At 51.3% G+C, this 125,381-nt stretch overlaps 12 protein-coding genes and 1 non-coding gene across 27 annotated transcripts; 9 read left to right on the top strand and 4 right to left on the bottom strand.

Moving 5' to 3' along the window:
* Positions 1 to 1,160: 1,160 nt before the first annotated feature.
* LOC100455801 (ubiquinol-cytochrome-c reductase complex assembly factor 3) lies at positions 1,161 to 7,674 on the bottom strand. Its single transcript, XM_003777737.5, has 3 exons — positions 7,559 to 7,674; positions 1,673 to 2,255; positions 1,161 to 1,585 (listed from the first exon to the last, which is right to left on the bottom strand). The coding sequence occupies exons 2-3, from the start codon at positions 1,904 to 1,906 to the stop codon at positions 1,424 to 1,426; spliced, it is 396 nt and encodes a 131-aa protein (XP_003777785.1). The 5' UTR covers positions 1,907 to 2,255; positions 7,559 to 7,674; the 3' UTR covers positions 1,161 to 1,423.
* On the top strand, positions 2,248 to 6,724 carry LBHD1 (LBH domain containing 1). Its single transcript, XM_009246241.3, has 3 exons — positions 2,248 to 3,641; positions 3,720 to 3,882; positions 5,761 to 6,724. Exons 1-3 carry the CDS (start codon positions 3,492 to 3,494, stop codon positions 6,072 to 6,074), a joined length of 627 nt encoding a protein of 208 aa, XP_009244516.1. The 5' UTR covers positions 2,248 to 3,491; the 3' UTR covers positions 6,075 to 6,724.
* CSKMT (citrate synthase lysine methyltransferase) lies at positions 5,412 to 8,218 on the bottom strand. The gene is given in 3 exon segments (NM_001131805.1): positions 5,412 to 7,112; positions 7,559 to 7,862; positions 8,195 to 8,218. Coding segments are annotated over 2 exon segments (723 nt in total). The 5' UTR covers positions 7,626 to 7,862; positions 8,195 to 8,218; the 3' UTR covers positions 5,412 to 6,456.
* LOC112135621 (small nucleolar RNA SNORA57) lies at positions 7,939 to 8,087 on the bottom strand. Its single transcript, XR_002916879.1, has one exon. It is a non-coding gene; the product is annotated as a small nucleolar RNA SNORA57 (small nucleolar RNA).
* Positions 8,219 to 8,260: 42 nt separating the features above from the next.
* Positions 8,261 to 10,399, top strand: C9H11orf98 (chromosome 9 C11orf98 homolog). Its single transcript, XM_009246240.3, has 4 exons — positions 8,261 to 8,396; positions 8,554 to 8,678; positions 9,883 to 9,980; positions 10,057 to 10,399. Exons 1-4 carry the CDS (start codon positions 8,358 to 8,360, stop codon positions 10,164 to 10,166), a joined length of 372 nt encoding a protein of 123 aa, XP_009244515.1. The 5' UTR covers positions 8,261 to 8,357; the 3' UTR covers positions 10,167 to 10,399.
* A 9,595-nt stretch (positions 10,400 to 19,994) lies between these two features.
* INTS5 (integrator complex subunit 5) lies at positions 19,995 to 26,486 on the top strand. The gene is made up of 2 exons (XM_002821652.5): positions 19,995 to 20,147; positions 23,334 to 26,486. Exons 1-2 carry the CDS (start codon positions 20,068 to 20,070, stop codon positions 26,311 to 26,313), a joined length of 3,060 nt encoding a protein of 1,019 aa, XP_002821698.1. The 5' UTR covers positions 19,995 to 20,067; the 3' UTR covers positions 26,314 to 26,486.
* A 129-nt stretch (positions 26,487 to 26,615) lies between these two features.
* GANAB (glucosidase II alpha subunit) lies at positions 26,616 to 51,755 on the top strand. Of its 4 annotated transcripts, none has more exons than XM_063728393.1 (25): positions 26,663 to 26,771; positions 33,346 to 33,450; positions 33,603 to 33,711; positions 33,960 to 34,087; positions 41,617 to 41,796; positions 42,242 to 42,307; positions 43,103 to 43,172; positions 43,346 to 43,433; positions 43,516 to 43,612; positions 43,871 to 44,051; positions 45,436 to 45,589; positions 45,790 to 46,025; positions 46,121 to 46,247; positions 46,350 to 46,429; positions 46,669 to 46,812; positions 46,945 to 47,041; positions 47,334 to 47,435; positions 47,616 to 47,859; positions 49,242 to 49,306; positions 49,471 to 49,547; positions 49,660 to 49,734; positions 49,910 to 50,023; positions 50,147 to 50,259; positions 50,429 to 50,529; positions 50,665 to 51,755. In XM_063728393.1, the coding sequence occupies exons 1-25, from the start codon at positions 26,734 to 26,736 to the stop codon at positions 50,772 to 50,774; spliced, it is 2,901 nt and encodes a 966-aa protein (XP_063584463.1). In that variant the 5' UTR covers positions 26,663 to 26,733; the 3' UTR covers positions 50,775 to 51,755. The 4 variants fall into 4 exon arrangements, with proteins under 4 accessions (XP_063584464.1, XP_063584463.1, XP_054380198.1 ...); XM_054524223.2 differs by having other exon boundaries at positions 26,664 to 26,771; positions 43,103 to 43,176; positions 43,350 to 43,433; XM_063728394.1 differs by lacking the exon at positions 42,242 to 42,307 and having other exon boundaries at positions 26,616 to 26,771.
* Positions 51,756 to 53,384: 1,629 nt separating this feature from the next.
* Positions 53,385 to 61,307, top strand: B3GAT3 (beta-1,3-glucuronyltransferase 3). Of its 4 annotated transcripts, none has more exons than XM_054524228.2 (6): positions 54,595 to 54,768; positions 55,513 to 55,581; positions 55,965 to 56,139; positions 59,285 to 59,645; positions 59,836 to 60,126; positions 60,803 to 61,307. In XM_054524228.2, the coding sequence occupies exons 1-6, from the start codon at positions 54,687 to 54,689 to the stop codon at positions 60,899 to 60,901; spliced, it is 1,077 nt and encodes a 358-aa protein (XP_054380203.1). In that variant the 5' UTR covers positions 54,595 to 54,686; the 3' UTR covers positions 60,902 to 61,307. The 4 variants fall into 4 exon arrangements, with proteins under 4 accessions (XP_024110842.1, XP_054380203.1, XP_009244517.1 ...); XM_009246242.4 differs by having other exon boundaries at positions 54,604 to 54,758; XM_024255075.2 differs by lacking the exon at positions 55,513 to 55,581 and adding an exon at position 60,719 and having other exon boundaries at positions 54,672 to 54,768; positions 60,803 to 60,894.
* A 179-nt stretch (positions 61,308 to 61,486) lies between these two features.
* Positions 61,487 to 63,836, bottom strand: ROM1 (retinal outer segment membrane protein 1). 2 transcript variants are annotated; one of them, XM_009246243.4, is made up of 3 exons: positions 62,842 to 63,836; positions 62,099 to 62,345; positions 61,487 to 61,982 (listed from the first exon to the last, which is right to left on the bottom strand). In XM_009246243.4, exons 1-3 carry the CDS (start codon positions 63,333 to 63,335, stop codon positions 61,764 to 61,766), a joined length of 960 nt encoding a protein of 319 aa, XP_009244518.3. In that variant the 5' UTR covers positions 63,336 to 63,836; the 3' UTR covers positions 61,487 to 61,763. The 2 variants fall into 2 exon arrangements, with proteins under 2 accessions (XP_009244518.3, XP_002821706.3); XM_002821660.4 differs by having other exon boundaries at positions 62,746 to 63,831.
* A 4-nt stretch (positions 63,837 to 63,840) lies between these two features.
* On the top strand, positions 63,841 to 74,532 carry EML3 (EMAP like 3). 4 transcript variants are annotated; one of them, XM_009246247.4, is made up of 22 exons: positions 63,841 to 64,180; positions 65,020 to 65,191; positions 65,269 to 65,529; positions 65,624 to 65,737; positions 66,920 to 66,987; positions 67,150 to 67,273; positions 67,495 to 67,665; positions 67,822 to 67,891; positions 67,978 to 68,088; positions 68,334 to 68,429; positions 68,809 to 68,964; positions 69,535 to 69,676; positions 70,415 to 70,566; positions 70,649 to 70,774; positions 70,856 to 70,987; positions 71,449 to 71,516; positions 72,409 to 72,497; positions 72,569 to 72,666; positions 72,794 to 72,881; positions 73,363 to 73,461; positions 73,729 to 73,859; positions 73,940 to 74,394. In XM_009246247.4, the coding sequence occupies exons 1-22, from the start codon at positions 64,159 to 64,161 to the stop codon at positions 74,141 to 74,143; spliced, it is 2,694 nt and encodes an 897-aa protein (XP_009244522.1). In that variant the 5' UTR covers positions 63,841 to 64,158; the 3' UTR covers positions 74,144 to 74,394. The 4 variants fall into 4 exon arrangements, with proteins under 4 accessions (XP_009244522.1, XP_009244523.1, XP_024110844.1 ...); XM_009246248.4 differs by having other exon boundaries at positions 65,272 to 65,529; XM_024255076.3 differs by lacking the exon at positions 63,841 to 64,180 and having other exon boundaries at positions 64,219 to 65,191; positions 73,839 to 73,859; positions 73,940 to 74,532.
* A 522-nt stretch (positions 74,533 to 75,054) lies between these two features.
* Positions 75,055 to 83,412, top strand: MTA2 (metastasis associated 1 family member 2). Of its 2 annotated transcripts, none has more exons than XM_009246244.4 (18): positions 75,055 to 75,189; positions 75,924 to 75,991; positions 76,354 to 76,447; positions 77,986 to 78,103; positions 78,235 to 78,298; positions 78,484 to 78,601; positions 78,914 to 79,016; positions 79,211 to 79,310; positions 79,803 to 79,991; positions 80,096 to 80,170; positions 80,290 to 80,348; positions 80,520 to 80,617; positions 80,736 to 80,875; positions 81,136 to 81,364; positions 81,558 to 81,647; positions 81,992 to 82,110; positions 82,219 to 82,367; positions 82,593 to 83,412. In XM_009246244.4, exons 1-18 carry the CDS (start codon positions 75,162 to 75,164, stop codon positions 82,756 to 82,758), a joined length of 2,007 nt encoding a protein of 668 aa, XP_009244519.1. In that variant the 5' UTR covers positions 75,055 to 75,161; the 3' UTR covers positions 82,759 to 83,412. The 2 variants fall into 2 exon arrangements, with proteins under 2 accessions (XP_009244519.1, XP_024110846.1); XM_024255078.3 differs by lacking the exon at positions 75,055 to 75,189 and adding an exon at positions 75,483 to 75,590.
* A 1,611-nt stretch (positions 83,413 to 85,023) lies between these two features.
* Positions 85,024 to 101,544, top strand: TUT1 (terminal uridylyl transferase 1, U6 snRNA-specific). 4 transcript variants are annotated; one of them, XM_063727835.1, is made up of 9 exons: positions 85,024 to 85,112; positions 87,385 to 87,575; positions 94,909 to 95,224; positions 95,407 to 95,507; positions 97,566 to 98,035; positions 99,303 to 99,412; positions 99,577 to 99,687; positions 99,845 to 99,937; positions 100,355 to 101,544. In XM_063727835.1, the coding sequence occupies exons 2-9, from the start codon at positions 87,561 to 87,563 to the stop codon at positions 101,500 to 101,502; spliced, it is 2,364 nt and encodes a 787-aa protein (XP_063583905.1). In that variant the 5' UTR covers positions 85,024 to 85,112; positions 87,385 to 87,560; the 3' UTR covers positions 101,503 to 101,544.
* A 62-nt stretch (positions 101,545 to 101,606) lies between these two features.
* Positions 101,607 to 117,050, top strand: EEF1G (eukaryotic translation elongation factor 1 gamma). Its single transcript, XM_054524227.2, has 11 exons — positions 101,607 to 101,919; positions 102,593 to 102,765; positions 103,851 to 104,009; positions 104,703 to 104,766; positions 104,922 to 105,064; positions 105,495 to 105,638; positions 109,130 to 109,259; positions 109,652 to 109,856; positions 116,196 to 116,368; positions 116,457 to 116,581; positions 116,813 to 117,050. Exons 2-11 carry the CDS (start codon positions 102,754 to 102,756, stop codon positions 116,969 to 116,971), a joined length of 1,314 nt encoding a protein of 437 aa, XP_054380202.1. The 5' UTR covers positions 101,607 to 101,919; positions 102,593 to 102,753; the 3' UTR covers positions 116,972 to 117,050.
* Positions 117,051 to 125,381: the final 8,331 nt, after the last annotated feature.

The following is a 125,381-nucleotide window of genomic DNA, read 5'->3' on the forward strand; positions in this document are numbered from 1 at the left end:
GTGGCAGCTCCAATAAATCCTGACCAGATTCAGAGACTGGGGACCACTTTACATTTCTAAATTAATGTTTTACAATAATCCTCGTAGTTATGACCTTTCATAGAACAGGGCTGAGGTTTGTAACATGCTGGAGTTGAACCAAGATCTGTGACTCAAAGCACACTCCTCTTACTACTAGTAAGTCAGCCTCCTAAGCTTGTTTAACCAGAGGTTAAATAATAGCCACAGAAAGCATTGTGGCATATGTTAAGTGCTAGATGCCCCTCCAATCTCACTCCAAGGACAGGAGTCCTGAGTGTTCTCTATAGGCATCTATTACTTCAAGACTTTCCAGGATAGTTCAGATTTCAAGAATGTCCCACGGTTATCCCTGGAAGTACACTCCAGCCTGACACCACATGACCTGTTTTGAAAATGTGGTTGGCCGGGCGCAGTGGCTCACGCCTCTAACCCCAGCACTTTGGGAGGCTGAGACAGGTGAATTGCCTGAGGTCAGGAGTTCGAGATCAGCCTGGCCATATGGTGAAACCCGCCTCTACTAAAACTACTAATACCAGCCGGGCGTGGTTGTGGACGCCTGTAATCCCAGCTACATGGGAGGCTGAGTAAGGAGAACAGCTTGAACCCAGGAGGCGGAGGTTGCAGTGAGCCAAGACTGCGCCACTGCACTCCTGCCTGGGCGACAAGAGCAAGACTCCATCTCAAAAAAAAAAGAAAAAAATGTGGCCGTGGCAGGGCGAGGTGCTTCATGCCTGTAATCCCAGCACTTTGGGAGGTCGAGGTGGGCGGATCACCTGGGTCTGGAGTTCGAGACCAGGTTGGCCAACAGGGTGAAACCCTGTCTCTACTAAAAACAAAAAAGTTAGCTGGGCTTGGTGGCGCGCACCTGTGATCCCGGCTACTCGGGAAGCTGAGGCAGGAGAATTGCTTGAACCCGGGGGCAGAGGTTTGCAGTGAGCCGAGATCATGTCACTGTACTCCAGCCTGGGTGACAGAGACTCCGTCTCAAAAAAAAAAAAAAAAAAGAAAAAAAATGTGGTCGGATACCTATCGGGATCAGCCTCTTCTGGTGGGTGGGACACGCAGCAGCTCCAGGCCGCGCCCCCAGCACCGACCACGGGTCTCTAAGCATTGGTAGGTATCGACTGCAGGGCTCATTCTGGGTGGAGGAACATGATTTTATTGGTTCTTTCAGTTCACCACATCCGACTCGCGTCTAGGCCCAGGCCCGCCTTGCGGACCTTAAAGCAATCAGTCCAGAGTTTAGGGGGAACGTGCTCACCCGACGGCAGCTCACAGGACCCCGGAGAGTCCTGGCATGGCATCTCGGTCCGGACTCTCCGCTGGGCCCACGAAGGGGAAAGGCTGCCTCGGATTCCTGCGCCCGAGCCAAGGTCCGGCGCCCACGGAGGCAAGTCGGGTCTCACGGTGACCTCTTGCCGGCGCCGCCTTCGCCGCCAACCATCCAGTTCTTCCTCCAGGCCACGTTCTCCTGCGTGGTCGCTGCCTCCTGCAGAGTGGCCAACAATAGCTGCTGGGTCCTGGCCGCCTCCTCCCTGCTCCGCGGGTCCTGCAGTGGCATCTCCTGAGGGCAGGAAAGGGAGTTTGCAGGAGCTCCAGTCCGGGGCTCTCCACCCGCCCACCCATCCTCGGGACTACCAGTTGCTTCTACCTTTAGCATTTCCTGCTTCCGCCGCTCTCCCGGGGTCACAATAACCAGGAGCGCGTAGCCCACGCCAGCCCCTGCGCCCAGCAATGCGACTGAGATCAGCATTTTCCGCAAGGAATCCATGGCCGCCTGCACAGCCAGCGGAGCGCCCACCAGAGTTCCCCGCAGCCACAAGCTGTTGCCGCGCGGTCTCACTACCCCTTGGCGCAGGCTAGAGCGCCCTATAGCAGAAACCATAGATAAGCGGCCGGCTAGAGAGGACTTGCTCAGGGAAACTTTAGAATCCGGAGCGCCTGGATCTCAGGTTTAGCTGAGGGGGTTGAGGGTGTCCAAGAAGTGCTGGCACCCAAGGGCTGAGCGCGGTGACCCTGTGTCCTCAATTCCGGGGTGGGATTGCTAGGGGGAGAGTGCGTGTCTTCATGGTTGCCGTGGGTTTTATGATTGCCCATTTTTCTGTCTTCCGACGTTTCTCGATCAGTAGAGGCCCGAGCTGTGCTCTGTGGTTTCCTGCAGTCACCCGCGCGTTTTCAACACAGCACATGGAGGGCATCCACACACATACGCATCCCTCTCCATCTCCTCAACTCTGGAACAAACACTCAAAGTCAAGTGTACTGGTTGGAGAAATGGGTAATAGTTACTTATCTTTAACATTTATTTTACAAACAACCTATTCCTTTTCTCGTCATGGTACACACTTGGTATTGTTTGGGGTTTTTTGGTTTTGTTGTTGTTGTTAGTGTGTGGGCGTGGTTTTGTTTGTTTTTAGAGACAAGGTCTCGCTCTGTCGCCCAGGGCTGGAGTGCAGTGGCGCGATCATGGCTCACTGAAGCCTTGACTTCCAGGGCCCAAGCGATCCTCCTGCCTCAACCTCCCGAATAGCTGGGATTACAGGCGTGCACCACCACGCCCGGCTGGTATTGCTTTTTGTTTTGCTTCGTTTTCTTTTTTGCTTTTTGAGACGGAGTCTCACTCTGTTGCCCAGGCTGGAGTGCAGTGGTGTGATCTCGGCTCACTGCAAGCTCTGCCTCCCGGGTTCACGCCATTCTCCTGCCTCAGCCTCCCGAGTAGCTGGGACTACAGGCGCCTGCCACCACGGCCGGCTAATTTTTTGTATTTTTAGTAGAGAAAGGGTTTCACCATGTAGGTCAGGCTGGTCTCGAACTCCGGACCTCGTGATCCGCCTACCTCGGCCTCCCAAAGTGCTGGGATTACAGGCGTGAGCCACCGCGCCCGGCTGTTTTGCTTTGTTTTCAACCACTAAAAGGCTGGATTCGTGTAACATACTGAATTCTGCTTTACAGAAGAAAACACCTCTTAGCTGTGTGACTGATTATAGGCAAGTTCTTGTGCCCCGGTTTCTGCATCAGAAAATGAAGCTTATAACAGTACCTGTCTCACAGTTTTAGGATAAATTAGTTATATGTAAAGCAATTAAAACAGCTCCTGACAAAGAGTAAACACCATATAAATATTCATTAAATAACATACAAACATACCAGGTTGGGAAAAATCAGTAAGCAAAGGTAGTCAGGAAATTCCAAGTTGGTCATCACAACTCTTGGCCCACAGGGCTTTAATCCAAGTGCCCTTGTCTCCTACCCTTGCTGCCATCCCAGTGTCTCCAGGGAGTAAGTAGAAATAAAGATCCTATCTCACCTCTTGGGCATTTTCCCCTCCCCTGAAAGCCTATAATCGCTTAGCACAGTCGGTGCTTAAGGGGCCAGGCGCCAAAGAAGATTAAAGGAACAGTTTGTGGGGTGCACTGGGCAGCAGTACTCTCCTCTGAGTTCAATCATCTTGCACTCTAAGAATCACCACCATGGCCCTTGTGCCAGGGAGAAGCAAGGTGGATGGGCTTTGGACTAGAAATAGCCCAGGCTCCTCCCAGCATCCAGAAAGTCCCAGGCTGCCCAACCCTCTCTGGGACAGAGGAAAAATTGGCAAGGTTGAAGGTCACCAGCACATTCAGGTTAGTACTTCCTCAGCCTGTGTCTGGCAGCTGGCTTACCCTCCAATTTGGCCCAACCTCCCTGCTGTCCCTATTCAGGATTTCTCTCAAAAGTCTCATCTGCCGTCTGTTGTGGTGGAAGCCAATGAGGTGAATGAAGAGAGTGGGGATCTCCATTTGCCCCATGAAGAGCTGCTGCTGCTCACTGATGGTGAGGAAGAGGACGCTGAGGCCTTCTTCCAAGACCAAAGTGAAGAGCCAGGTGAGGGAGGTGGCTCATTCAGGAGGCCAGTGTGATCTGAATGTTCTGGGCAGAGCCAAGATTGAAGTCAGTTACGGCCCCTGCATTTAGCAGTGCCAGGCACACAGCAGGTGCTCAATAAATGTGAAGATGTGGGAGAGAAAAGGCAGTTGGCAAAGTTGATGAATTGTAGAGAGCAGTTGTGGTATCAGAATGGGTGCCATCCTTTAATCTGTACTTTCTTTTTTTCTTCTTTTTTTTTTTTGAGACTGAGTCTCGCTCTGTCGCCCAGGCTGGAGTGCAGTGGCGCGATCTCAGCTCACTGCAAGCTCCACCTCCCAGGTTCACGCCATTCTCCTGCCTCAGCCTCCCAAACCAGCCAGTCTTGGGGTAATTTCATCTTTTCCTGCAGCAATGTAAATATTTTGAAAGTACAGATTAAGGCTGGGTGTGGCGGCTCACGCCTGTAATCCCAGCACTTTGGGAGGCCAAGGCGGGCGGATCACGAGGTCAGGAAATCGAGACCATCCTGGCTAACACAGTGAAACCCCGTCTCTACTAAAAAATACAAAAAATTAGCTGGGCGTGGTGGCAGGTGCCTGTAGTCCCAGCTACTCGGGAGGCAGAATGGCGTGAACCTGGGACGCGGAGTTTGCAGTAAGCTGAGATCCCGCCACTGCACTCCAGCCTGGGCAAGAGCCAGACTCTGCCTCAAAAAAAAAAAAAAAAAAAAAATTATCCCAAGACCAACTACCTAAAAATAGTTTACATATTCCATACCTTCTCTTCTAGACTTTTTTCATCTCTGTGTACTATTTTTGTTTGTTTGTTTTGGTTTTGGTTTGTTTTTTTGAGACAGAGTCTTGCTCTGTCGCCCAGGCTGGAGTGCAGTGGCATGACCTCTGCTCACTGCAAGCCCTGCCTCCCGGGTTCCTGCCATTCTCCTGCCTCAGCCTCCGAGTAGCTGGGACTACAGGCACCTGCCACCACGCCCAGCTAATTTTTTTGTATTTTTAGTAGAGACAGGGTTTCACTTTGTTCACCAGGATGGTCTCGATCTCCTGACCTCGTGATCCACCTGCCTGGGCCTCTCAAAGTGCTGGGATTACAGATGTGAGCCACCATGCCTGGCCACGTCTGTGTACTGTTACAGAAGCTACTTTTTTTTTTTTTTTTTGAGACAGAGTCACCCTCTGTTGCCCAGGCTGGAGTGCAGTGGCAGGATCTCGGCTCACTGCAACCTCCGCCTCCCAGGTCCAAGCAAGTCTCCTGCCTCAGCCTCCCGTGTAGCTGGGACTACAGGTTCACGCCACCACGCCCGACTAGGTTTTTTTTGTATTTTAGTAGAGATGGGGTTTCACCATATTGCCCAGGCTGGTCTCAAACTCCTGAGCTCAGACAATCTGCCCGCACAGCCTCCCAAGCAGCTACATTCTTTTGAGCATTTACTATGTGCCAGGTACTATGCTAAACACTTTTACTTCATGATTTTCAGAACAACCCAATGAAGGTACTTCCCCTTTATAAATGAGAAAATTGAGGCTGCGAGGTTAGGCTCTTAGTGATGTAATTTTTTCATAAGCAAAAAATACCACAGAAATTAATTTTTAGCTCAAGTGCAGCAGCTTATCATGGCCCATTGCAGCTTTGACCTCCCAGGGTTCAAGCAGTCCTCCCAGCTCAGCCTCCTGAGTAGTTGGAACTACATGTCTGTGCCACTATCCCAGGCTCATTTGTTTTTGTAGTTAGGGGTGTCACTTTATTGCCAGGGCTCAAGCAATCTGCCCACCTTGGCCTCCCAAAGTGCTGTGATTATAGGTATGAGCCAGCATGCCTGGCCTAGTTTTGTAATTTGATAATATATCAGTAATGTTTTTCTCCCCTCTTCATCCATCCCAGGCCGGGCTTGGAGCCCACAGGACCCTAGAAATCCTTTAAAAACATTTAACGCTGGACTCAGCTGGGGGCAGGACCAGGATGATGAAGGTGCTTGTTGGATTCTTGAGAACACAGTGTGTCTGGAAGCCACCAACCACTGTCCCTTCTGGGACTCAGCAGGCTCCTGTGTTTGTAGAAGCGGCTTTGTGGAATATTCCCATCTCCTGCCTCCTAATAGCTTTGAGGGTAAGTATTGTTCCCTCCTCCTCAAATATCTCATCCAGGTTTATGAACCTCCTTATACCCATCCTTTCACAATCTCCTTTTACAGGTGAGAAAAATGAGGCTTACAGGTTAGGCCACTAGATTATACAAGTCAGTCAGCGCGGGGGTTTTGATTCAGTTCCTGTCTGCTGCTTTTAGGAGCTCCAGTTAGTTGAAACTGGGGAATGACCCACTTGTACCTTCTCTTTTCAGCATTCATCTTGTGCTAAATATTGCGCACATCATTGTGTGTGATCTCCGTAACTCCAAGTTATTCTCACTCTGCAGATGAGTAAACTGGGGAACAGAAACATTCAGCAATATGGCACCCAGCTAGTAAATGTGGAAGCCAGGACTCAAATTCTCACTTTGCAGCCAGATAGCTTGCAAAGACAGTTCTTCAGCCCTCTCCTTGCCCACTGAAATACTAGGGTCAGGACTACTAAAATGTCTTTAATGAGAGCCTTGAATCAAGTAAGCAAAGTAGGTGATGCCCCTGAACGGGCCTAGCTCCTGCACAGTCACAGTCCAGCCACGGGACCCTTGTTCCAGGCAGGGCAGTCGCACATCAGGGTCCTCATCTGAGAACTGAATCAGGGTCCCCTGAGGGTTTAGAACCCTCAAGCATTCTGATAGCAGCTGGTAAGCCCTAGGCAGACCTCCCTGGGCAACAGCATCCCAGGTGCCTTTGTCCAGCAGTAGTTGGAAAGAGCCTGAAGAAGCCACAGCCCCCAGGTTCCGAGCATCGGCATGCATGAAGTGGAGGCTGGAGGCAGGGTGCCCAGGGCATAGAGGTGTTTGGCCTGGGCCACCCTCCAGGAGGCTGTTCATGTGGGCCACAGCCACAGGAGAAAAGTCCACCCCCAGCACATCCACTGGGTGTGGAGATTTGGTGTAGAGGCCTGTACATAGGCTGGAAGTCCCACAGCCCACATCCAGCACTCGCAGAGGACTGGCAGCCTGTGCCTCCTGCAGCAATGGCAGTAGGAGCCCCTGGACTTCCTCGTATCCAAAGAACCAGTCGAAGGTGGGGACAGTGCCCAAACGAGGCTGGGCATGCAGCCGATCCCAGAGACAGCGGTCCGCCAGGCAACTATCAGCCAGTGAGCCTGTGGGTACGGTTGGAGGGTGTCACTTGGTCTATCTCGCCACTGCAAAAACAGCGTATATACAAACTGGGGTTTTTTTTTTTTTGAGACAGGGTCTCACTCTGACCCAGGGTTGAGTGCAGTGGCACAATCATGGCTCACTGAAGCCTCCATCTCAGCCTCCTGAGTAGCTAGGACTATAGGCGCCATCATGCCCGGTTAATTTTTTTTTGTAGACAGGGTCTCGCTATGTTGCCCTAGGTTGGTCTCGAACTCCTGGGCCAAGCGATCTGCCCGCCTTGGCCTGGCAAAGTGTTAGCATTACAGCCGTGAGCCACCGCGCACGGCCCACCCTAGGGTTTGAGAATCACAATTTCAGGGACTACACTCCTGAGTCACGAGGAACCCACCTTACTCTCCCCACTCTCCCCCACCTTGCCCTCCCCACTCTGCCCCCACCTCCCTACCCGCAAAGGGGCGGCACGTCCCCATCGTCAGCCTCGGCAAGTGGAGCATTCGACGCAGCGCGGCCATCTGGAGGTTCGGGTAAGTTCGACCAGAGAACCTTATGTGAAGCGTCCACCCTACTCCAGCCAGAGAGGCCTGAGGTCCAGGGGAAGATCTGCAAATTACGCGTAGCGAAAGGCGGCGTACAGCTTCCCCAAACTCTGCAGTCTCGGAAAAAAGAACGTGGACACAGACTGACTATGGTAGGAACGGCCTTTATTGGCTGCAGCGGGAAGTGGAAGAGGGTATACAGCGTCCGCAGACCTGAAATCAAATGAGAAAGTGTGAGCACCCCGATGGAGGAGCCAGCTGGATCTCGGTTGTCCTTCTCCGAGATTCCCGGTGTCCCGGCGCTTGAGGATAGAACCAGCGGATGGGAAGCCGCCAGCACCGAAGACATGACGCCGAGGGGGCCAGAGCCCTTTCCCTCTTCCTCCGTACATTACGGGGAGCGGTACCACAAGCCCGATCCCCGCCAAGAAAAGGAGGGTCCTGAGGCCCCGCCCAGAGCCTTCCACCTGGCACCTCCACTCCTCCCGACACCCCCACCACTCCCGGCCGCCCAATCTGGCTACTACAGCCAAAACCGCACTTACTAGCTCATCGCTTTCCAAAAGACCTCCCGTACCGCGGAGCTCCTGTATATAGCCCAAGGACCCGCCCCCGAGTTGCGATTGGCCCGCGGAAGGCCGGGGCGGAGCCCCGCGGATCCGGCGCTGAGCGGAAGTACGGACCGTGAACTGGCGTGAAATCGCGACTATGGGAGCTCCCGGGGGAAAGATCAACCGGCCCCGAACGGTGACTGTGTGGGGGCCGCGACTTTGTTTCCTCAAGCGTCCCCGAGCCCTTTTATCTCGCACGAGATGGGATCAGTGGGGGGCCGGGGCTGCCTGGTGGAGGGGTCCCGGGTCGCGGCGAGCCCACTCCATCTGATTCGCATCTTTCTCCCCGGCAGGAGCTGAAGAAGAAGCTGTTCAAACGCCGGCGGGTGTTGAATCGGGAGCGGCGTCTGAGGCACCGGGTGGTCGGGGCTGTAATAGACCAAGGGCTGATCACGCGGCACCACCTCAAGAAGCGGGCGTGAGTACTAGACCCTCTTCCTGTTGGTCGTCCCCACCGAGTCTTCCTTCCTCCCTGCAGAGCTCCGGAGCAGCTTCACCTCTCAGCTCACCTTGTGCACTGCCGCTTATGCGGGGAATGTCTGTCGGCTGTTAGTTCCTAAGCTCTGCTAGCCTCTCACAATACCTGTAGCAGACAACCTTTCCTTGGGTTTTGGATTCTGTTAAGAATCTCAGGAAAGCCGGGGGTGGTGGCTCACGCCTGTAATCCCAGCACTTTGGGGGGCTGAGGCGGGCGGATCACCTGAGGTCGGGAGTTCGAGACCGGCCTGACCAACATGGCGAAACCCCGTTTTTGCTAAAAATACAAAAATTAGCCAGGCGTGGTGGCTGGCACCTGTGGTCCCAGCTACACGGGAGGCTGAGGCAGGAGAATTGCTTGAACCTGGGAGGCGGAGGTTGCAGTGAGCCGAGATCACGCCACTGCACTCCAGCCTGGGCGACAGAGTGAGACTCCGTCTCAAAAAAAAAAAAAAAAAAAAAAAGAATATCAGGAAATCTGTTGGCTCTCCACTCTCCAAGTAATGTTATACATTCACATAGATTTTTATAAGTAAACTTATTTTTACATACAGAAAAGTGCACACATAGGCTCATAAAACTCGATGAATTTTCCCAAAGGCACTCATAGGATTTCACTTGTAAGTTTCAAGGCCTCCTGTGTTTTGAGGAAGAGTTCCCATCCCATTAATTACTTTCTATGTCCTTTTTTTTTTTCTCTTTTTTGAGACAGAGTCTCTCTCTGTTGCCCAGGCTGGAGTGAAGTGGCATGATCTCGGCTCACTGCAACCCCTGCCTCCTGGGTTTATGCTATTCTCTTTCCTCATCCTCCCGAGTAGCTGAGATTACAGGCGCTCCCCACTGCACCTGGCTAATTATTGTATTTTTAGTAGAGATGGGGTTTCACCATGTTGGCCAGGCTGGTCTTGAACTCCTGACCTCAGGTGATCCGCCCACCTCGGCGGATCCCAAAGTGTTGGGATTACAGGCATAAGCCACCGCCCCCGATCTATGTCCTTTCATTAGCTTCTTCAATGTAAATATTTAGGGTTTCTATTACTATTTATATTATATTTATTTAATACTTTTTCTATAGCCAGAACTATTTGTGTGACCTCAGTTGGTCCAGGTTAATCTAGCTATCTTTATTTCCACTTACCCATCAGGTCCAGTGCACGTGCCAACATTACTCTGTCAGGGAAGAAGCGCAGAAAACTCCTCCAGCAGATCCGGCTTGCCCAGAAAGAGAAGGCAGCCATGGAAGGTGAGGCTGGGACAGAGGTGGCTGAGGGGAATCCTGGATTTATTTGGGTTAATACTTCCTTCTTCCCTTTACTCAGTGGAAGCCCCTTCAAAGCCAGCCAGGACTAGTGAATCACAGCTCAAAAGGCAAAAGAAGACAAAAGCCCCCCAGGATGTAGAAATGAAGGACCTTGAAGATGAGAGCTAAACCTCTTCCACTAGAAGATTCTCAACTGGAGCCAGCCTTCAGACTCAGTGGTTGTTTCAGAGGACTTTGACAAAAGCAATGCCCCTTTTCACTCTCCAGATTTCCTCCTACCTAATGGCCTACTGATTTCCCCTAGAGGGATGTCTTTGGGAGGGAAGAAGGTACAGAAGAAAGACTGGAGAAGGGCCTCTTTAGCAGTCAACTCCATTTGTAATAAAGCCCTAACACTCTGAGATGTGTGTGATTAAATGTAGGAATGGGGATGGGTCATGAAAAGATTGGTGAGTATGGAAACAAGACAGTGAGGAAGCAGTACCCGCAGCTTCCTTGTGCAAATGCAACAAGATGCCAGCCTCTGCCCTCAAGAGTGGTGGTGCCTGGCTGGGTGCAGTGGCTCACGCCTATAATCCCAGCATTTTGGGAGGCTGAGGCAGGTGGATCACCTGAGGTCACGAGTTCGAGACCAGCCTGGCTAACCCCGTTTCTACTAAAAATACAAAAAATTAGCTGGGTGTGGTGGTGCATGCCTGTAATCCCAGCTACTTGGAGGCTGAGGCAGGAGAATTGCTTGAACCCAGAAGGCGGAGATTGCCTACCGGGATATTGCTTGAGGCCAGGAACTCAAGGCTGTAGTGTGCTATGATCTCATCTGTCTCCTTAGTGAGTGATACTCTAACTTTCCATTTATGACAAAGATACAGATTATTTGAGAAGTTGAAGTTACAGTGAGCCAAGATTGTGCCACTGCACTCCAGCCTGGGCAACAGAGTGAGCCATTGTCTCGAAAAATATAGATAGATAATTGTAGAGATGGCAGAGGTAAAGGTCCTGATACCAGTTCTGCCACTGCCTCTGTGTGACTAAGGTAGGCAAGACACCTTACCTCTTCTGTCTTACTTCTTTTGCTGCATTATGTTTTCATTTTAATTATATATATATATTATATATATATGTATAAAAAATTAATTTTTTTTTTTTTTTTTTTTTTTTTTTTTTGGAGACAGTCTCACACTATAGCCCGGGCTGGAGTGCAACGGTGTAATCTCGGCTCACTGCAACCTCCGCCTCCCGGGTTCAAGCAATTCTCCTGCCTCAGCCTCTTGAGTAGCTGGGATTACAGGTGCCTGCCACCGGGCCTGGCTAATTTTTTGTATTTTTTAGTGGAGACGGGGTTTCAGTATGTTGGCCAGGCTGGTCTTGAACTCCTGACCCTGTGATCTTCCACGTCGGCCTCCCAAAGTGCTGGGATTACAGGCATGAGCCACCGTGCCTGGCCTATGTTTTTTATATGTATATGTTGTATATGTATGTATGTATTTATATGTATTTTATTGTTTTATAAGAGTCAGGGTCTATTGCCCAGGCTGGAGTACAGTGGTATAGTCTCAGATCACTGCAGCCTTGATCTCCTGGGCTCAAACAATCCTCACACCTCAGCCTCCTGAGTAGCTGGGACTACAGGCGCACACCACTACCCCTGACTAATTTTTTTTTTTGGGGGGGGGACAGAGTCTTGTTCTGTTGCCCAGGCTGGAGTCCAGTGGCGGGATCTCGGCTCACTGCAAACTCCGCCTCCCAGGTTCGCACCATTCTCCCACCTCAGCCTCCCAAGTAGCGGGGACTATAGGTGCCTGCCACCATGCCTGGCTAATTTTTTGTATTTTTAGTAGAGGCGGTTTCACCATGTTAGCCAGGATGGTCTCGATCTCCTGACCTCATGATCTGCCCACCTTGGCCTCCCAAAGTGCTGGGACTACAGGCGTGAGCCACCGTGCCCGGCCACCCCTGACTAATTTTTAAAAATTTTCTGCAGAAATGGAGTTTTACCCAGGCTGGTTTCAAACCCCTGGACTCAAGCGATCCACCCACCTTAGCCTCCCAAAGTGCTGGGATTACTGGCGTAATAATAATAAAAAAAAACTTTCAGTAAAGAGAAGAGATTAGTAAAATGAGCCCCCATATATGCCCTCTACTTAGATTTACCAGTTATTAACATTGTGCTACACTTGTATATCTGCATTTTTCTTGTCCTTATTGAATTAAATCTTTTGAAAGTCAAATATAGACAACATTAAACCTTACTCCTAAGGACATCCTTCTATGTAGCCAAAATACTGTAATCACAGCTAAGACATTTAACATTGATTAAATACCTAATATGTATTTTTATTTTATTTTATTTTATTTTGATATGGAGTCTCGCTCTGTCGCCAGGCTGGAGTGCAGTGGCGCGATCTTGGCTCACTGTAACCTCCGCCTCCTATGTTCAAGGGATTTTCCTGCCTCAGCCTCCCAAGCAGCTGGGACTACAGGCGCCTGCCACCACGCCCAGCTGATTTTTGTTATTTTTAGTAGAGACGGGGTTTCACCATGTTGGCCAGGATGGTCTTGAACCCTGACCTCAGGTGATCCGCCCACCTCAGCCTCCCAAAGTGCTGGGATTATAGGCGTGAGCCACTGCCCCAGCCATTTTTCTGTATTTTTAGTAGAGGTGGAGTTTCACCATATTGGCCAGGCTGGTCTTGAACTCCTGGCTTCAAATGATCCACTCACCTCGGCTTCCCAAAGTGTTGGGATTACAGGTGTGAGCCACTGTGCCTGGCCCACCCAATGGTTTAGTAGCCATGATGATCTTTACCTGAATTAGTTATTACTGTGTTACAAAATGGTGATTTTCCAATACTGTCATTCATTCATTCATTCATATTATTCCTATGACATTCTATAAAGAAGAGCCCAGGCCATGCATGGTGGCTCACTCCTGTAATCCCAGCACTATGGGCAGCTGAGGCCAGGGGATCACCTGAGGTCAGGAGTTTAAGACCAGCCTATCCAACATGGTGAAATCCCGTCTCTACTGAAAATACAAAAAATTAGTCAGGTGTGATGGCCTGCACCTGTAGTCACAGCTACTTGGGAGGCTGAGGCAGAAGAATCACTTGAACCTGGGAGGCGGAGGTTGCAGTGAGCCGAGATCGTGCCACTGCACCCCAGCCTGGGTGACAGAGCAAGACTTTTCGACAACAAAAAAGAAGAGCCCTGCCCCTTTTTTATTATCACTATGAATTTACAGATTTTTTCGAATGTTATAATTTATTACTAACACTTTTTCATGCTGAAATTATGACAAGTTTGGCAAATAATAGCTTCGTCAAGTTGGTCCCTAAGTCCTTATGACACAACCACAGTATCTGAGCACTTCATTGCTTTCTGGCACAATAATATATTCCAGACTCACCTATTAGTTTCCCTGCCTAAGAACTTGGAGTCAGCAATTTCACTAGTAAAAAAGTATTATGTCCAGTTGTTTTCCCTGTGCAATATTTCACTTAATGTTCAGTGGTTTTTGTTTGTTTTCTTTTCTTTTTTTTTTTTTTTGAGTCTCACTCTGTCCCCCAGGCTGGAGTGCAGTGGTGCAATCTCAGCTCACTGCAAGCTCTGCCTCCTGAGTTCACGCCATTCTCCCACCTCACCCTCCCGAGTAGCTGGGACTACAGGCGCATGCCATCATGGCCAGCAAAGTTTATTTATTTATTTATTTATTTATTTTGAGATAGAGTGTTGCTCTGTCACCCCGGCTGTAGTGCAGTGGCGCAATCTCGGCTCACTGCAACCTCCGCCTCCCAGGTTCAAGCGATTCTCCTGCCTCAGCCTCCTGAGTAGCTGGGATTACAGGCGCACGCCACCACGCCCAGCTAAGTTTTTGTATTTTCAGTAGAGATGGGGTTGCACCATGTTAGCCAGGATGGTCTCAATCTCCTGACCTTGTGATCTGCCCACCTTGGTCTCCCAAAGTGCTGGGATTACAGGCGCGAGCCACTGCGCCCGGCCTTATTTTTTTTTTTTTGAGACGGAGTCTTGTCCTGTTGCCCAGGCTGGAATGCAATGGCATGATCTCGGCTCACTGCAACCTCCGCCTCCCGGGTTAGAGCGATTCTCCTGTCTCAGCCTCTCCAGTAGCAGGGATTACGCCACCCTGCTACTGGTCTCAAACTCCTGACTTCGTGATCCGCCTGCCTTGGCCTCCCAAAGTGCTGAGATTACAGGTGTGAGCCACTGTGCCTGGCCATTTTTTATTTTTTGTATACATGGCTTCGCTATTTTGCCTAGGCTGGCCTCCAACTCCTGGGCTCAAGTGATCCACCCGCATCGGTCTCCCAAAGTGTTGGGATTACAGGCATGAGTCACCACGCCCGGCTAATGTCCAGTTTTGAACACAGGAAAATTATTCTTTTGACATTGAACTGGCCGGTTGTGATGGCTCACGCCTGTAATCCCAGCACTTTGGGAGGCTGAGGTGGGCGGATCACTTGGGGTCAGGAGTTTTAGAGCAGCCTGGCCAACATGATGAAACCCTGTCTCTACTAATAATACTAAAACTAGCTGGGTGTGGCAGCACCTGCCTGTAGTCTCAGCTACTTAGGAGGCCGAGGCACGAGAATTGCTTGAACCTGGAAGGCAGAGGTTGCAGTGAGCCGAGATTGTGCCACTGCACTCAAACCTGGGCGACAGAGCGAGACTCTGTCTCAAAAAAAAAAAAAAGACGAAGGCTGGGCGCGATGGCTCAAGCCTGTAATCCCAGCACTTTGGGAGGCCGAGGCTGGCGAATCACGAAGTCAAGAGATCGAGACCATCCTGGCTAACACGGTGAAACCCCGTCTCCACTAAAAATACAAAAAAATTAGCCGGGCGTGGTGGCGGGCGCCTGCAGTCCCAGCTGCTCGGGAGGCTGAGGCAGGAGAATGGTGTGAATCCGGGAGGCGGAGCTTGCAGTGAGCCGAGATCGCGCCACTGCGCTGGGAGACAGAGCAAGACTCCATCTCAAAAACAACAACAACCACAACAACAACAACAACAAAAAAACGAAAAGAAATTGAACTGTGTTCAGATGCAGTAAGGAAAGGAGAGGAGGAGATAGGAAAGAGAAAGAAAGATATTTTCAACGGCTTGGCATGCTCAATCCTTCATAGTTTTGTTCTCTCTGTGCCTAACAGGGAAAAGGAGGTTACTGTGTTCTAGGAACTGTTAGAAGTTGAGTGTAGCTCTCGCCTGTAATACCAGCACTTTGGGAGGCCGAGGCGGGCGGATCGCGAAGTCAGGAGATTGAGACCATCCTGGCTAACACGGTGAAAACCCGTCTCTACTAAAAATACAAAAAATTAGCCGGGCGCGGTAGCGGGCGCCTGTAGTCCCAGCTACTCGGGAGGCTGACGCAGGAGAATGGCGTGAATCCGGGAGGCGGAGCTTGCAGTGAGAGCGGAGATCATACCACTGCACTCCAGCCTGGGCGACAGAGCGAGACTCCGTCTCAAAAAAAAAAAAAAAAGAAAAGTAGGGCCAGTAGAGAATATGAATTTTACTCTAAGTATAATGAGAAGTATTAAAGTTGTTTCTTCTAGTTGTATTTTGCTTTTTATGATGGAAAAATATCAAACATTTACAAAAGTAGACAAAATGTGAAAATATTACTCATTGCCCAGCTCCAACCATCATTAATCCCCTTTTCCCAATTTATAATTTCTTTTTTTTTTTTGAGACGGAGTTTTGCTCTTGTTGCCGAGGCTAGAGTTCAATGGCACGATCTTGGCTCACCGCAACCTCCGCCTCCCAGGTTCAAGCGATTCTCCTGCCTCAGCCTACCTAGTAGCTGGGATTACAGGCATGTGCCACCACACCCGGCTAATTTTGTATTTTTAGTAGAGACGGGGTTTCTTCATGTTGGTCAGGCTGGTCTCGAACTCCCGACCTCAGGTGATCCGCCCGCCTTGGCTTCCGAAAGTGCTGGGATTACAGGCATGAGCCACTGCGCCCGGCCCAACTTAAAATTTCTTTTCTTTTTTTTTGAGCCGGAGTTTCACTCTGTCATCCAGGCTGGAGTGCAGTGGTGATATCTCGGCTCACTCTAACCTCCGCCTCCTGGGTTCAAGCGAGTCTCCTGCTTCAACCTTCCAAGTAGCTGGGATTACAGACACCCGCCACCATGCTCAGCTAATTATTTGTGTTTTTAGTAGAGACAGGTTTTCACCATGTGGCCAGGCTGGTCTCGAACTCCCGACCTCAAGTGATCCACTCTCCTCAGCCTCCCAAAGTGCTGGGCTTACAGGCATGAACTACCTCGCCCTGCCACTATCTCCATTTTAGAGAGGCAAAATCAAGGTACAGAAAAACTTGCCCATGGTAACTAGCTAGAAAATGATAGAAGCACTTGGGTCTGGGCAGTCTAATTCCAGAGTCCTTCAAACTGCCTCTTGTCACTGTTGTCATTCAAAGAGGAGTTTCTGTATCTAGCATTTACGTTAAGCTCTACATAAATTATCTCAAGTGACCTTCACAAAGTGTGTGAGATGGAGGTGTCATGCTCGTTTCACAGACAAGGAAACAGGTTCCAAACAGCTGGGTTACTTGCTCAGGGTTATTTTACTAATAAATGGCAGATAGGAATCCAGATCCGTCCAACTCCAAAATGAACACCCTTAGATTATGCAATCTCTGAGGTCAAGAAATATATTCTAGTCTCACAGCTGGAAGAATTCATCTGGTTCAAAAGCTTCCTTTCACAGATCTGAGGCCCTGAGAAGGGAAGTGTTGGGTCCAAGTTTGAGGCAGAGCTAGGGGTAGAAATTGCCTCAGATTTACTGTCCTAGAATGATGCTTGGTAATAGGTGGTAGAAACACTGTAAATGATTGAACTTCTAAAATGTAAGAACAGACGGGGCACTGTGGCTTATGCCTATAATCCTAGCCCTTTGGGAGGCTGAAGTGGGAGGATTGCTTGAGGCTAGGAGTTCAAGACCAGACTGGGGAACATCTCGAATTAAAAAAGAAAAAAATTTAAGTAAATAAAATTTAAGAACAACCACAAAATCATGCACGAGGGCTGGGCGCGGTGGCTCACACCTGTAATCCCAGCACTTTGGGAGGCCCAGGTGGGTGGATTACCTGAGGTCAGGAGTTCAGGACCAGCCTAGCCAACATGGTGAAACCCCATCTCTACTAAAAAATACAAAAATTAGCCAGGTGTAGTGGCAGGCACTAGTAATCCCAGCTACTCAGGAGGCTGAGACAGGAGAATCGCCTGAACCTAGGAGGTGGCGGTTGCAGTGAGCCGAGATTATGCTGTTGCACTCTGGCCTGGGTGACAGAGCGAGACTCTGTCTCAAAAAACAACAACAACAACAACAACAAAACCTGCTATACCCTCATCAGCTCTAACAGTGTCTGCCTGGCATGTAGTAGGTTCTGGTTTTTTGTTTGTTTTGTTTAAGATGGAGTCTTGCTCTGTCGCCCAGGCTGGAGTGCAGTGGTGCAGTCTCAGCTCACTGTAACCTCCACTTCCCAGGTTCAGGCGATTCTCCTGCCTCAGCCTCCTGAGTAGCTGGGATCACAGGTGTTCACCACCACGCCGGCTAATTTTTTTTTTTTTTTTTTTTTGAGACTGAGTCTCACTCTGTTGCCCAGGCTGGAGTGCAGTGGTGCAATCTCGGCTCATCGCAACCTTCGCCTCCTGGTTTCAAGGGATTCTCCTGCCTCAGCCTCCAGAGTAGCTGGGACTATAGGCGGGTGCCACAATGCCCAGCTAATTTTTTGTATTTTTAGTAGAAACGGAGTTTCACTATGTTGGCCAGCTTGTCTTGAACTCCTGACCTTGTGATCTCCCTGCCTTGGCCTCCCAAAGTGCTAGGATTGTAGGCGTGATCCATCACGCCCAGCCCGAGGATATAGCTTTTAACAAAATAGGCCAAGTCTCTGTTGTCAAGCAGCTTATTTTCTGTTTCATTCAATAACATAATAAAAATAGCTAATGCTTATCTAGTGCTTACCATTGCTGGCATCAAGTGCTATACAATGACCATACTATCTCATTTCAATTTTCATAACAACCCTTTGAGGTATTTGTACTATTAATATTACCTCCTCATTTCCAGAAGAAGGAACAGTTATGGAGTGGTGAAGTAAAGTATACAACTAATAGGTAGAAGAGCTGGAACCTGATCTAGGTACACTGGCTTGAGTGCGGGCTCTTGATGAGGTGTACTGGCTCCCTATACAGTTAGCAAGCTCTATCTCCGGCAGGTGTGGGGCTGTGAGTTAGACAAAGGTTCCTATGCTGGGAAGCTGTGGGAGAGAGAGAAGCTTAAATAATGAAGACGGATGGAAGGATGTTATTCATACTTGCCACTGGAGGACATCTTCAGGCTAGCTAGCCCAATTTGTTTTGGGCTCCCTCTCCCTCCTTCTCTTTCTTATTTTTTCTTTTTCTTTTATGGGTTTCCTCTTTTTTCTTTCCATCTCTTTTCTGCTTTCTCTCTTCCTTTTTCTCTCTCTTGTAAAAGCATTTTTGTAGGCGGGGTGCAGTGGCTCACACCTGTAATCCCAGCACTTTGGGAGGCTGAGGCGGGCGGATCACCTGAGGTCAGGAGTTTGAGACCAGCCTGGCCAACATGTCTCCAATTAGCTGGGGGTGGTGGCACATGCTTGTAGTCCCAGCTACTTGGGAGGCTGAGGCAAGAGAATTGCTTGAACCTGGGAGATGGAGGTTGCAGAGTTGAGATTGCACTCCAACCCCGGGCGACAGAATGAGATTTAAAAAAAAAGGCTGGGTGTGGTGGCTCATGCCTGTAATCCCAGCATTTTGGGAGGCTAAGGTGGATGGATCACTTGAGGTCAGGAGTTCGAGACCAGCTTGGCGGACATGGGAAAACCTTGTGTCTATAAAAATAAAAAAATTAGCCAGATTTGGTGGTGGATGCCTATAGTCCCAGCTACTCGGGTGGCTGAGGCAGGAGAATCTCCTGAACCTGGAAAGCGGAGGTTGCAGTGAGCTCAGATCTCACCACTGCACTCCAGCCTGGGTGAGGGAGTGACTCTTGTCTCAAAAGGAAAACAAAACAAAACAAAACAAAAACAAAGAGTGACTGGCTGGGTGTGGTGGTTTACTCCTGTAATCCCAGCGCTTTGGGAAGCTGAGGTGGGAGAATCACCTGAGGACAGGAGTTCGAGATCAGACTGGGCAACATAGCTAGACACTCCCCCCACCACCCTACAAATCCCTAACTCTGAAAATATTTAAAAAGTAGCCAAGTGTGATGGCGCACGCCTATAATCTCAGCTACCTGGAAGGCTGAGGTGGGAGGATGGCTTGAGCCCAGGAGGTTGGGCCTGCCGAGAGGGGTGATCCTACCACTGCACGGTCACAAAATAAACAACAATAACAACACCAACACCAACAAAAAACCTTCCTATGCTTCATTTTTTAAAAGTCGTGAGTTGAACATTTTGTATTTTTGACGTTAGGAAAAATGATTAAAATCTCACTGTGAGTGGCCGCGGGCCAGTTTGTGTGTGTGTGTGTGTGTGTGTGTGTGTGTGTGTGTGTGTGTGTGTGTTTATCGGGAGTCTTGCTGTGTCGCCCAGGCTGGAGTGCGGTGGCGCGATCTCGGCTCACTGCAATCTCTGCCTCCCGGGATCAAGCGATTCTCCTGCCTCAGCCTCCCGAGTAATCGGGATTACAGGCATGAGCCACCACGCCCTGCTAATTTTTGTATTTTCAGTAGAGACGGCAGGCTGGTCTTGAACCCCTCACCTCAGGTGATCCGCCCTCTGGGGCTCTCAAAGTGCTAGGTTGACAGGCGTGAGCCACCGCGCCCGGCCTAGTCTGTATGTCAATAGGCTTTTGAATAAAGTGGTTGCATATAGGGCGGATCGGCTTCCTGCTATCATCGTCCCGGGATTATTCTCTGGGACTTCGACGGGGTGCGGAACCAATGTAAGAGGGTCGAGGACATCGCCGGATTAATTTTCCTGCGAGGCCTAGTAGCCGGTTCCTTTCGCGTTTCCTGTCAGCGCGCATGCGCCGCCTGCGCTCCGCCGCTCCAGCCTCGGGCTCGGCTCGGGCTCCGGGATGTCTGCGCTGTGCGACCCTCCCGGGGCCCCAGGGCCTCCTGGGCCTGCCCCGGCCACCCACGGTCCCGCGCCTCTCAGGTAGTTAGAGCCCTTGGCACCTTCCTCCCACCGCGCGGCCCCGCGCCAATCCCCAGCCTTCTCGGTAGAAACCCGGATCCTACCTCGAGAACTCACGTCAGGGTTCTCAGAGAGATTCTTGGTCAGGTCCTCCCAGAACTCAGGGACTGCCTCACCAAAACTCAGGGCTCCAGTGCCCGCCCTCCCGACCTCGTGCCTGCCTCTCGCTAGACTCCAATGCCTAACTACCCTCGACCCCGGGCTTCCTCTCCCAAGAGTCGGGGGTATCAGAACTCTTGGGAACCCAGCTGCCCTGGCCATTTTTGACCCTAGGAAACCCAGGGTCCTGACTTCATAGAGACTCCCTGAGACCCCAGGCCCAGAAACAGAATGCAGTCCGGCTGAGATATTCCCTTATATTAGGGTGTTTTTTGGAGGAAACAGAGGAATGGCACTGTTAGAGCCTTATCAGCACCTAGAGGATGCTGTCTTCTTTGACAGAAAAGGCGATAAGAGAAAGGGGATTTGCCACCTCCCATAACATTGGCTTCTGAACCTCTGAGACTGAACCCATATATGTTTTAGGAGGGAAAGGGTTGAAAAGCATTATTACTCTGTGCCCTGGGACACCCTGATGTCCAAGCACATTGAGGGTGCTGAGTAGGTGGTGGTTGTTGATGTGGAGGTAGGTGACTAAGGTTTTGCAGAATATGGGAAGAAACAGATGTTAGGAGGGAGAGCCCTTAATAAGGGGCTTACAATTTTTTTTTTTCCATTAAGAGATTTCAAGGTGCTTGTGTTGTGGGATGGGGCGGGGCTGGGGTGGTGGTAGAATGTGATAAAGTGGAAAGGTTTTTTTTTTGTTTGTTTTTTGAGATGGTCGCCCTGACTCCCAGGCTGGAGTGCAGTGGCGTGATCTCGTCTTACTGCAACCTCCGCCTCCTGGGTTCAAGCGATTCTCATGCCTCAGCCTCCTGAGTAGCTGGGATTACACCATGCCTGGCTATTTTTTTTTTTTTTTTTGTATTTTTAATAGAGACGAGGTTTCACCCTGTTGGCCAGGCTGGTTTCGAACTTCTGACCTCAAGTGATCCACCCTCCTTGGCCTCCCAAAGTGCTAGGATTACAGACGTGAGGCACCGCAGCCAGCCTGGAAATGTTTTTAAAACAGATATTATAGAAACACAAATATAGTCAATTCAACAAATATTTATTGACTACCTTCCATATACTATGTACTTCAATAGAAGTGGATTCAGTGTTGAAGAGCACAGAAATGGTTCCTACACTCTTGGCGCATATAGTCTGATTGTTTAACCTTGATTTTGTTCTTTTTTTTGACGGCGCACACAGTCCGGGGTGGAGTGGTGTGATTTTGGCTCACTGCAGCCCTGCTTCCAAGGCTCTAGTGATCCTTCTGCCTCAACCTCCCCAGTAGCTGGGACCGCAGGCACATGCCACCATGCCTGGCTAATTATTATTATTATTTTTTTTGTAGAGAAGGGGTTTCACTATGTTCCTCAGACTGGTCTTGAACTCTTGCGCTCAAGCGATCCACCAGCCTTGGCCTCCCAAACTGCTGGGATTATAGGCGTGAGCCACTGAAGCCAGTCTTGATTTATTTGTCTGTAAAATGGGATCATAATAGTACCTAACTTCTTGAACTGTTGTCAGGATTGAAATAATACATGCAAAGTACTTAAAAGAGTACCTGATATATTCTAAGAGTTATCTATTACTGATATTATTACTGTTGTCATTGAAAGAAACATAGCTTTTGGCCGGGCACGTGGCTCACGCCTGTAATCCCAGCACTTTGGGAGGCCGAGGTGGGAGGATCACAAGGTCAGGAGATCGAGACCATCCTGGCTAACAAGGTGAAACCCCATCTCTGCTAAAAATACAAAAAAAAATATTAGCCGGGCGTGGTGGCAGGCGCCTGTAGTCCCAGCTACCTGGGAGGCTGAGGCAGGAGAATGGCGTGAACCCGGGAGGTGGAGCTTGCAGTGAGCGGAGATGGCACCACTGCACTCCAGCCTGGGCGGCAGAGCGAGACTCCGTCTTGGGGCGGGGGGAGAAAGAAACATAGCTTTTATTAAGTGATTAGTGTGAATCCGGTATGGAACCTAAGTGCTTTTTTTTTCCCTCAGGCCATCCTTCTGCAAAAGTTAAGTGCTTTATAAACATTCTCAACCAGGCATGGTGCCTCACACCTGTAATGCCAGCACTTTGGGAGGCTAAGGTGGGCAAACTGCTTGAGGCCATGAAACCAGCCTGTGGAACATAGCCAGACCTCATTTCTATAAAAAAGTTAAAAAGTTAGCTGGGTGTCGTGGCATGTGCTTGAAGTTGCAGCTACTCAGGAGGCTGAGATTGGAGGATGCTTTGAGTCTGGGAGTTCGAGACTGCAGTGAGCTGTGATCTTGGCACTGCACTCCAGCCTGGGTGACAGAGCGAGACCCTGTCTTGAAAAACAAAAACAGGGCGGGTGCAGTGGCTCATGCCTGTAATCCTAGCACTTTGGGAGGCTGAAGTGGGCGGATTACTTGAGGTCAGGAGTTGGAGACCAGCCTGGGCAACATGGTAAAATCTGTCTCTACTAAAAATACAAAAATTAGCCGGGTATGGTGGTGCACACCTGTAGTCCCACCTACTCTGGAGGCTGAGGAAGGAGAATCGCTTGAACCCCGTAGGCAGAGGTTGCAGTGAGCCAAGGTGGCGCCACTGCACTCCAGCCTGGGCGGCAAAGCAAGACTCTATCTCAAAAAACAAAACAAAGGCCGGGTGCAGTGGCTCACGCCTGTAATCCCAGCACTTTTGGAGGCCAAGGGGGATGGATCACAAGGTCAGGAGATAGAGACCATCCTGGCTAACACGGTGAAACCCCATCTGTAAGAAAAATACAAAAAATTAGCCAGGCGTGGTGGCAGGCGCCTGTAGTCCCAGCTACTCAGGAGGCTGAGGCAGGAGAGTGGCGTGAACCCAGGAGGCGGAGCTTGCAGTGAGCTGAGATCACACCACTGCACTCCAGCCTGGACAACAGAGCGAGACTCCATCTCAAAAAAAATAAAAAAACAAAAAACATTCTCTTATGAGGGAAGTATTTTTATTATCCCTATTTAACATAAAAGGCAAAGCTCATACAGGAAAGGTAAGTTGCCTAACATCTCACAACACTCTAAGTCTGTTTCTTTTGCTTCCTTGTAGTGCTCAGGAGCTGTCCCAGGAAATCAAGGCTTTTCTGACTGGCGTAGACCCCATTCTGGGCCACCAACTCTCAGCCCGGGAACATGCTCGCTGTGGTCTTCTCCTGCTCCGTTCTTTGCCACCTGCTCGGGCTGCTGTGCTTGATCACTTGAGAGGTGTCTTTGATGAGAGTGTCCGGGCCCACCTGGCTGCCCTGGATGAAACCCCTGTGGCTGGTCCACCTCACCTCCGTCCACCTCCACCCTCCCATGTCCCTGCTGGTGGACCTGGTCTAGAGGATGTGGTTCAGGAAGTGCAGCAGGTGCTGTCTGAGTTTATCCGGGCCAACCCAAAGGCTTGGGCACCTGTGATTAGTGCATGGTCCATTGACCTCATGGGGCAACTGAGCAGCACGTACTCAGGCCAGCACCAGCGTGTTCCCCATGCTACTGGCGCCCTTAATGAACTGCTACAGCTGTGGATGGGTTGTAGGGCCACGCGTACATTAATGGACATCTATGTGCAGTGCCTCTCGGCTCTCATTGGTAGCTGCCCAGATGCGTGTGTCGATGCCTTGCTGGATACCTCTGTTCAGCATTCTCCACACTTTGACTGGGTTGTGGCACATATTGGCTCCTCTTTTCCTGGCACCATCATTTCCCGAGTTCTCTCCTGTGGCCTTAAGGACTTTTGTGTCCATGGTGGGGCTGGAGGTGGAGCTGGCAGTAGTGGTGGAAGCTCTTCTCAGACCCCCTCTACAGACCCCTTCCCTGGATCTCCTGCCATTCCTGCGGAGAAACGGGTGCCCAAGATTGCCTCAGTTGTAGGCATCCTAGGTCACCTGGCCTCCCGCCATGGAGATAGCATCCGACGGGAGCTCCTGCGAATGTTCCATGATAGCCTGGCAGGGGGACCTGGAGGCCGCAGTGGGGACCCCTCCCTTCAGGCCACGGTTCCCTTCCTACTGCAGCTGGCAGTCATGTCACCAGCTTTGCTGGGCACAGTCTCTGGAGAGCTTGTGGATTGCCTCAAGCCCCCAGCTGTGCTGAGCCAGCTGCAGCAACACCTTCAAGGATTCCCCCGAGAGGAGCTGGACAACATGTTGAACCTGGCTGTGCACCTGGTGAGCCAGGCCTCTGGGGCAGGTGCCTACCGCTTGCTGCAGTTCCTGGTGGACACAGCTATGCCTGCTTCGGTCATTACCACCCCGGGCCTGGCTGTGCCAGACACCGTGCGTGAGGCTTGTGACCGGCTAATCCAGCTGCTGCTGCTGCACCTGCAAAAACTGGTTCATCACCGGGGAGGGTCTCCTGGGGAAGGGGTGCTAGGCCCGCCCCCACCTCCCCGCTCGGTGCCCTTTTTAGATGCCCTCAAAAACCATGTTGGAGAGCTGTGTGGAGAGACGTTACGACTGGAACGTAAGCGCTTCCTCTGGCAGCACCAGCTCTTGGGCCTGCTATCTGTCTATACCCGGCCTAGCTGTGGACCTGAGGCCTTGGGCCATCTGCTGAGCCGAGCCCGAAGTCCTGAAGAGTTGAGTTTGGCCACCCAGTTATATGCAGGGCTAGTGGTCAGTCTCTCTGGCCTCCTGCCCCTGGCTTTCCGAAGCTGTCTGGCTCGGGTGCATGCAGGGACATTACAGCCTTCCTTTACGGCCCGGTTCCTGCGCAACTTGGCACTGCTAGTAGGGTGGGAACAGCAGGGTGGCGAGGGCCCTGCAGCCCTAGGGGCGCACTTTGGGGAATCTGCCTCAGCCCATCTGTCTGACCTGGCTCCTCTCCTGCTACATCCTGAGGAGGAAGTAGCTGAAGCTGCTGCCTCCCTCCTGGCCATTTGTCCCTTTCCTCCTGAAGCCTTATCCCCCTCCCAGCTCCTGGGACTGGTAAGGGCTGGGGTGCACCGCTTCTTTGCCTCTCTGAGGCTGCATGGCCCCCCAGGTGTGGCCTCAGCCTGTCAGCTTCTCACCCGCCTGTCTCAGACATCCCCAGCTGGGCTCAAGGCTGTCCTGCAGCTGCTGGTTGAGGGAGCCTTACATCGAGGCAACACAGAACTGTTTGGTGGGGAAGTAGATGGGGACAATGAGACTCTCTCAGTTGTTTCAGCTTCTTTGGCTTCTGCCTCCCTGTTGGACACTAACCGGAGGCACACTGCAGCTGTGCCAGGTCCTGGAGGGATTTGGTCAGTTTTCCATGCTGGAGTCATCGGCCGTGGCTTAAAGCCACCCAAGTTTGTCCAGTCACGAAATCAGCAGGAAGTGATCTATAATACCCAGAGCCTCCTCAGCCTCCTGGTTCACTGCTGCAGTGCCCCAGGGGTTACTGAATGTGGGGAATGCTGGGGGGCGCCCATCTTGAGTCCAGAGGCAGCCAAAGCAGTGGCAGTGACCTTGGTGGAGAGTGTGTGTCCCGATGCAGCTGGTGCAGAGCTGGCCTGGCCCCCCGAGGAACACGCCCGGGCCACCGTGGAGCGGGATCTCCGCATTGGCCGGCGCTTCCGCGAACAGCCCCTGCTCTTTGAGCTGTTAAAGCTGGTAGCAGCTGCTCCCCCAGCCCTGTGCTACTGTTCCGTGCTGCTTCGGGGGCTGCTGGCCGCCCTCTTGGGCCATTGGGAAGCTTCTCGCCACCCTGACACGACCCATTCCCCCTGGCACCTGGAGGCATCCTGCACCTTAGTAGCTGTCATGGCTGAGGGAAGCCTCCTGCCTCCGGCCCTGGGTAATATGCATGAAGTATTTAGCCAACTGGCACCTTTCGAGGTGCGTCTGCTGCTGCTCAGTGTCTGGGGTTTTCTCCGGGAGCATGGGCCCTTGCCTCAGAAGTTCATCTTCCAATCAGAGCGGGGTCGCTTCATCCGGGACTTCTCCAGGGAGGGTGGAGGTGAGGGTGGACCCCATCTGGCTGTGTTGCACAGTGTCCTCCACCGCAACATCGACCGCCTAGGTCTTTTCTCTGGCCGTTTCCAGGCACCTTCACCGTCCACTGTCCTTCGACAGGGGACGTAGACTTTTCTTGCTCTGGAAGCCCAGGGAGGTTGAGCAGTGAGAGAGAGAAGGGACTAACGTGCCACGGAAGGGTGGAGGTTTCTCGTCTAAGTCCTTGGCCTAAAGAGCGCTGTCACTTTTTTCTCTCCCACTTTTTTTTTTTCTAAATAAAATTTGCCGACTTGAGAAAACCAGTCCAGTGCTTCTGTCATGCTAAGAGCGTGCAAAGTCTGACAGCGCCTGGCTCTGGACGTTCCCGCCCCTGGCCTGAAGCCCCGCCCCCTGGATTATTTGGAGTGCGCACTCTACCAATGAGACAGCTGCCCGGCGGCGCTCAGGCCGAACCAATCATGAGGCCGGAAGGGGCGGGAACTAGGATACGTGGCTGAGCGCGCGCGGTGGGGCGGGAGGTTTGGGGTCAAGGAGCAAACTCGGCACAAGATGGCGGCGGTAGCGGCAGTGGCGGCGCGTAGGAGGCGGTGAGGAGCCCGGAATCTGGGGGCGCGCCCGGGACGCCCCTAGATCCCCCAAGTCCCATTCCAGTCCTTCCTGTGTGTCTCTTGACACTCTGCCACCTCCGGCCTCGTGAGGAACCTGTGTTCCTCTGGAGGCGGCCTCAGACGCCTCCGGTCTCCCCGTGGTAGATCCGAGCGACGCTGGGGCCTTTCCTCTGGGGCTCCGGGCTCCCGCCCGGCGGCTTAGTAAAGCCGCAGCTGTGCGTTTTTCTTGGTCTTGGCCGCTCTCAGCCGCCGCCCTCCTTTGGCTGCTTGCGGCGGTCAACGTCGCCGCTCCCTTCCTGCAGTGCGCGGGGTCGTCGGGGCGGGGGAAAAGATGCGGCCTGGCCTCCGGGACTGCAGCCTGCGGCCCTGCGGCCCTGCGGCTCCTCGGCTGAGCTGGAAGCACCCGGCCGGCAGTTAAGCCTGTACTACTCTTCTGGCTCTACTCCCTAGAGCTCCGAATCCTCCTCTGCCCTTGTCTTCACGTGAGCACCAGCTCTGGCTTAGTTCAGTGTCCACGGTCGCTGGGCACGGCCCAGGGTCTAGTAAGCTCACGGCGTGGATGGTGTTGCTCAAACACAACGTGTAATCGAATGGCTTGGTCCACGCTCTCGGGTTTATATTACTGGGGGAAAAAAAAAAGATTCGAAACATATCACCAGTGCCACAAATGTTGACTAGGACCTAACGGATATGTTGGGGTGGGGTAGGCGTGTACTCTCCGAAGCGGTGAAGAAAGCGTGGATCATAAACTCAGTTCCCTGGGAGCCTGTGATCTGAAACAATAAATGGGTGCAACTTGCCCTGCAGCTTATTCCTGACTTTGGCCTATGAATACCTCTCTTGAGGTGGTCAAGGCATCCCTGAATTCCTCAGGGCCCTCCAACAGGTCATATCTGAAAGATGCTTTAGGAATCCTATCTCCATTGGCATCTTTCCGAACCAATTTTACAGACTGTGCAAATAGGGCCCCAGAGGGTATTTAACTCACTGTATGTCTTGTCTTTTTTTTTTTTTTTTTTTTTTTTTGAGACAGAGTCTCGCTCTGTTGCCCAGGCTAGAGTGCAGTGGTGTGATCTCGGCTCACTGCAAGCTCCGCCTCTTGGGTTCACGCCATTCTGCCTCAGCCTCCTGAGTAGCTGGGACTACAGGTACCCGCCACCACGCCTGGCTATTTTTTTGTATTTTTAGTAGAGACGGGGTTTCACTATGTTGGCCAGGATGATCTCGATCTCCTGACCTCGTGATCCGCCCGCCTCGGCCTCCCAAAGTGCTGGGATTACAGGCGTGAACCACCGCGCTCGGCCTCAACTCACTGTACTTCTATTTACTGCTGCTTTTGACAGGCGGAGGTGGGTCAGTGGCCAAGAGTGCCTGTTTCAGTCACTCAGGTCACTCACTGCAGGACCTGTGCCGCATGCCTTGCTATAGAGTTTTGTGGTAGCATTTATTCTGCTTGGCCTATTAAACCACAGTGCCTAGTGTTTTCTTCATTTTTCTGTCTGGCCTGCTGTGGAACGGTTGTTTCGTACATTCCTCTGGAGCTGGAGGAGAGTCCTGTGATGAGATCACAGTACACTCTGTGATCTCATTTCTGGTCATTTTCTTTTAGCTTTCAAGCAGATGCTGAAGCTAATGCTAGATAACTAGATACAATGTGTATAATAGACCCTGTCTTTAGTTACCTTATTATAGGTTGTCGAATTTTGTTTATTTATTTATTTGTTTGTTTACTTATTGAGACAGGGTCTTGCTCTGTTGCCTAGGATGGAGTGCAGGGGTGCAATCTCGGCTTACTCCAGCTTCCACCTCCCGAGTTCAAGTGATTATCCTGCCTCATCCTCCCGAGTCCTGGGATTACAGACGTGTGGCACCGCGCCCAGCTAATTTTTGTATTTTTAGTAGAGACCACATTGACCAGTCTTAATTAATTTATTTTTTTGAGACAGAGTCTTGTGCTGTGGCCCAGGCCGGAGAGCAGTGATGCAATCGTAGCTCATTCAGCCTCAAACTCCTGGGTTCAGGCTGTCCTCCGGCTTCAGCCTCCTGATTAGCTGGGACTACAGGCACCTGCCACCATGCCTCGCTACTCTTTTTTTTTTTTAAGTAGAGACGAGATTTTGCTATGTCACCGGATCTTCCCTTTTTGACCTCCCAAAGTGCTAGAATTATAGACGTGAGCCACCGTGCCTGGCTGGTTGTAAAACTTTATTGCTTAGAAGAACCCTCCCACCCCCATTTTGAAACTTTCTCACAGTATGCTCCTATTCTGCCAATATCAGTGTCACTGGGAGAGCATGTTTAAAATGTGGTGTCAGCTGGGCACGATGGCTCACACCTGTAATCCCAGCACTTTGGGAGGCCGAGGCTGGCGGATCACCTGAGGTTGGGAGTTCGAGACCAGCCTGACCAACACAGAGAAACCTCGTCTCTACTAAAAATACAAAATTAGCCAAATGTGGTGGCATGCACCTGTAATCCCAACTACTTGGGAGGCAGAGGCAGGAGAATCGCTTGAACCCGCGAGGCAGAGGTTGCGGTGAGCCGAGATCGTGCCATTGCACTCCAGCATGGGCAACAAGAGCGAAACTCAGTTTCAAAAAAAATTAAAAATAAAATGCGGTGTCCAGGGTGGGTACAGTGGCTCACGCCTGTAATTCCAGCATTTTGGAAGGCCAAGGTGGAAAGATTTCTTTAGCCTAGAAGTTCAAGACAAGCCTGGGCAACTTTTTTTTCTTGTGTTTGAGACAGAGTCACACTTTGTCACCCAGGCTAGAGTGCAGTGGTGCGATCTCGGCTCACTGCAACCTCTGACTCCCAGGCTCAAACCGTTCTCGTTCCTCAGCCTCCCCAGCAGCTGGGATTATAGGCATGTGCCACTACGCCTGTTTAATTATTGTATATATATATTTTTTTCGAGGTGGTGTCTCGTGTCGCCCAGGCTGGAATGCAGTGGCACAACCTTGGCTCACTGCAACCTCTGCCTCCCGGGTTCAAGCAATTCTCCTGCCTCAGCCTCCTGAGTAGCTGGGACTGCAGGGGTGTGCCACCATGCCCTGTTAATTTTTTATTTTTTTATTTTTTTTTATTTTTAGTAGAGGTGGGGTTTCATCATGTTGGCCAGGCTGGTCTCAAACTCCTGACCTCAGGTGATCCACCCGCCTCAGCCTCACAAAGTGCTGGGATTACAGGTGTGAGCCACCACACCCGGCCTAATTTTTGTATTTTTGGTAGAGATGGAGTTTCGCCATGTTGGCCAGGCTGGTCTCAAACTCCTGATCTCGTGATCTGCCCTCCTGGGCCTCCCAAAGTGCCAAGATTATAGGTGTGAGCCACCGTGCCTGGCCGATTCTTAACAGACATTAAAATTTGAGAATCTCTGTTTAGGATTTACTCAGAATCCTAAGGATGAATCCTGGATGAATATATTCTTCAAACTAACTTATTTAAATAAGCCTATTAGTCTCTTATCTGTTATTTCATAGCACATTGGGAAATTGACAATTCGTGATAACCTTGGGATGATGGTCCTCAGTGAGACAGGCCCATTTCATCCTGCTAGTGATTAGTGTGCTGTATTGTGCATCATGGTAAAGCACATGGGCCCCAGAGTCAAGCACAACTGGGTTCAGTTCGTTTCATCCCTTACCAGCTATTTAATCTTGGGTGAACTATTCAACCTTTTATGCTTTAATTTTCCCATCTGGAAATAAACCCCAACCCTATATTCACCAAGAAAACAATGGAAGAAAGAGAAAAGAAGTATGCATGTAAAGAAGTGGTTGTGAACCCAGGTTGCTCATTAGAGTTGTTTAGGGAACTTTAAAAAAACTTCAGCCAGCGGGGCGCGATGACTCAACGCCTGTAATCCCAGCACTGTGGGAGACTGAGGCGGGTGGATCCAGGTCAGGAGTTCGATACGAGCCTGGCCAACATGGTGAAACCCCGTCTCTACTAAAAATAAAAAAAATTAGCCGGTCATGGTGGTGGGCACCTGTAATCCCAGCTACTCGGGAGGCTGAGGCTGGAGAATCACTTGAACCCAGGAGGCAGAGGTTGCAGTGAGCTGAGATCATGTCACTGCACTCCAACCTGGGTGACAGAGCAAGACTCCATCTCAAAAAAAAAAAAACAAAAAGTCTGATGCCCAGGCTCCTCTCTGATTAGGTTAAAATCTTTAGAAGTGAGACCAGGTCACTGATACTGTTAAAAACTGCAGGCAGGCTGGGCACAGTGGCTCATACGATAATCCCAACACTTTGGGAGGCCAAGATGGGAAGACTGCTTGAGCCCAGGAGTTTAAGACCAGCCTGGACAACAAAGTGAGGCCCTGTTGCTACCAAAAAAAATTTTTATTTTTTTTGAGTCAGAGTCATGCTCTATTGCCCAGGCTGGAGTGCAATGGCGTGATCTGCTCACTTGTAACCTCCACCTCTTGGTTCAAGCAGTTCTCCTGCCTCAGCCTCCCAAATAGCTGGGATTACAGGCCCCTGCCACCACGCCTGGCTAATTTTTGTATTTTTAGTAGAGATGGGGTTTCACCATATTGGCCAGGCTGATCTCTTGGCCAGGCTGGTCTCGAACTCCTGACCTTGTGATCCACCCACCCTGGCCTCCCAGAGTGCTGGGATTACAGGTGTGAGCCACTGCGCCTGGCCAGGAAAAAAAAAAAAAAAAACTTTAAAAAAAATTAGCTGGGTGCTGTGGCGAGCACCTGTAGTCCCAGCTACTTGGGAGGGCAAGGCAGGTGGATCACTTGAGGTCAGGAATTCAAGACCAGCCTGGCCAACATGGTGAAACCCTCTCTCTACTAAAAATACAAAAATTAGCTGGGCATGGTGGCGTGCTCCTGTAATTTAGTTACTCAGGAGGTTGAGGCACGGGAATTGCTTGAACCTGGGAGGCGGAGGTTACAGGGAGCTGAGATCGTGCCACGGCACTCTAGCCTGGGTGATAGAGTGAGACTGTCTCAAAAAAAGCAAAAAACAAAAACTGCAGGCAGAATTAAAAACTAGTAATATAAAGTGATTACCCAGGCCCCTAGGGGTGCATTAGAGCTCAGAACATTTTAGCTATTGTTATTTTTTTTCAGCTTTGGGTAGTGATGGTGGTATTTTGAAGATACAGGAGTGGAAATCAGAGAAACAGGCTGCCTAGGGTGCTAGGGATGTTAGGACCCTAGGAACTGTAACCAGCAGGCTAGCTGAGGGTACATTTTTTTTTTTTTTCTTTCTGAGATAGAGCTTTGCTTCATCACCGAGGCTGGAATGCAGTGGCACAATCTTGGCTCACTGCAACCTCTGCCTCCCGGGTTCAAGCGATTCTCATGCCTCAGCCTCCCGAGTAGCTGTGACTACAGATGCTCAATGCCATGCCCAGCTAATTTTTGTATTTTAAGTAGAGATGGGGTTTCATCATGTTGGCCAGGCTGGTCTTGAACTCCTGACCTCAAGTGATCCACCCGCCTCAGCCTCCCAAAGTGGTGGGATTACAGACGTGACATGAGCCACCGCGCCTGGCCCTCATCTTTAGCTCTTTAACTTTGCATCCACCCAATGCCTTGCCAATAGAAGGGTGTGGCTTGCTTTGTTTGTCTGTTCCATGCATATGGTACTACCATTTCCTCTGAGAGTGGCTGTTACTGCTCCTTTCCTCTGAGAGGCTGATGTCACCAGAGTCAACACCAGGGCCTCTGAAGGTGAAAGATCCTCTGTCTACTCTGCCTTTCTTTTGTTTTTTTTTTTTTTTTGAGACGGAGTCTTGCTTTGTCGCCCAGGCTGAAGTGCAGTGGAGCGATCTCAGCTCACTGCAAGCTCCGCCTCCCAGGTTCACGCCATTCTCCTGCCTCAGCCTCCCGAGTAGCTGGGACTACAGGCACCCACCACCACGCCTGGCTAATGTTTTGTATTTTTAGTAGAGACAGGGTTTCACCGTGTTAGGATGGTCTCGAACTCCTGACCTCGTAATCTCTGCCGGCCTCGGTCTCCCAAAGTGCTGGGATTACAGGCATGAGCTACCGTGCCCGGCCCTTTTTTTTTTTTTTCTGGAAGCGGAGTCTCACTCTGTCACCCAGGCTGGAGTGCAGTGGCGTGATCTCGACTCACTGCAAGCTTGCATGCTCCGCCTCCTGGGTTCACTCCATTCTCCAGCTCCAGCCTCCCAAGTAGCTGGGACTACAGGCACCCGCCACCACGCCCGGCCAATTTTTTATATTTTTAGTAGAGACGGGGTGTCACCGTGTTAGCCAGGATGGTCTCGATCTCCTGACCTTGTGATCCACCCGCCGCAGCCTCCCAAAGTGCTGGGATTACAGGCGTGAGCCACCGCGCCCAGCCTACTCTGCCTTTCAAAGGGAAGGTGTGAGTGAGCCAACTTCTCAGGCCTGATCCTTAACCTGTGTCTACTCTGCCTTCTTTTGTATTTGACATGACTACATCTTTCTCCCTTCTTTCCTCAACTATCGTCTAGTGTTATGACAGGAAGAAGCTTTTCCTTTTGAAGGGGGCCCCTTCTAACCCCCATGCTGATTGCTCCGTCTTTGTCGTTTTCTCCACAGGTCTTGGGCATCTTTGATACTGGCTTTTTTAGGGGTCTGCCTGGGGATTACCCTTGCTGTGGATAGAAGCAACTTTAAGACCTGTGAAGAGAGTTCTTTCTGCAAGTATGATATTTCTGGGAGAGAGGGATGGAATGTAGGGTAATGTGGGAGGTGTCTGTGGCAGATGGAGTGCCTAAGGACACTACAGGTGATAGAGGGACCTAGGGACATTGCAGGTGGCCCTTTACCTTACTTCCCAACCCTTCACTTGGCAGGCGACAGAGAAGCATACGGCCAGGCCTCTCTCCATACCGAGCCTTGCTGGACTCTCTACAGCTTGGTCCTGATTCCCTCACGGTCCATCTGATCCATGAGGTCACCAAGGTCAGGAGAGACAAGGAAGAGTCTGGTGGGGATGGGGCAATGGCTGTGGGGTAATTTGGAAAGGGGGAGATTGTGGTCAACATCTTGTCCCAGCCTAATCTTTGGACTTTTACTTTATGAAGAAATGTGATCTTGGCCTTTAGGCAAAGGGCTCAAAGGAAGAAACCCCTTAGGAGAGAATGGGTTCAAAGAGCATTCCATGGTGTATCCCATTTCCTTTCTCCAGATCCAAACCTCTGTCCCCGCAGGTGTTGCTGGTGCTAGAGCTTCAGGGGCTTCAAAAGAACATGACTCGGTTCAGGATTGATGAGCTGGAGGCTCGGCGACCCCGATACCGTGTGCCAGATGTTTTGGTGGCTGATCCGCCAGTAGCCCGGTAAATTTTTCCTGAGAAACATCCATTTCTGTGGCCCCTTTCTCCTTCCTGATGAACCTTTTTTTGGTTGCTGACATTCTTTCCCAAAATAAGGTAGTAGTTAACTAGCATAACACCTTGCCATGCTCCTCAACCTTTCCCCACCTCTTCTTCTGTTTCACTTCTCTTTATCCCTTTATTCTCATTCATTCATTCAGCAAACAAGTATTGCTTTTTCCTCCCTGACAGGCCTGGGCTGGATGCTGGTTATATAAGTAGAAATAAACAAGGCCTTGTTCATTTACAGATCTAGTCCTCCAGGAATACAATGTCTACCTGCTTGCTTGTTTGCTTCCTTCCTTCCTTCCTTTCTTCCTCCTTTCCTTTTCCTTAGATATTCAGAATAGGATTACTCAGATTCTTGTGTCATGATACCCTGTCCTCAGTGTTCCATGCATCCATCCATGACTTTCTCTTAAATACATAATTTAGAAAATAACATAGTGGCCGGGCATGGTGGCTCACGCCTGTAATCCCAGCACTTTGGGAGGTCGAGGTGGGCAGATCACGAGGTTAGGAGTTGGAGACCAGCTTGGCCAACATGGTGAAACCCCATCTCTACTAAAAATACAAAAATTAGCCATGTGTGGTGGTGCGCACCTGTAATGCCAGCTACTCAAGAGGCTGAGGCAGGACAGTTGCTTGAACCCAGGAGGCAGAGGTTGCAGTGAGCCGAGATTGTGTCACTGCACTACAGCCTAGGCGACAGAGTGAGACTCCGTCTCAAATACTCCACCTTATAAACTTTCCACTCAGCCCAGCTGTGTCTCACTGTCCTGTACCCCTTGGCTGCTCCAGACGTAGGTGGTCGTTATTCTGAAGTTTATCATTCCTTTGCCTTTTTTTTGTTCTTACAGTTGTATTATGTGAGTATATATATGCACACATATGTCTGTGTGCCTAAGCAATAAATTATATATATTTTTTGTTTTTGAGCTTTACAGAGGAAGTATCTTAGTGCATGTGGTCTTCTGGGGTTTCCGTTTTTCTGTTTTCTTTTTTTTTTTTTTGAGATGGAGTCTCACTGTCGCCCAGACTGGAGTACAGTGGCGCGATCTGCGTTAACCAGGATGGTCTCGATCTCCTGACCTTGTGATCCGCCCGCCTCAGCCTTCCAAAGTGCTGGGATTACAGGCGTGAGCCACCGCGCCCGGCTGGGTTTCTGTTTTTCACATAACTTTATTTAATTCCGTTTCATATAGCTCTAGTTCATTCATTTTTACTGCTGCATATTATTATGTTGTATGAATATACCCCAACTGATGAATCCATTTCTAGGTTGATAAGCCTTGGGGTTGTTTCCAGTGTTTTGCTATCCAAAGTGTTGCTGTGAACCTTCTTGTACATGTCTCCTGTTATCCTTGCTCAGGAGTTTCTTTGGTGTATAACTAGGAGAGGAATTGCAGGATTGTAGAATATGGAGATGATCAACTTCCCAAGATAAAGCCAAAGTGGTTTACCAATTTACACTTCCACCAATGATTTATAAGAAGGCCTCATTGAAGCTGGATGCGGTGGCTCATGCCTGTAATCCCAGCACTTTGGGAGGCTGAGGTGGGTCGATCATGAGGTCAGGAGTTCAAGACTAGTCTGGCCAACATGGTGAAACCCCATCTCTATTAAAAATACAAAAATTAGGCCGGGCACGGTGGCTCACGCCTTAATCCCAGCACTTTGGGAGGCCGAAGCGGGCGGATCACAAGGTCAGGAGATCGAGACCATCCTGGTGAACACGGTGAAACCCCATCTCTACTAAAAATACAAAAAAATTATCTGGGCATGGTGGCAGGCGCCTTTAGTCCCAACTATTCGGGAGGCTGAGGCAGGAGAATGGCATGAACCCAGGAGGCGGAGCTTGCAGTGAGCCGAGATCACACCACTGCATTCCAGCCTGGGCGACAGAGTGAGACTCCATCTCAAAAAAAAGAAAAAATACAAAAATTAGCTGAGCATGGTGGCGCGTGCCTGTAATCCCAGCTACTTGGGAGGCTGAGGCAGGAGAATTGCTTGAACCAGGACCTGGGAGGCGGAGGTTGCAGTGAGCTGAGATCACGCCGTTGCACTCCAGCCTGGGTTACAGAGGGCGACTCAGCCTCAAAAAAAAAACAAAAAAAGGCCTCATTGATCTCCATCCTTTCCAACACTTGAAACTGTTGGACTTAAGTTTTGTCAATGGTTTGTGTATAAAATGACATCTCATGGTGGTCTTGGCTTGGTTGTCTTTCCTAGTTTCTTTTATTTACTTTTTTAAAATTTTATTTTGAGACAGAGTCTCGATCTGTTACCCAGGCTGGAGTGTACTGGCGTGATCTCGGATCTCGGCTCACTGCAACCTCCACCTCCCGGGTTCAAGTGATTCTCTTGCCTCAGCCTCCTGAGTAGCTGGGATTACAGGCGCGTGCCACCAAGCCTGGCTAATTTTTCTATTTTTAGTAGAAACAGGGTTTCACAGTGTTAGCCAGGCTGGTCTCAAACTCCTGACCTCAGGTTATCTGCCTGCCTCAGCCTCCCAAAGTGCTGGGATCGCAGGTGTGAACCATCGTGCTGGCCAAGGTGTCTTAAAAGAAAACACAAGGGCGCAGGGCACAGTGGCTCATGCCTGTGATCCCAGCACTTTGGGAGTCCGAGGTGGGCAGATTGCTTGAGCCCAGGAGCTTGAGACCAGCCTGGGCAACTTTGCAAAAGCCTGTCTTTCCTAAAAATACAAAAATTAGTCAGGTGTGGTGGCATGTGCCTGTGGTACCAGCTACTCAGAAGGCTGAGGAGGGAGGATTGCTTGAGCCTGGGAGGCGGAGGTTGTAGTGAGCCAAGACCTTGTCACTGTACTCCAGCCTGGGCAACAGACCCAGACCCTGTCTGAAAAAACAAAAAACCACACACACATACTTTTGCTGCACATGGTGGCACATGCCTGTAGCCTGACCTACTCAGGGGGCTGAGGCAGGAGGATCTCTTCAGCTCAAGAGTTTGAGGCTAGCCTGGGCAACAAAGTGAGACCCTGTCTCTTTCAAAAAAAAAAAAAAAAAAATGCAGTTTTCTTGTCTTTTTGAAACGGAGTCTTGCTCTGTTACCCAGGCTGGAATGCGGTGGCACGATCTTGGCTCGCTGCAACCTCCGCCTCCTGGGTTCAAGCCATTCTCCTGGCTCAGCTGCCCCAGTAGTTGGGATTACAGGCGCGCACCACCATTCCCAGCTAACTTTTGTAATTTTAGTAGAGATGGGGTTTCACCATATAGGCCAGGATGGTGTCGAACTCCTGACCTCGTAATCCACCCACCTTGGCCTTCCAAAGTGCTGGGATTACAGGCATGAGCCACTGCGCCCAGCTAGTTTTAGTTTGTTTTAGATTTATAGGAAAGATGCAAGGATGAGAGTTTGTGCTTATCTGCACCCAGTATTTCCTGTTTTTTTTTTTTTTCTTTTTTTTTTAAGATGGAGTCTCACTCTGTTGCCCGGGCTGTAGTGCCGTGGCACGATTTCGGCTCACTGCAGCCTCCGCCTACTGGGTTCAGACAATTCTCCTGCCTCAGCCTCCTGAGTAGCTGGGACTACAGGTGTGTGCCACCACGCCTGGCTAATTTTGTATTCTTAGTAGAGGTGGGGTTTCACCATGTTGGCCAGGCTGGTCTTGAACTCCTGACCTCGTGATTCGCCCACCTCGGCCTACCAAAGTGTTGGGATTACAGGTATGGGCCACCGCGCCCTGCCTTCCCTATTATTATTATTATTTTATTTTTATTTTTTTATTTTTATATATTTTTTGAGACGGAGTCTTGCTCTGTCGCCCAGGCTGGAGTGCAGTGGCGCGATCTTGGCCCACTGCAAGCTCCGCCTCCCAGGTTCACGCCATTCTTCTGCCTCAGCCACCTGAGTAGCTGGGACTACAGGTGCCTGCCACTACGTGTGGCTAATTTTTTTGTATTTTTAGTAGAGACGGGGTTTCACTATGTTAGCCAGGATGGTCTCGATCTCCTGACCTCGTGATCCACCCGTCTCAGCCTCCCAAAGTATCGGGGGGCCTGCCCCGATAATCACGTAGGTTCTTTTCTATTTTCCTAAGCGTCGGCTGGCTTGAGAAATAAAGGGACAGAGTACAAAAGAGAGAAATTTTAAAGCTGGGCGTCCGGGGGAGACGTCACACGTTGATAGGATCCGTGATGCCCTACAAGCCACAAAAACCAGCAAGTTTTTATTAGGGATTTTCAAAAGAGGAGGGAGTGTGCAAACAGGTGTGGGTGACAGACATCAAGTACTTAACAGGGTAATAGAATATCACAAGGCAAGTGGAGGCAGGGCAAGATCACAGGACCGAAACGAAATTAAAATTGCTAAAGCAGTTTTGGGCACCATTGTCATTGATAACATCTTATCAGGAGACAGGGTTTTGAGATCAACCGGTCTGACCAAAATTTATTAGGTGGGAATTTCCTCTTCCTAATAAGCCTGGGAGCGCTATGGGAGACTGGAGTTTATTTCACCTCTGCAATCTCGACCATAAGAGACAGGTACGCCCCAGGGGGGCCAGTTCAGAGACCTGCCCCTAGGTGAGCATTTTCTTTCTCAGGGATGTTCCATGCTGAGAAAAAGAATTCAGCGATATTTCTCCCATTTGCTTTTGAAAGAAGAGAAATATGGCTTTGTTCTGCCCAGCTCACTGGCGGTGAGAGTTTAAGGTTCTCTCTCTTATTCCCTGAACAACTGCTGTTATCCTGTTCTTTTTTCAGAGTGCCCACATTTCATATTGCTCAAACACACATGCTGTACAATTTGTGTAGTTAATGCAATTATTACAGGGTCCTGAGACTATATACATCCTTCTCGGCTGACAGGATTAAGAGATTAAAGTAAAGACAGGCATAGGAAATCACAAGGGTATTGATTGGGGAAGTGATAAGTGTCCATGAAATCTTTACAATTTATGTTTAGAGATTGCAGTAAAGACAGGCATAAGAAATTACGAAAGTATTAATTTGGGGAACTAATAAATGTCCATAAAATCTTCGTAATCCAGGTTCTTCTGCCATGGTTTCAGCCGGTCTCTCTATTTGGGGTCCCTGACTTCCCGCAACACCAAAGTGCTGGGATTACAGGCTTGAGCCACCACGCCCGGCCGGCCTTCCCTATTATTAATATGACTGTGGCTCATTTGTGATCCCTAGTGAATTGGTAGTGATACATTAGTTACTAAAGTTCATACTTGAGGTTTCTTCAGTTTTTGTGTGTGTTCTTTTTCTGTTCCAGGATTTCATCCAGGATACGCTGTTACATTTAGTTGTCATGTTTCCTTAGGCCCCTCTAGACTGATAAAATTTCTTAGACTTTTCCTTCTTCTTGATGATCCTAAGGGTACTTTTGATAAACAAAAATTCCTAATTTTAATGTTTTTAGATGTATCAGTCTTTTACCTTCTGTTGTTAGCCTTTGTTGTGTTTAGTCTTTCTCTACCTTAAGGTCAGAAAAAAAAAATATGTATATATATTTTGAGACAGAGTCTTGCTCTGTTGCTCAGGCTGAGTGCAGTAGTGCAATCTTGGCTTACCACAACCTCCGCCTCCTGTGTTGAAGCGATTCTTTCTTCAGCGTCAGCCTCCCGAGTAGCTGGGACTACAGGCGTGCGCCATTATGCCTGAGTAGCTGGGACTACAGGCGTGTGCCACTATGCCCGAGTAGCTGGGACTACAGGCGTGCGCCATTATGCCTGAGTAGCTGGGACTACAGGCGTGTGCCACTATGCCCGAGTAGCTGGGACTGCAGGTGCATGCCACTATGCCCGAGTAGCTGGGACTACAGACGTGCGCCACTATACCCGGCTACTTTTTGTATTTTTAGTAGAGACAGGGTTTCACTATGTTGACCAGGCTGGTCTCGAACTCCTGACCTCATGATCCACCTGCCTCGGCCTCCGAAAGTGCTGAGATTACAGGAATGAGCCACCATGCCTGGCCAAAAATATATTTTTTAATTTTCTTCTAACACTTTTGCTTTCATTTATTTACTTATTTTGAGATCGGGTTATGAGACTGGCTAATTTTTGTATTTTTGGTAGAGATGGGTTTTCGCCATGTTGCCCAGTCTGGTCTTGAACACCAGGGCTCAAGCGATCCACCTGCCTCGGCCTCCCAAAGTGCTGGGATTACAATCGTGAGCCACCGAGCCCATCCCAAAGCTTTTACTTTTAAATTTTAAGCAGGCTGGGTGTGATGGCTCACGCCTGCAATCCCAGCACTTCGAGAGGCTGAGGTGGACAGATCACTTGAGGTCAGGAGTTCAAGACCAGCCTGGTCAACATGGTGAAACTGTGTCTCTACTGAAAATACAAAACTTAGCCGGTCGTGGTGGTGGGCGCCTGTAATTCCAGCTACTTGGGTGCCTCATGCACAAGAATCACTTGAACCTGGGAGGCAGAGGTAGCAATGAGCCGAGATTGTGCCACTGCACTCCAGTCTGGGTGATAGAGTGAGACTATCTTAAGAAAAAAAAATTTTTTAAGTCATAATCTTTCTGCAGTTGATACTTGTATCTGGTATTAGATAGATATATGATATCAAGGGATTGGGCGTGGTAGCTCTTGCCTGTAATCCCAGCACTTTGGGAGGCCGAGGCAAGTGGATCACTTGAGGTCAGGAGTTTGAGATTAGCCTGGCCAACATAGCGAAAAATCATCTCTCCTAAAAATACAAAAAAAAAATTAGCCGGGTGTGGTGGCACCTGCCTGTAATCTCAAGTTACTTGGGAGGCTGAGTCAGGAGAATCACTTGAACCTGGAAGGTGGAGGTTGCAGTGAGCCAAGGTTGTGCCACTGTGCTCCATCCAGCCTGGGCAACAGAGCGAGAGTCCATCTCAAAAAAAAAAAAAAAAAAAAGAAGTACATCATTTTTCTTCATATTTGGAAAATCATTTTTTTTCTATATGGAAAATGTTTTTTCACTTCCATTTTTGAATAGTTCTCCTTTCCTCTCTCATCTGCTATGCCACCTCTTAGTATTTAGTACATTTAAAAAAGTAGTAAGTGGCCAGGCACAATGGCTCACGCCTGTAATCCCAGCACTTTGGGAGGCCGAGGCGGGTGGATCACCTGAGGTCAGAAGTTCGAGACCAGCCTCAACATGGAGAAACCCTGTCTCTACTAAAAATATAAAATTAGCTGGGTATGGTGGTGCATGCCTGTAATCCCAGCTACTTGGGAGGCTGAGGCAGGAGAATTGCTTGAACCTAGGAGACGGAGGTTGCGGTGAGCTGAGATTGCGCCATTGCACTCCAGCCTGGGCAACAAGAGCGAAACTCCGTCTCAAAAAAAAAAAAAAAAGTAATAAATATGCTTGGGTCTGTTTCTGGGCCCTTTATTTGGTTCTGTTGATTAGCTTGTCTATCCCTGCTCTGTTACCACACTGCCTATTTCTCTTAACAGGTAGATTTCCCCGTCTTCTAAAGTGTCATTACTCCTCTTGGCCCTTTGTACTTCCTTATATTTCTTTTGATATGTTTCCCAGGCTTTCTGTCTCTGGTCGTGATGACAACAGTGTGGAGTTAACCATGGCTGAGGGACCCTACAAGATCATCTTGACAGCACAGCCATTCCGCCTTGACCTACTAGAGGACCGAAGTCTTCTGCTTAGTGTCAATGCCCGAGGACTCTTGGAGTTTGAGCACCAGAGGGCCCCTAGGGTCTCGTGAGTACAGGGGTTGGGACTGCAGGGAACCTAGTGTGAAAGAGCGTAGGGGTGTTGTGAGGTCTGGCACTGGGAGGAGACGGTGGTGGGACAGCCAGGTAGGGCCTGGGGGCTGGGAGAAGCTCTCTGTCAGGGAGGGTAGGAACCAGACCCGGGTGCGGTTTTTTCCATTTCCTGTGCAGACCAGCAGGCAGTCACTTTTGTCCCTGAGCTGTACCCTGGGCATCTCTGGGAGGCCTACCTGGGTCTGTGTCTCCTTTTTCCCCTTCTCACATCATCACATTTCCCAGATTTATTTTCTTCCTTTTTATTTATTTATTTATTTTGGTTTCTTTTTCCCCCCACCTCTGGAAGTTTGTCGACTGAAACTCACTTTTATGTTTCTGTTTTTGTGTTGGTTTTGTGCCTCTTTTTCCCCTTCCCTACCCATCTCCTCCTGCCCCAGTTTCTCGGATAAGGTTAGTCTCACGCTTGGTAGCATATGGGATAAGATCAAGAACCTTTTCTCTAGGTAAATCCGTGGCCACCGGTACTGTATCTGTTCCTCTGCCCTTACCCATTCCTCACTCTAGCCTTCAGGGGGAGGTGCCCCAGACCCTTCCAGCCTTTCACTCACCCCACTTTCCCCTGCCGTGTGATGTCTGGTCCCGTTACCTGTTACCCTGGCTGGGAGCCCCCAGAAGAAGGAAGGTGAAACACTGAAAGTCAGGTCCTTCAGGAATGTAGGGAGCTTATTGCTTTGCCAGGGGATGGAGAGATGCTGCCTATTGCTGGGGTTCCTGACTCTCAGCTGAGGGGCACCTGAGGTTCTGGGCAGAGCTACTTGCCCTTGAAAGCATTTTTTGGCAGAACCTCTTGAAGTCCCTATGTATGTCTGTAGAGGCTTGGTATAGTATGACCCACATGCCTTTGCAAAGCCATTCTGTCAGGCCAGGAGGCTGAGGCCCAGGGAGGGCACTTGGGGCCAGAATCTCTCAGTAGAGGCAACAGAGCCAGGATTGGCATTCATAACCCAGGCCCCTGAATCATCCTGCCTTTCTCTTCTGGGATGTTGACAGAGGCTGGTGTTCAGGCCTGTGCCCCCTGGTGGCACTTACTCCTCATTTTCCTTTCTCATTTCTCTCCCCATCCTTTGCAAACTTAGCTGCTCATTGTGGGTTCCCTCTCCAAGCTTTAACATTTAGTCCCTTCCTCCAATGCCTTCGTTCCTTTGGACCCTTGGCTCTCTATTCCCTAACCCCTCCTTCCACTAGCCCCTCGTCCCTGCCCCCTCTGGATTGGAGCAGACAGCTCTCCTACCTTCCAGGCAAGGATCAAAAGACCCAGCTGAGGGCGATGGGGCCCAGCCTGAGGAAACACCTGGGGATGGCGACAAGGCAAGTTGGAGCGGGTGGGTGGTTGGAGGATAGGGCTGGCTGGGAGGGTGGAGGGGATAGGCCCATGAGAAACTTGAACTTAGTCTCACCATCAGGGATGGGATTTAGTTGATGGGAGCAGGGAAGGAGAGAACTGGTATGATTGGAGACTGGTCCTCTTTTCTTCTTAACAGCCAGAGGAGACTCAGGGGAAGGCAGAGAAAGATGAGCCAGGAGCCTGGGAGGAGACATTCAAAACTCACTCTGACAGCAAGCCGTATGGTGAGGGGCTCGGGTTCCTTGGGCTGGGGTGCAGGGCTCCTTTGCAAGCAGAAGCTCTGAAGCTTGTTTGTTTTTCTTCCAGGCCCCATGTCTGTGGGTTTGGACTTCTCTCTGCCAGGCATGGAGCATGTCTATGGGATCCCTGAGCATGCAGACAATCTGAGGCTGAAGGTCACTGAGTGAGTCCTATGGTGACATCAGGAAGATGGAGGTGGGCAGGAAGGAGTCAGGCCTTTAGGGAGATGGGTGTGCATATTGGATACTCCAGACAAGCATGGGTCGCTTCTTGTGTCCAGAATCACCTTTGGTGATAGAAAATTTTTGAGAAAGGACAAGAGGAGCCATTGCTTATCTCTCACCTGTGTCTGTGGAGTGGAGTTAGCATATGACGTAGCCTGGGGCCAGTTAGCAGCCCAAGTCTGTCTGTTTGCCTGCAGGGGTGGGGAGCCATATCGCCTCTACAATTTGGATGTGTTCCAGTATGAGCTGTACAATCCCATGGCCTTGTATGGGTCTGTGCCTGTGCTCCTGGCACACAACCCTCATCGCGACTTGGGCATCTTCTGGCTCAATGCTGCAGAGACCTGGGTTGATATATCTTCCAATACTGCTGGGAAGGTGAGAGCACAGGCACGGGGAAAAAGGAGGGAGTGAAGCTTCCAGGCCTTGAGACAAATAGGTATACTAGGGGTATTAGCTATTTGGGGACTGAGTGAGAGAAGGGGCCGTGGGCCTGGTGGGCAGCATTTGAGTTCCCTAATCACTCCCAGGTGACACGCTCACTCACATTCTTAGGGAAGGTATTGCCTATTCTGGACTGATGGAATGCACTTATTATCAGTGTGTTATGTGCTAGGTACTCTTCTGGGTGCTGGGGATATAGTGTTAACTGAAGTTGAAAAGGTTCTGGGCTGGGTGTGGTGGCTCATGCCTGTAATCCCAGCACTTTGGGAGGCTGAGGTGGGCGGATCACCTGAGGTCAGAAGTTGGAGACCAGCCTGGCCAACATGGCGAAACCTCATCTCTACTAGAAAAACAAAAATTAGCCGGGTGTGGCGGCGGACTCCTGTGGAATCCCAGCTATTCGGGAGGCTAAGGCAGGATAATTGCACGAATCTGGTAGGCGGAGGTTGCGGTGAGTGAAGATTTCACCACTGCACTCCAGCCTGGGTGACAGAGTGAGACTCTGTCTCAGAAAAAAAAAAAACAAAGGTTCTGACTCACAGGGAGGAAGACACATTTTAAACACATAACAAAGGAGGCAAGATGGGGCCGGGCATGATGGCTTACTTCTGTAATCCCAGCACTTGGGGAGGCTGAGGCAAGAGGATCGTTTGAGGCCAGGAGTTCGAGACCAGCCTGGGCAACATCGCGAGACCCCATCTCTATAAAAACGTTTGAAAAATACAAATAATAAGCAAGATGATGCCGGGCTCAGTGGCTCCCACCTGTAATCCGAGCACTTTGGGAGGGCGAGGTGGATAGATCACAAGGTCAAGAGATCGAGACCATCCTGGCCAACATGGTGAAACCCTGTTTCTACTAAAAATACAAAAATTAGTTGGGTGTGGTGGTGTGCGCCTCTAATCTCAGCTACTCGGGAGGCTGAGGCAGGAGAATTGCTTGAACTGGGGAGGTGGAGATTGCAGTGAGCTAAGATCACACCATTGCACTCCAGCCTGGCAAAAGAGTGAGACTCTGTCTTAAAAAAAAAAAAAGGAATGCAAGATGAGTTTGGAGTGATTAAGTGCTAACAAAGACATGAAAGAGTCTTTGTTAGCACTTAACCACCCCAAACTGGTGGGGTAGGGGTGGGGGCTGTACTGCTTTAGATAGTGTGGTCCAGGAAAGCCTCGCTGAGGAGGCCCCATTTAGTCTTACCGAAAGCAACTTAGAAGAGCCAGCTCTGTGTGGACTCTGGGAGAAAATTGCTGCTTTTTGTCTTGGGGTTGGAAAATGGGAGGGCAGGAGGTGTCTGACCCCTCTGTTGTCCCCTGTACAGACCCTGTTTGGGAAGATGATGGACTACCTGCAGGGCTCTGGGGAGACCCCACAGACAGATGTTCGCTGGATGTCAGAGACTGGCATCATTGATGTCTTCCTGCTGCTTGGGCCCTCCATCTCTGATGTTTTCCGGCAATATGCTAGTCTCACAGGTACGTGGTTTTTTCCCTGACAGCCTCATTCTTCTGCTCCTTTCTTGTCAGGGGTGATTCTATGTTTTCAGAGATCCTGTGCCCCAGCTTGTTTTCTAGGTCTGTACCTCTCAGCCTGCCTCTAGTTCACAAGCCTCCCTCAGTTTCTGGGTGTTGGGCCTGATCCTTGTTGTGACCCCCATCTCTCGATGAACCTGCAGGAACCCAGGCGTTGCCCCCACTCTTCTCCCTCGGCTACCACCAGAGCCGTTGGAACTACCGGGACGAGGCTGATGTGCTGGAAGTGGATCAGGGCTTCGATGATCACAACCTGCCCTGTGATGTCATCTGGCTGGACATTGAACATGCTGATGGCAAGCGGTATTTCACCTGGGACCCCAGTCGCTTCCCTCAGCCCCGCACCATGCTTGAGCGCTTGGCTTCTAAAAGGCGGAAGGTAAGGGGTTGCAGTCACGCTTGGTCTTCTCAGGGTAGGGCTGAAGCATAGTTTAGCCTTAAAGAGACCTGAGCACCCCTGTTCCTTGCCCCCAGCTGGTGGCCATCGTAGACCCCCACATCAAGGTGGACTCCGGCTACCGAGTTCACGAGGAGCTGCGGAACCTGGGGCTGTATGTTAAAACCCGGGATGGCTCTGACTATGAGGGCTGGTGCTGGCCAGGTAGGCAGACCCAGAATTGAGGGAGAGGTGATTAGTCAGGGAGGTAGAATGGTGGCTCTTTTGCCCCTTAGGGGATTGAGAGCCACCCTTAACTTCTCCCAGGCTCAGCTGGTTACCCTGACTTCACTAATCCCACGATGAGGGCCTGGTGGGCTAACATGTTCAGCTATGACAATTATGAGGTAGGGAAGGCCTCTCCCCATGACCTGCGTCTGTCTGTCCCACCTGCCTCCCTGAATCTCTCTCCACTTGCCAACCCTTCTATGGTTGATTGCCTGCAACATATCAGGGGGCCTTGATGATCCGGGGAGGGCCCTGAAAAATGCATCTTTTTAGATTTCTAGGAGCTCTCTTCTCTGACACTGTTTGTCTTCTTCCTCCCCTCTGTCCTTCTGTCCCCATTTTCTGCCCACATTCCCAGGGCTCAGCTCCCAACCTCTTTGTCTGGAATGACATGAACGAACCATCTGTGTTCAATGGTCCTGAGGTCACCATGCTCAAGGATGCCCAGCATTATGGGGGCTGGGAGCACCGGGATGTGCATAACATCTATGGCCTTTATGTGGTAAGGGGCTGAGAGAGGAGAGTTGGTGGAAAGAGGGAAAACAGCCTAGAGACTGAGGGCCTAGGGGACTTGCACCAGATGACAGCTGGCTTTTGCTCCTCACTACCCCTCTTTTCTTCTCTCCTCACCCAGCACATGGCGACTGCTGATGGGCTGAGACAGCGCTCTGGGGGCATGGAACGCCCCTTTGTCCTGGCCAGGGCCTTCTTCGCTGGCTCCCAGCGCTTTGGTAAGGTTTAGAGAATGGAGCTGTGGCAGAAGGGTGTGAAGGCCAGATCTCAGGAGCCATGGACCTGGACCTGCCTCTCTGAGGAATGGGAGCCGCACACTGCATCTGCTTCCTCTCAGCTATGCGCTTTGAAGGAAGTCAGGGCGTGGGAGGTCCACTCCTTGTTCAAATGTTCTTGTGAACTGCATCTTCAGCAGGGTTCTGGGGACCCAGAGCAGATGTGGGAGGTCAGCCATGTAAAAAGCTGAACCCCTTTACCATGTGCAAGTGCCCCACTTCTTGTTTTCCTCAGGAGCCGTGTGGACAGGGGACAACACTGCCGAGTGGGACCATTTGAAGATCTCTATTCCTATGTGTCTCAGCTTGGGGCTGGTGGGACTTTCCTTCTGTGGGGGTAAGACAGGGAGGAATTTGGGGTCTTGGTTTGGTGGGAAAGGGGCAAAGTAGAGGGCACAGGACCAAGGTGTTGTGAGCAAAGAGAGTTGAGAGTCCAAGTTAGGGCCTTGGGAAGTTTCTCAAGCAGTATCTATCTCTCTTTCACCCTCTTTTCCAACCTGCTTCCTCTCTCTGCCAGCGGATGTGGGTGGCTTCTTCAAAAACCCAGAGCCAGAGCTGCTTGTGCGCTGGTACCAGATGGGTGCTTACCAGCCATTCTTCCGGGCACATGCCCACTTGGACACTGGGCGACGAGAGCCATGGCTGTTACCATCTCAGCACAATGATATAATCCGAGATGCCTTGGGCCAGCGATATTCTTTGCTGCCCTTCTGGTACACCCTCTTATATCAGGCCCATCGGGAAGGCATTCCTGTCATGAGGTGAGGCATTCACTTGGGCTGTGAAGAGTGGGCTGAGGTGGCTGGGGGTATTAGGGACTGGGCTTCATCTCTGGGTCTGTTTCTTCACTCACCACAGCCTTGTAAAGGATGGAAAATCATTAAGGTCAAGAGTGAAGGGGAGCTTAATGGAGATGAATAATAGTAAACATTTGAAGAAAATTGACAGCAGTCATAAGCTCTTTCAGAAAAATAAAACGGTAATGGGATTAGGTGGTCATAAAAACCCTTTTTGAGGCTGGGCACAGTGGCTCACACCTGTAATCCCAGCACTTTGGGAGGCCGAGGTGGGCAGATCACCTGAGGTCAGGAGTTTGAGACCAGCCTGGCCAATATGGCGAAACCCCGTCTCTACTAAAAATACAAAAATTAGCTGGGCGTCATGGTGCCTGTAATCCCAGCTACTCGGGAGGCCGAGGCACGAGAATCACTTGAACCCAGGACGTAGAGGTTGCAGTGAGCCGAGACTGCTCTACTGCACTCCAGCCTGGGTGACAGAAGGAGACTCCGTCTCAAAAAAATGAAAAACTTTTTGAGAAGAAGGCTATGTGAGATGAGGCCTGAATGAATGGGACAGACCATGTTATGTAGGAAGAATCTTCCAAGCAGAGGGAATTGGAAGTACAAAAATTCTAAAGGAGAAATTAGTTTGTTATGTACTAGGAATAGAAAAAAACTCAGTATGTCTTAGGTAAAAAAGCAGAAGGAGAGCTAGGAGATGAGATTAAGAAGAAAGTGTGATCTGCTCCTGGAGGGCCTTGCAAGCCAGGGTTGTAAGCCAGGGCAGTGAAACATGCAAGGAGGCTACTGGCAGGCTGCTGTGCAGCATGGTTTCAGTAGGGGGCAGAGAAGAAGCAGGCAGATGGCTTAGGAGGTTAAATGACTAAGACTGGATTGTATAACTGAGACCTGAACCCCAACCAGACTGTCTGCAAACTCCTGGGTCTAAACCCCTGTGCTGTTCTTTTCTTTTCTTTTTTTTTGAGACAAAGTCTCACTCTCGTCCCCCAGTCTGGAGTGCGATGGTGTGATCTTGGCTCACTGAATGCACTCCGCCTCCTGGGTTCAAGTGATTCTCCAGCCTCAGCCTCCTGAGTAGCTGGGATTACAGGTGCCTGCCACCATGCCTGGCTAATTTTTGTATTTTTAGTAGAGACGGGGTTTCACCATGTTGGTCAGGCTGGTCTCGAACTCCTGACCTCAGGTGATCCACCCGCCTCAGCCTCCCAAAGTGTTGGGATTACAGGCGTGAGCCACCACACCCGGCCTGTGCTGTTCTTTTCTTATTGCCAGTTCCTGGAGGAGCATCTCTGACTTGTGCCAAAATTGAAAAGTTTTCCTTTATTGTCTTTCTTCCTTCCTAGGCCCCTGTGGGTGCAGTATCCTCAGGATGTGACTACCTTCAATATAGATGATCAGTACTTGCTTGGTGAGGAATGAGGACAGTTGGTGGTGGGTTGGCATTGGGCCAAGCAGCACTGCGGATGCCCGGGGAGGGACTAGTGAAGCTGGTGGTGCACAGGGCAGGCACTTTGGTGTTCCCTGTTCTGGGAACTAATCCCCCTATTCAGAGTTGATTCTGGCATATTTTAGGGGATGCGTTGCTGGTTCACCCTGTATCAGACCCTGGAGCCCATGGTGTCCAGGTCTATCTGCCTGGCCAAGGGGAGGTGAGTTAAGGAAGGGCATGGTGGGGAAAGATGGTGAAGCCAAAGGAGGCAAACAGGATGGGACCCCTGTGCACTGAGTGAGCCGGTATCTTACGTCTTTTGTCACTCACAGGTGTGGTATGACATTCAAAGCTACCAGAAGCATCATGGTCCCCAGACCCTATACCTGCCTGTAACTCTAAGCAGTGTGAGTAAGCCTAGTGTGGCTGCCAGTTCCATCTCCCTGTAAATTTCCAGAAGGGGAGAGAATGTGTGCCTTAGGGTCCAGTACCGACATGGGCATACATGAGTAAGCAAAACATGCTGTGGGGCCCAAGGTTGGACAAGGGGGCAACTTCATCCTGGCATTGCTCTTGCCCTAGATTCCTGTGTTCCAGCGTGGAGGGACAGTCGTGCCTCGATGGATGCGAGTGCGGCGGTCTTCAGAATGTATGAAGGATGACCCCATCACTCTCTTTGTTGCACTTAGCCCTCAGGTAAGTGCACAGGCAGCGAGTCTCCTCAGCCATTTGCCTGCCTTCCTAGGACTCAGTTCCCTGGGGTTGTGCCCCTCACTCCCTCTTGGGCTCAGGCGCTCCCCTATCCCACTTCTTGCTCAGGGTACAGCTCAAGGAGAGCTCTTTCTGGATGATGGGCACACGTTCAACTATCAGACTCGCCAAGAGTTCCTGCTGCGTCGATTCTCATTCTCTGGCAACACCCTTGTCTCCAGGTAATGGGTCACCCACTCTTCCTTGGCTGCCTTTGCTGGGGCCTGATCCTTGTGGGGGCTCCCAGTTCACTGTGCTCTTTTCTCACATCCTGACCTTGCTTTGAGTCTCCTCCTTCCTTCTGTTCTGTTATTTTTCCCCGTGATGGACATCTGCTTTTGCCATCTCCAGCTCAGCAGACCCTGCAGGACACTTTGAGACACCAATCTGGATTGAGCGGGTGGTGATAATAGGGGCTGGAAAGCCAGCAGCTGTGGTACTCCAGACAAAAGGTGAGTGACCAATCTGGCCCCTAGGATGGGGGAAGGAGGGGAAGCTGGGGCAGGTTGAGGGATGCCCTTGCCTGTAGGAACGTTGTTATGCTATAGCCCATTGGTATGACTATGGCACTCTTATTCCTCCTCCAGGATCTCCAGAAAGCCGCCTGTCCTTCCAGCATGACCCTGAGACTTCTGTGTTGGTCCTGCGCAAGCCTGGCGTCAATGTGGCATCTGATTGGAGTATTCACCTGCGATAACCCAAGGGATGTTCTGGGTTAGGGGGAGGGAAGGGGAGCAGTAGTGCTGAGAGATATTCTTCTGCCTTGGAGTTCGGCCCTCCCGAGACTTCACTTATGCTAGTCTAAGACCCAGATTCTGCCAACATTTGGGCAGGATGAGAGGGCTGACCCTGGGCTCCAAATTCCTCTTGTGATCTCACCTCTCCCACTCCGTTGATACCAACTCTTTCCCTTCATTCCCCCAACATCCTGTTGCTCTAACTGGAGCACATTCACTTAAGAACACCAGGAAACCACAGGGCCCTTGTTACCCCTTCTCTTTCCCTTATTTAGGAGCCCTGAACTCCCCCAGACTCCATCCGTTCATGCCTCTTGTATGTTGATGCCATTTCTTGGAAGAAGATGAGGGCAATGAGTTAGGGCTCCTTTTCCCCTTCCCTCCCACCAGATTGCTCTCCCTCCTTTCATTTCTTCCTCCAGGCTTTACTCCCCTTTTTATGCCCCACCGATACACTGGGACCACCACTTACCTGGGACGGGATGAATGGATAAAAGGAGTGAGGTTGCTAAAGAACATCCTTTTCCCTCTCATTCTATCCTTTTCCTCTCCCCGATTCCTTGTAGAGCTGCTGCAGTTCTGAGAGGGGCAGTTCTACCTCCTCTGTCCCTTGGCAGAAAGACGTTTCCATACCTCTTAGGGGATGGGCATTAAACTTCTTTTGCCCCCTTCTTGTCCCCTTTGAGGGGCATTTAAGATGGAGAAATCAGTTGTGGTTTTAGTGAATCATGGTCACCTGTATTTATTGCTAGGATAAGCCTGAGGGTTGGGGGGAGATGATCATGTGTGCTCGGGGTTGGCTGGAAGCCCTGGGTGGGGGGTTGGGGGAGGACTAATGGGGATTCGGGGGGAATATTTGTGGGTATTTTTTTTACTTCCTCTGGTTCCCAGCTGTGACATGTTTTGATCAAAGGAGAAACAATAAAGGGATAAACCATAAATAACTGGTGGTAGTCTGGATTCTAGTTCTAGCCTGAGCCACAGACCCTAGAAGCCTAGAGACCTTACATTTTCTTTCCTTTTTTTTTTTCTTTTTTGAGACTGAGTCTCACTCTGTTGCCCAGGCTGGAATGCAATGGCGTGATCTGGGCTCACTGCAACCTCTGCCTCCCGGGTTCAAGCAGTTCTCGTGCCTCAGCCTCCTGAGTCACTGGGACTATAGGCATGTGCCACCATGCCCAGCTAATTTTTGTATTTTTATTAGAGATGGGGTTTCACCATGTTGGCCAGGCTGGTCTGGAACTCCTGACCTCAGGTGATCCACCTGCCTCGGCCTCCCAAAGTGCTGGAATTACAGGAGTGAGCCACTGCGCCCTGCATCTTTTTTTTCTTTTTTCTTTTTTTTTTTTTTTTTTTTGAGACAGAGTCTCGCTGTGTCGCCAGGCTGGAGTACAGTGTGTGATCCTGGCTCGTTGCAACCTCCGCCTCCTGTCCTGGGTTCAGGCACTTCTCCCACCTCAGCTTCCTTAATAGCTGGGATTACAGGCACCTGCCACCATGGCCAGCTTAATTTTTGTATTTTTAGTAGAGATGGGGTTTCGCCATGTTAGCCAGGCTGATCTTGAACTCCTGACCTCAGGTGATCTGCCCGCCTTGGCCTCCCAAAGTGCTGGGATTACAGGCATGAGCCACCGTGCCTGGCCATGGGCCTTACATTTTCATTTGGCTTCAGCATAAGCATCCTTTTTGGGTTTTTTTTTTTTTTGAGATGGAGTCTCACTGTTGCCCAGGCTGGAGTGCAGTGGCATGATCTCAGCTCACTGCAACCTCTGCCTCCCAGGTTCAAGCGATTCTCTTGCCTCAGCCTCCCAAGTAGCTAGGACTACAGGCACCTGCCACCACGTCTGGCTGATTTTTGTATCTTTAGTAGAGATGGGTTTCACCATGTTGGCCAGGCTGGTCTCGACCTCTTGGCCTCAAGTGATCCAACTGCCTCGGCCTTCCAAGGTGCTGGGATTACATGGATGAGCCACTGTGCCCGGCCAGCATGAGCATCCTTGATTCAGCAAAATGAGCAAGTGCAAGTCTTCCTTGGGTTGCTAGATATTTTCATAGAAGAGCCGAGCAAGATCATCACATTTTAGTAGGCCTAGTTAGTAAGTGGTGATCAGAGCCAATGGATTCCCTCTTGGATAGAAATAGCCATAAGGTCAGATAGCTGTTTCTCAAACTAAACTTTTGGGGGATGTGGGGGGTTGAGGAGACATAGTTTTGCTCTGTTGCTCAGGCTGGAGTGCTGGGAGTGCTGTGGCATGATCCTGGCTCATTGCAGCCTTGACCTCCCAGGCTCCTAAAGTTCTGGGATGACAGGCATCAGCCACTGTGCCCAACCTAAAGGCTTCTGCTTGTAGCTAACAACACTTTTGTTTTGTTTTTGAGATGGAATCTCCCTCAGTTGCCCAGGGTGGAGTGCAGTGGCGTGATCTCGGCTCTCGGCAAGCTCTGCCTCCCGGGTTCACGCCATTCTTCTGCCTCAGCCTCCTGAGTAGCTGGGACTGCAGGCACCCGCCACTACACCCGGCTAATTTTTTTGTATTTTTAGTAGAGACGGGGTTTCACCGTGTTAGCCAGGATGGTCTCGATCTCCTGACCTCGTGATCCGCCCGTCTCGGCCTCCCAAAGTGCTGGGATTACAGGCGTGAGCCACTGCCACTGCGCCCGGCTGCTAACAGCACTTTTTAAAGTTTCCCATTGTTTTAGTGACAGGAAGTATACTGTTCTCCCTCCCCCTCATTTTGTAGACTGACCACAAATCAGAGATTATTTTACCAGAAACTTTTTTTGGGGGGGTTGGGGGCTTATTTTTTTTCGAGAAGGTCTCACCCAGTCACCCAGGCTGGAGTGCAGTGGCATGATCACGGCTCACCAGGCTCACCACAGCCTCAGCCTCCCACGTCAGCCTCCCAAGTAGCTGGGACTGTAGGCCTGTGCCATCACACCCGGCTAATTTTTGTGTTTTTTTGTAGAGACAGGGTTTTGCCTTGTTGCCCAGGCTGATCTGAAACTCCTGGGCTTCTAAAGTGCTAGGATTACAGGCATGAGCCACTGCGCCAGGCCCTTTTTTTTTTTTTTAAAGAAAAAATGACTGAGAAGGATGGCTTGTGCTTGTGAGGAGGAAGGGGATGCATTCGTGGAATTCCCCAGCTCAGGAACTATTTCCAATCAATTTCCTGGTAGTTAAAACACTTCCTTGGCACCCCTGTTGTCATCTCTTGAAGAAATGTGGGCCAGAGGACACACTAGAGATGCTGGAATCGGGTGTCCAGAAAGGACACAAAACTGCCCTGTGGCAATGACATAATTTTTGTCAACTTTAGTTTCTTATCTATCTCAAAGTATTATAGTGAGGATTCCAGGAGAGACACCCATAGGATCATGTGGTGGGCCTTAGATTTCATTCATTTGTGTAATGAGTATTGAGCAACTGCTATTGGGTGGCGTGACTGACTGGATGGATGAATAAGGTGAAGATCTGGGCGCCAGGACTGGCTTTCTCATGCAATTCCGTGATGAGGGGGCGGGTCTCGAGGTAGGTGCCACGTGCACCTACTCGAGATTCTGCACCTACCCGGGGTTTTGACTGCCGGCCACGCGAGTTTGGCACGCCGGATATGACGTCACCCCGTGGTTCCCGGAACCTGGCGGTGGGACCGGAAATCAAGTCTACAGGGTGGGGGGGCACAGATGACCGGAAGCGTGCCCTGGCGGCGCTGCCAGCCCCAGCTGGGAGCTGGTAGGGGAGTGCGAGGAAGGCGGGACGCAGGGCGGAGCCGCTGCAGGGGCGGGGCCTGCGGGCAGGAGCCGGGGGTTGGGGCGGGAACCCCTCGTCCCCTCCAGACCCCGCCTGCTCGGGCGCGGGCGGCGGCGCGGCCATGAAGCTGAAGCTGAAGAACGTGTTTCTCGCCTACTTCCTGGTGTCGATCGCCGGCCTCCTCTACGCGCTGGTACAGCTCGGTGAGCGGGGCGGGGCGGGGGTGCGGCGGGCTGGCCCAAGGGCGCCCGCCGCCGTGCATCCCGCCCTGGGGATGAACCCCCGGCAAACACCATTCATCCGCTGGGTCCTCCGGATAGCTCTGCGGCCGCAGGCGCACTGCCCTCTATAGAACGCACCGCGGCTGCCCGCCGCACCTCGGATGAGATCCAAACTCCTTCCCAGAGCCTGCAAGGCCCTGCATGATCCTGCTGCCGTCCGCCTCTCCCAACCCCATTTCCACCCCTCTCCCTCGCTCTGCTGCAGCCAGACTGGCTTGCTGACAGTTTCTCGAAAACCCCACGCTCATTGCTCTCTCAAGCACTTAACTTGTTCCCTCTGCTTGGGGTGCTTTTCTTCCAGCTTTTCCCGGGCTGCCTCTTTCTCATCCTTCAGGTCTTAGCTCAAATGTCACCTCCTCAGAGAGGCCTTCCCTGACCACCATAGCTAAAGTTACCATTCTTAATTCCACTCCCTTTTATTCTCTATCCTGATTATTTTCTTCATGGCCGCATCACGGTTTGTAATAATGTTATTAATTTGTTTCTTTGCTTAGTGTCTGCTTCCTCCACTAAACTGAAAAAGCTCGATGAGGGCAGGGACTGTGTCTGTTTTGTTCCCTGCTGTATCCCCAGCACCTAAGGCAGTGCCTCCTAGGAAGAGTATTCAATAAATATTTATCCTACGATGGAATCAATGAATTTAACAATGAGTCTTTGGTCACGCAGCCAAGGGAATGGATCGAACCCTGCCCCTTATGCAAAGATTTAGGGACAGTGCCACTGCGTTATCCTCAGGTATTTGAAAGACTGTCCTAAAGGGGTTCCATAGTGTAACGGTTAGTTAGCACCTTGGACTCTGAAAAGACTGTCCTGTTTAAGGACATGAGCTTGTTAGGAGCCCAGAAGGCAAAATTAGGACCAGCAGGTAGAAAAGATGGAATCAGCTCAATATCCAACATAAAATTGTAACAATGGAATTTATTAAAGTTGGAGAGGGTCTGCTGCTTGAGGCAGTGAGTTTCCCACACCAGAGGTGTAGAAAAGGCTACTAGGGAAGTCATAAGGGGATACCTGCATTGGTTAGGAATTAATGAGAAGATTACAGCCCTTTGGGATGCTGAACATTCTGTGGTTCTCTGTCCCCACGTTCTTTCCCCGTTAATGCTTCCTGGGACCAGGCCAGCCATGTGACTGCCTTCCTCCCCTGCGGGCAGCAGCCGAGCAGCTACGGCAGAAGGATCTGAGGATTTCCCAGCTGCAAGCGGAACTCCGACGGCCACCCCCTGCCCCTGCCCAGCCCCCTGAACCCGAGGCCCTGCCTACTATCTATGTTGTTACCCCCACCTATGCCAGGTATGGGCTCTGGTGCACCCAAGAGGTCTGCGTTGTCCAAGAAGTTGGAGTTGATGATGAGGAGTTTGGGGAGGCACTGGGCTAGGAGTTGTTCCTCAAACTAGGGCATGCCAAGGACAGGATAAATGAACCACATCTATATTCAAATATTTGTGGGAAAATAGTTCTTTTTCAGGCTGGGTGCGGTGGCTCACGCCTGTAATCCCAGCACTTTGGGAGGCCGAGGCGGGTGGATCACCTGAGGTCGGGAGTTCGAGACCAGCCTGGCCAACATAGCAAACCCTGTCTCTACTAAAAATACAAAATTAGCCAGGCGTGGTGGCGCATGCCTGTAATCCCAGCTACTTGGGAGGCTGAGGCAGGAGAATCCCTTGAACCTGAGAGGCGGAGGTTGCAGTGAGCTGAGATTGCGTTATTGCACTCCAGCCTGGGCAACAAGAGTGAAACTCCATCTCAAAAACAAAACAAAACAAAACAAAACAAAAAAGAAAAAAAGTGGTTCTTTTTCTAGAAGGAAAATACAAAATTCCTACCAAATTATAAGATAGAACAATAACATTTCAAAGAAATTTTGAGCGTGGCAGTGAATTAACTCTCTCTCTTTAGGGACTGTTTGGCGAGAAAGTTAAAACCCCCTGATTAAAGTTGAAAGGGCTTGTCTGGGCGCAGTGGCTCACGCCTGTAATCCCAGCACTTTGGGAGCCCGAGGCTGGTGGATTGCCTGAGCTCAGGAGTTTGAGACCAGCCTGGGCAACATGGTGAAACTCTTGTCTCTAAAAAAAAAAAAAAAAAAAAAATACAAAAGTTAGCTAGGCGTTGATGGTGCATGCCTGTAATCTTAGCTACTCTGGAGGCTGAGGTGGGAAGATTGCTTGATCCTGGGCGGCGGAGGTTGCAGTGAGTGGCGATCATGCAGCCTGGGCGACAGAGAGAGCCCATCTCAAAAAAAAAAAGTTGAAAGTGCTTGGCCTGATAGTCATACTAGGGTCCAGAAATAGTTATACCAGCTGTTACTTACAGTGTGTTTACTCTCTACCAGGCACTGTTTAGTGATTTACATTTGCTTTTGTTTTAAATCAAATGTAATTGGTTTTACTAATAAAACCAATTGGGGAATGTGATTTTGGATCTGTAGCCATAAGGGTGTTAATACATCTTCTGGGAATCAGATGGCTGTCCCATTCACGCACAGGAAGCTCTAGACCCCACCTGTGACATGCATACATACATGCACACACCACCAGCCCTGGGACGGCAGGTAGATCTGAAGGATAAAGAAGTACAGAAGAGGCCAAGCCCCACATTCCACATTCCTGGTTTGTTCCTTTTTTTTTTTCTTCCCCCCACACCGAGATGGAGTCTTGCTCTGTTGCCCAGGCTGGAGTGCAGTAGTGTGATCTTGGCTCACTGCAACCTCCACCTCCTGGGTTCAAGCGATTCTCCTGCCTCAGCCTCCCGAGTAGCTGGGATTACAGGCATGCACCACCACGCCAGGCTAATTTTTTGTTTTTTTTTTTTTTTTTGAGATGGAGTCTCACTCTGTCGCCCAGGCTGGAGTGCAATGGCATGATCTCGGCTCACTGCAACCTCCACCTCCCGGATTGAAGTGATTCTCCTGCCTCAGCCCCCCGAGTAGCTGGGATTACAAGCATACGCCACCACGCCCGGCTAATTTTTTGTATCTTTAGTAGAGACGGGGTTTCACCATGTTGGCCAGGCTGGTCTGGAACTCCTGACTTCGTGATCCGCCTGCTTTGGCCTCTCAAAGTGCTGGGATTACAGGCGTGAGCCACCATGCCTGGCCAGTAATTTTTTGTATTTTACTTTTGTATTTTTTTTTGAGACGGAGTCTCACTCTGTCATCTAGGCTGGAGTGCAATGGCGCAATCTTGGCTCACTGCAAGCTCTGCCTCCCAGGTTCACGCCATTCTCCTGCCTCAGCCTCCCAAGTAGCTGGGACTACAGGTGCCCGCCACCATGCCCAGCTAATTTTTTGTATTTTTAGTAGAGATGGGGTTTCACCGTGTTAGCCAGGATGGTCTCAATCTCCTGACCTCGTGATCCGCCTGCCTCGGCCTCCCAAAGTGTTGGGATTACAGGTGTGAGCCACCATGCCCAGCTCTTATTTAATCTTTAAAACAACATTGTTATAAAGTACTGTTATTCCCATTTTACAGTTGAGGAAACTGAGGCTCAGGGAGATTGAACCATTTTCCCAAGTTGTCTCACACAATAGGTTACAAAACTGGATTTCAAACCCAGATCTACCTGATCCCAAAAGCCTGTGCCCTTAATTTTTTTTTTTTTGAGACAGAGTTTCACTCTTGTCCCTCAGGCTGGAGTGCATTGGCACAATCTCGGCTCACTGCAACCTCCGCCTCCCGGGTTCAAGCGATTCTTCTGCCTCAGCCTCCCAAGTAGCTAAGATTACAGGTGACTGCCACCTTGCCTGGGTAATTTTTTGTATTTTTAATAGAGATGGGGTTTCGCCATGTTGGGCAGGCTGGTCTCGAACTCCTAACCTCAGGTGATCCGTCCACCTCGGCCTCCTAAAGTGCTGGGATTATAGGCGTGAGCCAGCACGCCCGGCCTTTTTTTTTTTTTTTTTTTTTTTTGAGATGGAGTTTTGCTGTTATCGCTGAGGCTGGAGTGAAGTGGTGCCATCTCAGCTCACTCCAACCTCCTCTTTCCAGGTTCAAGTGATTTTCCTGCCTCAGCCTCCCAAGTAGCTGAGATTACAGGCACGTGCCACTACACCCAGCAAATTTTTGTATTTTTTTAGTAGAGATGGGGTTTCACCATATTGGCCAGGCTGGTCTGGAACTCCAGACCTCAGGTAATTCACCTGCCTCGGCCTCCCAAAGTGTTGTTATTGGCGTGAGCCACCATGCCTGGCCCTGTGCCCTTAATTTATAGTCTCCCACAGCCTGAGCTCTGGGGTTGGGGTGGGTGATGGACATGGACTGGAAGAACAGGGCAGGTGAGTGTTAGCATGAAGTTGACAGGCAAGAAAGAGGAAGTTTAGGCATTAGTTGGGAAAGGCCACAGGAGATGCAGGCAGTGGCCCAGGAGAAGCAGTCTGCCCTGGCTGGAGCGGGCAAATAGTGCCTGCCCCTTTTCCTTGTGCTGCATCTCTCCCCTGCAGGCTGGTACAGAAGGCAGAGCTGGTACGGCTATCCCAGACACTGAGCCTGGTGCCCCGACTGCACTGGCTACTGGTGGAGGATGCTGAGGGTCCCACCCCGCTCGTCTCAGGGCTGCTGGCTGCCTCTGGCCTCCTCTTCACACACCTGGTAGTCCTCACGCCCAAAGCCCAGCGGCTTCGGGAGGGCGAGCCTGGCTGGGTTCATCCCCGTGGTGTCGAGCAGCGGAACAAGGCTCTGGACTGGCTCCGGGGCAGAGGGGGTGCTGTGGGTGGGGAGAAGGACCCACCACCACCAGGGACCCAAGGAGTCGTCTACTTTGCTGACGATGACAACACCTACAGCCGGGAGCTGTTTGAGGAGGTGAGCACCAGGATGGGGATGGGCAAGAGACCAGGTGCGGCCAGCTTCATTCATTACGTTAGTTAGCAGTGTTGCCATTGGCTGCTGGGTGAGGGGCTGGAAGCAGTGGGGCAGAGTGAGCCAGGTGGCTCTTTCTGCTGCTCCCTTCCCGGGACCACCCTTCTGTTTCTTCTCTCCCGACCTCCGTTAGATGCGCTGGACCCGTGGTGTCTCAGTGTGGCCTGTGGGGCTGGTGGGCGGCCTGCGATTCGAGGGCCCTCAGGTACAGGACGGCCGGGTAGTGGGCTTCCACACAGCATGGGAGCCCAACAGGCCCTTCCCTGTGGATATGGCCGGATTTGCTGTGGCCCTGCCCTTGCTGTTAGCTAAGCCCAATGCCCAGTTTGATTCTACTGCTCCCCGGGGCCACCTGGAGAGCAGTCTTCTGAGCCACCTTGTGGATCCCAAGGACCTGGAGCCACGGGCTGCCAACTGCACTCGGGTAAGGGAATGGAGGTGGGCATAGAAACCTGGCTCTGGGATGGACAGGTGACGGGGGAGGTACAGTGAGACCCCGGGAATGGGTGGTTTAACCAGGAGGGACACTCCAGATCTCTGATCAGCCTTGCTGACTCTACTGAAGGGGAAGCCGGGAACTAGCGGGGGAAAGTGGTCTGCCACTCTGCCCCGAGTTCTGGGAACCCATGTGGCACAGAAAGGATGAAGGAATAAGGCCCCGTTTTTTTTTTTTTTTTTTTTGAGACGGAGTCTCGTAACGCAATCTTGGCTTACTGCAAGCTCCGCCTCCTGGGTTCACACCATTCTCCTGCCTCAGCCTCCCAAGTGCCTGGGACTACAAGGCGTCCGCCACCACGCCCGGCTAATTTTTTTGTATTTTTAGTAGTGACGGGGTTTCACGGTGTTAGCCAGGATGGTCTCAATCTCCTGACCTCGTGATCCTCCTTCCTCGGCCTCCCAAAGTTGGGATTACAGGTGTGAGCCACTGTGCCTGGCCAAGGCCCAGTTTTAGAGGCACTAAGTCTTCCTCCACCCTGCCCTTTACACTTTGAAGCCTACACTGTATATGTCGATAGGGTTAGAGAATCCATTCCAGGCTCGGGGTCCCAGAGGCCTGGCTGCAGCTGGGCCGGGCTCTCACTGCATCCCTCCTGGCACAGGTACTGGTGTGGCATACACGGACAGAGAAGCCCAAGATGAAGCAGGAGGAGCAGCTGCAGCGGCAGGGCCGGGGCTCAGACCCAGCAATTGAGGTGTGATGGCGCCCCCACTCCAACTACCACCTCTTTTCAGGCACAGACCTTGTGGGACTGGGCCCCAGGCCTGCCCAGGATGTGGTTTTCCAAGTCCTGACCCCTTGGAGCCAGAAGTGGCCCCTCTGCCCCTGCAGGTCCAGGGCATGGTCCTGCTGCTTCACTCCTCCCCCAGCCTGCCGTGTGGCACTGCCCACAGGCTGGGGACAAGCAGCCCTTGTATTGAGCCAGGTTGGCCCTGTCTAGGGTGGAACAGAAGGACAGACGGACCCAGGAGGGAGGGCAGCTGAGTAACTGGGTAACTTATTGGGGCTGGGCATGCACTGGGGGGCTGGAGGAGCTGGGCTGGACCCTCCCCACCTGAGCATGCTGACCCCCTTCCTACCTCCAAAATAAAGAATCTCAGCCTGGAGGGGCCTCTTGTTTTCCTTTGCTTCTTACATTCGGTTCTTGCTTTCTGATCCTTACAGATGTGGGCTCCTGTTGCTGCACAGGTCGAGCCAGGGTCCAAACTTTGGAGTCCTGGCTGCTCCATCAGACAGAAATCAGTTCTCCCAGGCCCCCATCCCCTTGACAAGAAAAAGCAATTGCTTCTATCCAAAAACTTTATTGAGTCTATATCAGAATCAGCCTGCAGGCCTTCTCATGTCACTTTCCCATCACTCTGTTCTTTGCTGTTCCCTGGTGGTTCTGGGTACAAGGGCTAGGCCCTAGGACATCTGGTTTTCTTTCTTACCCCAGTGCAGCTCGCTGACTATCCTTAGCCTCTCTAATCCCACGATCCCCCCAACCTGGAGCCTTGGTAAGGAGCTGTGAGGTTTCCAGACTTGTCCATCCCTCCCTCTTCCTCACCCCAAGCTCCAGGCCTCTAGGCCTCAGATAGATCCTCCTTGGGAGGTGCCTCTCCTGGTGGGGCCTCCTCAGGTGCTGGCCTGCAGGCAACCCCTCCCTGTAGCCATGCTGTTTTCAGCATATCTTTCAGCCCACTGGGAAAGAGATAGCCCTGGGTCTTTCCTTCCCCATCAATGACCCCTCCAAGCCCCTCCAGTGCTGTTTGCAGGTACCGCAGGCCGAGGAGCACCAGAGCCTGTGGGGGAAGCAAGGGGAAAGAGTCAGGGAGAGTCAGCGGTTCCAAGAGGCCCAGGGTTGGAGGCAGGGAGGAGTCCCGGGTGGGAGGAGGTGTCAGATGCTTTGCTGACTCACCTGTAGTAGGAAGGTGACAGCCAGCATGCTACCCAGTGTGCCTGCCAAGTCCTGCAAGTGCTCCAGCAGCACCTCATGGCACCCTTGGGCCCAGAGGTTTTGGTTGGGTTGTCGGGGATCGAACAGGGGGTGGGCGTAGGAGTCTGAAAGACGGTTTTGCAGGCAAGGCCGGGGTGAGTGGGGGTTGCAACAGGAGAAAGGGACCCCATCAGTCAGGTATAGGCCTTCCACATTGCTCTGGATCCGGCTGCAAAGGGAGGGACAGAGGGGTTAGGATGTCTGGAGATAGAGGCCTGGGGAAGGGACTGAAGGGCACAAGTGTTGAGAAGGGAAAAAGAATGGTAAAACATTTACTGACTGCTGTACTACGTGCCAGCCAAGCATAATTCACTTATCTTCACAACAACTCTATCAGATAGGTACCTATCTATCAGATAGGTACTATTTCCATTTTACAGGTGAAGCAATGGGCGCAGGGTGGTTTGGTAACATGCCCTGGGTTTCACAGCTAATAAAGGCAGAGCTGTAACCGGTCTCTCAGCTACTATGTTCTACTTATTGCCCCTCTGAGCGAGGTGGGGATTCAAGGCAGCAGGAGGGAGCCTGTCTAGGGAGGAGGAGGAGGAAGGGAGACGCAAATCACTCACTCAACCACGTCCTGGTCACTGGGATCCAGGTAACGGCTGCTGACCCACTGGACCCCAAACCAATCCTTGTACCCGTGGCGCCCGCAGCAGTGGTACCTCAGTTGCAGCTCATCCACCAGTCTTTTGGCCTGACAGTGCCCAGGCACCTCTGTGTCCTTGTAGTGAGCTAAGGCAGTCACCAGGCCCTCCTCCAGCGCCTCATCCAGACTCCCAGGCAAAGCCAGGGCTAGCCCGAGGGCGACGACCAGGACACCCCCACCACCAGCCGTGCCAGCCACCAGCAGTGGGCCCAGGACCCCTCGCCAGGGAGGGTATAGAGCTGCATTCAGACTTGCCCGGCTGGCTCCTACACCCACTATTCCTGTGCCCAGAGCCACCGCGCCCGCTGCCAGGGCAGCCTGGGGCAGGACAGGGAACTGACAGGAGGGAGCCAGGAAGGTGCCAAGGTGCCTCAGCTGGACCAGGAGATGCCCACTACAGAGGAGGATGAGGCCACCAGCCAGCGCCAGCAGCCAGGAGAGGAGCCAGAGCCCTTGTGCCAGGCGGATGCGGGGCTGCAGGGGCAGCACCAGGGGCAACACCGGCGCCATCTCCCATCTCTGCCCAAGGGAGTGCAGAGGTGTCGGGGATGGAAGCTGGCTGGGGCAGGATGCTGAGTCAGCCCGGCCCGGCTTGAGCTGGGCTAATGCCACCCTGACCCCAATACCCTGAGCATCCTCCCGTCCTCAGCCCTAATAACCCGCCGCCCTGTCAGCCCCAATACAGGATACTTTGGCCTTGCCCCTTAGGAGAAACTCCGCCCCTAGGCCGAGGGCCCGTTTTGTGACCCCGCCCCTGCCCCTCGCGGAAGTGGTGGGGTTGGTCCGCTCAACCCTGAGGGGTTAGGGGCTGGGGGGCGGAGACCTCGGGGCGGGCGCTCCCTCCCCCGTCCCCTGGGAATCCGGAGGCGGGGATCCGGGAAAGGCCTGGAGCCGGAGGCCGGGAGTAGGCCAGGGGGTCAGCCGGCTAGCCCCGCCCCCGTACTGAGCGGCAAGGCCCGGACAGGGAGGGGTTACCAGGCGGCCCGGCCCCCCCTCGGGCCCGCCCCCCCTCCCGCGCTTCCTGGCGGCTCCGCGTCCGGCGCCTGTTTGTGCTGCGGCGCTGTGGCCCCGGACGGCCCCGCCACCCCACCCCCGGGAGCCGAGAGCGGCCCCGGGAGAGTCCGAGGGCCCGGGGGGTCTGGAGACTGCGGCCCCGGGCCCACAGCGCCCCCTCCAGGCCCCTTCCCCGCGCCCGATAGCGCCCCCGCGGGGTGGTGGTACGGCGCCCTTCGCGCGCGCCCCGGGGTGCTTCCCCTTCTCCTCTCCCCGGCCGTGGCCCCCGCGGCTTAGACGCCTCCTCCGCCGCCGCCGCTCGGAGCAACCCGGGGGCCGGATGGACGGGGCCGCGGGGCCCGGTGAGTACGGGGCGGGGCGGGCGGCGTGCCCCTTCCCGGAGCGCCCGGCTCGTCGGGTTCTGCCAGAGCTGGACGGCTGTCTGGAGGCGTCCCCGCGTGCTCCTCCGCCCCAGGGGCTCCGAGCATCCTCCACAGTTCCTCCGGTCGCCCTCCCTAGTTGCTTGGGTCCTGCTGTCACTTCGGGCTTCCCCAGGGTCATTCTACGCCCCACGTAACTCCGGGCCCCTCGATGTTTCCCTGCCCCCTGCGTTACTCCGGGCCTCTTCTCGTGGTATTTCAGGTCTTTTTCCTTCTGACCCCCACTGCCCCCTGAGACCTTCACTGTGACTCTGCTCACCACCCACACTCTCTCCTGTCACTCTGGATCTCTTTTGCTGTACTCTGGGTCCTCAGTATGACTCCATTCCCGCACCCCGTCCTCTCTCCTGGTGTTCCCCCGGCTCAGTTACTCAGCTTTCGCTGGAGACCTGAGCTTGCTGTGGGCGCGTGGGGAGGGCTGCGGTCCCTCCCCTCACCAGTGCGGCGCCTCTCTCTGTGGCTCCCACGTTCCTCGGCAGTACTCCATATTTTCCCCCCGGTACTCCATGGTACTCCCAGTCTTTGCGGAGGCTGAGACGGCAGCAGGAAGGGAGCTTTGCCAGGTTTCTCGCCTGCCCTGCCAGAAGGAGGCCCTTGATCCTTTACCACCGTCTCCTCCCCTCTAGACGAGCATTCAAGCCTGGGGCTGCCTGAAAAGGGCAGTCCTACTGTACACATGTAAAGCTGTGGGGAGACAGAATTCCCTCTACACTTTCTTCAGGTGATGGGTACATTCTGAGTACCTCTTGCCCTTTTCCAAGGTGAGGGCCCTGCTCGGGAGGCCCTCCAGTCTCTGAGCCAGCGGCTTCGGGTGCAGGAGCAGGAGATGGAGCTGGTAAAGGCAGCCCTGGCAGAAGCCCTTCGCCTGCTGCGGCTGCAGGTGCCCCGTTCCTCCCTACAGGGTTCTGGCACACCAGCTCCTCCAGGGGACAGGTATGCATGTCGGCACACCCCATTTTTCCTCCTCCTTGGGGCCTGTGGGGCTTCAGGTTAATTCAGCATCTCTCCAGCAGTCTTGCAGCCCCCCCAGGACTGCCACCCACTTGCACCCCCTCCTTGGTGAGCCGAGGCACCCAGACGGAGACAGAGGTGGAGCTCAAGTCATCCCCTGGACCCCCTGGCCTGAGCAATGGACCCCCAGCCCCTCAGGGGGCCAGCGAAGAGCCTAGTGGGACCCAATCTGAAGGAGGGGGCAGCAGCAGCAGTGGTGCTGGCTCCCCTGGCCCCCCGGGGATCCTCAGGCCCTTGCAGCCCCCACAGCGTGCTGACACGTAGGTGTCCTGTGGCCCTGTGGCGGAAGCTGGGAGGGGTGGTAGGATTGCAGAGTACAGTTAGAGGGAATGACCTTCACTATGCCCCCACCAGGCCGCGAAGAAATTCTTCCTCCTCCTCATCCCCCTCAGAGCGGCCTCGGCAGAAGCTCTCCAGGAAGGCAATTTCCTCCGCCAACCTGTTAGTGCGGTCCGGGAGCACAGAGAGGTGGGTGAGGCTTCCCCTCAACCCACCCCGCCCCAGGCGCAGGCTCTTGACTTTCCATGTCCCTCACCTCACATCCCTGGGTGGGGTGGGGGGACCTGATTGCCCAACAGGAATAAAGAAACAAACACTCCTGGGGCGCCTGCTGTGTACCGGGCACTGTGCTAAACTCTCGACCTCCTCCATCTCAGTCAGTCCCCACAACATCCTTGGGGGTTAGGTGGTCTCATGCTGCTCATTGCACAGGTGAGGAAGCAGGCTCAGAGAGGGTAAGTCATTTGCCTGGGGTCACACAGCTAGAGTCAGGATTTGAACCTAACTCTTCCTGACTCCAGTTCCCCTACCCTTTCCACTACATCACAGCACATCTTCCGCGATCCCAAGAGGCTTTTCTAGAAGCTTCCATGGCTTTCATGGACGGCTGTCCCTAGAGCTTCAGCCCTCTTTCCGCTGGATCTACCAAGTATCAATCTATTAATACTTACTTTTAGAGGGCAAGGGGACATCCTAGTGGCCGGATGTAGTTGCCTCAGAGTATGTACGGGCCCCAGGACACCCGAATGTTCATTCTAGCCCTGTCCTTGGCCTGTGCTTTATTCTCTGAAGAGACAGTATCACCTTACTGTTATCTAACGACAGGAATCTCTGGAGAGATGTGGACTTTCTTGCTTGCCTCCCACATCCCTGAGAGGCGGGGCTGGTGTACATTCTCGACTCCCTTTGGTCCCATTTTACAGATGGGGAAATGAAAAGGTCAATAGCGAGGCCTAGTGGCGCGCACGTGTAATCCCAGCTACTGGGGAGGCTGAGGCAGGAGAATTGCTTGAACCCAGGAGGCGGAGGTTGCAGTGAGCTGAGGTCACACCATTGCACTCCAGCCTGGGCGACAGAGCGAGACTGAGGCCTCGTGGTCTGGAGGAGAGAAAGGGCTCTGGCACCCTGCACTGCCTCTTCCAAGCTTTGCGGCCTTGTGCTGTGCACTCAGCCCCTTCAGCCTCAATCTTCTTATCTCTTAAATGGAACTAAAAGTCTCCATCTACTAGGGCCCTGATACTCATGAAGCAAACTACAGGCCTGCAGAAGTGACTGTGGTTTCTGCAGTGACCTCTTTTCTTGTGTCCTGCCCCTCCCCGCTTAGGTCTTGGGACCTGACCCCAATCCCTGTACTTTCTCTCTTGCCAACAGCCGTGGGGGAAAAGACCCCCTCTCCAGCCCTGGTGGCCCTGGATCTCGGAGGAGCAATTACAATTTGGGTATGTACAGAGGGACAGAGAGGAAAACTTGGATGGCAGGGTTAGGATTTGGGCTGTAGCCCCAGGAGCTATTTTGGGTAGGTGTGGTGGGTAGGGTTCTGCTCTGTCTTTCATGGAAGGGGGGTTGTGGGTGGTAGTTGACACCACCCCTTTTCTCTGTAGAAGGCATCTCAGTGAAGATGTTCCTTCGAGGCCGCCCCATTACCATGTACATCCCGTCTGGCATCCGCAGCCTTGAGGAGCTGCCGAGTGGCCCACCGCCAGAGACCCTCAGCCTTGACTGGGTGTATCCTGCCCCCTCCAGTCCCATGGGAACCACCTTTCCCACCTTGGGACCCCTCTTACCTTTATAGTTTTCTCCTGGGTCTATGGAGACAAGGAGCCTTCTAGATCCTCTCCTACCATCATTCTGCTCCAGGCCCTGCCAGCCAGAAGCTCTGTCTTTCTCCCCTCTTCTTCCTCTTGCCCTTGATCTAACCCTTTCCTTGACCGTGGTCTCCACCCCAGTTACGGGTACAGGGGTCGTGACTCCCGCTCTAATCTGTTTGTGCTGCGCTCTGGGGAGGTGGTCTACTTTATCGCCTGTGTGGTGGTGCTGTACCGGCCTGGAGGAGGCCCAGGGGGTCCTGGAGGTGGCGGCCAGAGACATTACCGGGGGCACACAGACTGCGTTCGATGGTGAGGAGTCTGGGGATGGTGGGCTTCGCAGGAAGAGGGTCTGGGGGGATGGAGAAGCAGGAGAAAAGAGTTGCCTTGCTGCTCTGCAAGCTTGGAGAAGGTGTCTTGGATGGTCTTGAGAGACCCTTTCCCTAGAGTGTCTTCCCCCTGCCTTAGCCTTGCTGTTCACCCTGATGGTGTTCGGGTAGCCTCGGGACAGACAGCTGGAGTGGATAAGGATGGAAAGGTAAGGCCAAAGTCAGGGAGCAGGCAGACACGCTATAATTGCACTCCAGTTTTGCTTCACACTTGTGACTCTTCCTCCTCCACCAGCCCCTGCAGCCTGTGGTTCACATCTGGGACTCAGAGACGCTGTTGAAACTGCAGGAGATTGGACTGGGGGCCTTCGAGCGGGGTGTTGGGGCCCTGGCCTTTTCAGCTGCGGTGAGCTGGCCCTGAAGCCTCTAGACCCCCATTCTTGCCTAGGAACCCCACTCTTGCACGTCACCAGGAAGCCTTGGAAGTTCTGGCCTTGCTGAACCCCACCCTGCTGGTTCTCTTGAGAAAGGGACATGTGTGTCAACTTCTTCTGCCCTTTCCATCTGTGATGGTACCTCCTAATCTAATGACCATGAACCCCTGGACCTCCAGGGTTCACTCTGCACCTCCTATGTGTCACCCTTCTTCAGGATCAGGGTGCCTTTCTTTGTGTGGTGGATGATTCCAATGAGCACATGCTGTCGGTGTGGGACTGCAGCCGGGGAATGAAGCTGGCTGAGATCAAGGTGAGGAGTCCACGTGGCTTGGAGGGGCTCTGAGGTTGGGGGTGGGAGTGGTGGAGTGCAGAGAGCTCCAGACTCACCCATACATTTCCTTCCTTTTTGGCTGGGTCACATGGGGCAAATCTCCTAGCTTCTCTGACCCTTAGTTTCTTCATTTGTGACATGGGTTCTGACCTCATGAGGGATAATGTGTTAGGTATTAGGGTGATTAATTATGATTGACAGGGAATAGTGCTCTTAGGGGACCAGGGTTATGAAAGAAGGGTTGTCCTGGGGTTTCTGGACCTCTGCCAGCCAACTGTCATGATGCAAATTGAGGAGAGTCAAGTAGAATGAAGGTACCCAGGGCTTGGTGTGGCTGAATCTAGTGTCTTCCCTTCAGAGTACAAATGACTCAGTCCTGGCCGTTGGCTTCAACCCTCGTGACAGCAGCTGCATCGTCACCAGTGGGAAATCTCACGTCCACTTCTGGAATTGGAGTGGTGGAGTAGGGGTTCCTGGGAATGGGACCCTTACCCGGAAACAGGGTGTCTTTGGGGTGAGGCATGGATAAGTGGAAGGTGATGGGGAGGGCAGAGTGGAAGAGGAAGCACTGGGCTGAGTACTATGGACCCTGAGGTTCCCTAACCCCCACCTGCTCCTGTGATCTTTTTTTTTTTTTTCTTTTGAGATAGTCTTGCTCTTGTCACCCAGGCCGGAGTGCAATGGCAAGATCTCGGCTCACTGCAACCTCCGCCTCCTGGGTTCAAGCAATTCTCCTGCCTCAGCCTCCCAGAGTAGCTGGGATTACAGATGCGCGCCACCATGCCTGGCTGATTTTTGTATTTTGAATAGAGATACGGTTTCATCATGTTGGCCATCGCACCCGGTTTTTTTTTTTTTTTTTTTGGAGACAGTGCCTTGCTCTATCACTTGGGCTGGATTGCAGTGCGGGATTTCACCATATTGGCCAGGCTGGTCACAAACTCCTGGCCTCAGGTGACCCGCCCGCCTTGGCCTCCTAAAGTGCTGGGATTACAGGCATGAGCCACTGCACCTGGCCTGCCCTGCGACTTTTAATCTTTGCCCTTCCGTTTGATCTCTGCTGTCTGCTCTCCCCTCCCACTAGAAATACAAGAAACCCAAGTTTATCCCTTGCTTTGTGTTCCTTCCGGATGGAGACATTCTCACTGGAGACTCAGAGGGGAACATTCTCACCTGGGGGCGGAGCCCTTCAGATTCCAAGACCCCGGGCAGGGGTGGGGCCAAAGGTATGTGGCTGGGAGGGGCATCTGGGAAGTGTAGTACTCCAGAGGTTCTGTGGGAACAGAGGAGAGGGTTTCCCATTCCCATCTTTCTTTTTTTTTGAGATGAGGTCTTACTCTGTTGCCCAGGCTGGATTGCAGTGGCGCGATCTTGGTTCACCGCAACCTCCGCCTCCCAGGTTCAAGTGATCCTCCTTCCTCAGTCTCCCAAGTAGCTGGGAGTACAGGCGCACGCCACCACGCCTGGCTAATTTTTGTATTTTTAGTAAAGATGGGGTTTCGCCATGTTGGCCAGGCTGGTCTCGAATTCCTGACCTCAGGTGATCTGCCCGCCTTGGCCTCCCAAAGTGCTGGAATTACAGGTGTGAGCTACCGCACCTGGCCAGGTTTCCCACCTTTTTACCTTGAGAGTTGATAGTTCTCTGGGGGGCTAGTCTAGAAGTGTGTGGGCAGCACAGCAAAGGAGAAACGGCTGGAGCTTTGTGTTTGCCAGATCTCAGGTTCAGATTCCAGTTTTGCTATTGGTTGCCTGGCCTTTAGGAAGTTACCTCATTTCTCTGAGTCTCAGTTGTCCTGTTTGTAAAATGGGGAGAATAACAGATGTGTTGGCAGTATGAGGATGAGAAATAGTAGTCAGTGCATGCAATGGCTGGGAGTTCTTACTGTATTGTGACAGCCAAGCTGGCCCTGTTTCTCACTCCCCTGCATCCCCAAAACATGATCTACCTGGGGCTTTGCCAACAGAGACCTATGGGATTGTGGCCCAGGCTCACGCTCATGAAGGTTCTATCTTCGCCTTGTGTCTCCGGCGGGACGGGACAGTGCTGAGTGGTGGCGGGCGGGACCGCCGGCTGGTACAGTGGGGGCCCGGGTTGGTGGCCCTCCAGGAGGCTGAGGTGAGGGCTGGGCTGGGGTCAAGGGAGCGAGGGAGAAGAGCAATAGTCAGTGGGCTCTTGACATTCTGCTACCACTCTGCAGATTCCTGAGCACTTTGGGGCCGTGCGAGCCATTGCTGAAGGGCTTGGCTCTGAGCTGCTGGTGGGAACCACGAAGAATGCATTGCTGAGGGGAGATCTGGCCCAGGGCTTCTCCCCTGTAATCCAGGTTGGGGATTAAGGGCTCAGGGGAGGAAGGGACAAAGGGGTGTGAGAGAGGGGCAGGAGTGACAGTCATGCTGTGCTGCAGGGCCACACTGATGAGCTGTGGGGGCTCTGCACACACCCCTCCCAGAACCGCTTCCTCACCTGCGGCCACGACCGGCAGCTCTGCCTGTGGGATGGGGAGAGCCACGCGCTGGCCTGGAGCATCGACCTCAAGGTAGAGCCCTGTGCCCCTGGATCCCCCATGCCACACCCACCAGGACACCTGTGGCCACCACGCCTTCCCCAGCACCTTGCCTTCTGCTTCCCAGAGGTGGCCAGTTTGTACTGGTATGGCTGCACTGGCTACTCAAATATTAATTTTTCTGTACTGATTGGTAAAAGCTGATGCTTCTAGTACCACCTGGGCACTCCCTGCTGCCCCCAGAACCCCTCAGACTTCCTCTTGGTCCAGCACGTAAATGGTTAATCTCCAGCACAGCTACTGGCCTCAGTTCCGTGGTTAAATATTTTGGTATCACTCCCTGTGCAAGCTCCAGTGACACCCAGGTATCCCTTCCCTCTCTTCCCATCTTCTCCTTGGGAGTAAGTGGCTTTGAAGTTAGCAGGACAAGGGGTTCACTCTGGTTCCCTCACTGGAAAGACATCGTCTTGAATTCATCTTCTCCCCTCTCCCAGGAGACTGGTCTCTGTGCTGACTTCCACCCGAGTGGGGCAGTTGTGGCCGTAGGACTGAACACGGGGAGGTGAGAGGGAGCCAGGACTCCCAGGAGGGAAAGCAGGGAGGTCTGGGAAGGGTTCCTGGTACTGGGGGAGTGGGCGAGAGTGACCGCCTCTACCCAGGAGCCACCTGTGCCTTGGCACTCCTCTGTGCCTCTCCCTGCAGCCCCTGCCACCCGGGCTCCCCTCCTCTCCTGTGGTAACTGTTTCTCCCCCTCCCCCAACCAGTGTCTCCTCCAAGCCTGGGAGTGGAGGAGGCAGCAGCCCAGGATAGAGAAACAGTGGGAATGGGAGGAGCATAGACAAACACAGGGAAGTGACAGGCTTCCAGCTTGCACAGTGCCTTTGTAGTAGGCCCCTGGTCTGTAGTTTCAGATTCCTTTTTCAGACATCAGAAGCCCCTCAGCCTTTATCCACACTTAGCTCCTTCCCATCTCCCAGCATAAGAATGCAGTGGTGGCCAGGTGCGGTGGCTCACGCCTGTAATTCTTGCGCTTTGGGAGCTGAGGGGGTGGATCACTTGAGGTCAGGAGTTCAATGTCCAACATGGTGAAACCTCGTCTCCACTAAAAATACAAAAATTAGCCGGGCATGGTGGTACGCACCTGTAATTCTACTCAGGAGGCTGAGGCATGAGAATCACTTGAACCCAGGAGGTGGAGGTTGCGGTGAGATCTTGCCACTGCACTCCAGCCTGGGTGACAGAGACTCTGTCTCAAAACAACAACAACAACAACAAAAAACTAAAAAAAAAGAGAATGCAGTTGTGACCTGTCTTTTACATCAGAGCCTTTCTGTGTGTGTCTCTGAGCTTCTCTTATTTGCCATCCCCAAGCCTACCCAGGGTGGCCTCCCTGGGGGTCTCCTTACATCCTGCCTTTTTGTCTTCCTATCTGCCTCCACTTCCCTCCCTTCCAGGTGGTTGGTTTTGGATACAGAGACCAGAGAGATCGTGTCTGATGTCATTGATGGCAATGAGCAGCTCTCAGTGGTCCGGTACAGCCCAGGTGGGAGCCACCCCAACCCTGGACTCACATGCGTCCCTGGCCCTTCCCTCTCTGAGTGACTGTATTTGCAGATGGGTTGTACCTGGCCATTGGTTCCCATGACAACGTGATCTACATCTATAGTGTTTCCAGTGATGGTGCCAAATCCAGCCGCTTTGGCCGCTGTATGGTGAGGAAGTTGGGGCGTGTGGTGGGGCATGATAACAGCTGGGAAACTCAGGGGTCTGATGCATCAGGGGGGCTCTGGGGATGGGAAATGGATGGGATACTTTAAAACTCTTGACCTTTGCTCCCAGGGTCACTCCAGCTTCATCACTCATCTTGACTGGTCCAAGGATGGGAATTTCATCATGTCCAATTCTGGGGACTATGAGATTCTTTACTGTGAGTGGCAGTGGAGCAGGACATGGGGAGAGGGTAATTGGAGTGGGTTTTGTGTAGCGGGGGGCTCTTAGAGGTGTTGTTAGATAAGGAAGTGGAGATGGGGTTAAAGTGGAGTTGGAATTATATGTAGGAGAAATTTTGTGATTTGGAAACAACTAGTTTCACACCATGTCTTGTTGACTTGAGGGAGTCGAAAAATGCGCTAAGAAAAGATTGTTTGGGAAAAGTTTCTCAGGGCAAGTGTGGAGGACTTGACTTATCTAGGGAGGAGGAACTCATGGAAGCTGTTAGAACTTCAGCCAGAGCTCAGGACAGGACGCACCAGGGTGGGTTTCACAGGGGGAGGAGGTGATGCTACTACGGTGACCAGATCACATGCCATCGCCGGGTTTCATGCCAGTCTTTCCAGTCTGGCTTTCCCTGGCATCTTCCCTACTGAGGGCAGGGTGAGAGCTGAGCTGGGCGGACTCCCTCTCCCCAGGGGACGTGGCTGGAGGCTGCAAGCAGCTGAAGAATCGCTATGAGAGCCGAGACCGGGAATGGGCTACCTACACCTGTGTGCTGGGCTTTCACGTTTACGGTGAGCAGGGGCGTGGAACCCTGCCGGAAGGGTGGGGGACAAGGTGGAGCCCAGTTTGGGCTCGGAACGCTGGGCGTGTGTCGTTGGGTGAGAGTCCAGAAACCTGAAGATCCAGCCCGGGAGGCCCCTCTGGCCCTCAGGACCGGGAAGGCTTGCCTGGAACGTGGCAGTGGGTGGCCGCGGCTGCCGGAGCGCCTGAAACGGTGTAGCTCTGGGCCGTGGGTGGCGGTGGGTAGGAGGTCGGGCTGAGGCCGGCCGCTGTGCTAGGCGTGTGGCCGGACGGCTCCGATGGGACCGACATCAACTCCCTGTGCCGCTCCCACAACGAGCGCGTGGTGGCGGTGGCCGACGACTTCTGCAAAGTGCATCTCTTCCAGTACCCGTGCGCTCGTGCCAAGGTGAGGCCGCGGGGATCGCTGGGGTGGGGCCGGTGGGCCCGAGGGCTCAGCTGCCACCGCAACTCTTCCCTCCGGCCCAGGCGCCGAGCCGCATGTACGGGGGCCACGGCAGCCACGTGACCAGCGTCCGGTTCACGCACGACGACTCGCACCTCGTCTCGCTGGGCGGCAAGGACGCCAGCATCTTCCAGTGGCGAGTGCTGGGCGCTGGGGGCGCGGGGCCGGCGCCCGCCACGCCCTCTCGAACCCCCTCCCTGTCCCCCGCCTCCTCACTCGACGTTTGATCGCTGCCTGGCGGGACCGACTGGCCCGGCGGCGTGGCCCCGCCCCGCCCTTCCCCGCCCTAATCCCCCACGACCAGGGGCCGACTCTTTCCTCGACTGACTTCGAGACATTCCCGATCGCGCATTTCCCTGGAGGGCGCGAACGGCGCCCCTGCACACACTGTTTAGACCCGCTGGCTGAGCCGGGCAGCCCCAGCCTAGGCCTTGACTCCCGCTGCCTGCTGAGGGGCAATAAACCAGAACCAAAGTCGCCTCCCGCTGCTTTTGTGGGGCGCTGCCGGGCGCCTCCGGGGCCCTGTGGGGTGGGGACGAAGGAAAAGAGGCGTGCGGAAAGGGTAAGGGAGCGTAGACCATTTATGCAAATGACAGGCAAAGCCGCTTGCAAATAACCTGGCGAAGCGCTAAGGCGCGCGAGTCTTTGGGGCGGGAGGAAGAGCTGCAGGCCTCCAGCGAGGACAGAGTTAAGCCCGACTCCTCTCCCGCCCTCGGAAAAGGGGGTGGGGACGAGATGCGACGGAAATAGCCGAGCGCTGCCCGACAGGAGCCGAACTTCTTCCGGAAGTAGCCGATCTGCGGGGTCTCGCTCTCCGACCTGAGCCGAGCAGTGGGCCTTGTTCTCCGGATCGGCCGAAGGTGTTCCGGAAGGAGGCGAACCCTGAGGCGGGCCCGGCAAGCCTTCCCTGCGGCCGGCAGAGCCCAACGACTAGGGGGACTCTGCGGGGGCGGGGGTAGCTGGAGCCTGGCTCTGGCCTGGCAGGAGCCGAGCTCGTTCCGGAAGAAGCCGAGCGGACGGGGGCCAGCCTCAGCGTCCCAGGAGTGAGGCGATAGCTGCGGCGACGACAGCGCGGGCCGGGATGAACCGCGACGGCTGAGGCAGCAGAGGTGCCGGCTGCGCGGGCCCCAGTGAGACTCCCTCGAAGCGCCAGCCCACCGTTCGGGGCTTTGCCTCGAGCCGAGCCCTGCCCCCGCGAGCCTCCCGGACCCCTTTGTGCGGCCGGAGGCGGCGGCGGGAACGGCCATGGCGGCCAATATGTACCGGGTGGGAGGTGAGTACCGGGCGCAGGGGTACGGGACCCGGGGCGGGAGAGGTTGGGGTCGGGACCTGAGGGGCTCGGCACCGGGTGGCGCGAGGCGCAGCGTATGGGGCAGCGTGGACCGGAGCGCGGACCGGAACCGGAACCGGGAGACTAGGAGAGAGGGTGCGAGGAACCGCGACGCGGCAGGGCGCCGAGACTCCCAGAGAGAAGCTGCGGGCAGCCCCGACGGCACTTTCAGGGCTGCGTCGGGGGCTTCCCGGGGCACGGAGTGGGCTTCGGAAACCGGTTCCGAAGGAGCTGACAGGGTAGGGAGGGAACGCGAGGGGTTGGGGCGACGGCTTTGCCACCGCGGGGGAGCCGTCCGGAGGTTTCCTCTTCCCAGGCGTTATTGTGCGCTTCGGTTCGAAAAGGTAGGGGCCCTGCGCTAGAGCGAACAATTACTTCGCCGCGACTGGGGTGCAACTCATCGCTGAGTTGTGGGGACTGCAGGGGAACCCCTGCTTCTTGCCTGTTCCTTAAGGCTCTCTTTTGAGTAAAGGATCTGATTTTAGAACTAGGTGTGGTGGGGATGGGGGACATCCTTATTTTCTCTTAGTCTGTCCACTTTCACATCTCAGCGCCCTCTCTACCTGAATCCTTATCTCCTTTTGATCCACTCAGGCCAACTTTCTCTCCTACCCTGGTGCTCTGTGTCTCCCATCTCCTCTGATCTTCGTGGTTCTCCCCCCTCCCTTCCCTTACAGATTACGTCTATTTTGAGAACTCTTCCAGCAATCCTTACCTGGTTAGACGGATTGAGGAGCTCAACAAGGTGAGTGGAGCAGAATCCCTCTCCCTCCCTCCCGCAGTGGTCTCTTCTGAGGTTTCTAACTTCTGGTGGAAGAGAGGATGCTATACTAAGTACCCATTCATATTCATTCATTCATTCATTGGATGTATTCAGGAAAGGCCATTGAGAGGTTAGCAGGAACTTTACTGTTCTGTCTCTTGGGGGCAAAGGAAAGGGATTTGGAAGTCTGTCCTTGAATGTAAGTCTTTACTCATATTTTCTTGGGCTTTTAAATTTAGGTCCCTCTGAAACTTACTGTTATTTGTCTCTTTGTGCATTTCTGTTCCCAGATGATCAATTTTCACTGCTACGTTGTTTTGTTTTTGTTTTTTTCCTCCCCTTAGACTGCAAATGGAAATGTGGAGGCAAAGGTTGTCTGTCTTTTCCGGCGCAGGGACATTTCTAGTAGCCTCAACAGCCTGGCTGATAGTAATGCCAGTGAGTATCTTCATCCCTTTCTTTTCCTCCTTACCCATCATCTGAGGCCTGGGCATGTCCCTGCAGGTATTTCCCCTGGTAGCATGCCCAAGGCAGAGGTGTGAGTTTGGGGGTGGGAAATGGCTGGCCTGAGGAGGGAGGCCTGTTTTTACACGTTGGGGTTGGAAGCAGGGTGGGAAGACTGTGATAAGGAAAGCCATAGTATGGTTTGTGTATGAGAGTAAGAGAGACATGATAACGTTTATTTAGGGTATGAGGACGAGCTTTAGAGAAACAATGCTTTTCTAAAGGGGGGCAGTTTGGGGTACATTGAGACAGTAGGTGGTGACTGAAGGTCAACGTGAAGAGGAAGAGATTGTACTGAGAAGCCTGCGTAACAGAGAAGCAGGCTTATTTTGTAATCACAAGGTGGTGAGAGTACCTGGAAGTTAGAAGATGGCTGGAAGTTTTCTTGCGCTTTTTAATTTCTCGCCTCGCCCATTTCCCCGCCCACCCCTCTCCATTTTACATCTTTCCCTTTTCATTTTGCCCTATCTTCATTCTCTTTAAGGTCTCATCTTGTTTTTTTAAAAAACATATTTTCCTTAGTTTCTTTTTCTTTTCCTGCTTTGGTTTTCTTTTTCCTTCCTTTTGTTCCACCTTTCTAAATTATTTTCCTTTTTCAGACTGCTCTGGGTGAGAAGGGGTTAAAGAGGAGCCCGGCTTACCAAGTTCCCTGGCCCTTTAGGGTTTCCAGCCCCATCTGGCAGGGGCTGACCTTGGCCTTGTCCAATCAGACAGGGTGTTGGGGGTGTGGTCCCCCTTGCCTTAGCACCGGGTTTCCGGAGCACACAAGCGAGGGGTGGAGCCTACTGCACAACCCCCCCTTCTCCCTGAGGTTGGGAACAATGCACCAATGAGCCTGGGGCTGAGGCTCTTCTGCCCCCTCCCACTTTGGTTGGCGCCTAGCCAGGTTAACCCCTTCTGCTAGGTTTCAGGGCAAGCTGCAGCTCCTTGGGGAGGAAGGTGTTGGCACTGGCTTGAGAGGTGTTGTCGTTGGAATCCCCAGGAACTATTATTAGCCAAGTAGAAAATGAGGGATAGTTAGGGCTGCATGTGATGTTTTAGAGCAAAGAGTCTCCTGAAATTGAAAAGAACTGGTAAACACAGTCTTGTGTGATATTTTTTCATCTTGAGTTCCTGGACCTCAGACTGGTTTAGCAAGAAAGAGACAAGTGTGATGTTCTTGCTGGCCTGTTGTGGACTTTGGTGTCTGAGTACTGGCAGCTGGGTATCGATGTATTTCTACAGCATTCTTCGTACTCTCAGCAGTTCTTCTCTAAGAGCATTACTGATAGAGTTGGGAGCATCTATGATGGGGCATAGAACTAAGAAGGAAAGCTGGTAGGGTAAGGGTATAGAAGGCAGACGCCTGGGAAATGTGAGAAAAAAACAGCCGAGATAAGAAATATTTTCCCTTTTTCCCTAAGTTAGAGTTTCCAGGGTGGTGTTTTGCTGGATCCATTTCTGACTTGGTTTCTTCCTCCTTAATCTCCCAGGGGAGTTTGAAGAGGAATCAAAGCAGCCAGGGGTGTCTGAGCAGCAGCGCCATCAACTGAAGCACCGGGAACTTTTTCTTTCTCGGCAATTTGAATCATTACCAGCCACCCACATACGGTACAGGACAACTGGGGCCAGCATAGCCTGCGTGCACTTAAGTAGAAGATGGAGAGAAGGAGGTGGTATTGAGAGATGCTGTGGGGAGGGAGAGTGGGGCTTACCAGGGTTTTCCAATCTCTCTCCTATAGGGGGAAATGCAGTGTGACCCTCTTGAATGAGACAGATATCTTGAGCCAGTACCTGGAAAAGGAGGTGAGAAAGAGATGTTGAGAGAAGAGCGAGGGGAATGGGTATTGCCCGCAAAAGGGAGGGGGAAAGGAGGACAATGATGAGGTACAGGGTTGCCAGACTGCCGGTTATGGAAACTCAGATACACCTCCCTCCCCGCCGCCTATGTGGATTGCTGCCCTGCTTACCTTGTCTCTCCCCAACTCCAGGACTGCTTTTTTTACTCACTGGTGTTTGACCCTGTGCAGAAGACACTTCTAGCTGATCAGGGAGAGATTAGAGTTGGTTGCAAATACCAAGCTGAGATCCCAGATCGCCTAGCAGAGGGTAAGCAACAGGACAAGATGGTACGGCTACCAGGTTATCTAATTCCAAGGGGCACTTTAACATTATAGTCTCTGTGAATGGCGTCACCTGGGGTTGTGCAGTGCACCATCTGCAGGGCTCTCTGCCATGACCCTGACAAAATGGGCCCGTAGGAACCTGAAAAGGGAAAATGGGAACAGTTGGGAAGAGAAGTTGGAGAGTTGATAGAATCCAAGCAGAGGAAGAGGAAGGAGGAGGTGCTATTGTGAATGAAAAGACATCAACTGTTTTCCCCTGCCCTCTCCCTGTTGATGCTATTGTTCTGTTCTCCAGGAGAATCTGATCATCGGAACCAACAGAAGATGGAGATGAAGGTCTGGGACCCAGACAACCCTCTCACAGACCGGCAGATCGACCAGTTTCTCGTGGTGGCCCGGTGAGGGGTGGGTGGATAGGGAAGATGGGCTGGGGGAGGTGTGCACATTGTTCTGAGTGCCATGGTTCTTAGAGATGGACTTTATTTCTTTCATTGCCATGGATGTTTTTCTTCTTTCTCCTCTGGCTTAGTTTCCCAGCCCACTTGGGCTTTTGACTTTTCTTTCGCTTTTGACTTCTCAATTTCTCCCTTAGAGCTGTGGGAACCTTTGCAAGAGCCCTAGATTGCAGCAGCTCCATTCGGCAGCCAAGCTTGCACATGAGTGCAGCTGCTGCCTCCCGAGATATCACCCTGGTGAGCAGAAGTTCGTGGGTAGTTGGGCAGACTGGGCTTTCTGGGGACTTGCAGAGCCTGGGGACAGGAGAGGAGGGTATCTCTGAGGGAGTGGGAGTGTTTTTTTTTTTTTTTTTTTTTTTTTTTTTTGAGATGGAGTCTTGCTCTGTCGCCCAGGCTGGAGTGCAGTGGCGCAATCTCAGCTCACTGCAAGCTCCGCCTCCCGGGTTCACGCCATTCTCCTGCCTCAGCCTTCCGAATAGCTGGGACTACAGGCACCCGCCACCACGCCTGGCTAATTTTTTGTATTTTTAGTAGAGACGGGGTATCACTGTTTTAGCCAGGATGATCTCGATCTCCTGACCTCGTGATCTGCCTGCCTCCGCTTCCCAAGGTGCTGGGATTATGGGCGTGAGCCACCGTGCACGGCCGGGAGTGGGAGTGTTTTAAGGAGCAGGAAGGGAGTGGTGCCAAAAGTTTCAGGTCCTAAGTTGCTCTCCATCTTCCCTGTAGTTTCATGCCATGGATACCTTGCAAAGGAACGGCTACGACCTGGCTAAGGCCATGTCGACCCTGGTACCCCAGGGAGGCCCGGTGCTGTGTCGGGATGAGATGGAGGAATGGTCAGCCTCAGAGGCCATGCTATTTGAGGAGGCCCTAGAGAAGTATGGGAAGGACTTCAATGATATTCGCCAGGATTTTGTAAGTGGATGGCACTAGGAGGAGAGGTGGGAGAGATGACAGGTGAGGGAACCAGGACCTGGGGCCAGATGCCAGCTCATTCTTCCTCCCTCTGCCCCCCTTAGCTACCCTGGAAGTCACTTGCCAGCATAGTCCAGTTTTATTACATGTGGAAAACCACAGACCGGTATATTCAGCAGGTATCATCTGGGCTGGGGAGGGTGGACCATAGCCTACCTGCTGACCTCTGCCTTTGAAGTTGATGACATTCTCCCTGCTATGAGGCTCTGATCCTTCTCTTTCTTTTTCCTTCTTACAGAAAAGATTGAAAGCTGCTGAAGCAGACAGCAAACTGAAACAGGTCTACATCCCCACCTAGTAAGTGTGGTGGGTAGGGGAGACCAGAGTGTTTTCCTTCTGTTCCCCTAACTTGTGCGTTCCTCAGTGATTGGGGGTGGGCAGGAGGTAGGGGCACACTGAGAGTGGAAATTGATTCTTTTCCTTGACCAGTTTCTTGGTTTTTTCCCTTCTCCTTGCCTTCCCCATTAGCACTAAGCCAAACCCTAACCAGATCATTTCTGTGGGTTCAAAACCTGGCATGAATGGGGCTGGATTTCAGAAGGGCCTGACTTGTGAGAGTTGCCACAGTGAGTTACGGGGGCACCGGGATGGTGGGGATGGGTGGAAGGCGTGCTGTGGCCCAAGAATCTGAGGGACTCAGGTAGCATGCTTCTTCCCTGTCCCCCTCCTGTCCGTGTTCTACAGCCACGCAGTCTGCTCAGTGGTATGCCTGGGGCCCACCTAACATGCAGTGCCGCCTTTGTGCTTCCTGTTGGATCTACTGGAAGAAGTATGGGGGACTGAAGACCCCAACTCAGCTTGAGGGGGCCACTCGGGGCACCACGGTAAGGATCAGTGGGAAGAAAACCAGGGGAGAGCAGTAAGCATATTCATGTGAGCTTAGGTGAAGGCCAGAATATTCCACTCTTTATATGGTGATGGTTTGATGGGCGGGGGGTGCTTGATGCTGGTTGGGGAGACACATAGGCCAAGAGGTCAGTAAAGAGATTAGACAGGAATAAATTGTCCCCTGCAGGGAATGGAAGAAAGAAGGGAGCCTCAGTGCTGATTTTTGCTCTCTCTCTTTCCTATGCTCTTCTTCTAGGAGCCACATTCAAGGGGTCATTTGTCCAGACCTGAAGCTCAAAGTCTCTCTCCTTACACAACCAGCGCCAACCGGGCCAAGCTACTGGCTAAGAACAGGCAAACTTTCCTGCTTCAGACCACAAAGCTGACCCGTCTTGCCAGACGCATGTGCAGGGACCTATTACAGCCAAGGAGGGCTGCCCGACGGCCTTATGCTCCTATCAATGCCAATGCCATCAAAGCAGAGTGTAAGGGCAGGGAGTAGTGGGGCTGGTGGTGGGTTTAGGGTTGCTCTGCCCAGAGACCGTTGTTTCTCTGGATGTCTAATAACAGGAGGGATGGTAGGCCACAGATAATTTTTTTAAGATTAGACTTGGCTTCTGGCCTCAGAGGAGACCTGAATGGTGAAGCCCTTCAGAAGCTTTCATCTTTGTTCTCCAGGCTCCATTCGACTTCCTAAGGCTGCCAAGACTCCATTGAAGATTCACCCTCTGGTGCGGCTGCCCCTGGCAACTATCGTCAAAGATCTGGGTATGGGATGGGGACCAGTGAGGGTGGCGTCAGGCTCCCAGGCCTTTCCCTGTCTGACATCTCTCCCCTTGCTTTTTTTCTTCCTCATGGTGTCCTCAGAGATTTAGTCTAACAAACTGTACTTTTGTTGTTTAATAATTTTTTTTGTAAACTATTCAGTATTACTGTACTGATTTGATAAGGTCATACTGATATTTGAAATACTAGTGATAGCTTGCCAGAACATTCCCCCATTGCTACTTTTGGGGATTCCCAGGTAAACTGGTCCAGGGAAGAGAGATGGAAGTAACAAAGGGGAACTGTGTAGGGAGGAAAAGGTGCGAAAGTTTTCTGTTTTTTTCCAGTGGCCCAGGCACCCCTGAAACCAAAAACACCCCGGGGTACCAAGACCCCGATCAACAGAAACCAGCTGTCCCAGAACCGGGGACTGGGGAGCATTATGGTGAAACGGGCCTATGAGACTGTGAGTTGACAGAAAGGGGTGGGCCAAATTGAGCTGGGTGGGCTTTTGTTTCTTATAGGAGTCTGAGAGGGTCCCTTCCCTCATTGTGCCATCCTACCCCTTTTCCAGATGGCAGGGGCAGGGGTTCCTTTCTCTGCCAATGGAAGGCCTCTGGCTTCAGGGATTCGTTCAAGCTCACAGCCAGCAGCCAAGCGTCAGAAACTAAACCCAGCTGATGCCCCCAATCCTGTGGTGTTTGTGGCCACAAAGGATACCAGGTAGGGCGTCTACCATGGGAGGGGCTGAGAGGGACAGTCCAGGCTGGTGAGTGTGGGGAGTAGGAGTGTCAGAGCAAGAGCTCCAGGAAGGCTGTGGATGCAGGGTGGGGATGCCAGAAAAGAATGGGCCAGAAGGCAGAATTGCACTGTGGAATGTGGGGCTTCACCTGGAGGTCTTAATGCTCTCTAAGCCTTTTCTGTTTCCCACTTGCTCTTTCTGGCCAGGGCCCTACGGAAGGCTCTGACCCATCTGGAAATGCGGCGAGCTGCTCGCCGACCCAACTTGCCCCTGAAGGTGAAGCCAACGCTGATTGCAGTGCGGCCCCCTGTCCCTCTACCTGCACCCTCACATCCTGCCAGCACCAATGAGCCTATTGTCCTGGAGGACTGAGCACCTGTGGGAAAGGGAGGTGGGCTGAGAGGTAGAGGGTGGATGCCCAGGGCACCCAAACCTCCCTTCCCTTTCGTGTCGAAGGGAGTGAGGAGTGAATAAGGAAGAGAGCAAGTGAGTGTGTGTCCCTGGAGGGGTTGGGCGCCCTCTGGTGTTACCACCTCGAGACTTGTCTCTTGCCTCCATGCTTGCCGATGGAGGACAGACTGCAGGAACTTGGCCCATGTGGGAACCTAGCCTGTTTTGGGGGGTAGGACCCACAGATGTCTTGGACAGTTTTGGGGGGAGGGTTTTTTAATTTTTTAAAAATTTTGCCTCCCTTTGTGAAAGGGGATGGGGAGGGGAAGAGTAAACAGATAACAGGTGGTGGTACCTGGTTGGGGGAGGGGGGCGTGCACTGCCATGTCTTTTTTTTTTTTTTTTTTTTTCCTAATTGGGGGTTTCTCTTTCTGTCCGGTGTCCGGACTTTCCTAATTGGAGTTTGAGGCCCCTAAGCTGGCATCAACCCCAGGCCACGCTCGCTCTTTCCTTCCCTCCCCTCCCCCTCTGCCTTTTGTACGCCAGTTCTCAGAAATAAAGATCTTTTGTCCGTTTTTTTAACCTCGGATTCTGTAATTGGTTCTTATAGTAACAAATAAAAAGCTGTTTTCTTCAGCTTCTCCTGGCTCAGCTGTTCTTTGCCATGGGTGTGTGTTGTGTGTGTGTTGGGGGTGTCTTTGAGAGGGAAAATAAAGGACAAAGGACAACAAAGGAGGTACAGATGGTTCTTGCCCTGGGAACAGCTTTATGAGATATGCAGCCTGGACCGAGGCGGCTTGCTCCAGCTAGCCTTCTTGTGGGACCCAAACTGCTCCCCAGCTCCCAGTGGTGCTGGAGCTCAAGAACCATCTTGGCCCAGATTCATTCAAAGGAGTTGAGATGAGCTTTCTGGATGACTGGTGGCCTCCATAGGAAAGGAGAATGGGGGTGTTTCTTCCTCTGTTTCCTACCTCTTACTTCCTCTCTCTTTTATTTAAGGAATTCTGGAAGTTGCTAGCAGCCAGGGTAACATGTATACCCCCTTGGGGGTGGTGGTGGGGTTATAGGAAGATCCCCTTACCTAGCTGTGTGGTGTATTTGGCAGACGAGAATTCTACCACTGAACCACCCTAGCACCTCTGGGTGTATGTGTACAGCCTGCTGCTTCAGGATCCTCAAGGCCAGTCTCAGCAACTGCCTTGATATCCTGATCCACTGTAGCACTGTTTCCTGCCTTAAAGGTTTGGGACACTGAGATTAGATGCCTGAGCTGAGCCCATTAGAAGGAACACCTTAGGACAGAGAACAAGAAGTTCAGCCCGCTATGTGCTCCTTGGGCACTTCCTTCAGAGATGGGGAACAGCCTCAGCAGTAGTGACTTGCTCAAGGTCAAAGACCTTGGTGTCTGCCTTAGGTCGACTGCTCTTTGCGCCATTCAAAGCTGTGGGCTGATAACCACAGCACAAGCTGCCGAGCCCATCTGAGTCCTCTCCACCTCGTTATGGTCCCTGTCCCTAGGGCATCCCCAACTCCCGTAGTGCCTCCCTGTCCTGAGCCTACACCTCGGCGGTGTTGGGATGAACTGACAATTATACCAGGTGGGGGTTGACAGCATTCGCCCCCTCCAGTGTCTAAACTCAGTTACCGGCATTCGGTTTTGTCTTGTCGCATTGCTCTGAGGTGCGCCAGTAGCTCTGGCGCCTCCGGAGCACACCACGCAGCCCACTACTGGGGAAGGAATGGGCCTGGCTCCAGGGACCTCGTGGAGTCCGGAAGGTGCCCGGTGGTGGCAGAGCTCCCCAACCAGGGCTAGAAGCAGTCGCAGAACGCCCGTTTTGCGGGAGGACAGGGGGCGGAGGGAAGGAGTAACAGCCCTGAAAAGGTTGGAAGTCCAGGGACAGCCCTGGGCTCCGTGGGGCAAAGGATTGGAAGCTGCCGATCCTCCGCCTTTATTCGTCGCGTAAATAAGGGTCGAGGGTACAGACGCACGGCTGTCTACTGCGGGGTGAAGGAGCTGCAGCAAGATGCCACCCGGCGCCGGCCTTTGTGGCTGCTGTCATGAATATTCACGATGCTTTGGGCCAATCAACGTCTGAACAGCTTAAAGCACACCAATCGGCTTACCGCATGCAGATAAGCATCGTAACGCGCGGCTTTTCCTAAAACGGGCGGGCACTGGACAGCGGCTAGGAACGGAACCCAGAGTCGAAGGAGCTTGGTTTCCGGAGGAGTGTTTCTGCGCAATTGAACGACTTTATGTCACTTCCTATCGGACCGGCGGAAGTTGCTTCCGAGCGCGTTGAGCTTTGGCGAAGTGGGTTCCGGTAGTGGCAGAGGTGCTTGTGTTTTTGTCGGTACAGGAGAGTCGCTATGGCGGCGGTGGATTCGGATGTCGAATCGCTGCCGCGTGGGGGGTTCCGCTGCTGCCTCTGCCACGTTACTACAGCCAACCGTAAGCGGTGGCTAGTGAGGGACCCGGGGGTGGTTGGGGGCTTTCGTCTTTTGATCCTGGCGAAAGTTAGGGTTATAGGTAACCGTTCCTGTCAAGTCGGTTGGTAGGGTCTCTCACCTCCGTTTTTACTCCGCAAGTCCGAGGGGATTTGGAGAGTCGGGAAAGTCCCACCACATTACACTCCTCCTCAGTATATGAAATCTCCACAACGCAAGTTTAACTGTTTTATTACTTCTTTAACCATCATCTATTGGACATATGCTCTGTGCCTGGTATTCTGCTGATCTTTAGGGTGGGGGAAGGGGGTTCAGAGATGAAAGAGCTCACCGTCTAGAGATTGAGAAAGTTTCAATGCTTTATAGATATGTTTGGAGAACTGTGGGACCACAGAGAATCAGTAACTAAATCAGAGAAGGCCTACAGGGGACCTACTCAAAGGCAGGGATGGATGAAATAGGTGGCATGAATGACTAGACCATAAGGTACCAGTGAGGAAGAGACAGAAGATGGGTTTGGAAAAATAGACAAGGGGTTCACTGTAACTTCAAATTCCACTTTTTCTTTTTTTTTTTTTGAGACAAGGTCTTGCTCTGTCACCCAGGCTGCAGTGCGGTGGTGTGATCTTGGCTCACTGCAGCCTCAACCTCCCGGGCTCAAACCATACCCCTGGCTAGCCTCCCAAGTAGTTGAGTCTACAGGTGTGCACCACCATACTTGGCTAATTTCTCTTTTTCTTTTTTTTTTTTTGAGACAGAGTCTCACTCTGTCGCCCAGGCTGGAGTGCAGTGGCACGATCCGGCTCACTGCAAGCTCCACCTCCTGGGTTCATGCCATTCTCCTGCCTCAGCCTCCCGTGTAGCTGGGACTACAGGCACCCGCCACCATGCCCGGCTAATTTTTTGTATTTTTTAGTAGAGACGAGGTTTCACCATGTTAGTCAGGATGGTCTCGATCTCCTGACCTCGTGATCCGCCCGCCTTGGCCTCCCAAAGTGCTGGGATTACAAGCCTGAGCCACCGCGCCCGGCCTACTTGGCAAATTTTTTAATTTTTTGTAGAGATGGGTTTTCACCATGTTGCCTAGGCTGGTCTCCAATTCTGGCCTCAAGCGATCTTCCCATCTTGGCCTCCCAAAGTGCTGGCATTACAGGCGTGAGCCAATGTGCCCAGCCCTGCTTTTGAAGTCTGGAATCACAGTGTTCCCTAAACAGGGTTTACTTCCATTCTTCCTTTTCACTGTGAATGGCACTATCACTGTTCATCCAGTAAGCCAAGCCAGAAACCTACGAGTCTTCCTTGGCCCCACATTTACTTTGGTGACATTAAGCAGCTAACTCAATAAAATAATAGCAACGGCTAGTTTTTCAACATTTATCGTGTACCAGACTCTCTCTGCCAAGTGATATATTTAGATAATACCTGTGTGTGAGGTGCTAGGTACTGTTATTTCCATTTTATATCTAAGGAAGTTGATGCACAGTGAGGCTTCATAACTTGACCAAGGTCTCACACAGCTTGACAGAACTGGGATTTGAACTTGGGCAATGTGATTTCAGATCCTGCCTTTGACATCACTATATCATACCATGTCCAAAGATGATCCACGAAGTATTCCAGGATCCAAATTTTTTTAGTTCTTGTGTAGATGACCTGGATAAGTTATCTGTTAATTTCTTTCCAACTCTACCTAGCACAAATAGGTGGTTTAAGAAATACTTTACTATCACACTGTTCTTTAAGTAAAAATAAACAAAATACTTGTAGTGTAGCCAGTTCTCCTGGGAACCCTCGTCTCTACTAAAAATACAAAAATTAGCCGGGTGTGGTGACACACGCCCGTAGTCCCAGCTACTCACGAGGCTGAGGCAGAATTTCTTGAACCTGGGAGGCAGAAGTTGCAGTGAGTGGAGACTGCGCCACTGAACTCCAGCGGGGGCGACAGTGAGACTCTGTTTAAAAAAATAAATTAAAAAAAAAAGAATGTACTATTTAGACAAATGTATAAGAGAGGAAGGTAAAAGGAGCCAGGACTTTGTTTATTCAAAGGTCACAGTTTCTGTGGCTTGGAAGGATCAGTCAGATTTAGGTATGCAGAGAACAAAGGCAGACACGCCGAAGAGTGCTTTGCATGTTTTTGTCTCACACTTGTCTTTGCAGGACCCAGCCTTGATGCCCACTTGGGAGGCAGAAAGCACCGGCACCTGGTAGAACTACGAGCTGCGAGAAAGGCCCAGGGACTTCGAAGTGTGTTTGTCAGTGGCTTTCCCAGGGATGTGGACTCTGCTCAGCTCTCTGAGTACTTCCAAGCGTTTGGACCTGTGGCCAGTGTTGTCATGGACAAGGACAAGGTAAAGTGAATGGCTCTCGGGTTAAAGAATGAATCAGGGCTGGGCGCGATGGCCCACACCTGTAATCCCATCACTTTGGGAGGCTGAGGCAGGTGGATTACCTGAGGTTAGGAGTTTGAGACCAGCCTGGCCAACATGGTGAAACCCCGTCTCTACTAAAAATAAAAAATTAGCTGGGTGCGATGGCGCATGCCTGTACTCCCAGCTACTTGGGAGGCTGAGGCAGGAGAATCGCTTGAACCCGGGAGGTGGAGGTTGCAGTGAGCTGAGATCGTGCCACTGCGCTCCAGCCTGGATGACAGAGCGAGACTCCGTCTTAAGAAAAAAAAAAAAGAATGAATCAGATGTGCTGTGTACCAAAGAGACAAGAGAGAGAAACCAACAGCCTCTTTGAGCTGGTTCCTAATGTGGCTTGTTCTTGATGGACATCACAGTACTTGGGCTAGACCAGCTTTGGGAGTTTCTCACACGTTCCCCACCCCTTGAATTTTTATTTTTATTATGCTTTTGAGTGCAGTGGCACAGTCTCAGCTCACTGTGATGTCTGCCTCCTGGGTTCCAGCAATTCTTGCACTTTAGCCACCCAAGCAACTGGGATTACAGGCACGTGCCCCCATGCCCAGCTAATTTTTGTATTTTTAGTAGAGACGGGGTTTCACCACGTTGACCAGGCTGGTCTCGAACTCCTGACCTCAGGTGAGCCGCGCGCTTCAACCTCCCAAAATGCTGGGATTACGGGCATGAGCCACTGCTCCCAGTCCCACCCTTTGGATTTTATCACTTCACCAGAGTTTGTCATTGGGGGATTTTTTTGTGTGTGTCATCTATTGATTCAGTGAATTCTTTGCCAAATATTTATTCACAGCTAACTTTGTACTAGGCACTACGCTTAGGGCTGCATTCTGAGTAGTGAATGGGATAGGTATGGTCCCTGCTCTCACAGAGCCTATAGTCTAGAGGAGAAAGTAAACAATTAAATAAGTAATTATAGTGAAACTTGGTCCTTAAAGAACAACATACCATTGGATCAACTCCACAAGAACCTGGTTGATAAACCAGTTAGTTTATTCACTTACACTGAGAGGTACTAAGGTTGTTTGGTTAGAACACCCTGTCCTTTGGAGAGTGTTAAATAAACAAACTTGTGCTTTTTGTGTTGCTTCCCTGTAGGTTTTGGTCTCTTGAAAAAAGTTCACTGTTGAGGTGCTGTGTTCCTTGGTCATACTGTGGTTCTGAGGCTGCACTCTTGTTATATAGGCATGGCTTCTTAGGTGATCCCAAATATCCCTTTGCAGCCCAGGTTATCTTTTAGAATGGGTTGGAGCCTGTGTTTGTTAGGGATTGCATTCAGCAACCAAACTACAAATGGCTTAAACAATAGGAGTTTAGTTTTTCTCATGTAACAGGAAGTCCAGACCCGGACAGTTCAGGGCTTTGCTGTTTTCCTGCTCTGCCATTATTGGCATGTGGCTCTTCACAGTTACGATACTGCTGCCCCATATCTTCAGGCAAGAAGAAGGGGCAGGTTGTAGGGCAGAGTATAAAAGGTTAGTGTCGGCCAGGCCCAGTGGCTCACGCCTGTAATCCCAGCACTTTGGTAGGCTGGGGTGGGCGGATCATGTGAGGTTGGGAGTTCGAGATCAGCCTGACCAACATGGAGAAATCCCGTCTCTACTGAAAATACAAAATTAGCGGGGCGTAGTGGCACGTGTCTGTAATCCCAGCTACTCGGGAGGCTGAGACAGGAGAATCGCTTGAACCCGGGAGGCGGAGGTTGCAGTGAGCCAACATTGTGCCATTGCATTCCAGCCTGGGCAACAAGAGCGAAACTCCACCTCAAAAAAAAAGGTTAGTGTTAGCTGAGTTTGAGTCCCCTCCTCTCTCTATTTTTTTTTCCTTTTATTCTGAGAAAAATGCCTTTTCTTTTTCCTTTTTTTTTTTTTTTGTGGTAGAATTCTGGCCACTGAGATATAAGTAGAAGTTTACTGAGGAGCTGAGATATAAGTAGAAGTTTACTGAGGAGGCCTTTAGAAAAAGTATTTCTCTCGGCTGGGCACAGTGGCTTACGCCTGTAATCCCAGCACTTTGGGAGGCTGAAGTGGGAGGATCACCTAAGGTCAGGAGTTCGAGACCAGCCTGGCCATCATGGAGAAACCCCATCTCTACTAAAAATACAAAAATTAGCTGGGTGTGGTGGCAGGCACCTGTAATCCCAGCAAGCGATTCTCCCGCCTCAGCCTCCCGAGTAGCTGGGACTGGAGGCGAGTGCCACCACACCCGGCTAATTTTTGCATTTTTAGTAGAGACCAGGTTTCACCATGTTCGCCAGGCTGGTCTTGAACTTCTGACCTCAGGTGATCCACCTACCTCGGCCTCCCAAAGTGCTGGGATTATAGGTGTGAGCTACTGTGCCTGGCCTAATTTTTTGTATTTTTAGTAGAGACAGGATTTCTCCACGTTGGCCATGCTGGTCTTGAACTCCTGGCCTCAAGTGATCCGCCCACCTCAGCCCCGCAAAGTGCTGGGTTTACAGGCGTAAACCACTGTGCTCCGCCTAATGATGAACATTTTTATTGAGGAACTACTATGCATCAATTGTGTGCTAAGTCCATTATATACACTTGCATCTAATCTCCACAACATTCCCTTGAGGGAAATGGTCAGTAGGCAGTTGGAGATTTGGGAGTTTAAGACACTGCTTGTGAGGCAGTTACGAGTTACTTAACCTCTTTGAGTTTCAGTTTCTTAATTTGTAAAATGGAAATAATAATACATACCTTGTAGGTGGCTTATGAGCCTCAGACATCGTTTGTGCGAACTGCATAGTTTATAATAAGCCCTCAACAAATAGTAACTCTAGCTATGGATGGTGGTGTTGAGAGGACAAAAATGGCAAGGACACAGGCTCCTTATTTTTATTTATTTATTTATTTATGTATTTGAGATGGAGTTTTGCCCTTGTTGCCCAGGCTGGAATGCAGTGGCGCGAACTTGGCTTGGGGCGATCTCGGCTCACCGCAACCTCTGGCTCCCGGGTTCAAGTGATTCTGCCTCAGCCTCCCGAGTAGCTGGGATTACAGGCATGCGTCACCATGCCTGGCTAATTTTGTATTTTTAGTAGAGATGGGGTTTCTCTATGTTGGTCAGGCTGGTCTGGAATTCCCGACCTCGGGTGATCCGCCTGCTTCGGCCTCCCAAAGTGCTGGGATTACAGGCGTGAGCCATCGTGCCCGGCCTGTTTATTTATTTTTGAGGTGGAGTCTCATTCTGTCGCCCAGGCTGGAGTGCAGTGGCGTGATCTTGGCTCACTGCAACCCTTGCCTCCTGAGTAGCTGGGTTTACAGGCGCCTGCCACCATGCCCGGCTAATTTTTGTATTTTTAGTAGAGACGGGTTTCACCATGTTGGCCAGGCTGGTCTGGAACTCCTGGCGTCACATGATCTGCCCGCCTCGGCCTCCCAGAGTGCTGGGATTACATGCATGAGCTACCACGCCCAGCTGACACAGTCTTCTGAATCTGCCAATCCTGCCCTCCCTGACGCCTTCTGTGAGGTTTTGGAGAAAAATAGGAGCACAGACAAGCCCAGTGAAAAAGACTCTTAATTTCCAGCTGGGGCTTTGGTTACAAACTTGGTGGTGTACTGCAGTCTGGTAAACTGTGGTTTATTAGAGTCAGAAGACTGGCCCGGGCAGGTCCAAGTAGCTACCTTTGTCCTTGGCTTCACTTCAGTTCTTTGCTGTGTTTGGCATAAGGGTAGAAGTAAGTCTGCGCATGGTGGTGCGCCCCTATCATCCCAGCTGCTGAGGCGGCTGAGGTGGGAGGTTCACTTGAGTCCAGGAATTCAAAGCTGCAGTGAGCTATAATCACATCACGGCACTCCGCCTTGGTGACAGAGCAAAATCCTGTCTCTAAAAAAAGAAGGGTGTGGCTGGGCCAGGTGGCTCACACTTGTAATCCCAGCACTTTGGGAGGCTGAGGTGGGCAGATCACCTGAGGTCAGGAGTTCGAGACCAGCCTGGCCAACATGGTGAAACCGTCTCTACTAAAAATACAAAAAAACTAGCTGGGCGTAGTGGCAGATTCCTGTAATCCCAGCTACTTGGGAGACTGAGGCAGGAGAAATACTTGAACCCGAGGCGGAGGTTGGAGTGAGCCGAGATCATGCCACTACACTCCAGCCTGGGCAACAGAGCGAGACTCCTCAAAAAAAAAAAAAGTAAAATAAAATAAATAAATAGTATACAATTCATTGGTTGATTATTTACTATTGGGTAAAAAAATAAACAAAAAGTATACAATTGGCCGGGCGTGGTGGCTCATGGCCTGTAATCCCAGCACTTTGGGAGGCCGAGGCAGGTGGATCACCTAAGGTTAGGAGTTGGAGACCAGCCTGGCCAACATGGTGAAACCCCATCTCTACTAAAAATACAAAAATTTACCTAGGTGTGGTGGTGGGCACCTGTAATTCCAGCTACTCAGGAGGCAGAAAGCAGGAGAATCACTTGAACCTGGGAGGCAGAGGTTGCTGTGAGCCAAGATTGTGCCACTGCACTCCAGCCTGGGTGACAGAGCGAAACTCCGTCTCAAAAAAAAAAAAAAAAAAGTGTACAATTTAGGGGTGGGTGTTTTGGCTGATACCTGTAATCCCAGCCCTTTGGGAGGCTGAGGTGGGAGGATCACTTGAGATCAGGAGTTCGAGACCAGCCTGGCTAACGTGGTGAAACCCCATGTCTATTAAAAATACAAAAATTAGCCAGGTATATTGGTGCATGCCTTTGATCCCAGCTACTAGGGAGGCTGAGGTAGGATAATTGCCTAAACCCGGGAGGCAGAGGTAATAATGAGCCAAGAGTGTGCCACTGTACTCAAGTCTGAGTGACAGAGAGACTCTGTCTCAAAAAAAAAAAGTATACAATTCAGTGAGTGTTAGTATATTCACAGGGTTCTTCAGCCCTCATGACTGATTCCAGAATGTTTTCACCACTCCAAAAAGAAACCCCTTATCCTTTCTTGGTTACTTCCCATTTGTGATTCAGGCCTGTGTACTGGTGTAGCCATCCTCCGGGTTGAGTTAATTGTTATGTATGGTATGAGGTAAAGGTTCAACATCATTGTTTTGCATGTGGCTATCCAGTTGTCCCAGCACAATTTGTTGACAAGACTGTTCTTTCCCCATTGAATCTTCTTGACACCATTGTTCAAAATCAGTTGACCACAGATGCGTGGGTTTCTTTCAGGGTCTCAATTCCATTCCCTTCATCTGAATGTCTATCTTTATGCTAGCACCACTCTGTCTTGGTGCTACCTTACTGTAGCAGGAACCTTTTTATAAACAAGATGAAGGTCCAGCTTTACCATTGGAGGATATAAAAGAATATGGACTTTTTTCCCTAAAGCAGTCCTGTTTTTCCTCTTCTTCTTTTTTTTTTTTTTTTGAGACGGAGATTCGCTCTTGTTGTCCAGACTGGACAGACTGGAGTGCAATGCACAATCTTGGCTCACAGTAACCTCCACCTCCTGGGTTCAAGCAGTTGCCTCCTGAGTAGCTGGGATTACAGGCATGCACCACCATATCCGGCTAATTTTGTATTTTTAGTGGAGATGGGGTTTTGCCATGTTGGTCAGGCTGGTCTTGAACTCCCGACCTCAAGTGATCCACCCGCCTAGACCTCCCAAAGTGTTGAAATTAGGCATGAGCTACTGCGCCCGGCGTTTTTCCTCTTCTTGCTAATATTTTACCTTTAAAAAAATATGGCCAGTGAATATCATTGAACTCACCAACTTACAATATAGTTGTTATATTGCTGTTATTCCTAGATAGTGAGTTCTTGAAGACAGGGTTTATGAGTTTGTATTTATGCCTAGCACAGTGTTCATTACATGAATTGATTTTTTTTTTTTTTTTTTTGAGTCTCGCTCTATCGCCCAGGCTGGAGTGCAGTGGCGCCATCTCAGCTCACTGCAAGCTCCGCCTCCTGGGTTCATGCCATTCTCCTGCCTTAGCCCCCCCGAGTAGCTGGGACTATAGGCGCTCACCACCACGCCCGGCTAATTTTTTGTATTTTTAGTAGAGACAGGGTTTCATCGTGTTAGCCAGGATGGTCTCTATCTCCTGACTTCGTGATCCACCCACCTTGGCCTCCCAAAGTGCTGGGATTACAGATGTGAGCCACTGCGCCCAGCTGCATGAATTGATTTTTTAAAAGATTTTTAAAGTGGACTCATTCTGTTACATGGATCCTTAATAAATGTTTAAAAAAATTCTAATTATATCAGGAAAAGTTATAGGGTGGGTCATAGTGTAATCACATCATTGGGAAGAGTAGAGGACAGAAATAATATAGATAAAATGAGGTTTTTAGAGGCAGACTGGGGTGAGAGTAAAATGTGTGGAATAGGAGTGAGGGAAAGAATTGTTTTTCTACTTTTTTTTTGAGACAGGGTCTCACTGTCTCTCAGGCTGGTGTGTAGTGGTGCAATCACAGCTCACTGCAGCCTCAACATCCTGGGCTCAAGTGATGCTCTTACCATAGCCTCCCAAGTAGCTGGGACTACAGGTGTGTGCTGCCATGCCTGGCTAATTTTCTTTTTCTTTTTCTTTTCTTTTTTTTTTTTGAGACAGGGTGTGGCTGTGTCACCCAGACTGGAGTGCAGTGTGCGATCTCGGCTCACTGCGATCTCAGCCCCCGGGCTCAAGCAATCCTCCTATCTCTTCCTCTCTAGTAGCTGGGACTACCTGGCTAATTTTAAAACATTGTACTGGCCAGGTGCAGTGGCACACACCTGTAATCCCAGCGCTTTGGGAGGCCGAGTTTAGGAGTTTAGGAGTTAGAGACCAGCCTGGCCAACATGGTGAAACCCCATTTTTACTGAAAATACAAAAATTAGCTGGGCATGGTGGCATGTGCCTGTAATCCCAGCTACTCGGGAGGCTGAGGCAGGGGAATCGCTGGAACCTGGGAGGCAGAGGTTGCAGTGAGCCAAGATCACCCCACTGCACTCCAGCCTGGGTAACAGAGTAAGACTCCATCTCAAAAAAAAAAAATTGTTTGTAGAGATGGGATCTCACTATGTTGCCCTAGTTGGTCTCCAACTCCTGGGCTCAAGCAGTTCTCCTGCCTCAGCCTCCCAAAGTGCTGGGATTACAGGCACGAGTCACTGCACCTGGCTGAAAATTGCTTTTCTAAATATGTCCCCTGTTATTATGAAAACAGCAAGCAAATATTCTCAATTTATGGGATAGTCTCCATTTCAAATATTCTCATCCACTGTAGATCACGTGCTTAGATTCTTGGTTCCAAAATCATCATCTCTGCCCCTGTTGTTTACCAGGGAGTGTTTGCCATTGTGGAGATGGGGGACGTGGGTGCTCGAGAGGCTGTCTTGTCACAGTCCCAGCACAGGCTGGGAGGACATCGCCTGCGTGTCCGCCCACGGGAGCAGAAGGAGTTCCAGAGCCCGGCCTCCAAATCCCCCAAAGGAGCGGCCCCCGACAGTCACCAGCTGGCCAGAGCACTAGCTGAGGCCGCAGACGTGGGGGCACAAATGATAAAGCTTGTGGGGCTGAGGGAGTTGTCCGAGGCTGAGCGGCAGCTTCGGAGCCTGGTGGTGGCCCTGATGCAGGAGGTCTTCACAGAGTTCTTCCCTGGTGAGTTACCTCCCCTACTATGTCTGAGCCCTCCCTGGCCTTTGCTCCCCTGTGTCTGTATCCCCAGTCCTCCCTGCGCTAGAGGTGTTTGGTTGCTCTTCCATCTTTGTGCTCCCTTTTGTTCTTCCTCCCCCTGCTCCTCCCTAACTTCTCTTGACCTTTCTTCTCTGCTCGGCACCCAGGCTGTGTGGTCCACCCTTTTGGCTCTTCCATAAATAGCTTCGATGTCCATGGCTGTGATCTTGACCTCTTCTTGGATCTGGGTGACTTGGAAGAGCCCCAGGTGAGTGAGTGTCCCAGGGAGAGCTGGGAAGAGTCCATGAGAATGGCCATGTGACTGTGGGCAAGTCCTTTAACTCTCCATGTCTTAGTTCCTCATCTACAATGCAGATAATAGGACCTACCTGAAAGAGTTTATTGTAATTGGAGAGATGTGAATATGGATGAGTATTAGATAGGATGAAAATGAACTGACGGGGCCACGTGCGGTGGCTCACGCCTGTAATCCCAGTGCTTTGGGAGGCTGAGGTGGGTGGATCACCTGAGGTCAGGAGTTCAAGACCAGCCTGGCCAACATATAGTGAAACCCTCATCTCTACTAAAAAAAAATACAAAAATTAGCTGGGTGTGGTGGTGTACACCTGTAGTCCCAGCTACTTGGGAGGCTGAGGCAGGAGAATCACTTGAACCCGGGAGGCAGAGGTTGCAGTGAGCCGAGACTGTGCCACTGCACTCCAGCCTGGGTGACAGAGGGAGACTCCTTCTCAAAAAAAAAAAAATGAATTGACACGGATACAAAAAAAGAATTTCAAAATGGTGTGTACAATGTGATCTTATTTTGGAAAAAAATATGTTAAAAAATATACAATAAGGTCCTTTTAGTTTTGCTTATGTGTATTTTCTTTTTTTTTCTGAGACACAGTCTAACTCTGTTACCCAAGCTGGAGTACAGTGCTGTGATCTCAGCTCACTGCAACCTCCACCTCCTGGGTTCAAGTGATTCTTGTGCCTCAGCTTCCCAAGTAGCTCGGAATACAGGCACATGCCACCATGCCTGGCTAATTTTTTGTATTTTTAGTAGAGATGAGGTTTCTTCATGTAGGCCAGACTGGTCTTGGACTCCTGGCCTCAAGTGATCCACCCACCTTGGCCTCCCAAAGTGCTGGGATTACAGGAATGAGCTACCATGCCCGGCCACTTATCTATATTTTCTAACATCTAATGTACAGATTCTGTTTAGGAAAGGATTATTATTATTACTTAGAAATAGGGTCTCACTATGTTTCCCAGGCTGGTCTCGAACTCCTGGGCTCAAGGAATCCTCCTGCCTCATTCTCCCAAATTGCTGGGATTACAGGCATAAGCCCCCATGCCCAGCCTATTATTATTTAAAAAAAAAAAAGACTTGGCCGGGCGCGGTGGTTCACCCCTGTGTAATCCCAGCACTTTGGGAGGCCAAGGCAGGTGGATCACCTGAGGTCAGGAGTTTGAGACCAGCCTGGCCAACATAGTGAAATGCTGTCTCTACTAAAAATACAAAAATCAGCCGGGTATGGTGGCACGCGCCTATAATCCCAGCTACTCGGGAGGCTGAGGCAGGAGAGACAGCTTGAACCCAGGAGGCAGAGGTTGCAGTGAGCCGAGATCGCGCCACTGCACTCCAGCCTGGATGACAGATTGAGACTCCATCTCAAAAAAAAAAAAAAAAGACTTTATTTTTTAGAGCAGTGTTAGATTCACAGCAAAAGTGAGCAGAAAGTAGAGTTCCTATATGCCTGCTGCCCCCGCAACAGGAGTTTTTAAATGTTTTATCATTCTTTTTATCTTTCTCTACACACACACACACTCTATTTATATTTTCTGAATCATCTGAGAGAAGGTTGCATGTATCACATTCCTTTACCCCTCAATATTTCAGTGTGTGTTATGCAAGAACAAAGGTATTCTAGTGTAAAGGTATTCTAGTGTATAACCACAGTACCATTATCAAGTTGAGAAAATGTTACATTGATACAAATGTAAACCTTTACAGACTTTACAGTCCATACTCTCTAATTTGGTCAGCTGTCCTGACAATGGACTGTTACAGTTTCTCTTTAGTCTATAATAGTTCCTCTGTTTTTGTCTTTCAGGACAATGACATTTTTTGCAGAGGTAGACCTTTTATTTTATAGAATTAAAGGTTATCTTTAAAAAAAAAAAGGTTGCTGTGAAGATTAAATGAGTTAATATGTATAAAGCCCTTAAAATGGAGCTGAATAAGCTGGAAGTAATATTATCTAGAGAGATCCCTGCTTAGGGGACAGCAGAAGCATTTCACTCAGTTCATTTCTGTCCACAGCCAGTCCCAAAGGCTCCGGAATCTCCATCGCTGGACTCGGCCCTGGCTTCCCCACTGGACCCTCAAGCCCTCGCCTGCACCCCAGCCTCCCCTCCAGATTCACAACCTCCAGCTTCTCCCCAGGATTCTGAAGCCCTGGACTTTGAAACCCCTTCCTCCTCCCTGGCGCCCCAAACTCCAGACTCTGCCTTGGCCTCCGAGACCCTTGCTTCTCCCCAGTCTCTGCCTCCAGCCTCACCACTGCTAGAGGACAGGGAAGAGGGGGACCTGGGGAAGGCCCCGGAACTAGCAGAGACCCCAAAGCAGGAGAAAGCAGAGGGGGCAGCAATGCTGGAGCTGGTGGGATCCATTCTCCGGGGCTGTGTCCCTGGGGTGTATCGAGTCCAAACTGTGCCCTCTGCCCGGCGCCCTGTGGTCAAGTTCTGTCATCGGCCTTCAGGTCTCCACGGTGACGTCTCCCTCAGTAACCGGTACCTTTCTTTTTTTCAAGACGACATTTCGCTCGTTGCCCAGTCTGGAGTGCAATGGCGCCATCTTGGCTCTCCGCAACCTCCGCCTCCCAGGTTGAAGTGATTCTCCTGCCTCAGCCTTCCAAGTAGCTGGGATTACAGGCACACGCCACCACGCCTGGCTAATTTTGTATTTTTAGTAGAGACGGGATTTCTCCATGTTGGTCAGGCTGGTCTCGAACTCCCGACCTCAGGTGATCACCCGCTTCGGCCTCCCAAAGTGCTGGGACTACAGGCGTGAGGCACCGTACCTTTCTTTGGGGCAGGCCAGCTGAGAATTCTGGGGTGGGCCAGGAGAGAGTCTGGCTTGGGAAACTCCTGCACCTGCTGAGTCTCAAGTTTGTCCTTGTTTGGGACCATCCCTCTTTCTGTCCCTTATCTCCTCCTGCCTGGCTTCCATTTCAGTGTTTGTAAAGTGTTTTCCTTAGAATATTACTTTCTTTTTTTTTTTTTTTTTTTTTTTTGGTGAGACTGAGATTTACTCTTGTTGCCAGGCTGGAGTGCAGTGGCGCGATCTCAGCTCACTGGATCCTCCGCCTCCCAGGTTCAAGTGATTCTCCTGCCTCAGCCTCCCGAGTAGCTGGGATTACAGGCATGTGCCACCACACCGGGCTAATTTTGTATTTTTAGTAGAGATGGGATTTCACCGTGTTGCCCAGGCTGATCTTGAACTCCTGACCTCAGGTGATCTGCCCACTGCGGCCTCCCAAAGTGCTGGGATTACAGGCGTGAGGCACTGCACCCTAGAATACTACTTTCAAGGGATGTAGAAAAGAGCTCTGCGGTTGAATAAATTTGGGAAATTCAAAATTAGATGCAAAAAGGTTTCTCCATTTCCTCCCTTCTCCCCTTGCCCTCTCTCCTTTCCTTCCTTCCTCTCTCCCTTCCTGTCTTTGTTTCTTTGCATAGTAAAGGCTCTGAGCAGTCTTTTTTTTTTGACATGGGACGTTGCTTTGTCACCCAGGCTGGAGTGCAGTGGTGTGACCATGGCTCATGAGCAGTCTTACAATAATGTGCTGTGAATGTCCAGGATGGGCGTACAGGATGATGTTTCCCGAACTCCTTTGTCCTTTCGCACACTGTCTCACAAGATCAGTGAGCAACATTTGGGGAAATGGTTCTGGCCTTATTCCAGCTGGTCCCAGTTATGCAAGTCTGGAATGAAAGCTGGGGGTGGTAGGTTCTGACATCCCCAAGCCCTAACACCCTTGTCCCTGCTTTGTCCCAGGCTGGCCCTGCATAACTCCCGTTTCCTGAGTCTCTGCTCTGAGCTGGATGGTCGAGTCCGGCCCCTCGTGTACACCCTCCGCTGCTGGGCTCAGGGTCGGGGGCTGTCAGGTGAGAATGGATCAGGACAGACTTGGGGCTGAGTTGGTGTCAGGACAAAGGCAGGGATTCAGGGAGAGAAGGGAGGTCAGAATGGGCACTGGGGTTGCGAAAACTGCCAGTGAGGGGATTAGAAGCACCTCTGATCTAACCGGAATTATTGCTTATTTACCCAGGGAGTGGCCCCCTTCTCAGTAACTACGCCCTGACCTTGCTGGTGATCTATTTTCTTCAGACCAGGGACCCTCCTGTGTTGCCCACTGTGTCTGAGCTCACCCAGAAAGCAGGTACTCGGCCTGGCCTCCACCCTCCCCATCTTGTTAGCTTCCTCTCTCTTCTTCATCACACTTAGATACACAAAGCAACTCTGGGAATGAGATCTCTCTTCCCCCACCCTCAATCTCCCTGCTTCCAGACTGACTCTCACCTTATTTACTTTCACAGGAGAGGGGGAACAGGTGGAAGTCGACGGCTGGGACTGCAGTTTCCCCAGGGATGCCTCAAGACTGGAGCCCAGCACAAATGTGGAGCCCCTCAGTGAGTTTGGGGAGCCTGGTAGAGGACTAGTAATGATATTCATCAACAGTAGGTAACATATATCACACTAACTGTGTGCCAGGCATGGTTCTCACAGAAAGCCTGTGAGATACCTAATATTATTACTGCCATTTTACAGATGAAGAAACCATGTTTGGGAGCAATTAAGTGACTTGCCCAAGGTTACACTGGCTAGCAAGGAGCAGCAGCATCTGGGCAAGGACATCATGTGGGGGCAGGGAGAGAGGTTTGACCTCTTGTTTATAGGGATCAGAGAAGCCTAGCTTCCTGGGACTCTGCTGAGCCCCTTGGAAGGGAAAAAGAAAGTCCTGCTAAGGAAATGGCTCTGGTGCAGGACCTGTATCAGTTCTGGCCTCTAAGTGACCCCCCCTTTCCCCACTCTTCCTCCTCCTCCAGGTTCCCTGCTAGCCCAGTTCTTCTCCTGTGTATCTTGCTGGGATCTTCGTGGCTCCCTGCTCTCCCTGCGGGAGGGTCAGGCACTGCCTGTGGCAGGGGGCCTGCCTTCTAATCTCTGGGAGGGTCTGCGCCTTGGCCCCCTGAATCTCCAGGACCCTTTTGACCTGAGTCACAATGTCGCAGCCAATGTGACCAGCCGGGTGGCTGGGCGCCTACAGAATTGCTGCCGAGCAGCAGCCAATTACTGCCGAAGCCTCCAGTACCAGCGCCGTTCCTCCCGCGGTCGGGACTGGGGGCTGCTCCCCCTTCTGCAGCCCAGCTCCCCCAGCTCCCTGCTCTCTGCTACGCCGATCCCTTTACCCCCTGCACCGTTCACCCAGCTCACTGCTGCCCTGGTGCAGGTATTCAGGGAAGCACTGGGGTGCCATATAGAACAGGGAACCAAGAGACCGCGGTCAGAAGGAGGTGGAACTGGGGAGTCCTCTCAGGGAGGGACAAGCAAAAGACTCAAAGTAGATGGACAGAAAAACTGCTGTGAGGAGGGGAAAGAGGAGCAGCAGGGATGTGCAGGGGACGGTGGGGAAGACAGGGTAGAAGAGATGGTTATAGAAGTTGGAGAGATGGTGCAGGACTGGGCCATGCAGAGCCCTGGGCAGCCAGGGGACCTGCCCCTGACCACTGGGAAGCATGGAGCCCCTGGAGAAGAGAGGCAGCCCAGCCATGCAGCCCTGGCAGAGCGGGGGCCCAAGGGACATGAGGCAGCCCAAGGAGGGTCTCAGGGTGAGGCAGGGAAGGGGGCATCCCTGCCCTCAGTGAGCTGGCGCTGTGCCTTGTGGCACCGAGTGTGGCAAGGGCGGCGGCGAGCCCGTAGACGCTTGCAGCAGCAAACCAAGGAAGGAGCTGGAGGTGGCGTTGGCACAAGAGCAGGGTGGCTGGCGACTGAGGCTCAGGTCACCCAGGAGCTGAGAGGACTGAGTGGTGGCGAAGAGAGGCCAGAAACTGAGCCCCTGCTGAGCTTTGTGGCGTCTGTCTCCCCGGCTGACCGAATGCTCACTGTGACCCCGCTCCAGGATCCCCAAGGCCTGTTCCCTGATCTCCATCATTTCCTACAGGTTTTCCTCCCTCAAGCACTTCGACATCTCAAGTGAAGACATGGCCCCTAAAGGGCAATAAAGCTGCTAGTTTATTAATACAGTCTCCCGTTTCCTTTCATTTCCATCTGGTCATAATCCTCCTTCCCCTCCCCCAGAACTTCATGCAGCTGCTCTCGTCTGATCCCGAACATGGGTCTCTCCCTGCTGCTCTCCACCCCAGCAGCTTCTCCTTTCTACAGTTCGCACAGCTCGAGGGGAGTGCGGGGGCAGCACCGCGCGTGGCACCTGGCACCTGCGCAGAGTTCCTGAATGGCAGAGCGGTGGGTGGCTCGAGCAGTACTGAGAAGAGCCAGGTTTGCCTCCACATTCTTCCTGTCGCCTCAGATTTATGCGGACAAGGACGGAGATTTGCGTTCAGGGTTCTTCATTCTCTCCTTTAAACGAGGAGAGTTCATCCCGTTCTTAAATCGGGTAAGAGATTTCAAACCTGAACATGGGTCAAAAGCCGTGAACACCAGAAGCGACGATGTCAGGTCTTCCAGCGTCAGCCCCTCCAGAGTCCGAGTCCGGAGGAGGTGGGAGGGACAGGGCGCGTTCTCCCTCATGTCCCTGCCCTGCTTCGGGCCGGAGGGCCGGTGCCCTGCTCGCAGTAACAGCACCCTGGAGCTGTAAAGGGTTGGATGTGAGCAAACCTCACTTTGGCAGGCGGGTTCAGACCGGGGCCCCTGTTAGACGCTCATCCCTTTCTGGAGGAAAAGCAGAGCAGGAACTAAAGGGATTTGGCACACACACTGCCACCTCCGCGCAGCAGCTGTTCCTCGCTCCCATGAGTTTCACAGAATCATGTGAGGGGCTTGGCAAAATCTACCATCAAGTCACTTGTCCCTGGGCGGGCCAGAGGGGGACGCTCCCAGTAGCACTGGCAGCGCAGGGCCGACAGCCGCGCCACGTAGCCGAGAACTCGCGGCTTTTCCAGCGGGTTCTCACAGCTTCCCCGCCCTCCACGCGGTCTACCTCCACGTCTAGACTCCGATTGGCCCGCTGCACCTGAGGGGCGGGCCAGTCAAGAGCTCCAATGCGCAGGCGCGAGCTTTTTCCGCGCTGGCCAGCAGGCCCCACCCACCCCGTTCTTTTTCCATTTCAGCGCCACTGGATACCGAACTGTCGTACGTATGTCCTCTGTTTCGTCCTCGCTTTTCGGCTGCTGTTTCTCCACGGCTCTCCTCTTTCCCCCTCCCTTCTCTCCCGGGCGGCTTACTTTGCGGCAGCGCCGAGAACCCCACCCCCTTTCTTTGCGGAATCACCATGGCGGCTGGGGTAAGTTTGCCGGCTCTGGTGGTTCGGGTCATCCTATCCACCGCCATCCTTTGCCCGAGTGGGGCCAGTCGGCGCCAGAGGAGTTCTGAGGCTGAGTGGGGAACTGATTCGGGGTCTACAGACTGTACTGCTGGAGAGTAGGGTTCCTCGGGCCTGGAGGGGAACTGAGGCTGGGGCTCTCGGAGGCCAGAGGTGGAAGGGTCTGGGGAAGAGGAGAAAAGAGATGCCGGGTCTGGGTCGTCCGAAGCCTGAAAAAGGGGTTCGGCTCTATTGCCGCTTTGAGGCGTGGTATCTGGGCAGGTTGACGAACTTCTGTGACCGTTTTGTGGAGTAACACTGGGGACAGGTTGAAGAGGAGGGTCTTTGTAGGCAGGTCCGGCTGGCACGGTTAAAGGTCGTCTCTCAGGGAGGTTTGGGAGCGAGAGGATTCTCCGGACAGTGAAGTCAGACCAATTGGACTCCGCTGGCCCGCTTAATAGAGAAGGCAACGCCGGGGAACTCGTTGCGGGACGGGACCGGAGGGATGGTATGCGCGACACGGAAAGAAAGCCTTTTGAGGGAGAGGAGTTGATTTAAGAAGATGGCATGCCATCCCCTATCTCTGGCTATTCTGAGGGGAACTAGAAATCTCTCGATCGTTGTGCGAGCCTTAGAGACAGGACGATGCTTTTGAAGCGGTGAGCAGCTGAGCGGTAGAGTAGGCAGGCGCTCGGAACCATCAATGAATGAAACGAGGGCTCCGGGAAGGGAGGGGAGTATGTTTGTAGGCAGATGGAGTCTGATGGAGCTAGAAGTTCTGGATTTCTTGGAGATAGATTTGAGGGGAAGAGAATACTTCTGGAGGTGTCCTTAGGGAAGGTCAAATCTGTCAACAAGCTTTATTTAGCAGTTGGTGTGTAGTTCTGTTCTTGGTATTTCGGAGGATTCTGATTACATATGACAAGTACTAAAGGACTTGGTTCACCAGAGGAAGTAAAAGGGTGAGTTGAACACATTGGGATTATTCAAGAAAGTCATCCTGGGGAGTGGCATTAAGGACTGGGACCCTTCTACTCATTAATTTTGTCCCTCTCTTTCTCCCATAGACCCTGTACACGTATCCTGAAAACTGGAGGGCCTTCAAGGCTCTCATCGCTGCTCAGTACAGCGGGGCTCAGGTCCGCGTGCTCTCCGCACCACCCCACTTCCATTTTGGCCAAACCAATCGCACCCCTGAATTTCTCCGCAAATTTCCTGCCGGCAAGGTGAGTTGGGAGATGGGGAGCATCCTTCGGTTCTGAGAAACCAAGGCCTTGGGATTCTGTCACTCTGGAGATGGCCCCCATCTCTAAAAGGGAGCTTCCCATGTTATTTTCTTCAATATTTCGGTGATTTTATTTTGAGATAAGTATAGATTCACATCTAGTTGTGAAAAAAAAATACAGTTATTCTGTGACTGTATAAAATTCACGAGTTTACTTTGTGGGAAAGAGAATGAGTTTTGACTAAGCATTTTCAGTGCAAATATATCAGGTATCTGTTATGAGCAGGATTCTTACCCCAAGGGGTTTATAGAGATAGGTGAAGAAACATGCTAAGAATGGAGGAGATGAAGTGCTGTGTGGGTCTGGGTCACACACTAATACTTTAACTGATACAGACATTGATACAGGACTGGCTTTTGGCCTTCTGCTTGTTTGATCCAGAGATTTCATACAAATATCCTGTAATATTCAAATCTGTTGGGCTTCCTAGTTAACATTGTGAATTCAGATTGCAAAGGAGGCCAAGTTCTTGAAGTATTTATTTATGGTTCTTGAGTATCAGATAGTATCGAGAGTTTGGATAGTGAGGATTGTCAGCCTTATATAAGTATTTTCAAAGCAGTTCGGCTCCTGATACTGGTTAGGGAGAAATTTTGTGTGTTTTACCTTATCTTTTCACTGCTTTGTCCCCAGGTCCCAGCATTTGAGGGTGATGATGGATTCTGTGTGTTTGAGAGCAACGCCATTGCCTACTATGGTAATTTGCAGGGATATATGGGAATGGGAGAATTTGGAGGTGAGGGTGTAGGAGAGGATGAGTGTGAGCGGGGGTGGATATGAAGGAATTCTCCAGGACCTGGACTGGTGTTGGCATTCCCCCAGAGTTCTGACCTTTGTGTTCTGCCTCTGCAGTGAGCAATGAGGAGCTGCGGGGAAGTACTCCAGAGGCAGCAGCCCAGGTGGTGCAGTGGGTGAGCTTTGCTGATTCTGATATAGTGCCCCCAGCCAGTACCTGGGTGTTCCCCACCTTGGGCATCATGCACCACAACAAACAGGTGAGCCTTGGAACTTTGAGAGAAGCCAGGGGCAGGGGTGGCATCAGCTCCTGGGTATTGGGAGTAAGAAATAAAATAGGTTGAAAAAAAGATGCCAAGGATATGTAGGCAATGAGAAGACGTAATCTCTAGGGTACGAGTTTGAAGCAGTGGGCAGTTGTTGGAGGAAGTGTCTGTCATGAGTGATCAGAAGAGGGATTACTGCTGTGAAGAGATTATACCAAATGGTAAGGGGGTGGCTGGACCAGAGGACCTCTGAAGTTCTTTTGTTTGTAATACATTTAGAATGATCCTAGGATCTGCCTCCATTGAAAGAGGGTGAGGGTGAGCTCAGACTTCTTGGTGAAATAGCCCTCTTAGTTCTATTAATGGGGGGGTGAGGGAAAGGGATTGGTACCCACTGATGAGTTTTATCATGTTGAATCACTAGGCCACTGAGAATGCAAAGGAGGAAGTGAGGCGAATTCTGGGGCTGCTGGATGCTTACTTGAAGACGAGGACTTTTCTGGTGGGCGAACGAGTGACATTGGCTGACATCACAGTTGTCTGCACCCTGTTGTGGCTCTACAAGCAGGTGAAGTTTATGGAAAATCCATTTGGCAGTGGGTAGATGGGGATTAGAAACAAAGTGACAAGGTATCTAGGTTACCGTGTATTCTGCTGAGGACTTGGAAAACAGCTAGAGCTGGGTGCAGTGGCTCATGCCTGTAATCCAAGCACACTGGGGGGCCGAGGTAGGCAGATCACCTGAGGTCAGGAGTTTGAGACCAGCCTGGCCAACATGGTAAAACCCCGTCTCTACTAAAAATACAAAAAATTCGCCAGGTGTGGTGGCGCGCACCTATAGCCCCAGCTACTTGGGAGGCTGAGGCACAAGAATCACTTGAATCTGGGAGGTGGAGGTTGCAGTGAGCAGAGATCGCCCCACTGCACTCCAGCCTGGGTGAGAGTGAGACTTCGTGTCAAAACAAACAAAAAACAGCCAGGAATCCCAGGACTGAGTGCCATCACTCGCTTTCCATTCTCTTAAGAAGCTGGGTAATGTCTTGCCTTTAGTTTCTATTTGGCAGCTAAGATGTTTAGTTTGTTGCCATATTTCCTGGGAAGATTGGTTATTCTTAGTTGTGAAGACAGAGGTCATGATGGTAGCTTCAGCATTAAGATCTTTTTGGAGGCAGGCCTGGCACTGTGTCTAACACCTATAATCCCAGCACTTTGGGAGGCCTAGGCAGGTGGATCACTTGCGGTCAGGGGGTTGAGACCATCCTGGCCAGCATGGCGAAACCCGGTCTCTATTAAAAATACGAAAATTAGCCGGGCGTGGTGGTAGGCGCCTGTAATCCCAGCTATTTGGGAGGCTGAGGCAGGAGAATGGCTTGAACCCAGGAGGTGGAGGTAGCAGTGAGCCAAGATCCAGCTACTGTGCTCCAGCCTGGGGGACAAGAGCGAGACTCCATCTCAAAAAAAAAAAAAGCTCTTTAAGCTCTTTTGGAGACAGATACAGGTTCAAGCCTTGGCTTTATTGTTTACCAATGTAGGTAAGGGGTTATATGCGGGTGAATTCCTTTAGTCCTGTTTTTTACTCTTTGCAGTCTATAAAATCAGGGCAGTAATAATCACCGTCAAGGTTATTGGGTCAAAAAAGAATGACAAGTCACTGGTTTCCAAATAAAAGCTCTTGGACTCATGCTGGTCCAGAATAGTAATGTGATCAGAGCAAAGGAAAAAACACTTACTGCATGCCAGATCCTGTGCCAGGGGCCTCATGGGGATCATCTTAGTGAATCTAGTAAGTTGTAGAGTAGAATTTGAACCCAAGTACTGTGGAACCAGCACTCTGACTGCTGTGTTCTGTTTCCATGACAAGATTTTTTTTCCTCTTCTGGTCTTTGCAAACTAAAAAATGACAGTTCTACCTGAAGCTGTTCATTCTTATTTTTCTTTGACCACGGCTAATACTCCAGACACTAAGTTTAATTTGAAGGACTGTCCATTATTTATGTATTTATTTATTTATTTTTTTGACGGAGTCTTGCTCTGTCACCCAGGCTTGAGTGCAGTGGCATGATCTTGGCTCATTGCAACCTCCACCTCCCAGGTTCAAGCGATTCTCCTGCCTCAGCCTCCCAAGTAGCTGGGATTACAGGCATGCGCCACCAAACCCGGCTAATTTTGTATTTTTAGCAGAGACGGGGTTTTGCCATGTTGGTCAGGCTGGTCTTGATCTCCTGAGGACCTCAGGACCTCCTGAAGACCTCAGGCCCCTCGGCCTTCCAAGTGCTGGGATTGCAGGCATGAGCCACCACGCCCAGCCAGGACTGTCCATTATTCTAAATGCGTTTGAATATTTTCTTTGAATGTTCTTTACTTTCTGAAGTTTGATGGGTGTGTGTGTGTGTGTGTGTGTGTGTGTGTGTGTGTGTGTGTGTGTGTGTGTGTGTGTGTGTGTGTGTGTGTGTGTGTGTGTGTGTGTGTGTGTGTGTGTGTGTGTGTGTGTGTGTGTAGTATGGCCAATGTAGATAGTAAATACCTATAGTGTTTAGATTTTATTTGGCAAAATAAGTCCTCGATAGCCCTCTGTGGGTCTCAATCTTTTTTTTTTTTTTTTTTTTTTTTTTTTTTTTTGAGACGAAGTCTCACGCTTGTCCCCCAGGCCGGAGTGTGATGGCGCGATCTTGGCCCACTGCAACCTCTGCCTCCCGGGTTCAAGCGATTCTCTTGCCTCAGCCTCCTGAGTAGCTGGGATTACGGGCATGTGCAACCATGCCTGGCTGATTTTTGTATTTTTAGTAGAGACGGAGTTTCACCGTGTTTGCCAGGCTGGTCTCGAACTCCTGACCTCAGGTGATCCGCCCGCCTCGGCCTCCCAAAGTGCTGGGATTATAGGCGTGAGCCACCGCTCCTGGCTGACATGTGAAATTTAAAAGATTGGAAACAGTAGATCTGAAATAGTTTTGTAAAAGAGCAAGACAATTATTACTCCTACTCCTAAATGGAGGATGGACCCAAGCATCCATCCATTAAACTGGACTGCACTGAAAAAAAAGATTAGAAAAAGAAATGGAGGCCAGGTGTGGTGGCTCACACCAGTAATCCCAGCACTTTAGGAGGCCAGGGCAGGAGGATTGCTTAAGCATGTGAGTTCAAGATAAGCCTGGGCAACATAGTGAGACCCCATCTCTATTAAAATTTTTTTTTTTCTTTTTCGAGACGGAGTCTCACTCTGTCACCCAAGCTGGAGTGCAGTGGTGTGATCTCGGTTCACTGCAACCTCCACCTCCTGGGTTTAAGTGAGTCTCCTGCCTCAGCCTCTGGAGTAGCTGGGACTACAGGCGCGTGCCACCATGCCCGGCTATTTTTTTTTTTTTTTTTTTGAGACAGAGTCTCACTCTGTCACCCAAGCTGGAATGCAGTGCTGCGATCTCCGCTCACTGCAAGCTCCGCCTCCCGGGTTCACGCCATTCTCCTGCCTTAGCCTCCCGAGTAGCTGGGACTACAGCTGCCCGCCACCACGCCCAGCTAATTTTTTTATTTTTGGTAGAGACGGGGGTTTCACCGTGTTAGCCAGGATGGTTTGATCTCCTGACCTTGTGATCCGCCCGCCTCGGCCTCCCAAAGTGCTGGGATTACTGTAATCTCACTTGAGGTAGAGTTCGAGAACAGCCTGGCCAACAGGGTGAAACCCCATCTCTACTAAAAGTACAAAAATTAGCTGGGCGTGGTGGCAGGCAGCTGTAGTCCCAGCTACTCAGAAGGCTAAGGCACGGGAGGCTGAGGCACGAGAATCACTTGAAAGGCGGCGGAGGCTGCAGTGAGCTGAGATCACACCATTGCACCCCAGCCTGGGCAACAGAGCGAGACTCTGTCTCAAAAAAAAATAAAAAATAAAAAAAAATGAAGAAATGGGAAGTAATCCAGGGAAGGATGATGTTGTATGAAGCTGTTGTCTATAGGGTTTGAAGAGAAGGTGAGCACTGGGACTTAGGCAGAGCAAGGGCTCTTGCTGTGAACAGAACTCTTCAGGGCCTTTCCACTGACTTTGTTTCCACCCTTATGTCCTGGCAGGTTCTAGAGCCTTCTTTCCGCCAGGCCTTTCCCAATACCAACCGCTGGTTCCTCACCTGCATTAACCAGCCCCAGTTCCGGGCTGTCTTGGGGGAAGTGAAACTGTGTGAGAAGATGGCCCAGTTTGATGGTGAGTCTGAGGAGATCGGGAGGCATATGGCCAGGATCAGGGTCTGGTTTGCTCTGCATCAACCCCTTGATTTCCTGTCTTGCTTTTGGGTTATGGGGACCTGCAGAATGTAGGGTGTCAATGTGGTAGCTAATATTATGTGCAATTTGTTTCGTATACACTCATACCCTGACTAATTTGTATTACTATATAGAGTTGCGATATAAAGTATTTGTTGCTGAGTGTGTTCTTGCTGGAGGACATACAGTGAACTGATGAGCAGTCTGGGGCCTAGGTTCCTTACTTGTCCCATTCGTCAGTTTCCTCTGTTACCCTGCTTGCTCTGTGTGGTTTTGGAGGGGTGTGGAAAGAGGCAGAACATTCATTCACTTTCCTGCCTTCCTCTGCACCAGCTAAAAAGTTTGCAGAGACCCAACCTAAAAAGGACACACCACGGAAAGAGAAGGGTTCACGGGAAGAGAAGCAGAAGCCCCAGGCTGAGCGGAAGGAGGAGAAAAAGGCAGCTGCCCCTGCTCCTGAGGAGGAGATGGATGAATGTGAGCAGGCGCTGGCTGCTGAGCCCAAGGCCAAGGACCCCTTCGCTCACCTGCCCAAGAGGTAAGGATATTGGAGGGTGGAGGGTGTGGGACCAAAGAAGGCCTGTTCTCACCTCTGTATGTCCCCCCTCACACACAGCTAGAGCCAGAATTTTAGGTTGTCCATATAAAGTTAAAGGTATATTTTAGTTGCAAATAAAGCAGCTTTCTGGGCTGATCATCAGGAATTGGGCAAATTTTGATTGTGGAGAGCAAGTTCCAAGTACAGCCAGTACTGGGGAAGATTGAACTCCTATTCCAACAAAGACAGGAACAGATTTTGATATAGTGGTAAATTGGTTTTGAGCAAGCTCATTTGATCATTTGAGAGCTCTGAGAACAAATACAGGGAGAGGCGTGGGGAGGAAGAAAGTGCAGAGAGCCTTGCGTCACGCTGCGTGGCCGGCTGTGCGGAGATAGTGGCTGCCAGAGCAGGGTCCTTTGAATTGTTTTGTTTTCTGTTTTGCTGAATCAGACTGTACAAAAATTGCTCATTAAGAAAAAGGATGAAGATCATAGCTAAGTAGTGTCTGTCTAGTTCATTTTTCCACAACTGGGTAGAGTTAAGTCCCCAAGTAGAAGAAAGTAGGTGTCCTGTGTATCCTTTTTTCAGTTAAAGGTAGGGGTTCTTGGAAGAAATAATATTGCAAAAGCGAGATTTTTGGCATGAAAAATGTAGGACACTGAGTGCTTGCCCAGTTCTCTGGGATGGAGTCTTTCTTCTATCACTGCTCCAAGTCATTTTATTGGGAGTTCAAGCAGTATGAGAAATATATATTCTGTGGTCACTTTGCTTTGGAACTCCTCTTTCTCTGTACTTTTTCCTCCCACTCACCCTGTTATTTCCAAAGCCGTTCATCTTTTCACTGCTTGGTCTGCTAGCGTTTACATTTGACCCTCTCCCATTTTGTAATGGCTTGGATACAGGGTGAACCAGCCTAAAGGAGCACCCACTGGTAGGGACACAGTAGCTGTGCATAGAATTGTGAATTACAAGCATTGCACTGATGGATGGGAGCAACTTGGGGTATTGCTGAAAGTTCTTACTCCCGGGTACTTTGTACAAGACAGGAAGGCTCCATCCAGACGCAGGCGCTCTTTAAAGATGTATTTTTTGAACTAGTGATTTTCCTTGAATTTAGCACAGGTGCAGGTCAAGAGTGAGCAGGATTTTTGGTGTGTGTAAATAGGTCATGATAACTAACCCAAATTACATATTGTGTTGTAACTCAGATGTTGTTAATTATTAGCTAGAGATTTTCACAGATAGTAGGTCAGTACTCTGGGCAGGAAATAAATGAGGCAGTAGTAAACTTAAAATCTTTATTTAATAAACTTTACATTTTCTTAACATGGTTTTGGGAATGTTTTTTAATGTCTATTTATTGGGTTACCATGATGCCCTACAAGGCTGCCAGAAATGCTTTCCCCAAGTTTTTTTTTTTTTGAAACAGGGTTTTACTTTGTTGTCCAGTCTGGAGTGCAGTAGCGTGATCACGGCTCACTGCAGTCTTGACCTCCTGGACTCAAGCGATCCTCCCACCTCAGCCTCTGGAGTAGCTGGGACAAAGGCACACACCACCACACCCAGCTAGTTTTTTATTATTTGTAGAGACTAGGTCTCACTATGTTGCCCAGGCTGGTCACAAACTCCTGGGCTCAAGCGATCCTTGGCCTCTCAAAGTGCTGGAATTACAGGTGTGAGCCACTGTACCTGGCTCCTTTTTGTTGTGTTTTTTGTTTTTTTGTTTGTTTGTTTGGAGACGGAGTCTCATTCTGTCACCCAGGCTGGAGTGCAGTGGTGTGATCTCGGCTCACTGCAACCTCCGCCTCCCCAGTTCAAGCGATTTTCCTGCCTCAGCCTCCTGAGTAGCTGGGACTACAACTACAGATGCGTGCCACCACGGCTGGCGAATGTTTTGTATTTTTAGTAAAGACGGAGTTTCACCGTGTTAGCTAGGATGGTCTCAATCTCTTGAGCTCGTGATCCACCCACCTCAGCCTCTCAAAGTGCTGGGATTACAGGTGTGAGCCAGCGTGCCCGGCCCTTTTTTTTTTTTTTTTTTTTGAGATGGAGTCTGGCTCTGTCGCCCAGGCTGGGGTGCAGGGGCGCAATCTTGGCTCACTGCAACCTCCACCTGCCGGGTTCAAGCAGTTCTTCTGCCTCAGCCTCTTGAGTAGCTGGGACTACAGGCGCGCACCACCTTGCCCGACTAATTTTTTGTATTTTTAGCAGAGACGGGGTTTTACCATGCTGGGCAGGCTGGTCTTGAACTCCTGACCTTGTGATCCGCCCGCCTCTGCCTCCGCCTCCCAAACTGCTGGGATTGGGATTGCAGATGTGAGCCACTGCTCCCGGCTTTTTTTTTTTTTTTTTTTTTTTGGTGAGACAGTCTCACTCTGTTGCCCAGGTTGAAGTACAGTGGTGTGATCTCGGCTCACTGCAGTCTCCGCCTCCCAGGTTGAAGCAATTCTTCTGCCTCAGCCTCCCGAGTAGCTGGGATTGCAGGTGCACACCACCATGCCTGGCTAATTTTTGTATTTTTAGTAGAGACGGGGTTTCACCATGTTGGTCAGGCTAGTCTCAAACTCCTGACCTCAGGCAATCCACCTGCCTTGGCCTCCCAAGGTACTGGGATTACAGGAGTGAGCCACCGCCCCTGGCTCCCCCAATGTTTTTAATGTCATAAAAGTGATATCCTAAAAGACCAAGACTATTCAATGTCCAGGTTTTAATTCTAGTTCTTTTAAGACCCAGCTAGGTCAAGTGCGGTGGCTCACACTACTTGGCAGGCTGAGGTGAGAGGGTCACTTGAGCCCAGGAGGTTGAGGCTGCAGTGAGCCATGATTATGCCCCTGCACTTGGGTGACTGAGCAAGAGCCTGTCTCAAAACAAATAGCTTGAACAGTTCAGGAGGATGTGAAAAAATTCCCAGCCCCACTTTTGGTGTGGTTGAGGTTTTAAGGCTCCTCAGATGAGGTCTCTTATGCATTTGGAAAGGAACCTGGGACCTAGGGTTAAAGGACAGATCCTCTGCTTTGCTATAGTGTAATCTTGGACAGGTCATTCTACTTGGTCTCATCTGTAAAGAGAGGGGAGGGTCAGGGTAACAGTTGGTAACTCATGGGTTATAAGAATTGAGTGAAATTGGAATACTCGTGGCAGTATTTATGCTATGAACAATAGAACCAGCTACACATTCAGTTTAATATTCAGTGTTTAGTAGATTTATGGCACAATCCTGCATTAGAAGATTGTTGGGCCATTAAAATGTTTGCAAAGAATTCTGTTTTTGAGGTAGGGTCTTGCTATGTTGCTTAGTCCGGTGTCCAACTCCTGATCTCAGGTGGTCTTTCTACCTCAGCCTCCTGAGTAGCTGGGACCGCTAGTGCAAAGAATTGTTTTGTTTTAGGCCGGGCACGGTGGCTCACGCCTGTGATCCCAGCACTTTGGAAGGCCGAGGTGGGCGGATCACGAGGTCAGGAGATTGAGACCATCCTGGCTAACACGGTGAAACCCCGTCTCTACTAAAAATACAAAAAATTAGCTGGGCGCGGTGGCGGGCGCCTGTAGTCCCAGCTACTCGGGAGGCTGAGGTTGGAGAATGGCGTGAACCCGGGAGGCGGAGCCTGCAGTGAACCGAGATCGCGCCACTGCACTGCAGCCTGGGCAGCAGAGCTAGACTCTGTCTCAAGGAAAAAAAAAAAATTGTCTTGTTTTTTTGACAGGGTCTTGCTCTGTCTCCCAGGCTGGAGTGCAGTGGTGTGATCTCGGCTCACAGCAACCTCTGCCTCCCGGATTCAAGCAATTCTCTTGCTTCAGCCTTCTGAGTAGCTGGGATTACAGGCGTGAGCCACGGTGCCCAGCTCCCAGCTAATTTTCAAATTTTTTTTGTAGAGACAGGGTCTCGCTATATTTCCCAGGCTGGAAGAATTCTTAACAGCATGGATAGGATGTCACAGTAACAACAAAGTATAAGCACAAAACTGCATATGTCATGGCTACATCCTTGAAAAATCAAAGGCTATAGGAAAATACATAAAAGATTATCCTGGGCTGGGGGCGCGGTGGCTCACGCCTGTAATCCCAGCACTTTGGGAGGCTGAGGCGGGCGGACCACGAGGTCAAGAGTTCAAGACCAGCCTGACCAACATAGTGAAACCCCGTCTCTACTAGAAATACAAAAATTAGCTGGGCGTAGTGGCACGTGCCTGTAATCCCACTACTTGGGAGGCTGAGGCAGGAGAATCGCTTGTACCCGGTAGGTGGAGGTTGCAGTGAGCCAAGATCACACCACTGCATTCCAGCCTGGGCAACAGGGGGAGACTCCATCTCAAAAAAACAAAACAAAACAAAAAAAAGATTATCCTGTTTGTTGGCATTATAGGTGATTTTCTTCAGTCAGCATATATATATATATGTATGTATATGCACACACACACATATATACACACACATGTTGTACCTGAGTGAGTTAGAGAAAACACCACACTTTGAGACGAATTAAGAATCCTTTATTAGCTGGTGACCGAGAGACGGCTAACGCTTAAAAATTCTCTCTGCCCGGAGGAAGGGGCTTGATTAACTTTTATACCTTGGTTTAGGAAGGGGAGGGGAACTCAAATGCAATAATTTTACAGAAGTAAAAACATGCAAGAATCAAAAGAAGCAAAATGGTTACAGAGATAAACAATTTAAAAGACAAATGGTTACAAAAAGAGCAAGGGTACCAGGTGCAGGGCTCTAAATCCTTCATTATAATTAGATATAGGGGCTATGCTGGACACGAACTCAAGGCTTTATGTTGTTATCTCTTTGAGAAAAATCCTGGGAACTTCATACATTGTTTGTACCAGTACCTTATCAGTTAATTGGGCTCCTTTGAAATGCTGAAGATCTGCTTACACAGGTCAGCTCCTTGCGGAAGGGGGTTGGGTAAGGAGCCCTTAGTGTCTTGTAAATTAAGGGGTCAATTGGAGTTTGTCCAGCTTTCCCAGCTAGAGAGAGTCGTATTTACATGAGAAGCAAGGCTACTTGATTAAAGAGACAAACAGGGAAGATTCAAAGTAGCGAGTTAGAGTAAAAACAAGGTTAGGCATTTCACACATGTATACACACACACATATATGTGTTTTTTGTTTTTTGTTTTGGGGACGGAGTCTTCCTCTGTTGCCAGGCTGGAGTGCAATTTCGGCTCACTGCAGCCTCTGTCTCCTGGGTTCGAGTGAGTCTTCTCCCTCTGCCTCCCGAGTAGCTGGGACTACAGGCGTGTGCCACCAATTTTTTTTTTCTTTTTTTTTTAGTAGAGATGGGTTTTCACCATGTTGGCCAGGATGGTCTTGATCTCTTGACCTCGTGATCCGCCCGCCTCGGCCTCCCAAAGTGTTGGGATTACAGGTGTGAGCCACCCTGCCTGGCCATTTTTTTCCCCCCCAGACAGGACTCTTCCTCTATCGCCCAGGCTGGAGTGCAGTGGCGTGATCTCTGCTCACTGCAACCTCCGCCTCTTGGGTTCAAGCTGTTCTCCTGTCTCAGCCTGCCACCACGCCCAGCTAACTTTTGTATTTTTAGTAGAAACGGGGTTTCACCTTGTTGGTCAGGCTGGGCTTGAACTCCTGACCTGAGGTGATCCACCTGCCTTGGCCTCCGAAAGTACTGGGATTACAGGCGTGAGCCACCGCGTCTGGCCAGTATATATGTTTATAATTGGAAAGAAAGAAAATAGAGCACCAACCATGGAGGGAGTGACCTCTGCTATATTGATGCTAGCATTCTTGGCTCAGTATGCCAGATTGCTTTTAAGATAACCTGAACCTAAGGGCTTTCCAGCATCGGAAAACCTTGGAAAAGACTAAAGCTTGTTTATAGGCAGAGATGGACTAAAGGACATGGGTGTAAGATTTGGGGTGGAGGCCCTTTGAGAATGTTCGCTGCTTACGTTCCTGTTACGGCTTGTGTAACCTGAAGAGGCCTGTATGGTTGTGGGGGAAGAGACTTGGGTGAGTCAGTGACTGAGTGTGGTTCATGGAAAACAGCCTGGGGAGGGCCTGAACAGGGAAAAAGAAGTCCTCACTCTGTCTCCACCTGGGGGCAGCAGTTAGCCATGCCCTTCCTGGGGCAGGTCTCAGAGTCCCACTTTTGAGTTCCACCCTCCACATGCCTTGCATACTTATGCAGAGGGGTGTCCTAGGCCCCTGTTCAAACCCCTTGAGCTCTCTTCCCTCATAAGGTCATACACATCTGCCAGCGCAATGACCATTTCCTTTATATTAGTAAATTTTAAGTGAAAGCACCCTTCACTTCTCTTAGCCTGGCAACCTTCCTCCTTATTGATTGACCCCCGTGTTTTCTTCCTCTTAGTACCTTTGTGTTGGATGAATTTAAGCGCAAGTACTCCAATGAGGACACACTCTCTGTGGCACTGCCATATTTCTGGGAGCACTTTGATAAGGACGGCTGGTCCCTGTGGTACTCAGAGTATCGCTTCCCTGAAGAACTCACTCAGACCTTCATGAGCTGCAATCTCATCACTGGTAAGAGAGTGGGTCTGAGAAGGAAGGAGAACAAGGTGTAGCAAGTGCTGTGATTCCAAAGGCTGAATGTTCTCCCTTGCCCCTTCAGGAATGTTCCAGCGACTGGACAAGCTGAGGAAGAATGCCTTCGCCAGTGTCATCCTCTTTGGAACCAACAATAGCAGCTCCATTTCTGGAGTCTGGGTCTTCCGAGGCCAGGAGCTTGCCTTTCCGGTGAGGAAGGTGGAGGAGAGGAGTCTCTTTAGGGTGGGGCAGGGATATAGGAAGCACTGTGTTGTATTTCTGAGCTGATGGATGTTGAGGAGGGTTCAGGAATGCTTATAGGAAGGAGCAGTTCATGTTCACAGGAGACCTGGGGTCTGATGACATGTGTTTGAGCTGGAAGTAACACAGGTGTGGGGTGGTGTCTCATAACTTGACCACATGCTGGCTTTTTATCCCCAGCTGAGTCCAGATTGGCAGGTGGACTACGAGTCATACACATGGCGGAAACTGGATCCTGGCAGCGAGGAGACCCAGACGCTGGTTCGAGAGTACTTTTCCTGGGAGGGGGCCTTCCAGCATGTGGGCAAAGCCTTCAATCAGGGCAAGATCTTCAAGTGAACATCTCTTGCCATCACCTAGCTGCCTGCACCTGCCCTTCAGGGAGAATGGGGGTCATTAAAGGAAACTGAACATTGAACCCTTTCCTGTCCTGCCTCCTTTGTGAGTGGTGGCGTCTTCAAGGGGAGTAGATATGTTGAAGCAGGGTGCTTTCTGTGTTCGCAGTACCTCGATATGCAGGAGAGAAGACTTCAGAAGAACAGAAATAGAGGCCCGTGTTCACTTGTGATTTTAATTACCCTGCCTCCTACGGTGATGACTGTCTTCTAGATGGGAAAGAGCGGAAGCAGTTGGGGCGGGTAGTGACATGGGGCTTTGTGACTACCTAATTCTTAGGGATCAGATTCCAGGCCTTTCCCAGTGAAGGGAGAGAATAGCTGCTAATAACAAGAGCTAACATGTATAATTCACAGAGTGCAAAGGAACTTTACATTATTTCCTGTAACCGTCCTGTGAGGTAGGTAGCTAACAATATGCAAGGGTTGTAGTTTCTTTTTCTTTGTTTTTTTTCAGTGAAGGTCTGGCTCTGTTGCCCAGGCTGGAGTGTAGTGGTGCAGTCTCAGCTCAACCTCCATCTCCCAGGCTCAAGCCATCTTCCCACCTTAGCTTCCCGAGTAGCTGGGACTATAGGTGTGTACCACCAAGCCCGGCTAATTTTCATGTTTTTTTTTTTTTGTAGAGATGGGGTTTCGCCATGTTGCCCAGGCTGTTTTCAAACTCCTGAGCTCCAGCGATCATCCCGCCTTGGTCTCCCAAAGTGGTGGGATTACAGGCATGCATCACCATGCCTGGCCTAGGGCTGTAGTTCAAATGCCTCAAACCTGCAGGACAAGGCACAGACTACTCAGAACAGACACTGGCCTGGCCCGTTGGCCCATTCCTGGCTGCGTTATCAGTCTGGTGGTGGTATCCCTGATTTCTAACGGGAAGCATAGGGGTTTAGAGATTTCACTAACTGGACTGTGATCACACATTTTAAGTGGTAGAGGCAGAGTTTTGAACCCAATGGGTGTCACTTTTTTTTAATTTAAAATTTTTTTGGTAGAACTGGGTCAGGAAAATGTTTTAAATTTTATTTATTTGAGAGCTGGGGTTCTTGCTATGTTGCTAAGGCTGGAGTGCAGTCGCTGGCTGTACACAGGCTCAATCGTGCTCTAGTTTTTTTTTTTTTTTGAGACGGAGTCTCGCTCTGTCGCCCAGGCTGGAGTGCAGTGGTGTGATCTTGGCTCACTGCAAGCTCCGCCTCCCGGGTTAACGCCATTCTCCTGCCTCAGCCTCCCGAGTAGCTGGGACTACAGGCACCTGCCACCGCGCCAGGCTAATTTTTTGTATTTTTAGTAGAGACGGGGTTTCACTGTGGTCTCGATCTCCTGACCTCGTGATCCGCCCACCTCGGCCTCCCAAAGCGCTGGGATTACAGGCGTGAGCCATCAATCGTGCTATAGTTTTGAAGTCCTGGCCTCAAGTGATCCTCCCGCCTCAGCCCCCTTAGTAGGTGGGATTATAGGCGCATGCCATCACGCCTCGCTTGGGTGTGACTTTTTTTTTTTTTTTTTTGAGACAGTTTCACTCTTGTTGCCCAGGCTGGAGTGCAATGGTGTGATCTCGGCTCACCGCAACCTCCACCTCCTGAGTTCTGGTTCAAGCAGTTCCCCTGCCTCAGCCTCCTGAGTAGCTGGGATTACACGCATGCGCTACCATGCCCAGCTAATTTTTGGATTTTCAGTAGAGACGGGGTTTTACCATGTTGGCCAGGCTGGTCTCGAACTCCTGACCTCATGATTCGCCCACCTTGGCCTCCCAAAGTGTTTGGATTACAGGCGTGAGCCACCGCGCCCAGTGGGTGTCACTCTCAAGCCTGTGTCCACACCCTGCTGCCTCCTAGAAGGTAGAGTAGTTGTAACTGTCAGCTAATATCCTGCTCAGGCCAAAGGTTACTATTTTTTCCCCTTTGAGCTTAATTTTTATTATATCCTTTTCAGATTTTCTTGCTCTTATGTCTTTTCTGAAGATCATTGAAGATCTCCCTGTAAATTTAACAGCTCAGGTGAAATTGGAAACCTCTAGATTGAGTCACGTTTTGAGGCATATGCAGAAACGGTTGACTGCCTTTGGTCCCCAGCTTATGATTTTGTGTGTGGTTTTTTCATTCTGTTTCTTAATCCAGGCACAGAAGAGGGCTCTTGGCTTGGATGGGGAAACCAGGTACATACAACAGGCTGGTAGTTGGGAGGGGATAGGGCTGTCATCTGCAGCTGAGCACTTTGACCTGCAGTTGGAGTGGGCAGAAAAGAGTTGTGGTTTAGAATCCATATGGGTGGGGATGGGCTGATGCTTGCTCAGGCTGCTTCCTGGCAGCTCATCGTGAGCTGGGTCCAAACTTGATAACCTTTCTTCTGAGCCTCCTGGGCTCTTGTTAGCTAGGATCTGAAAATGCTAGGTGCAGCTGGTGCATTGACATGTTCCTGTAGTCTTGGCTACTTGGGTGGGGGGATGGCTGAGGTCAGGAGTTGGAGGCCTTAGTAGTGCTTGCCATGATTGCAGCAACAGCCAACGCACTCCAGCCTGGGCAACACAGACCCCCATCTCAAAAATAAAGTGCTAGATGCATGCTTGGGGTGTGCCTTCTAGCTTGTTGCTGGGGCCTCACTGAAGCTGTCAGACTCTTCCCAAATTCTGTTTCAAATCACACCTCCTTCTGTGGTTGTGGGACCTTCACCACCTTCCTGGTGTTTGCTTACTGTAACCTGTGGCTGAAGCCTCAGGCAGGAGGGACCAAGTTGGAAGAGTAGTTTAGGTTTGAGAGGCCGGCTTGAAAGGCTCGGGAGGGAAGCCCAGCTGTGAAGCCGGTCGGGGGTTCTGGGTGGGCCATGGGCAGCAGCGGGCCTGGCAGCCCACATGGACTAGGCGGTCTGGGCTGGGGCAGAGACCCCTACCTCAGCCTCCTTCTGCCTGCAGGAAGAGTGAGTCATCTGCACATCCTGCCTCCAGCCCTCGCCACGCGGTGCAGAGTAAGGGTGGCCAGGTTGTTGTTTGAGGCAGTGCTTGCACTTGGGCTAGGGCCAGTACCCACAAGCAGGAGGAGGAGCCTCAAGACGAGAGGGTTGTGGCCCCAGGAAGGCCGGGCCGTTGGCCTCTAGATGGGGGTGGGATGCGAGGGCTTCTCTGCTGTGGTGGGTAGGGGAGAGGTTAACAGTGGAAGTTTCTAACGGCAGATGTGAGGCAGGAAAGGGGAAGCACATCTGGAGTTCTTTCTGTCCCCCACCCTGCCCCAGGGAGGCCTGAGTCACTGCAGCAAGGGCTCTTGCCCTTCCCATCCCCACTGGGCTCTCCATGGCTTGCTGGATCCTTCCTTTTCCTTGCTTTTGCTGTGGGCAGCCAATCAGAGCCTGCACCTATGGACGTCTGTGGTTGCTGGGCAGTTTTCTCTTGGTGCTAGGGAGTCTCATGCCACCCAAACACCACATAGAGCTGGCGACCGGACTCCACGGTCCAGCACGTGGCACAGAGACCAGAGTGAGGAGCAGAAAGGGAAGGGGGTGTTTGAATGGATCAGGGGCTGAGGGCAGGGCATGATCTTAGAAAACTAGGGTAGAATGAGGGAAGGGGGAGGCTCTTTTATCCACTTACTGGGCAAAATCTCAGAACCTCCACAGAGGGAGGGTGAGAGAAACTGGAGAAGGGGTCCGGGCTCAGGGTTGCAGTTGACTCAGATAAAATCTTTACGGAGCCTGGAGTGTGAATGGGAGGGGCTGAGAGAGACTTGGTTAGTTTGTAGATAAACCAGTAGATACTGGTTATAAGCAGCTATTTATCTTAGCTTTGTTGGCACTTCTGCTTAAGTCACTTATTAAAAAGTTAAAAACCTTTAAAGTTCTTCCAAGAAAGACTTATATTGTTTCCTTTTTTTTCGTGCCCTGCTTTGAGCCAGAGCTGGACAGCTGCTGCTTTCACTGGGTCGGACCCATCCCACCAGCTGCCCACATGCCCCAAATGTGCCACTTCCCCTTTTGAAAGGTGGGGGAAGCCTAGAATGTTGAAGGGAGGGGAATGAAGTGCTTTGGAGGCTCCACCCAGTCATTTCTGAAATTAATACTGTGGTTTTCATGGCAACGGGCACTCTTTGTTGTCAACTCAGAACTTTCCCTCCACACATCAAATGGATTTTTCTGGGTGCTGTAGCTTCCCCAGCTGCTCCAACCAGTGTACCTATAGGGCACTGCAGGGCACTGACTTTCCCCACTTGCTGTGCTCCTGTGTTTTTTTTTTTTTTTTTGAGTGTACCTATAGGGCACTGCAGGGCACTGACTTTCCCCACTTGCTGTGCTCCTGTATTTTTTTTTTTTTTTTTGAGTGTACCTATAGGGCACTGCAGGGCACTGACTTTCCCCACTTGCTGTGCTCCTGTATTTTTTTTTTTTTTTTTTGAGTGTACCTATAGGGCACTGCAGGGCACTGACTTTCCCCACTTGCTGTGCTCCTGTTTTTTTTTTTTTTTTTTGAGACAGAGTCTCGCTTTGTTGGCCAGGCTGGAGGGGCAGTGGCATGATCTTGGCTCACTGCAGCCTCCGTCTCCCGGGCTCAGGCAATTCTTCTGCTTCAGCCTCCTGAGTAGCTGGGATTACAGGTGTGTGCCACCATGCCTGCTAATTTTTTTTGTATTTTTAGCAGAGACGGGGTTTCACCATGTTAGCCAGGCTGGACTCGAACTTGTGACCTCAGGTAATCCACCCGCCTTGGCCTCCCAAAGTGCTGGGATTACAGGCGTGAGCCACCGCGCCCAGCCCGCTCCTGTATGTTTGAATGTGATTCTGGGGTTCCCACCCCGTTCTCTTCCTCTAGTGCTGCGGAGCTCACATTAGTGCTCCTGAAAGGTTACAGAAACTGCCACCTGTTCCTGTCTGTTTGCTCCAGTCAGGCTGGCATGGCTCCCAGAGCACGCTGTCGTTTTACTCCAGGGGAATTACTGGGGTGTCCCAGTGCCTCGGCACCCAAAGGATGGGTGGAGTGGGGTATGGTGGGGGGTGCTGGACGGCAGCACTTCCATCAGTTGAATCTCCCGTTAGAGGGAGAATACCTTGGGCTGGTGGTACTGGCTCGTTGGTGATGTCCTGGCGACCCCGTCTCAATGTTCCTGGGCTCTCTTCACTCCCTTTGGCCCCTCCCTTCTCCACCCTGCTTTGTTTTCTTGATTTCCTCAGGATTTGGAGGCAAGCCTATTGAATGGACGATGTGCAGATCATCAGGGCTGATGGTCAGTTAGGGTTTGGTGCTATTTCTGATAGGATCTCCCATGGAATGTGCCTCCACTCCCAGCTGCCCCCTCCCCTCTGCAGCAGGAACAGCTGTCATGTGAAGGGCTCTCTGCTGGCTCAGCCCTTTTGCAATCATCTGGCGGGCTCTGCTGGGATGGGGTGGATGGTGAGGATGGGCAGAGCTAAGGGGTGAAGGAGGGAATGTGGTAGGGCAGGGGGAGCTGTCAGAGGGTAAGGAGAGCTCTAGAGTTCAGGCCGAGGGAAGAAGGGCTGCCAAGGTCAGGCAGGAGGAGTGGAAGCTGCTGAGCAGGCCAGGGAGGTGGAATGATGAGCTTACGGTACCCATCCTGGGAGACTTTCAAGGTGGAAGGATAGTTGGTTATAGCGGGAACCCAGGCAGTCATCCTTCAGGGAGATCCGCATTTCCCCTGACTCACAGGGGACCCATGGGGTGCTTTCCGGCTCGTCTTCCATGTGGGACCTGAGTCACCAAGATGCCTAGGGTGTTGGCTGCCCTATGGTGGCAGGTCCTGTGCCCAGCCCTGCCCTGCCCCACCCCACCCACTCCTACTGTTAGGACAGGGGTTAGCAAACACACCCCTTTTATCCCACTCTTCAATAGTAATTACCCGTCTCTTTGACTCAGACATACAGAATGTACCTCTTGCAGGGACTGCCAGAGACTGTCTCTAATAACCCTTTATTTTGCCAGTGGGGAAACTGGAGCCCAGAGAGGTGAAGTGACTTATCAAGGGTGCATCCGAGCTTTTCCACAATCCTTGCAGTCACTCACTGAGTCACTTCTGCTTCAAAGCTGAGCAGGAGGATGCTACCCTCAAATGCCGAGGGATAAGGGTGGTGGACGCAGCACACCAAGTGTGGAGGGGCAGGGAGAGCGAGGCATCTAAAGGCTTCCTGCACCCGTAGCTTGGTAAGGGTAGCTTGGTAAGGAGTGTGGAAGTGGAGCCAGCCCTGGGGCCAGGGTCAGATGTAGCGATCCAAGTCCTGGGGCGGGCACAGGGCACGGAGTGTAACAGAGGCGGGACTTCGAGTGACAGGAACCTCAACTATGCGGTGACTCAGGCTCTGGGCAGCCTAGGCCCTTCCTTCCCTGCTCAGCCTGATCTCCTTCAACTGGACTTAGGGAACTGTAAGCAGAGGAGAGAGGGAAACCCAGGCTGGTCTCTCTTTCCCCAGGAAGCTGGGGGAAAGGCAGAGGAAGTTGGAAAGGACAGGAGAAAAGCAGATTCCAAGAAAGGGGCGAGGAGGTGGTGTTCCCCGCTTCCTCAGCCCCTCCCTCCCTGCTCCCCGCTGGGGAGGGGAGCTGGCTGGGGCGTTGGCTGCTCCGTTTACTCCAACTCCCTCCCTCGGCTCCTGTTTACAACTCAGCCCGCCCAGTCCTTAGCTCAGTGCTGAGCTCTTCTGTTTTCTCTCTCTCCCTCCCTCCTTCCTTCACAGCCTCATGCAGTCATGTCTTGTCGCTTCTTTTCCTTAATCTCGGGTCTGCATCTCTTCTTATTGCCCTACAGCATCCCCACACCCGTAACTCTCTGCCTGAAATCTAGCCATGACCCATTGTGTCCACCTGCCCCACTCTCCCTGCCCAATTCCCTTCCCTTCCACCTGCCTGGACAGTCTTTCTTTGCCTTCTTTCCTCCCAGACGATACTCTGGAGACAGCCTCGTGTCTCTTGTTTTCTAACCAGCTTTAACTTGGGTTCTGGTTGGGCTTGAAGATTTCATTAGGACTGAATGTAATTGGAGAGTTTCTGTGTATCAAAGCTCTCTGATCTAAGAAATTCAGGAACTCCTTATTTGAAGCTTGAGGTTTAAATACAGGCTGGGATTTGAATTGAGCTGGGGAAGGATGATTTTACTTGGCTTTATATTTTCGGGTAGGGTTAAGGGTTTGGGGCTTGAGAATTGCTTAGGAAATAATGTTTGGATTCCAGAATCACCAGATAGATTTGCTGTTTGGGGGTGGGGTGGACAATGACAGATTAGGAAGTGACGGAAGTGAATGGAGAAGGGCCTGTTTGGCAGGGATGCTAATCCCTGGGCTGGTGTGTGTATGGGGTGGAGGCGGGGTCTGGGAGATCCCAGATGGTGCTAAGAAGGGTTAACAGTCATTTCTTTGCTTCTTCTTCTTCTTCTTTTTTTTTTTTGAGACAGAGTTTTGCTCTTCTTGCCCATGCTGGAGTGCAATGGTGCAATCTCGGCTCACTGTAACCTCCGCCTCTCAGGTTCAAGCAATTCTTCTGCCTCAGCCTCCCGAGTAGCTCGGATTACAGGCTTGCACCACCACGTCCGGCTAATTTTGTATTTTTTTGTAGAGACGGGGTTTCACCAGGTTGGTCAGGCTGGTCTCGAGCTGCTGACCTCAAGTGATCCACCTGCCTTGGCCTCCCAAAGTGCTGGGATTACAGGCGTGAGCCACCAGGCACAGCCCATTTTTCTGCTTCTAAGAATATCATGCAAAAGGACCTTCATGGGGGGAAAGGTCTGCTTCTAAAGAGACTGCAAACAGACCACACACTTCATTTCCCTTCTGGGATCAGAAACTGAGATTACCCTTTGAGCAGTCAACCTCTTTTCTTCCTTGTAACATGCTGATTTCAGAAAAGAGGACTGTGGAGAGAAGGGAGGGGAAGGGGAATCCCCTGGCCAGGGGCCTGCCCACAGAGCTCCCCTTCGTGGTTACTATGGAAACAGGCATAATAGGAACAAAATAGAGGCATGTTGCCTGGCAACAGAAGAGCCCAAGGTTCACTACAGACGCGCGCACACACACACAAACTGACACATACACACGCACGCAAAACAGGTACATATCAGGGAACCTCCCCCACTCCCCAGGGAGGGAGTGTCACTTCTGGGGAAGCTGGGGTATCCCTGTGATGACAAGTCCTAGAGCTCATCCAGCTTTGGCAGTGCGTGTGGAGGACCGTGGTACCAGCTCCCTCTGAATGGTGGTGGAGCACTAGCGGCAGGGCTGACCTCCCTCTTATAAGAGGAAAGCCTTTACTTAATATCACAGAGGAGTCTAAACCTTCGAGAAGATGGAGGTTTTCTTTGCAAAGTAGGGACCAAAGGAACTCCTTAATACTCCTTATAAAACATGGTGTGTAAAAATAAACAAACAAACAAAAAACAGGC

Source organism: Pongo abelii, chromosome 9 (assembly GCF_028885655.2).
Source record: "Pongo abelii isolate AG06213 chromosome 9, NHGRI_mPonAbe1-v2.0_pri, whole genome shotgun sequence".
Lineage (NCBI taxonomy): Eukaryota > Metazoa > Chordata > Mammalia > Primates > Hominidae > Pongo > Pongo abelii.

Coding starts and splice junctions, on each gene's coding strand:
- LOC100455801 (XM_003777737.5), bottom strand. CDS start 1,906: ATGGTTTCTGCTATAGGGCGCTCTAGCCTGCGCCAAGGGGTAGTGAGA. Junction 1,586..1,672: donor GGAAGCAGGAAATGCTAAAG/GTAGAAGCAACT, acceptor TCCTGCCCTCAG/GAGATGCCACTGCAGGACCC.
- LBHD1 (XM_009246241.3), top strand. CDS start 3,492: ATGGCCCTTGTGCCAGGGAGAAGCAAGGTGGATGGGCTTTGGACTAGA. Junction 3,642..3,719: donor AAGGTCACCAGCACATTCAG/GTTAGTACTTCC, acceptor GTCCCTATTCAG/GATTTCTCTCAAAAGTCTCA. Junction 3,883..5,760: donor AGACCAAAGTGAAGAGCCAG/GTGAGGGAGGTG, acceptor CATCCATCCCAG/GCCGGGCTTGGAGCCCACAG.
- C9H11orf98 (XM_009246240.3), top strand. CDS start 8,358: ATGGGAGCTCCCGGGGGAAAGATCAACCGGCCCCGAACG. Junction 8,397..8,553: donor AGATCAACCGGCCCCGAACG/GTGACTGTGTGG, acceptor TCTCCCCGGCAG/GAGCTGAAGAAGAAGCTGTT. Junction 8,679..9,882: donor CACCACCTCAAGAAGCGGGC/GTGAGTACTAGA, acceptor CTTACCCATCAG/GTCCAGTGCACGTGCCAACA.
- INTS5 (XM_002821652.5), top strand. CDS start 20,068: ATGTCTGCGCTGTGCGACCCTCCCGGGGCCCCAGGGCCTCCTGGGCCT. Junction 20,148..23,333: donor CACGGTCCCGCGCCTCTCAG/GTAGTTAGAGCC, acceptor GCTTCCTTGTAG/TGCTCAGGAGCTGTCCCAGG.
- GANAB (XM_063728393.1), top strand. CDS start 26,734: ATGGCGGCGGTAGCGGCAGTGGCGGCGCGTAGGAGGCG. Junction 33,451..33,602: donor GAAGAGAGTTCTTTCTGCAA/GTATGATATTTC, acceptor TTCACTTGGCAG/GCGACAGAGAAGCATACGGC. Junction 43,173..43,345: donor CACCTGGGGATGGCGACAAG/GCAAGTTGGAGC, acceptor TCTTCTTAACAG/CCAGAGGAGACTCAGGGGAA.
- B3GAT3 (XM_054524228.2), top strand. CDS start 54,687: ATGAAGCTGAAGCTGAAGAACGTGTTTCTCGCCTACTTCCTGGTGTCG. Junction 54,769..55,512: donor CTACGCGCTGGTACAGCTCG/GTGAGCGGGGCG, acceptor TTGGTCACGCAG/CCAAGGGAATGGATCGAACC. Junction 56,140..59,284: donor GTTACCCCCACCTATGCCAG/GTATGGGCTCTG, acceptor TCTCCCCTGCAG/GCTGGTACAGAAGGCAGAGC.
- ROM1 (XM_002821660.4), bottom strand. CDS start 63,335: ATGGCGCCGGTGTTGCCCCTGGTGCTGCCCCTGCAGCCCCGCATCCGC. Junction 62,346..62,745: donor AGTGACCAGGACGTGGTTGA/GTGAGTGATTTG, acceptor CTCCCTTTGCAG/CCGGATCCAGAGCAATGTGG. Junction 61,983..62,098: donor CTGTCACCTTCCTACTACAG/GTGAGTCAGCAA, acceptor CTTCCCCCACAG/GCTCTGGTGCTCCTCGGCCT.
- EML3 (XM_024255076.3), top strand. CDS start 65,085: ATGGAGCTGGTAAAGGCAGCCCTGGCAGAAGCCCTTCGCCTGCTGCGG. Junction 68,089..68,333: donor CCCTGGCCTTTTCAGCTGCG/GTGAGCTGGCCC, acceptor ACCCTTCTTCAG/GATCAGGGTGCCTTTCTTTG. Junction 72,882..73,362: donor GGACTATGAGATTCTTTACT/GTGAGTGGCAGT, acceptor CCCTCTCCCCAG/GGGACGTGGCTGGAGGCTGC.
- MTA2 (XM_009246244.4), top strand. CDS start 75,162: ATGGCGGCCAATATGTACCGGGTGGGAG. Junction 78,602..78,913: donor CCCAGATCGCCTAGCAGAGG/GTAAGCAACAGG, acceptor TCTGTTCTCCAG/GAGAATCTGATCATCGGAAC. Junction 82,111..82,218: donor TGAAACGGGCCTATGAGACT/GTGAGTTGACAG, acceptor CCCCTTTTCCAG/ATGGCAGGGGCAGGGGTTCC.
- TUT1 (XM_054523569.1), top strand. CDS start 85,147: ATGGCGGCGGTGGATTCGGATGTCGAATCGCTGCCGCGTGGGGGGTTC. Junction 98,129..99,302: donor CCGCAACCTCCGCCTCCCAG/GTTGAAGTGATT, acceptor GCTTTGTCCCAG/GCTGGCCCTGCATAACTCCC. Junction 99,688..99,844: donor TGAGCTCACCCAGAAAGCAG/GTACTCGGCCTG, acceptor TTACTTTCACAG/GAGAGGGGGAACAGGTGGAA.
- EEF1G (XM_054524227.2), top strand. Junction 109,260..109,651: donor GAAGATGGCCCAGTTTGATG/GTGAGTCTGAGG, acceptor CCTCTGCACCAG/CTAAAAAGTTTGCAGAGACC. Junction 116,369..116,456: donor GAGCTGCAATCTCATCACTG/GTAAGAGAGTGG, acceptor TTGCCCCTTCAG/GAATGTTCCAGCGACTGGAC.